This window comes from Lissotriton helveticus, chromosome 12, assembly GCF_964261635.1.
Source record: "Lissotriton helveticus chromosome 12, aLisHel1.1, whole genome shotgun sequence".
In the NCBI taxonomy this organism is placed as follows: domain Eukaryota; kingdom Metazoa; phylum Chordata; class Amphibia; order Caudata; family Salamandridae; genus Lissotriton; species Lissotriton helveticus.
Genome location: NC_136073.1, coordinates 395,464,211 through 395,608,389, shown reverse-complemented (window position 1 = coordinate 395,608,389; position 144,179 = coordinate 395,464,211). Strand labels below are relative to the sequence as shown.

Genomic DNA, 144,179 nt, shown 5'->3' with positions numbered 1-144,179 from the left:
CAGGGGACCTGCGTGGATACGTCCTGGCCTTGTTTCTCCAAATCTTGGAAGATGAAGAGGTGCGTGACGTCCAGATGGACAGAGTGCATAGAGTGGGGCTGCCCAGGAGGGGCGGGGGGCCGCCTCCGGATATCCTCGTTTGCGTGAATGACTTTCAGTTGAAGGAAAAGATCTTGAGGAAAGCAAGAGTCACTACCTCGCTGCAATTTAGGGGCCATCACCCCCAGCTTTACCAAGACCTGGCGGCGTCGACCTTGCAGAAACGTAGAGACTTCCGGCCTGTGACCGCCTTTCTCCGGGGGCGCGAGATATCCTACTCCTGGGGCCATCCCTTTCGGATCATCTTTCGGTGGGAGAATCGGCTGCGACAGATCAGTTCCCTGCGAGAAGCGATGGATCTTCTGGGCATTGAAGAAACGGAACCGTCACAGGAGGCGCGTGGCTCTTCCTTCCGGAGGAGGCGTCGCTCTTCCTCATGGCATAGGGTGGGCCCATCCCCGGAGCGGCGGCGTCCGGACTCGGCGACTAGTGTGCAGGAGAGAGGGGCCGCGGTGGCCTCGGTGGCCTCCGCCACCATGACGGGTTCCCAGGCGAGCTCTGGAGCAGCGTGACCCCGAACTTATGGAGTAACGTCGGAGGGGCTCTTGGCCTGAGGTCCTCGGGGTATAAAAGTACTTTTGGAGAAGACACCCCGGACTGTGGCCCTGGGGGTCCCCAGGTGGATACCCCTGCCCCGACCCCAGTCCAGTGGGGGACTTTTGAACCGTGACCTACTGGAACTGAAGACTGCGGGGTTCAGGTTCAGTGCCTTGAATTACATTTTGTTATTCTTTGTTCTTGGGGGGGTGGTGGGTGGCTTTGTTGGCGCTCTGTCTTTAGTTGTCATGACAGGGCGACTTGAGTTGGGGATGGGAGTTCGGGGAGTGGCGGCGGACTTGTGTGTTGAGTGCGTGTGGGGAGGGCCTTTCTTGCCATTGTCTTCTTTATTTCGCATATTGTTTCGCTATGTGCCTTCCTTGACCCCTACGTGCCTTGGGAACATGGATATTGTGCAGGTCTTGCGGAGCGATCGGGTGGGCCTCCTGGGGTGGGGGTGGCTGAGATCCCTTCCTAAAGCCCCTATGTCTGTTTCCTTTGTCTGGGCTTGGTTCGGGGTGCGTGTGTGGGACTGGTGCGGGCATCGGAGCTGTCTGGCTGTGAGCATGGCGTGGATTCTGTGTTGTCACTTATGCCTGTCAGCTTGGGAACTTGGAATGTTAAGGGCCTTAACTCCCCGCAGAAGCGGCAGAAACTATGGAAGTACATCATAGATCACCATTTAGATGTGGTGGCCCTCCAGGAGACCCACCTAGCTAGGAAAGATGAATTAAGGCTTCGTCACAGGCAGTTCCCCCTTATTTACAGGGCCTCTGCGGCCACGAAGCATAGAGGGGTGGCCCTACTGTTCCGAGCTTCCCTGCATTTTCAACCCATGGGTGTGAGGGTGGATAGGGAAGGCCGTTGGCTGCTGGTGAATGGACTGTTGCGTGGTCGCCTATGTACTTTTGCTGTATTGTATGCTCCTAATGCAGGACAGAATGGCTTTGTGCAGGATCTATTGGACAAAATGGGGGACTTTGTGGAGGGTCACTTACTCTTACTAGGCGACTTCAATATGATATGGGACAGGTGTCTGGATAGCTCTGGGGGCCGCAGGGCTGACACTGGCGTTTTCTCAGACGGAACTAAACGGCAGTTGGGGGACATGGGGCTGTTTGACAGTTGGCGCTTCCTCCACACGCAGACCAGGGATTACACCTTTTTTTCCAACGTACATCAATCGTACTCCCGCATTGATTATATCTTGATCAGTCAGGCCCTGCGGGGGGACGTGCAGTTAGCTAGTATCTTCCCGCTTTCACTTTCGGATCATAGCCTGGTGGTTCTGGGACTACACTGGGCCACTGGGGGGGATGGCTGGCGCAAGTGGTATTTCCCGGCAGCCCTGGTGCGAGATGAGGGATCGTGTAAGGCCCTGCGCAAGGCGATTGGTGACTTCTTCCTCCTCAATCCACCCGCAGACACGTCGGTGTACACCACGTGGGACGCGTGCAAGGCCTCTCTACGGGGCACGTGCCTCGCCCTCAACGCAAACTTGAATAAACTGAGGCGCGAGGAGAGGGAGGCTTTGGAAGTGGAACTGGTTGCCCTAGAACAGGCCCACAAAGCGAATCCCTCCAGGGTGACCCTACGCCCCCTGACGGCGGTGCGGGGGAAACTGAGGGCCCATTATAATAATAGGGCGGAATTTACCCTTCTGCGACTTAGGCGTACCTCCTATTCCCAGGGCAACAAGATCGGTCGCCATCTTGCCCGGCAACTCCGGGACAAACGTGAGAAGGATTATATTGGGGGAATTCGCGATCAGGCGGGCTCTGTTCAGCATAGGGATGCGGACAAGGCGACCATATTCGGGCGCTTTTATGCAGCGCTCTACTCGAGTGACGCCCTTGATCCCGGCGCGCAATCCACATTTCTGGAGGGCCTGTCTCTACCACAAGTCTCTAAGGACTGGAACGACTTACTATCCTCCCCCATCACCCGGGAGGAGGTCTTGGACGCCATTAAAGGTCTGAAGCTGCACAAGGCCCCCGGGCCTGACGGCTACACGGCCCTCTTCTACAAGACGTTTGCTTCTGAAGTATGCGACTACTTGGTCTCCCTCTTCAACGCGATGGCGCTTGATGGTAGAACTACGGACTCCATGGCTGAGGCACTGATCAGTATTATTCCTAAGCCGGGGAAGGATCCTACCCTTTGTACGTCCTACCGCCCGATTGCGCTTCTCAACCTGGACGCCAAATTGTATTCTTCTATTCTGGCGGGTAGGCTGCAGGACCTGATGCCTGCTCTGATCCATCCTGATCAATCGGGATTTATCAAGGGCAGACAGACCCATGATAACCTGCGCCGCGTCGTACACCTCATTGAAAAGGCGGAGCGGTTTCGCATACCCGCGGTACTAGTTGGGCTCGACGCTGAGAAGGCTTTCGACCGCGTCGACTGGGGTTTTTTACACCAGACACTCGTAGCCTTCGGTTTCTCGCCTTCTTTCGTGAGGATGGTCGAGGCTAACTACAGTGGCCCTACGTCTCGTGTGTTGGTCAACGGCCATAGATCCACGAGCTTTCGTCACTCCCGAGGGACGCGCCAGGGATGTCCCCTCTCACCCCTTCTCTTTGCTCTTAGTATTGAGCCATTGGCATTGGCGGTGCGAGACAATGAGAAGATTCTTGGGATTCCCTTTACAGGCGAGCAGCACAAAATCTCGCTCTTTGCGGACGATGTCCTGTTGTCTATCGGAGAGCCGGCGACGTCGCTACCGCATGTCCACTCGGTACTCTCTGCCTACGAGGAAGTGGCAGGCTTCAAGGTTAATTTCGATAAATCCTACGTACTAAACCTGACCCTCTCGGCGGGGGATGTGCAACTGACCAAGCTGCTCACCCCGCTCGCTTGGGCGTCGGAGTCCTTGCTCTACCTAGGCGTGCGGTTGACTCCCACCGTGAACGCCCTGTTCCACGCTAACTTCCCTCCGATGTTATCTTCCGTTAAAATTGACCTGGAACGATGGAAACCTAAATTCATCTCGTGGTTGGGCAGGATACACGCTCTTAAAATGGTGCTCCTGCCCAAACTGCTGTATTTATTTCAGGCCTTGCCTATTCCGTTAGGGCTGGACTATTTCCGCCAGTTGAAGACCGTGATGCTGCGATATGTTTGGCAGGGGGGCCGGGCACGGCTTCCGTTCTCAGTCTTGCGGCGTCCACGCTTGGAGGGGGGGGTTGGCTTTCCGGACATGCATTTGTACTACAAAGCCGCCCAACTGAGGGTCATTGTGGAGTGGTCCCAACAGAAGTCGGAAAAACACTGGCTCCACATGGATCGGAGCATTGCGGGCCGCTCCATCTGGGATCTGGCCTGGAAGCCCAAGGCGGATCGCCCCAAGAATGCTTACGTTAGCACCCCCACGGGCACGGTGCTGAAGGTATGGGACACGGTGAGCGGTGACGATCGTTGGACCACATTCCCGTCCCCATTCACCCCGATTCACTTCAACCCAGCTTTTCTCCCGGCCCTGACGGAAGGTCCCTTTGATGCTTGGAGGATGGGTGGCTGTAGAGCCCTCACCCACTTGTTCCATGGCGCCGATCCCCTCACTTTCCACAACTGTATGAGGGACTATGGAGTCCTCCCTGCGGAACGCTTTAGACATCTCCAGCTCCTGCATTGGGCGACGTCGCCTGCCGTGGTGGACGCAGCTACCAGACCCCTGTCGAAATTTGAATCCTTCCTTCTTCACACTTCTACCATGAGGGGTACGATCTCATTCCTGTACAAATTGTTATTAGACTCTGCCGTTTCACCACGACCGCGGTACCAGGATCATGGGAATCCACACTGGGGAGGGACATTTCTAATACCGAATGGCAGGCCTTATGGAGAGATGTGACTGCGCACAATCACTCTACTGACCTCAGAGAGGCACACATGAAACTCATTTTTGATTGGTACCTATATCCCTCCAAATTGCACCGCATGTTTCCGGCTACTTCTGACAGGTGTTGGCGGGGATGTGGGATGTTGGGAGACTTTACTCATATATGGTGGGACTGCCCCTCCATTAAGCCGTTTTGGGCTGAGATTCTATCTCACATAAAGGACATCTTGGGTTACCCGATTCCGAACTCCATGGCCTTTGTCCTGTTAGGGCTTAGGGACTCGCTGCTTGAACACCAGACTAGGGCGGATAAGCGTGTTATGTGGTTGTGTTTGGGTGCGGCCAAGATGACTCTAGCGGCGGCATGGAAGTCTTCCTCTACCCCGGCTATTTCCTTGTGGCATGCCCGACTGTGGCGTTTGTTGAGTATGGAACGCCTCTCTGACATCTTCCTGGGGAACTTTAAGAACTTTATGTACAATTGGGGCCCGCTTGTGAGGTTTCTGTCCCGAGGCTTACCTTCAGCTGTATGCCCATCAACGCTGCGATCTCTCCATCTCTTCCAAATTTAATCTCGAGACTGTCTGTATTGCTTTGTGTGCTTGCTGGTCGCCGCCACTGGGGGGTGGGTGATGTTGGGGAGGGACGTGGGTGGGGGATAGTTGGGGTAATTGTCTTATGTTCTTCCTTCTTTTCTCTCCTTTGTTGCGACTAGCTATGCCTAGGGAGGGCTACTGGGTTGTGAGCGAAGTTTGGGCGGTTCTTTCGAACTACAGGTACCTGTTCTGGACTAGACTCTGCAGTGGGTGGAAGTTCCCCCATTGCCTGTCGACCCTTTGTTGACTACCTATGGACTATGGAGCACTGTCGCCCTTCTTCTATGGATGAGCCCCTCCCTATGTTTTGCGCCTCCTGTGTGGGGTTTTGTGGCGGTATGTCGCCTGTCTTTTTTCTTCCCTTCTGATTCCCCTCTTACTGTTTCCCACCCCCCTTTCTGTTTCAACTGGTATACTGCAAAATAAAAAAAAAAAAAAAAAAAAAAAAAAACCCAATGCATTTCGGGCCCCTCTGTGCCCTTCTTCGGGGGTCACTACAATTAATAATAACAAGATTGACATTAGCGCTGTGATTCAAAGGTATATACATAGTTACAATTAAATTTAAAATTCATCAGTGTTGCACTTTTTTTAACATAGCTTGTTCACGTATTACATCTCTCCCCTTATATTTTATTCCTCGCACAACCTTTCCTCTACCTTAACTGTCTCCAACTTGCATTTTCCCTCCTGCGGTAACTGCTAATTGTTCCCAGATGGTCCCGATCTCTTTACCTCCATGTCGACGTATCTATCATCCAACCCTTCAATTTGCGTACAGAGACTCCCCTTCTACACCCGAGTTTACTCAGGAAGTTACCAATTCTAAGGGGTTATGAAAGCGTGTAGAAGTTTCTAAACATGCGTATCTTGCGTCGTCCTTACACTGCTTAATTAGGAGTTTAAAGGAACAAAACTCCCTTGTATGCCCGATGCTTATGCTCTACGAGTCAAGCAGCGTTTCCCTCACCCCGCTTCCCTCCGTACCTGCTGTGGTTGTTAGTTAAAAACTGCAATCATCGGGGGAGGAGCCTAGCTCGCGGCCGTGATGGTCGCCCTTTAGCTCGGCTCCCGCAGCCCTCCATCCTGACTGACTATCCTGTCTTTTATCCTGTCCCAGGACGACACACTTTTGGGGAATTGGAAACATTACGGCTTGTTTGTACTTACCATCTGACCCCGGGGTCTCGACGTGCAGTGGCTCCGGAGTTCTGGCCTCCGAGAGATCGGGGCCTCTGCGAGACTTGGACCGGGACCTGGCCGGTGGGATCCGACGGCTCTCGGCCCCGGCCGAGAGCGAGAACCAGTGTTGGGAGCCGATGTGCGAAGATCCCGGCGATCCTGAACCGGACCTGCCCTGGTGGTCGCGTGGCCGACGTGGGTGAGAAGCCCCGGGACCGGATTCTGAGAGGGGGTCTCCCCCCGCCGCTGCTTTGTCCGGCGGCCCTGGTCCTCGGGGCCTGGACTCCACTTGTTTGGGGCACCGGTGCTGGTACGGGCGGAGACCCGTTTTGGGCGGACATCCTTTTGGCATCGAAGCCGCCCTTGCTGGGACCCCCGGCGCTTGTAAAGTCCTACATTTGAGAACTGTTATTTCCGGGGGTCCTCGTGGGCGGCGATTGGGCTGATTCACGAAATGGCGGCCGGCCCTCTGGAACGAGAGTCACCCTGTGGCGGCGGGCCCAAGTTGCCTGATTGTGTGGGGATCGGATCTGGTGGGCGTGAGCCGACAGTCAGAGATATCCTGGAAGCCCTCAGATCCCTGCACGCTTCCCTGGCCCTGGGCGTCTCGGTGGGTCCGCCACGATCCGCCGCCATTTTGGGCGGCCGTTTCTTCTTGTCGCCCTCTTGTTTCGATGCCTCCATTGCCTCACCCCCCTCGATTGACCTGAGTGTCTCCACCACTGATCAAAGATCGTGTAGTGTGCTGGTGACTTTGGGGCGCCCTGCTTTTCAAGGTTCGGACCCCGGGGACTCGGATGCTGTACTGCGACCCTGTTCGACATTGTTGCCTGGAATTATGGGTGGACTTCCTCCTGCACCTGCTTCGATGACTTTGCCTGTGTTTAAAATTGGGACCACCTCGCCAGCTCAAGTGGCGCAACTGAACTCCTGTTTCTCATGGCTCGTGCTTCGATTGTTGATGCATCGATACTTTCAGTTTGGACTACTGCTCACTTTTCGATCTATCTACCCCCCACGTAGCTATGCTAGTCACCATTCCACTCGATTATATGCTGATTTCGTATTTAGTATGTGGTTGTACATTGCCATGTGGTGGGTGGAGTTTGTCGCTCGGAAGGGTTGGGGGTGAAATGTACGACTTCTGCTTGATTCCCGGTATGCGATTTCGTTGCACAATTGTCTCTGATCGTAGAGGGGTGGGAGGTCCCCTTCTCCTAATATTTTGTGGCGCGTGATGGGGTGTCGTCCTGGTCTGTTTTTGATTGTACTTGTCGGGTGGGGCGGAGGGCTGTGGCCTACCGTTTGTATTATAGTTATTCTGCTCCTCCCTCCTGTTTTCTTTCTCCGCTTTTGTGGCCTTTTTGTCTCATTTTCTTCCTTTCTTCTTGCTATATTTCGGGTTCTGGTTTAGGGCGACAGGCACGCTGTTTGAAGGGTAGGCCGTAGCCTTCTACAGGGGTGCAGGGTGGGTTGGGTTCTATTTTTTGTTTGTTTTCTGGTTCTATGGCCCTTTTGTATCTCTTTTTCGTGAGGCCGCGTCTGTCCCGACCTCCTATGGTGTGTTTCGGGTGGGGGTATGGCATCGTTACTCCTCCTGCTACATTTCGGCTGTCTTTCCATCCGATTGCCATGCCCCACTTGGGCCGCTAATCCTTTTGTCTCCTGTCCTCCCACCATGGGGAGCCGTGTCGGCGTGTCTTTTACCTTTCTTTTTTCATATTTCCTTATCCCCTTTTTATTGTTTTGTTTTTCTTCCCTCCATATTCCTTTCCCTTCCTCTCCCCCCCCCCCTACCTAGTCCCCCTTCCCTTTTTCCTTCCAGCGTCCCAGAGGGTACTGTGACGGGCGGGTTTTCATGCATTGTCTTCCGGTCCCTCCGTTCTGGCTTAGTAGTGTCCCGGGTGGTGGGCGTGCTACGAGGATAATGCTCAGGGGCTGACTGTATCTCACATATCCTGATTTCTTGACTGCATTGTGTTGTCCCCCTGATATTTTGCCCCATGCCCACTTCTTAATGTTGAGGTTGATTACGGGATGTCGGATGCCTCCGTATTGCAAGTGTGCCTGTCATACGTCCTCTCCCCTTATTGTAAAATGAAGCCTTCTTTACTCCTGTGTTTTAGCCCTTTAGTTTCTGTATTTCTTCTCCCCTATTGCGATTGTACGGCCTCTGCTTTGTATTGATTGATTATGTACTATTTGCCTGATGACTCCTGACTGTTTTGTACACTGCGGCCGGCCGGCTTGGTTGTGGGCCTCGATTTGTCTTCTTTTGATATCAATAAAGGTTTTCAACAAAAAAAAAAAAACTGCAATCATCGCCATCTCTCGCTAAACTGTAGATCAGTTTCTTGCTCCCACCCACTTGTTTAAATCCTATCGCTCACGTGCTTTCCCTCCCAATCAGCTACGTATTTCAAACCTCCCACCCTGTCGTGCATTCTAACTTTTCAAGACTACATTTCCCAACATGCAAATCCGCGATTCAAAAAGTGCCTCGATTCTTTTCCGTAATGTTTTTGAAAACTTTGCCACAATCTGTCATTTCATGTTATAATTAATAAGTACACGTTTAGTCCCACTTGCGATGAACTAGGATCTTCCATCAATTCCTGTGTATTAATGTCATGTTGCTTCTTCTTTCCATTTATTATGCTTCTCCGGTGGGTGCACTCCCCTAGTAAACCGAAGGGGGGCATACTAGGCTCTATTGACATCTAAGCCCGCTAGTTGGGCCCTTGCCACATTAAGCTGTTTCCATACTCTGGGAGCGCCTGTCCTCTGGTGTATATGTTCTAGTTCAAAAACCTGTCCAGGTCATTACCAAATGCCAAATTGAGATTACCCCCCAGGAGAAAAGATTTATTCGGCGAACAGGATAGGTCGTGGATCACTTCTCTGATTAACCCCTCCTGTCCTTCATTGGGGACATAGGCCGTAGCTACTGTAAAAGTATGCTGCCCCAGTGTAAAGGAGTAGGTAGAGGTCTGCCTTTAATCTTGGCCTGCTTAGGACCGATCTGTCCCCTAAGCCCTGCAGAGACCAGTATTGCCACCCCGCCGTTTTTGAGTGCCAAGAGGAATGCATTTGTTAGGGGAACGCCCTGGACTGCAATCTGTGGGTGTCTTGTGCCAGGAGATGCGTCTCCTGGGGAAGGCATATCTAAGCGTCTGAATTTTCTAAAAAGGACAAAACAGCGCGCCGCTTAATCAGGTTATTAAGGCCCTTGACGTTAAGTGATAGGATCTTGAGGTCATTCAGCAGAAAGGAGCAACAGAAAAGGCGGCAAGCACAGGGTGGATACTAACCCAATGTCACCTACACACGCACCTGCCTGCGGGAACAAGAAATCAATACTACACACAAAACCCAATGGACTATGTGCCCTGGAAGGAAGAGGAGAGGACCCTGTTGCCCTTAACGAAAAACTAACTAATAATAACAACAGTTCAAGATCTCCATCAGTGTCCTGGGCTAGCAGCCCCATGGTGAGACATGAGATGGTCAGCAGGAATCTCCCGCCACCCCTGCCCCACCCAGCACCGCAAGGTCTAAGTGCGCCCATTAGCAAAATGTCCCCATTTTACCGGATCCAAATGTCTTCAGTCCTCTGCTGCGGCGCCCTCCACCAGTGTGTCAAGAACAGATGTGCGCTCTTTTGCCATTGTGGCTGGTCTGGGCGCAGGCGGGACAGAGTTCCCCCCAACAGGGCTCCATCGCACTGTTCTAGAGTGATGGCCTTCAGAACCACACCGCTCCGGGGAACTCTTCCTCTCCTCCGGTAAGTTAAGAAGTGATGTAGCCTCCTGCAGTGTACAAATCTGGTCGAGTCTGCCTTTCCACTTAAAAAGGAGTCTGAAAGGGCGACCCCAAGAATAGATGTCCTTGGAACGCAGAAATGCTGTGACCACCCTGAAGTCCCACCGTTTCTGTAATGTGGAGGTGGCGAGGTCTTGAAATAGGAGGGGCTGAGCTGACCGAAATTTGAGGGGGTGCTTGGCTTGCGCCTCCCGGAGAATCCATTCCTTGAGCTGGAAGTCATGGACGCAAGTTAAGATGTCAGTGGGGGGGGAGTCGTGGGGGGGGGTACAGTCGCCGCTCGATTAGGCCCCACCCGACGCGTCCGATCCAGCTTGATCTTCTGCTCCGAAGGGGCCTCCAAGATATGGCGGAAAAGTTCCTCAACAAAGGATTCAATGGCCTGCCCCTCAAGGCCCTGAGGAACCTCCCGGATTCGAATGTTCTTCCTCCGGGAACGGTTGTCAAGGTCTACTGCATGAGCCTGGAGGTCAAGTTGCTGATCCTGGAGGCAGAGGACTTCCTGTTGAAGCTGATGGATCTCTTCGTCCGGCGTTGTCTCGTGCGTCTCCAGAGCACTCACTCTCCCCCCAATGGAATCCACGTCCCTACGCATCTCACAGAGTTCCGAGGTGATTTCTCTTTTCATGGCGTGGAATTCCCCGGTCCATAAAGCAAATAGAAGGACGCTACGGGTGACTGGGCCCTTTGCCTCTGTGGGATCTAGTTTTGCTGAGGAGCCCCCGGTTGTCTGCATAGTTTCAGCTCAACCAGCGCCCATCTTGTGGAGGAGGTCCTTTACGGACTGTTACTTCTTGGGCCTAGTGGACACCATGGTTGAGCATGAGGAGAGACTGAAGTCCCTTTGGCAGGGAGGCTCCACGTGTAAGTAGAAGGTGCTTGGCCACAAGATCTGGGGAAAGGAAGGCACACCCCAAGCGAATCCCTTGCTATGCGTGCTGCCCCCAGTGAAAGTCTTAAAAATGCTAACCGTGCCCCTCCTCGATCACCGTAGGGGTCAAGTAGGCCCAAAAACTCCTCTGTGGGGAGGCAGGCACTAATCCCTGGACGTGCGCCCGTCAGACCAGGATCTCCCTCTATCACTCCCCTTTTCTGGGGTACAGGCTGCCAATAGTGACGCCTCCACACCGCCATGCAGACTGGGTTAACCACCCCGGAGGCACAGTCCCTGAAGACCAGCACAGCAGCCAGCCTGCGTCCGCTACCTCTCTCACGCTTGTCGTAGTATGCTGCAAATGCAGGGGCAGCTGCACACGTTCAAAATGTCGGAGATGAGGGTACCCAATCCCCGGCAGTGCGGTCCCACAGTACCTTTAGAGATAGTGCATTCAGCTGTCCCGTCGCCGTTAAGGGTCTGTGTCTCAAGTCTCACTCGTCGCTCAAGACCCAAGGAGCAACCTCCACTGCTCCCCGAAAGCGCTCACCATGTGGCTTGAGGAATACTCCTACGCAGTGAGAGAAGGTAAGCCAGCAAGTCCGAGGGATGGCTCTGGCGTGTGCCCGTTTGTCAGCCCCGCCGAGGCCCAGGGCGGGAGCGGGCTCCTCTGCACCTTGATGTCTTCGCTCTACAACAGCCCGCAGGGCCTTAGTGGCAGGCCAGCCGGCTGGCCCCACCGTCTCCCCCGCTGGGCAAGTTCACAGGGCAGGTGAAGCACTCCTTCTCCACCGCGTCACCGCTGGCAGCCCAGGGTCGAGGTCACAATCTTCTCTTCCAACATGGCGGGGTGCGATCCAGCGCAGCCGCTCCTGTTCACCTGAGACTCGGCCTGGTCGTGCTGATAAGGCGCGCGGCAGTCTGTGCCACGCAAGCTGCCCGCCTGCCCTCCTCTACATGGGGGACTGCTACCAGAACAGGGGAGAGGAAGGGCTCCGGTGTCGTCCGGCGTTACGTTGGGCCGCTAAATGAAGCTATGGAGCCGGGAATTGGGCAAAGGACCGGAGCGGCGAGCAGGCACGTCCTACTTGCCCGCCATCTTGGCCACGCCCCCTGTCCCCACTTTTAAAGGTGAAAAGAATTGACATTTTAAATGTACGCATGTGTCTTCCTCCTGTAACTTCGTGCTCCTTTACAGACCTCCATCTAGCAAGACAACCTTCCCAGAAGCACTTCTAGACACAGTCTCAAACCTGATAACAATACACTCCAACCTATGCGTTCTGGGTGACCTAAACATTTGGTTTGATAAACCCAATATGACCCATCCAAAAACAATCTCCGGCCTAGACGCATTGAACCTGCATCAGATTGTCCACAATCCGACACACACCGCTGGACATATCCTAGATGTCATTTTTGCTAATACTGAACTAGTTACCTTTCAAACTATAATTCCAGTCACATGGTCAGACCACCCCTTGTTTCTTTCCAACATAAAATAACGTTAAGCGACTCACCCAAAACTACCTTACATCCATCCACCTATCGGCCGTGGAACAAACTCAATTTGGAACACTTGGAAACACAACTAACATCCAGTACAAATCTGGAAACCATACATTCTGTTCAAAATCTATATGAGTGGCTACAGGAAGCTTTTGACACCTGACACCACTCAAAACCACACAACAGAACAAAAGAAAAAAAGCGCCATGGAGAAACACAGAAATAAAAGACATAAAACAACAAATTAGAAAGCTGCAACGTACCTGGCTCAAAACAAACACCAAACAAGACAAACTTCACCTACAGAAAATTAACAGATTATACAAGTCGGCTATCAAAAAAGCTAAGAAAAGGTACTATTCAGACAGAATTCAAAACGCTAAATGTGCAAATAAAGAATTCTATAAAATACTCAAAGAATTTCGCAAACCAAATTGCCTAGAAAGAACTCATCCTGTTACTCAAGATTTCACAGACAAACTGGCAAATCATTACACGGATAAAGCAGACACGTTAGACTCGTACTTAAAACAGAAACAAAGCACCAGCACTAACCCTTGTACAAAACAACAATCCAAGAATGTTCTAATCAAGCCTCTCCGTTCCTTCCAACACATCTCACACGATGAATTTATGGACCTGGTCAATGCAAGCAGGTCTGCCGGCAGCCCTTCTGACCCCTGTCCACCACAAACTTTCAAGACCATTCTTAACAACCTCTGCTGTCAATCCAGTAAGAAGAATCATCAACGATTCCTTAACTACCGGAATATTTACAGAAGAACTCAAAAAGTCATACATAGGCCCTTTACTGAAGAAAACAAACTTGGACCCGCTGAACCCTGATAACTACAGACCCATTACAAATGTACCTTTCCTGGGCAAACTGATAGAAAGAGCAGTGTTCGCCCAGATGTCACAATTCATTGAAGAGAATTACATACTTTCAGACTTCCAAACAGGATTCCGTCCGGGAAGAGGCACTGAATCTGCCCTCCTTGCCATCTGGGATGACCTAAAGAATATAGTTGACCGCAACGGGGTTGCTGCGCTACTTCTCTTGGACTTCTCAGCTGCCTTGGACACGGTTGACCATGACACTCTGAAACAAAGACTTTATGAAGCTGGCATAGAGGGAACTGCTCTAGACTGGATCGCGTCCTACCTTCGAAACAGAACTAATGTCATCCATACCCCACCTTTCTCGTCCAAACAGTACTCCACAAAAGCAGGGGTCCCTCAAGGTTCTATCATCTCACCCATGCTTTTCAACATCTACATGAAGTCACTACCAGTACTGATCAATAAATTTCATCTCACGTGCTACAACTATGCAGATGACACGCAAATACTCCTTCAACTGGAATGCCCCAAAGACATTGGAAAATCACCAATTTTCAGCTGTCTCAGAGCCGTGGATCAGTGGATGACTTGGAGCCATCTCAAATTGAATGCTTCAAAAACTGAAATACTCACGTGTGGCGATTGGAAACATTACAACCCGCTTGCCGCATGGCCTGATGAACGGGGATCACTGCCTAAAGTATCAAAGGAAGTAAGAAACCTCAGAATGACAATGGTCTCCAAGCTGTCTATGAATGCCCAAGTGGATAAACTAGCAAGATCAAGCTTTGCTACTATAAAAACGCTGCAACAAATTTTCCCTCATTTGGGATTTCCACACAAGGTCCAAGCTACCATCTCCCTTGTTCTGTCCAAACTCGATTACGCCAATAGCCTCTACCACGGATCACCTTTAACGACCATGAAAAGACTACAACGGATTCAGAACTCGGCTGCCAGACTACTCTTGCATATCATACCGTGAGACCACATCTCCCTTACCTTGAAAGCCCTGCATTGGTTATCGGTTGCCAGAAGATCCACGTTCAAGCTGCTTTGTATCACCCACAAAGCAATACATGGAATAGGACCACTCTTAATCAGAAATAAAATCACCAAACACATTCAACAAAGGAACCTCCGCTCTAAAGGAGCATCTCGCCTCACAATCCCACCATACAAGAAAAAAACCATGGGTGGCACATCCTTCTCTGTTCAAGCAGCCAAACTATGGAACTCTTTACCCCCCCAAAATAAGGTCCACCGACAACCACCTTATCTTCAGAAAACGACTCAAGATTTGGCTCTTCCACCACTTAAGCACCATTACGCAAACAGAAATTTACAGCATATCCCTCTGTATATAAGCATTTGTTTTCACAATAGATATGTACCTATCTTTGTGTATTACTTTGTATAAACATGTAAAATAATATCATGTTAAGAGAAAAAACTAATAATAAATAAATAAAAATCATCTTTGGTCTACATGTACATACTTCCTTGTGCATCTATGTACTTTCCATGTACTTGGATCTGTGTCCAATGAACTACCCTATTTCTCATCCTGTGCCTCTATCAATATCGTTAATCTACATATACTTACCTCCTTTATGTATCTATATACTTTCCATGTACTTATAGATCTATATATTTATCACTCTTCTAAGTTAGCATTTCCAATGCACTACCCTATTTCTCAGCCTAGACTTTGCTCAATATATCTTCTAGCTCAACATTCTGACTCATCTCAAACTTCTTTCTACTACTCCTTCCAATGCACTACCCTATCTCTCATCCTATACATCTATCAATACATCCTCTACATCCACTCTCTCATTTATCCCAAACCCCATGCCACTACTATGATCGCCAAAATAACCCTTTCTAAACTCTCTCCTAGTCTACCCCTCCTTGCATCATCTGACACCTTTTTACTATACCGATCCCCTAAAACAAACCTTTCTAAACTCCTACCTATGACTCCTCCCCTCCAAAACTCCTTTTTACTCATCCAAAAGCCTCCTCCTACTGCTAAGACCTAAACATATATATATTTATGTATCCAAAAATGCACCAAACAAAGAGGCCCAATACTGGGGAAAGAGGCTTTATACGAGGTCATGCGGCATAAGAAAGCTTCCCATACTCCAACATGTTTCGGCGGGTGGGCCTTGGTCACGGAAGGAAGCCAACCACCAAGTGCGTCACTGCGCGCAATTTAAATGTTTTAAACACGTGACTCTGTAAACATCTATGTACCACAATGCATCTGGAGTGAAATGTCAAGCTGATTTAAAAAATAGTTTTCATTTTCATGGCTCAGTCAGTGCCGAGCTCCCTGCTTGTTACCAGTGCACTCAATTTCAAAATATTATGCAGTCACGTGACTGCATAATATTTTTAAATTGAGTGCACTGGTAACAAGCAGTGAGCTTGGCACTGACTAACTTACATTTGGTGATAAGTTTTAACGGGGTAAACCCTAAAAACTATCTGGCCTGGGTCAGTTAATCAGGTACGTATGAAGTGGTCAGAGTGTATTTCTTTTCAAAGCATCAAATGTCACATATAAACATAGCGTGTCTCAAATCATAACCAGTCCATTTATATAGTGCATATTTTATTTTCGCACATAGTAGAACAGAAACTTAGCATCAATCAATAAGTTCCGGAGATCTTTGGATCAGAAAAGTTTGTAAAGAACATATAAATCAATTCAATGAATCAAAAAAACTTGTAGAAAAACATATAGATCAATTGATTAGAAACAAATCATATGTATAACTTGTATCAGTCATGAGTTATAACATATTATTTACATAGTTGTATATCAACGCGCTCTCTGTGATAAAGTAAAGGAGGTAGTTAGGTGGGATAGGTGTGATGGAATAAGTGTGGGGACTGGGTAAAGGTGTTGTGACCATAAAACAATCACATTGCAATTCAGTAAAACCTTTATAGTCTGATTAAGATCAGTAGTTCCGTATTGCTCTTTTACATAGGATTTGTTTTATTCCATTTATTTTCTCCTATGCGTAGAGAAAGGTGTGGTCTGGTCTACGTTTCGACCCCGTCTGGTGTAAGGGTTACGAGAAACTTCATTCTGGGGTCTTCATCAGGACATAGATAGGACAGGAGCGCCTATAAATAATACAATTGAAGTGAATGTATCGGTCCATTCTAAAAGATCTACAATACATATGGACTGGACTGGAATTCAAAACATACTTTACGTCTGGCCATCCATTGTCCATTAAGGTAGGACCGTCCTAGGTTCCTATGGTGAAGAGTATAACCTGCAATTAATTAGAAGGACTGTTGTTACAAAGGGGTAAACGGGGGAAATCCCCTGTCTAGAGTTCGATTGACAAGAGTAAACATGGGAGACACTTACTGGGACGTAGCAATCCAGTCGCAGTTTAGAGTTTGTTTTCAATTCTTTTTCTTGTATGCAAAGGCAGCCGTCAGGGTGCACAGGGGGTCCCACTGCCCTGGTGGTTCTGTAGAAATGGGATAGATCAGTACATTAGAAGTCTCAGTTGCACTTGAATGGGAACCCTATCTGTCGCTGCGTTCTATCAGAGAAATCTTCCTGCTCCCCTCTCTGCCATATTATTGCAGTTGAGGGGGACCATGTAGGAGCATACGATTGTCTATTCTAAAGATTAGTCAAAACGGCGCCACGTGGGTGAAAGCAACGAGCCCATCACGTCACAGGCAGAGTTATGGGGCTACAACCCGCTGCGGGCTTCTGAGAGTATTGGTAGCTGTTAAAAACACTTCCTGAAACTCATAGTTTGTTCCAATATATGCCGCGTTCATGATATCGATGAAAAAATACTTTTACGCTGCGGGGGCGATCCTTTACATGAGTGATTATGAACAACACTGCATTCTTTCGCCTCACAATCCTTACCTCAATAACATCTCGGAGTACCGTCGTTATATAGATGACATTTTGATTAGTTGGACAGGAGATCAACAAGAACTTGAGTTATTCACCCAATGGCTCAACACCCAATCACAGGACATTAAATTCACTACCAACTGCAGTAATGATTCAATTGATTTCCTTGACATCAGCATTAGAGAACGGGATGGAGTCCTGTATACCACTTTATACAGGAAACCGACCGAGCGGAACACGCTCCTAAGATACTCGAGCCACCACACCAGGGCTTTATGTGACAACTTACCCTTCGGTCAGTTCCTCCGCATCCGGAGGAACTGTACCTGGAAGGAGGATTACTTTACGGAATCGGATGAACTCATCTCCCGCCTACTGGAAAGAGGCTACCCCAAAAGGTTGGTGAAAAGGGCACGCAAGAGGGCTTGGTTTAGTGACAGAGAGACTCTGCTCGTACCTAAAGATCGAAAAACACTAGAGGACAGGATGATCTGTGTCACCACCTACTGCAGCAAGAGTAATGACATACGGAAGATAATCAATAAGCATTGGAATATCGTGTCAGATGTAATCGAAACGCCAAAACCCTCCATGCATGCCTTCAAAAAGGCGAAAAGCATCAGAGACTATGTAGTACGCTCTATGTTGGACAGCCCACCGGTTCCCACCATTCAAACAATGTGGAATTTACCTACTACATTGGGAAACTACAAATGCAGTAACTGCAAAGCCTGCGCACTGTGCCTAGAAACCAAGACACTTACGCACAATAATCTGACTGTCACCTTGAAATCGTTTACAAACTGCAATAGTAATGGAGTCATCTACGCTATCTTTTGCCCATGTGGACTCATCTACATTGGACAAACCAAACAAAAAATCAAAAATCGCATATTACAACATTGCAGCAGAATCAGATGTCACACCGCAGGGGCACTCCTGGTAGACCATTTCCAAGTTAACACCCACACACCTGAATCCTTGAAGTGGGTAGTTATTGAGAAAGTTACTTTGGGACCACGGGGGGGAAGACATGACTTCCATCATGAATTTAAGAGAATGCAAGTGGATGCAGTCCTTTGACTCTGTCCAGAATGGACTAAACGAATTGGACGCGACATTTGCCCAGATGGCTTTGATTAACCCTGAATGAACTATAGCCCCAATGACACATGTTCACCCTCCTTTTCAGATACCACAAATATAATGACACACGTATTGAGGTGCACCCCACGTCTCAGCATAAATCCATTAACCAATAAGCTATACAGGGGAAATGTATGATAACCCTCTGCGAGCATAGTTTTCATTTGAATGTATTGTCATTTTCGTCCAATGGATATGCTTCACAATGCTCCCTTGAATTAATGTATGTTAACCCTGTAGGAGCACTTTGTTTATTTGAATGTGCAGGTATCATCGTCTAATGAATATGCTTTGCAACACTATTTGCCTTCCAATGCTTCCATGTATGTGTTCATTTGAATGTGCAGGTAGCATCGCCTAATGAATATACTTAGCGACAGTAATAGCCTCTAAGGCTTCCTTGAATGTTGGCACTCATAAGTTATTAATGTTATTTTGACCTATCAGGGATCTGGTGCACATAAGATAGAACCGCGTGCACTCACGATATCCCACTCGAGATCTCTCTACATACGCTGAATAAAGGAACTTATTCCTCATGCCCTATATCACAATCACCGGTACAAACAAGGGAAAATGAAAGAACGAGACTAACAGAGCCTGCAGCAAGAACCCATGCTATCAATACGGGAACTTTTACCACAGTCCCTATTATCAGTCCGAGAGCTGTCTCCTGATTGGCCAGGTGCCGACGAGCCCCCGAGCAGTACCTAGCGGCTGCACCTCGAGGCGGCTCATTCACTGACAGTGAGCCGATCGGGAGAGATGCTAGCCTGCAATGCGTGGTGACGAATAGGTAAGAAATGAGCGTCCTGACCCTTTCAACATACTTTAAGCTCATAGCGGTTCCAACTGCCTCATAGGGCTCTACCCCCGCAGCGTAAAAGTATTTTTTCATAGATATCATGAACGCGGCATATATTGGAACAAACTATGAGTTTCAGGAAGAGTTTTTAACAGCTACCAATACTCTCAGAAGCCCCCAGCGGGTTGTAGCTCCATACCTCTGCCTGTGACGTGATGGGCTCGTTGCTTTCACCCACGTGGCGCCGTTTTGACTAATCTTTAGAATAGACAATCGTATGCTCCTACATGGTCCCCCTCAACTGCAATAATATGGCAGAGAGGGGAGCAGGATGATTTCTCTGATAGAAGGCAGCGACAGATAGGGTTCCCATTCAAGTGCAACCGAGACTTCTAATGTACTGATCTATCCCATTTCTACAGAACCACCGGGGCAGTGTGACCCCCTGTGCACCCTGACGGCTGCCTTTGCATACAAGAAAAAGAATTGAAAACAAACTCTAAACTGCGACTGGATTGCTACGTCCCAGTAAGTGTCTCCCACGTTTACTCTTGTCAATCGAACTCTAGACAGGGGATTTCCTCCGTTTACCCCTTTGTAACAACAGTCCTTCTAATTAATTGCAGGTTATACTCTTCACCATAGGAACCTAGGACGGTCCTACCTTAATGGCCACTGGATGGCCAGACGTAAAGTATGTTTTGAATTCCAGTCCAGTCCATATGTATTGTAGATCTTTTAGAATGGACCGATACATTCACTTCAATTGTATTATTTATAGGCGCTCCTGTCCTATCTATGTCCCGATGAAGACCCCAGAATGAGGTTTCCACTAACCCTTACACCAGACGGGGTCAAAACGTAGACCAGACCACACCTTTCTCTACGCATAGGAGAAAATAAATGGAATAAAACAAATCCTATGTAAAAGAGCAATACGGAACTACTGATCTTAATCAGACTATAAAGGTTTTACTGAATTGCAATGTGATTGTTTTATGGTCACAACACCTTTACCCAGTCCCCACACTTATTCCATCACACCTATCCCACCTAACTACCTCCTTTCCTTTATCACTGAGAGCGCGTTGATATACAACTATGTAAATAATATGTTATAACTCATGACTGATACAAGTTATACATATGATTTGTTTCTAATCAATTGATCTATATGTTTTTCTACAAGTTTTTTTGATTCATTGAATTGATTTATATGTTCTTTACAAACTTTTCTGATCCAAAGATCTCCAGAACTTATTGATTGATGCTAAGTTTCCGTTCTACTATGTGCGAAATTAAAATATGCACTATATAAATGGACTGGTTATGATTTGAGACACGCTATGTTTATATGTGACATTTGATGCTTTGAAAAGAAATACACTCTGACCACTTCATACGTACCTGACTTACATTTGGTGGCACGATATCTAATCCAAAGTATTGTAATTTGTTGCGGTCCCACCCATGGACTTCAGCAAAGTGACGGGCCACCGGGTAAGCGGGGTCTGCTTTGTCTATGGCCCTAAGGTGTTCTAATATTCTTAGTTTCAGCTCTTTGATTGTACTGCCGATGTAGCGAAGGCCACAGGGGCAATGCAAGCAATAGACTGCGTATTGCGTACTACAGGTGATGAACTTCTTGATGGTTATTTTCTTCCCTGTCTCAGGTATTATGTACGATAAGACCCTTTTGCTGCCTACACAAGCTTTACAGCGGCCACAGGGGTAAAAACCTTTTTGTTCCCGTAGTGTATTAATTTTAAGAACTGGTTTTTCCAAATGGCTGGTGACAAGCATGTCACCTACTGATCTTGCTTTGCTGAATGTCAATACTGGGTATGATGGTAAATCCTCCTTAAGCACATTGTCTGTTAATAGAATGTGCCAGTTTTTTCTAAGCATCATTCTGAGGTCCTTTGCCCCTGATGAATATGGGGTAATGAGCCTGAATTTCCCTTTGTTAGTGGCTACCTCTTTCTCACGTCCACCCCTAGTCGGTTTGGCAGTGAGTAGAGTCCCTCTTGTGATCTTTCTTACTTTCTTCAGTGTCTTTTGCAACAAGTCATTGCCATATCCCCTGATCTTAAAACGGGATAGGCATTCCGAGGCAGCGGCCTCGAAATCAGAGTCCCTGGAGCAATTCCTTCGGAGCCTTAATAGCTCCCCATAGGGAATGCTGTTGATGAGTTGGGGGGGGTGACTGCTGCTGGCAAAGAGTGTAGAATTGCCAGCAGTCTCCTTTCTATATAGGGCCGTGTGTAGTTCTCCCTCTATGAATATTCTCAGATCCAAGTACTCAGCTGCCACCGGACTAATTGAACCTGAGAAATGCAGATTTAGGTTGTTGTTGTTCAATACCTTGATGTATTCCTCTGCTGTGTTTCTTCCACCGTTCCATACGATGAACAAGTCATCGATGTAACGATGCCAACACACGGTTTCCCCCTTCTCATGTCCAACCGTGCAGCTCCTGGGCATCTGCTCCTCCCACCAGCCCACGAACAGGTTCGCGTAGCTGGGGGCAAAGCAGGGGCCCATCGCTGTCCCTGACCTCTGTAGATATAACTGGTCTTCAAATAGAAATATATTGTGGGTCAGACAAAACTCAACAAATTCCAGGATCATTGTATTATGTCTTGCAAATCGCATTTGACGCTGATCTAGAGCATGTTTAACTGCTTCCAGGTCGTGACGATGTTCAATACATGTGTATAAAATGGTAATGTCCAGTACCAACAGCAGATACCCTGAGTCCCATTCCAGATCTTGTATCTTCACCAGGAAATCCTTAGTGTCCTTGATGTAAGATTTCAGGTTCAACACCAAGGGAAACAGGATATTGTCTACGAATCGAGACATGTTCTCAGTTAAACTGCCGATGGAGGAGATGATAGGACGGCCTGGTGGGCAGTCTCTATTTTTATGTAGTTTGGGGAGGTGGTAAAACGTGGGGGTCATGGGACAGTTGTTCCGCAAAAACAGGTGTTCGTCTTTGCCCAGCATCTGGAGGTCGTACCACTTCTGGATCAATAGATCATATTCTTTGATGCTTTGTTGGTAAACATCAGTGGTACATTTTGTATAAAACTTCTCATCTGAGAGTTGCCTCAATGCTTCGTTCTTGTAATAGTCCCTGCTTATTAAAACCACGTTCCCCCCCTTTATCTGAAGGTTTCACCACAATGTTCTTATCTTTCATTAGGGTCTTTAAGGCAATATTTTGTTGATCTGTGATGTTGTGTTCCTGGTTATGGTAGTCCGCTTTCCGATATTTCATGAGGTCATTATTCATTGCCTCCGTAAATACATACATATATATATATATATATATATATATATATATATTCACTGAAAAAACCATAGGTTATACACCATATATAGTTAGGAATTAGCATTTTTTAAACCTTATTTTACTCACACAAAACCATTGAAATTCCATATATAGTTAGTTGCACTAACTATATATCGCGCACCCGCAATCCACTGCTGATGATGTCACATATTACATCATTCATGACATGGTCAGTGACATCACTGATGACATCACTGATGACATCTCAAATGACATCACTGATGACTCCACTGATGACATCTCATTTGACATCAATGACCACATCACTGATGATATCATTCATGTGACAATACAATGCATCTCCTCACATTTTAATATAACCTCTGTTTCACCCAGTGTTAAATAAAGAGTATAATTTTTGAAACCATTGACACACCAATACTAGTTACTACATATGTACTCACTGATTCCTACGTCTACACACACATTCACTCATTCACCCATACAATCATTCATACATACAATCACTCATCTTTACAACACTATCATATGCACTCATACACCTATACAGACACTCACACTCTGCCACTCATCCATGGAGTTACTCACACACCTAGTCAGTCCTGTAAAGAATCAATCACACTTCCATTTTCTTGTCTATACAGTTAAACATAGAGCACCTTACATTTTCAAACAAATACTAACACATACTTACCTTGTTATACAATCATTGATATAAGTACACATTGATCTGCACAGAGTCACACACCTCCCAGCCAGCCACACACACACTCAGTCTCCCATACAAATACTTGGACAATCAATCAATAACCCATATAGTTACTCATATAGCTACTGATCAACACATGCAGCAGTTTACAGAACAACAGACATAATGATGCACAAATTAAGACAGTTTAGTCACTAACCCATGCACTCAGTGAGATACATTTAATCACTCACTCATACAGTCAGTCATGCACCTACTAAATCCTTCGTCCAGACACTTATACATCCACTCATTCTTCAATATGTAAGACATATTTAAACTTTACAGAAACATAAAATCACTGGATGTTGTTATCAGTGATGTCATCAGTGATGTAATTTGAGATGTCATCAGTGATGTCATCAGTGATGTCACTGACCATGTCATGAATGATGTAATATGTGACATCATCAGCAGTGGATTGCGGGTGCGCGATATATAGTTAGTGCAACTAACTATATATGGAATTTCAATGGTTTTGTGTGAGTAAAATAAGGTTTAAAAAATGCTAATTCCTAACTATATATGGTGTATAACCTATGGTTTTTTCAGTGAATTTTCAAGGTTTTGTAAATGCTAATTCCTAACTATATATGGTTTATAACCTATGGTTTTTTCAGTGAATTTCAATGGTTTTTTAATAGCAAATATCTATAGCTGTAAAATGTATTCTTATTTAAATCCAAAAATATATTTTATATGTTTATTAATAATTTTTTTTAAATATTTTTTTTGTTTCGCTCCCGGTCCGCGGACCGGGAAGCTTCCCGTTAGCTCAATTTGATACCGCGACCCGGTCCGCGAACCGGTAAAAAATCAACATAGTGACGGTATCGCGTTGCCGCGTAATGCGTCTTATGACGTACTGCGTTAGCGCACCCGGAAGTGCCCCGGGGCGCGGACCGAGGCGCGAAACGCAGCTCCCCGGAAGCGATCCGCGGCGCGTCGCGAAAACGCGACGTATCGCGTTGCCGCGTAATGCGTCTTGTGACGTACCGCGTTAGCGCACCCGGAAGTGTCCCGGGGCGCGGACCGGGGCGCGAAGCTTAGCGACCCGGAAGCTAACCGGGGCGCGTTCCGCAGCGCGTAACATGAGCGTGAGAGGTCATGTGACTTGTTAATAAAACTTTTCATTGGTTCATTTCACTTTTGGTTTCATAATGATGTAAGGCTAGGTCAGGTGACCTAAAAATAACACTTTTCATTGGTTGAGAAGTATTGTTTTTCCCAAATGATGAAAACCCCTCCTTCTTTCCTCACTCTGACTTTCATCATTGTGAGAGGAAGACCTATTTTGCTTGTTGGAAAATGGCTTCATTGGTAGCTTCAGCTGGTGGACCCCCACCACCACCTCCACCTCCTCATGGGAAGAGAGGACCACCTCCCCAGGTCATTACCAACACTGAGGAGGAAGATGAAGAAATGGATGAGGAGGGAGAAGAACCACAGTTCTTAGAAGAGGTGCCCCGGGTTTCCAGAAAGAAAGCCAGTTTCATCTGGCAGTTTTATTCGATCCCTCGTGGCCAAAAAAAAGTCAATGCGAGGTATGTCACCTGCCGCATATGCAAAGAACAATTGTCCAGAGGGACGGACAAAAAATATAGCTATGGAAATCACACAATGCACAGGCACATGACAAGGAAGCATCCACTAAATTACAGCCGGGCGGAAATAAGGGATATGCAGGACAATCCAAGACCAACTCCTGTGGCCAGACCAACAATACCGATTTCTCTAACACTAGAAGAGGCACGGGAAACTGTGCCAAATATTCAAGAAAATTTTGGGCACATGATTCACTTATGTATGCACTGTCGTGCATTATTAGCTTGTGGCAACATGAGCATCAATGCACTCAACCTGGCGTATGAACACCATGATTGCCCTAACCGCCCCCAGTAATTTTTTTTTGCTCCTGTTGAGCCCTTTTCAACGCCTGTTTTTTGTTGTTTCCCCCCCCCCCCAAAAAACCACAAAAAATATAAAATCGTTCAAAAAATACAAAAAAAATATAAAACAACAAAAATATAAAAAAAAAAGTTCTTTTCAGAACTACCTTCCCTTTCAAAAAAAATTGCTAGAATGTTTAGCACTCTGGCAAGCTCTATTTCTTTTGGTTCGCTCCCGGGTTAGCTTCCCGGTACGCGGACCGGGAGCTAACCAAAAAAAAAAAAGTGTAAGTATAAGGAAAGTAAACAGAGAGTGATGTTAAAAGAAAGACAGCTATAGGGAGTAAAGAAGAGATACTGTTTAATAGATCTATTTACCGAAGAAAAGACAGAAGAGGGTATAATTGTGAAAAACAAAATAGATAACGAAGTGAAAGAAAAAAAAGAGAGTATAACATTAACAAAGAAGAGTTTCTTGGAGAATGTGAGTGAATGTTCAAAATAAGATTAAAACATGAGGAATAACAGAGAGAAAAAATAGAAAACAGAAAACAAAAAATAACAGAAAAAGATTAATTGAAACAGCAAAGAAATGTAAGTAACATAGAGCCATATCATCAACATAGGCAATAAAAGTTTTGCAGCTTTTATTGGCAGAAATGTGTCGCTAAAGCTGCTTTTGTGGCAGAAAACTGCAGCTAAAACCACTTTATATCGTTCAAAAAATACAAAAAAACCAAAAAATGTTCAAAAAATAAAAAAAAATATAAAACAACTAAAACATTTTTAAAAAAAGTTCTTTTCAGAACTACCTCCCCTTTCAAAAAAAATTGCTAGAATGTTTAGCACTCTGGCAAGCTCTATTTCTTTTGGTTCGCTTCCCGGTTAGCTTCCCGGTACGCGGACCGGGAGCTAACCAAAAAAAAAAAAAAAAGAGTACGTATAAGGAAAGTAAACAGAGAGTGATGTTAAAAGAAAGACAGCTATAGGGAGTAAAGAAGAGATACTGTTCAATAGATCTATTTACCGAAGAAAAGACGGAAGAGGGTATAATTGTGAAAAACAAAATAGATAAGGAAGTGAAAGAAAAAAAAAGAGAGTAGAACAATAACAAAGAAGAGTTTCTTGGAGAATGTGAGTGAATGTTCAAAATAAGATTAAAACATGGGGAATAACAGAGAAAAAATAGAAAACAGAAAACATAAAATAACAGAAAAAGATTAATTGAAACAGCAAAGAAATGTAGGTAACATAGAGCCATATCATCAACATAGGCAATAAAAGTTTTGCAGCTTTTATCGGCAGAAATGTGTCGCTAAAGCCGCTTTTGCGGCAGGAAACTGCCGCTAAAACCACTTTTGCACCAGTTTTCTGCCAATAAAAACAGCAATAATTTTATTGGCTGTGTTCATAATATGCCCCTTAGTGTGCTTCAACTACACAGAGAAAGCATTATGAACAAGTAGTGATAGAGTGATCAGTCAAAGACACTAAGAGTAATAGAGACGGAGTGAGTGAACAAGAGTGAGGAACTATGAGAAGAGAGGGACTGAGAAAAAGAGTGGAAGGAGTTGAGTAAGTAGGTAATAGAGAAAGGAATGAGGGAAGTAGCAAAGGCAGGAAACTGAGGGTTAAAGAAATGAAGCAGTGGAACTAATAGTAGTTAAATGTGATAGAAATGTAACGAAAAGAGTACAAAATATTTACCTTATAATTGTCGTTAAATTACTCACTTTTTGTTTTTATACTTTCAATCTGTGAAAGAGAGAACAAACATTTGAAAAATATTAAAACATGTATTTAAAAATTAGAAAAGACAAGGGAAAAGATTGAAGGACAAACAGTTTTTCAACAACTTTGACACTTACAGAAGCTTCTGCTTCTCCAGGCCCCCTACACAGTCCTAAAGATATACATTTTAAACTAACAGTATCTTGATGCAGATGAAGTGAGGCCTATCTTAAAACATGGTGCATCTTTTGCATTGCTGTTGTTTCAGAAAAGTGTCGCAAGACACTAAAATTTTAAATAATTGCTTCAGGATGCCAATAAGATGTCTACTATCCAGAGGTTTGTTTGAGGTGAGGCCTACTCAGGGTTGCAGATGAGATTTACACTTGTTGAAGAGTACAGAGGAGATAATACATGTGAAGGTCTACCAATGAAGTGAGTCATGTCCACTGCACTCTTCAACAAAGTCCAAACCTCCTATGTTTCCCTGGACAGACCTAAACTTGATCTGCACAATGTGATTCGTAATGATAGGAAACACAGGTGATGTAATTGAAATACGTGCAATTTATTTTGCTCATTTCACAATCACATCACTTGTGTTTCCTTTGCTTAGGTATCTCATTGTGCAGATGTAGTCTAGCATATGAAAGAATACGCAGAAGTGCAGCACTGCATGCAACAACTTTGACACTTACAGAAGCCTCACCTTCTCCATGCCTCCTACACAGTTCTACATATACATCATAAATGCAAACAGTACAGAATTAATTATACATGTTAAATGGTTTATTTTTGCTGTTCTCAGAATGTATCAAAATTCACTAAAAACAGTGACTTGAAGGTATTCATCATATAACAGCGGGGAAAAAAAAACACAATCAAAATGATTGTGTTTAAAAAACCCATACAACATAAGAAATCAAAATTCAGAACTCCTTAAAGTTAACTTACTTTCCATGACGTCCAAGGATGTCCTATGAACAGCTTACACTCTTTTGTGCTGTTATTACTTTCAGCCCGCCACTTTCTGAAAGAAAATCTCCATCGTTTTTAAAAACACGTTACATGCAATAAATGACTTCTTGCTCTCTACCACAAGTTTCCACAAGGCCAAATCTGGTCAGAGCCATTTATAACTCTTGGATTTCCTGTAAGCCAATCCCGTCATTTGGCATTTCCGCAACTTTCAGAATTAAAATGTTGAAGATCATTTTCACAATCCTGGAATAGTAATATCTTCCCCTTCTTGCTCAGTCATGTTCTACATTTCCTATGACACTGATACTGCTTACTATGAAGCAGACTTACACTACCTCTATGACTACTACAATTATTTAATTCTCTACATCACTTTTAATCACAAAGCAATGTAAAACAGTAGACAGCATTGCAGACTTACATTCCCTCTACTCCATGTTTTGATTGGCTGCTTCAATTAGCTTATAAAAAGAAACAGTTTTTCTGAACTCATTCAAAGTGCACGTATTTCTCCATGACGTCCAGTCCTATGGTTAGAAGTTATGTCTCTGAACTACACTTATCCTCAAGGCCAAATTGTGTAGGAGCCATTAGAACTTCTTGAAATTCCACAGAGCACATCCCGAGATTATTTCCCTAAAATTTTGGTTTTAAAAACACCAGGTAAGAGTTTTTAAGGTCATACGGCAATTTTTTTTGGGAAATTAAAACAGAATCATTGCAGAATGACCAGCCATTTCTAGACTTTAAATAAGCTGTGTAATGTCCTGATGTTATTAAAGGGCCGTCATGATATATAATTGCTGCAGTTACAAAAGTCCTTCCTGATATTGACAACTGCGAAGCTACAAAATTTTTAATTAAAGTTGTCAATTTTGTTCCATCAGGCCTACATCGTTGGAACATTAAAATGACATACTGGCCATATGTTCGTATAAATAATGTGGACATCATTTCAGATTTACATTGGCTACACTCCATGTTGTGATCAGCTGCTTTTACTAGCTTATTAAAGGAGACTGATTTACTGTCTGGCAAAGTTAAATATATAAATCTTTCTGAGTCTACACTAGTAGTACTTGATACCATACAGTTCTCGCAGTCATGCTGCCATTGATAAGAAAGCCCAAACAGCTGATCTACATCTACACCTTCAGCATGTAATACATCAAGCATATACATTAAAAACTCCTGACAATCTTGCTGAATATTTTGAGAGAATTGTGTTTGGCCTGAACATCTGTCTAACAGATTTCGAATTTCAGACACACTTTCTATGTTTCTTCTATCAGTGCTACATTTCTCTAACACAGAATTTAACAAACTGCAAAATCTTTGATCAGAATTGACCACAATCTCTTCTTTTACATTTTCTAGAGAAAACAAAACATTAACCACTACATTAGCATAGCAGTTGACACCAGAACTGTTTTCAAATTGAAAACCAACAACATCTTCAACAGAATCCTTTTTGTTTCTGCTTGTAATTTTAGGTTCATCGACTTTTCGTCTTTTTGCTACAACCTCCCCAGTATTGGTCACATTTCTTCGTTTCCGGCCTACCACACGTTTCTCAAACAAAGGATACTGAGGCAAATGTGGCGCATACTCTCTTCTTAACCTATTGTATTCCTTAACACAATCTAGATCAGCACAAATGTTTGTGACATCACACTCAATCATGTACAATCCCGATAAAGTTCTAACTCGTGACAATGCCACATATGCCATACCCTCCTTGAACACAGAACTGCCAATATTCACCAATGCACTGTCTACACTTAAACCTTGCGATTTATGGATTGTCACCGCATATGCCAAGCAAACAGGAAACTGCTTACGGCGAACATATAAGTCTTTTACAAGCAAAAATCTAGCAGAGCAACGACCAATTAGCTGTACTTCCTCAATGCCATCAAATTTAATTTTTAAAAATTCAATTCCATCTCTATTTCTGTATTTTACAAAATCAACAACATTACCCATTGATCCATTTACCAGACCTCTTTCAACATGTAAATTCCTTCTTAAAATTATACGGCAGTTCAAGCACACATTCAGAGTCTTTTCAAAACCTGCAGTTTTAGATATACTCTTCTCTAATGAATCCAATTTTGTTTTCAGATTCTCAGACAAAATAGTTGTTGATCCCATATGCTCTACTCTGTCAATAGCTTCCAGTTTCACAATCTCTTGCTTTTCTAAATGCAACATTTTGTTGTTGAATTTGGCACATTCTGCAAGAGTTGGCATCAAACATATTCCAGATTTCTTATCAGTAATTTTCTGAAAAATATTCTCAGGCACAACATCTTGTTCTGGATATAAATTTGACAGTAATCGTGCATGTAAAGCTTCTTTCCCATGCTCGGTCACTTTTCCAATTCTAACATCTTGTAGAATAGTCTTGTAAACTTCATCCTTCGCCTGACGCATATTTTCATGCAGTTCAGCATAATTGAAGTTTAACCATATATTGACGTTGCCAATGCTGCCTAGGCACTTCCTGGTATCTTCATGCGTGAGCATTTTGAACACAGGTTGCCCTTTCACTGGTGTCAGCTGCAGAAGATCTCCGAAAACAATGATGTGTTTGCCACCAAATAACACATCATACTCTGTTTTGAGAACTTCTTGCATTCTCAAATGCACAAAGGCAAGCATGACATTGGAAACCATGCTTACTTCGTCAATGATAAGAAGTTTCATTTTCCTCAAGATTCTTGAAACTTCAAAACAAGCATCTCCAGATAGCTTGTGATATTGTAATTTGTTGTCATGCTCCACTGGCAGCATCAGTAAACGATGTAAAGTAATCCCTTTAATGTTATGTGCTGCCAGTCCAGTTGGAGCGGTGACAACACAAGACAGCGATGACTCTGTCCTTTCCTGCAAATAGCATGAAATTGCTTTAATGAGGAAACTTTTTCCAGTTCCCGCTTCTCCACTCACGTACAGTCGGACAGGCTTCAACGACGTACATGAGCACTCTTTCTTGTCATGACTTAATCCATGATCAATTTGCATGGTAACTTCGTCATATATTTTCCTCTGCTCAACGTTGAGTTGTCTTTCCAACTCTTCTAAGTTAACCGCATCCTCCTGAGCATGTGCCATGGCTCTTTCCACTTCATTCATGGCAGTGGCAGCTTCATTTTCGATAACAGGTCCTCCTAGTGGATCCTGACTCAATGAAGCAGAACTCTGACTGTCCTGAGAACTGTCTCTGGCAATCTCGGCTGCAATCGTTGCTTCCTGCTCAATTTCCGCATTCAACATTTCTACATATTTGGGAAAAGCAGGACATTCTATGGTCTCCTTGGCGGCATTGAAAGAGTCTTCGTAACAGAGGAAATCTCCAAGCAGTTCCTCTTCTGCACGCCAAGGCTTGAAAAGTTGCAAAAGTGCTAAATAGAAAAACTCCTTTTTTTCAGGAGATTCGCCACTCAATTTTCGATGGTTTACCAAGTGGCATTTTCTTTGCTTGACCAGACATCCCTCACTTCCTATTACAGCATACACTCCTTTCTCAGTATCTTCTTTGATGTTCCTCTTGAATATGTAATTTTGAAGAACCTCATACAGACAAACATTGTCGAGGTGACTGCTTCTATTTGGATAATATGTATCCAACATGTTGGTCTTCAAAATGTCGGTACTGTTTGGCTCCTTTTCCGCCAAATACTCAATTTCCCGCACAGGTTTCAGAACTCGATTACGCGTTGCAGCAAGACCAAGACTCGCCCAAACGATACTCCTGGACTTGGCATAGAGACTTGCTGAAGACAACCGGTCAGAGCATTCGTAAGCTCCAATTTCTCGATGCGACAACATCTTCAGACTGAAACTGTACAACTTCTTGCTGAGGCTCTTTTCATGGGAAATGTCCTCCCACATATCCTTCAATTCTGTCTTCTCTTTTTTGGTGATGTAAGACGTCACATACCGAGCCACAGCCATACAGTTATCAGCCACAAACTGTATATCCATGTTAGCATTCCACATGGACAAAATCACCGGGTTGTAGTCGTTGATGTACTTGGACTCTTCGTTCCTCTTCAAATTGTATGTGTTTTCAGGTGATTTCTTCATGACATTATGTCGCAGCGAAGACATCAAACTGTTTACTCTTCCTTTAGAAATCACCGGTCGTGGAAAACCGAAACGACATTTGGTGTAGAACTTGTCCTTGTTTCGGAATTTACGACGGCAGTACTTTCCACATCGATGGCTTTGGAAACGCAGAACTTTTTCTCTTAGGCTTTTCTTCTCCTTTGCGTTTGGAACAGCACACGTAGAATACTGTTGGATGAAACTCATCACTGAGTCTTCTGGATCCGTTCCAAATTTAGGTGCATCCTTGATCCACAGCAACATATGTATATGAGGAGCACCTCTTGCTTGGTACTCCTTTCTCCAGAAGAAATCCAACACCTCTCCAAGAGGTGGATTCTTCTTATTCATGATGAAAGACATCATAGCTTCAAATCTATGATTGAAGTACCTACATACATTGACTGGATCCAAAGAGCACAGTTCTCCGGGTGTCTTGAATTCGATGTTATCTACGTTAGCATTTGCCTCTCGTAGAAATTCAAGTAAGTCTTCCCAGCCATACTCGGCACAGCTCAGAGTGAGGAACCATGTGGGAGTACCTAAGTTCCTCAGCATACATTTTAAATCACCATGACGACGGTACCAGTACTCATTAGTACCACGCTGACACGCCATGAGATTAATCAGGTGAGAATCCAAAATACTGTCTTGGACATTGACTTTATCCATAAAGTCACTTGCCGAGATGTTTTGCATGTGTATACCACTTTTCAAGATGTGGTTCACTGCATATGACAGTCCAGACAGATCGCTTTCAAACAGGAGATGAAACAAATAGGGAATGCATTGTCGAAACCTAGCATCTCCTGCATACAATCGCAAAGTCCGGTATTCAGAAGCAGGAATTTGATGAGGTCGCTCATCATATCTTCCTCCCTGACCTGTTGGAAAAAGCTGTGGGAAACACCGAGCTTCCAAACTTTCCTCCCAAACACTAATGGGACTCCCTTTGGCTTGTTTCATTTGAAACAACTCAATAGCATTCCCCATGACTTCCTTGGAATGCAAAGGATGAACACTATAATGTTCATATATTTCTTCACTAGTAGAGGGTTCTACTTTCTCAATTTGACCAGCACACAAATCGCTATCCTCTTCCTCACTTACTTCCTCTTCTGCAACATATACATTCTTATAGTATTTATTATTTTTTTTCAAATACAATGTTGCCTTTTTAACTTTCCTAACATCTACTAAATCTTGCCATATTTTCTTATTCTTTGTCGGAACCCCATTAACTAAGATAACCAGAGGTTCCTCTTCCACTTTTTCTACTCCAATTGTGTTAATGTTTTTCTTCAAATCTAGAGGCAAATAAACAACTCTTCCCTTTAATCCTCTCTGTAAATCTGATGGAGGCAATTTCCCTGTCTTTGGCTCCATTCTTACAATAGCCTGAAAGGGATGGATACTTTGAATCAAAATAGATTCATAAGTATTTAAATCCTTCAATTCAGAAGGAATCTCAACCAATTCCAGATTATTATGAACTGCTCTAGCAGGCATCTGGTTTTGATTTAATTTGCAACAATAATAAGTACACACACGTTGATCAAATCCCAAATCAAAACAATTTTCTACCATCAAGTATGTTGCAAAATCCTTCCATTCACTATTATTTTCCCTTTCACTTTTTGCATATAAATCCACTAACTTAGTCTGATTCTTATAATAAGTGCGTCGACAACACACACAAGTGAAATTAGGCCTCTCACTTGATTTCACCTGAAACGTCGCAATTTCCCTCTGGAAATTATCTGTACTGGAAACCTGTACACTATCTTCCACATTACCCTCTTCTTCTGGGTCAATTTCAACATTCTCCTCTTTACTTCCAAAGTAACAAAACTCAAATTTCTTCACATATGTTCTTCACATCTATTTCAGAACCATGCAAAAGAGCAGCGCATAATTGTTTAAGCATAATTGCTGGACTTTTAGCATAATACAACATTCTAACTAATTTCCTCACTTTATTATGATGCACTGCTAGCATCCTGAAATGATGAAAAACACTCTGGCATACTCTCCTGGAAAGACAAGCCAGTGAATGACCATGCAAACCTGTCACTTCTCTCACTCTGCAAGGATCTAATTCTTGCAACAACTTCATTTTCTGCTTCAAACTTTTCTTATTAAATGACCGTACAAAATCACAAAGCAAATTGATGGAATCCTGTCGCACACTGCAAATACTACTACACTTCCAGGTGTACACAGGACCCTTAGCACGTCTTCCTAAAACCTCATTACCTAACACCTCTTCTGCCTCTGTTGTCACAAGTTTTTCTTTTTCAACTGGACAACCATCTTTCACTTCATAAGCACGACCACTGGTGTCAACTGCATGCACCAAATCATTATCCTGGAAATAACTCTCCTCATTAAAAAATGCCTCACAGCTTGAACTATGCATCCATTCTCCAGAAAAAACTTCACAAAAATTACTACGATTAACTATTCTCTTCCATCTACTATTTCTTTTGAAATCATAAATTGCCTTGTTTAGCTTCCTAATTCTATTGATTATCAAAATAAATAACTTACGTTTAATTTCAAATGCCTGATCAATAACTTTCTCAACTTTTTCTTTTCTCTTATAAAAAACCAGTTTCTGTGGACCTTTCTTAATATTTTTTAACAAATTGCCAATTATCCTGTTGCGGAACATTCGTTTACGAATGTCCCTAAACTGTTGTTTCCTTCTACTATCATGCACAGAGTTATCTCTTGCTCTAGCAGTAACATTTTTGATTGGCCTTTCCTTTCCATTTGATTTGCTTATCTTTTTATGGACTGAAACATTTTCTGTAGTAATATTTTTTTTACTACACATTTCTTATGAAATATTTTGTGCTCTTACCCGGTGCTTTCTTCGTGACTTGACAAATCTTTTTGTTAGAGGACTGCTGCTTATTTTGTTTCACCTGCTGTCTTTGACGTTTTGCAGCCTTTCTCTGTCTTTCTATTGTTGGCATGGTGAAATCTTGAAATGATCTGCAGTTGAATCTGTGGTAAAATATAATAAAAAAATTTATTAACCACTATTACCAAACAGTAAATCAATAACAATGATCAAAAACTTAACACACTACTTGACATTTTAAATAGAAGATTTTTTAGTCCTTGGCAAATTTACAATACAGAAATAGCAGAAAAGAAATGACATTTATATTTATGTTACCTGTGCTATTTTATATGTGAATCTGATCTAATTTTATGAGCATATTTTAATATTTTATTGAAGACACTACACATAACCTGTTTTTGAAGGTGTCTTTATTTTTAAATTAAACGGTTTACATTTTTACTTTTTATTAATTATACATTTTAAAAATAAATGTTTATATTTCCATAGGCTCAAGCAGGTCAGCTTCCCACCCTATCTCATATAATTCGGACAAATCTGCATCCTCATCACGCTCTTCTTCATCCTCAGGATTTAAATCATCCAATGGATCAACATCCACTGATGTTTCAATTACAAGTTCAATGATGAGGTCAAAATCAACTGATTGCAGATTGTCACTCATGTTGATGTTGTCTTTATCTTTAAAGAAAGATAACAACAATGAGATGTTGCAGAGTAAGAGACAAATCTCAGAGATTATAATAGTAAAATTGTTTAACAAGAGTAATATTTTGCAGCTATTATTTAGCCATGTCCAGCAATGCTGATCAGGTGAAGACTATGTCTAATTTTTCAGTGAACAGGACTCATCTCTTCTTAACCTTGGATAAGCCTCACCGACTCTGTGTGTCCTGCACATACTTAAATGTAAAGGGGCAGATTTATGTTAAATGGCACATCCCCAGGCATGCACCAGTTAACGTGCACCGCTGCTCTGCCACCCATGGTGTGCCGTATTTACAATCAGATAGGAGAAAACTGCGTCAAAACCCTGCGCCTGCTTTAAGCAGGCATAGGTCTTGACGCAACATTGTGGAGATGGGGCACCCCTGAGCCTTGCTTGAGCTGCATCGCACTTGCGATACAACTCCAGCAATCACTACCTTTACATCACAGATACATCACGCATCTGTGCCATTTTTGCCCCATGATGCCCCGCATTGTAAATGCAGCACACCATGGGTGGCGGAACAGCGGCACAGGATGACTGACACATCCCTGGTGATGCACCAGTCATCCTAAATCTATCCCTAATCTTCTTATCTTGTTACAGATGAACCACCATATGTACCATCAAACTATTTTGCATTTCCTAAATAGCGAATTTTAAGGAATAAATAGCAATTCTTTACCATTCCTAATTTGCAATGAGCAATTTGCTAATTGCAAATTACCCATTCATTTCCATGGGCTAGGAGGCTCATAGGAATGAAGGTGCAATTTGCGATTAGCAATTAGCTCATCACAAAATAGGAATTTTTCCAAGGGTGCAGGGGTGTCTCAAGAACACCCTGCTGCACCCCCTGAAAAAGAAATTTGGGGGCATATGGCGCACATACATGCCCTAAGGGCATGTATGGGCGTCATATGGCACCTTTTGTTTTTTGGAAAAAAAGCTTTTTGAAAAGAATTCACAAATTACCACCAACTAGAAGTTGGTGGTAGTTTCCAAATCCTTAATGTCATTTTTTTACATATTTTTTGTTTGATACATTGCATTTAAGAAATCGCAAAATTTGCAAATCCTTCAGTGCAATCGCAAAATAAGGAATAGCAAATTTTGAATTAAGGACATTTTAAGTCATTTCCACATGTGCAGTGTTTTCAAATTATGATTTGAAAATCGTTTTTGGGGAAAAGTAATGGTTTGCAAATTTATGACAAGGACATAATGGTGTATGCTTCTCTATAAGGCATTTCAGTGTCTCTGATGTCATTTTTCCCATATTACATTATAAGACCTTTCCCCATGGAGCACATTCCTTGTAAATATGCTCCCACCTGTGCATGGTGAATTTAGATTTTGACTGTTTGAGTCACATAGCCATGTTAAAAGTGACCCAAAAAAATTGCAAACGCTTTAAAAAAACACATTCATGTGTCTTAAGGACATTTTAAGTCATTTCCCCATGGACAGTGTTTTGTAAGTGGCGCAAAAGAGGCATACACCTATCATAAATATGTCCCTAGCATTTTAAATGATTAATTCAGGATGACGATAAGATGTGGCCTATCCAGAGGTTTGTTTAAGGTGAGGCCTACTCAGGATTGCAGATTAAAGTTACGCTTGATGAAGAATACAGAGGACATAATACATGTAAAGCTCTACCAATGAAGTAAGTGATGTCCACTTCATTGCGCCAGTCATCATAAATCTATCCCTAAGCTTCTTATCTTGTTAGACATCAACCGCCATATGTATCATATAACTATTTTGCATTTCCAAAATAGCGAATTTTAAGGAATAAATAGCGATTCTTTACCATTCCAAATTTGCGATGAGCAAATTGCTAATTGCAAATTACCCATTCATTTCCATGCGCCAGGATGCCCATATGAAAGAAGGTGCAATTTGCAATTAGCAATTAGCTCATCGCAAATTAGGAATTTTTCCAAAGGTGTAGGGGTGTCTCAATAACACCCTGCCGCACCCCTGAAAAAGAAATTTGGGGGCATATGGCGCACATAAATTTTAACAACATTCCTTTACCTCAAAAACGATTTTCAATTCATAATTTGAAAACACTGCCCACAGGGAAATTACTTAAAATGTCCTTAAGACACATGAAAGTGTTTTTTTATTGCCTTTCCAGCATGGTTGGGTCACTTTTAACATGGCTATGTAACACAAACATTTAAAATCTAAATTTGCCATGCACAGGTGGGAGCATATTTACAAGCAATTTGCGCCACAGAGAAAGGTCTTACATTAAAATGGGAAAAATAACATCAGGGACAGTCAATTGCCTTATAAAGAAGCATACACCATTATGTCCTTGTCATAAATTTAAAAACAATTCCTTTTCCCCAAAAACGATTTTCAAATCATAATTTCAAAACACTGCACATGGGAAAATTACTTAAAATGTCCTTAAGACACATAAAAGCGTTTTTTAATTGCCTTTGCAGCATGTTTGTATCACTTTTAACATGGCTATGTAACACAAACATTAAAAATCAAAATTTTCCTTGCACAGGTGGGAGCATATTTACAAGCAATTTGCGCCACATAATTCATAATTTTCTCCTTAAAGCACACTATTCTCTATCTAAATTAAAGAAATATTTTCTCACCTTAGCAAATACTTTGAGTTTGAAAACAGTCTCAGAAACACACCAATTTGTCTTCAGCAGAGCAAAAGGTATGCACTCCAGAGTCTGCAGCTATCAAAAGCACAGAAATGCTGTAATTCTTCACACATATCTCTCATGTCACCCAATCAAAACTCTTCCCTCACTTTTTTTCAAATGAAAACCCTTCCCCCCTCTGCCATTTCATGCCTTTTCTGCATAGCAACCACCTCTTGGAAGACTTCTGGTGTTTGCAAGTTCACACAACAATGTTGCAATTGAACTCTGAACTCTCAGTGCACCTGCATATCCAGTGCATTCTTTCATTTAATGATTTTTTATTGACCATTCAAAATACATCTTTCAAATAACTCATCCGTGCACCCTAACTTTCTGTTTTCAGCAATCAAAATCCACCAATCACTGTTACTGCTTCATGAACACAGAAACTCCACAGTTTTTTTCATTTTAAACTCTCATTTTTTCAACTGCCATTTCATTGCCACACTTCATCTGACTGCAGGAGAACCTTCTCTCACCATGTTTTCTGTCTGGATTGTTGGACATAGTTATATTCACTGGGCTCAAAGGTACACTGAAAACAGGAATTTACCTAACCTCAATTTACAAGATGTGGAAATTAAGTGGTTTGGCCACAGAGGATTAAAATGTCACCAATTGATACCATTGGTGAAAACCTTTATGCATTTGCCCAAACCTGACCTGTTAATTGTGCACTGTGGAGGTAATGACTTGGGCACTTTGACTGGTGTAGGTCTGGAAATGCTTTTAAAGGACACCTTTGAGCAATTAATGGCACTTTTTCCTCAGACTGCCTTGGTATATTCAAATATATGCCAAAGACAGAAATGGAGGTGGTCAAACCAATGTTGTCCACAAATTGAGAAGTCGAGGAAGCATGTAAACAAATCTGTTTCAGCTTACATGAGAGACCATGGAATGGGCTCCCTGTACAACAATAACTTGCGTTACTACATGCAAGATATCTACAGAGGAGATGGAGTTCACTTCTCAGATGAGGGCAACAGAATTTTCACTCTGAATTTAAGAATGTGCATTGGTACCTACTTATAAGTACCTAAATGTACCATAAACCCAAAAGCTCTTCTCAGAGCTACCCTACATCTGATCACTCACAATTATTATTTTACTCTAACATTTTTCACTAATTTTCAACAAAGTACGCTCCCTGGGGCGCTACCCGGTACGCGAACCGGGAGCTAACCTCGCGAAATTTTTAAAAAAAATGTTTTTTTTTCGCACATATAGGCCTCCTCAGCCACCCTCACAAAACCTAGGGGGTCAAGATAAGTCTACCGTGCCCCCTTCTACCCATTCTGAACATTATTTGCCCTCCATCTTGTATCTTAATTCGACCGAAACACAAAATGGTGGACTCCCGTTACGCTTAAGGTTCGCGAACCGGGGCGCTCAACGGTTCGCGTACCGGGTCGCTCCCTGGGAAGCGCACCATCAAAAAAGGTGGGAAAGTAGTTCACAGAAAAGCCACTGGAGACAATTTCACCAAATATAGACTAGCTCATACTACATACCAATCCCTACCATTTTCACAAATTTGATTGGAATTCCATTTAGCCATTTAGCCTGTAGACCTCTCTAAATACCGTGAGGTAAATTACTTCACAAAACACATCTGAAGTGTTGGAATTGACAACCAATTAAAATGTTACTTTCATTTTCTACTTTTTTTACCTGACATTTGATTGGTTATATACCTGAATATATATATAAAGGAAGAGAAGAAAACACAGCCATTTTGACTACTACTTCTTGGTGTACATTTCAATAGGATTTTCACTAATTCCTTCAACTTCTATCTAAAGGTAAGTTTTTATTTTTAAAACTGAAGTATATTGTGCACTAAAAGTTAATATGGTAAACTTTTTCTGATAGTTATATACTATCCCTCTGTAGTAGTTATAGATTTAGATAGACTTCTCTGTTATAGTTATGGATGGAGTTAGGCTTCTCTTGTATAATTATGAATTTACTTACGTTAAATCACATACACTTTTTTATATTCCTACTTCCACTCTGATACTATACACTGCCCAAAATTAATCCCAACAGTGCCCTATCTCTACTAATATATTTTTTTTTAATCTAAATTTCAGGCAAAATGGAAGGCGAACAGAAAGTTGAATTTCAAATTGTCCTGCAAGAGAGCAGCCAAGAAATCAATGATGAAAATGATATTGAATTTTTCGATGAAACTTTAGACAAAGAACTACTGCAATGTGTACAAGCAGTAGATAACCTCCTTGAAAATGAGGACATTTTACACCCTCAGAGACTACAATGTATATTCAATGATAATTATGAAATTTCTGACAATGAAATGTTAGAAAGTTTAATAAATTATGAAACACAATCACAATAAAAAAATGCTTAAAAAATAAAGAAAATAAAAAATAATCAACAAAAACAACAATCAATTAACATACAGCATTTGAAAAGTCTATCATTCATTTTTCATTGCAGTACGCTGCCCAGAACGCTTCCCGGTTCGCGGACCGGGCGCTCCCCACGCAAAAAAAAACAAATTTTTTTTTTTGTTTTTTTTGCCCCGCGGGGCCCTTTTAAAACCTCCACATTAAACCTAGGGGGTCAGGGAGGATCTAGTATGCCCCCTTATGGTCATTTTCGCCTTTGTTTTGGCCTCCTCTTGTCTCTCAATCCTACCGAGAGACAAGATGGCGGCCGCTCCGGACTGTTTAGAATGTTGACAGACACCGGAGAGCCAATCAGCTTAGCTACGCGAAGTTCCGGTACGCTTAAGGTCCGCGGACCGGAGCGCTGCCCAGAGCGCGCTTACAGATATATATCTTTTTTTAAACGTTAATTTCTCAAAATCCACTGGAGCACATATATTGAGACCTAGAAAAGGCACATCGGGCTACCAGTCCCTACAATTTTGCCAAGTTTCATGCAAATCCATTCAGCCGTTCGGGCTAAAAGTGAGGCCAACCGCCCTATGGAAAACTCAATGTTAAAAACACGTTTTGGGACCCCCCTTTTTTCTCGGCCCCCCCTTGACGAAACCCCCCCAAATTTCCAAGGGCTGCTCAGAAACAAAATGTTCCATTTTCCAGAAAATTTCAGCCAATTCCGTCCACAAACGCCAAAGTTATTAGACATAGAATTTTCAAAAATCCCATAGGGAAAAAATCCTAACTATATATACCTACTGGCGACCGCCAGTAGGTAATATATATATATATATACACACATATATATATATATATATATATATATATATATATATATATATATATATATATATCCTTCACTCTTTTATCCCTCCACTATCCTTTTCAATCAAAATTAACAGACTAACATGTTCACTTCTCAAATTCCATATTCAACTATACTAATATACTACCCAAATAACTGAATAACATATCCACTACTCAGATTACTTCATATTTATACTATACTAATTTTCAACACTAATCCTTTATGGGTTCCAGAGTGGCGTGCTACTCGCCAGAAAAGCGCTTCAGCACCCATCAGGGGAATAAGTGCTATATGAATGCAAATCTTTCGTCCCCTTTTATCCCTCTGCTATTCTTCTCACTCCAAGTAACTGACTAATATCCACCCCTGAAATGACTTCATATTTCACCATATTAATTCACCACTAATCCTTTATAGGCTTCCTGAATAGCGTGCGTCAACAAGCGATATATAAATACAAACCTTTTTCCTCCTCTATCCTTCTGCTAACATTCCAAATCCAAATAACTGACTAACCTAACCACCACTTAAAATGTACTTATATGTTTCACTATACTAATTCAACACTAACCCTCTATGGGTCCCAGAGTAGCGTGCTACTCGCCGAAAAAGCGCTTTGACGCCTCGTCAGGGGTAGTAAGCGCTATATAAATGCAATTATAATACAATACAATTACAATAAAAGGCCTTCAACTGGGTTGACCAGCACATCAACTCAATTATAGTAAAGTAAAGTTCTTTATTGCGTGATTGATAAAAATCTTTGCAATTGAGCTAAGAATACAGAAGAAAGCACCTTTACAAAGCACATAAAACAACTCATTTCATTACAAAGAGGTTACTTTAAAAAACATAAAAAAATTAACAATGTGTTTTTACTTTTATGTTAGTACTGTTTACGACAAGTGAAAATTGTAAAATCTCTTTAAGCAAACCTAGTTTAAAACTTCAACTCAATTATAGATTAAATTAGCCTGGAACTGAAGTTAATATTGATGGCTATTCTAATCCCCCTTCCACGATAAGACTGAATGGCCATGTATCCGTTTTTTTTGTCACAGTGGAAAGAGAAAGCGTTGCTTTGGGTTGCTTTCTCTTGCCATTTCCATTTGTATCAAGCCATTAGCTATTTGTATGAAAAGAGGCACGATGGATTAGTTACTTACCTGTAATCCTAGTTCTCTTCCAGGGGTATCCTCATCAAAGTCATAAGAATTAGAATATTCCCGCCCATGCGCGGGACCCCGGAAACACTATATTATATGTGCCCCACATATATATACTCATATATATATAAAAACATGCAATAGCAGCCAAATCACATCAGAGCTGGAATATGCTGTGAAGAATTTCCACCATACATGAATAATATGCATTAGAAACATGAGAAACTACACAAAAGATTGTTTTAGAACTGTTTTAATGCTTAGGCAGCAGTAGAAATTCTTATAAATCCTGAAAGCATAGAAAGCTCCCAGGCTGCATTGCAAACACACAGTCTAAAAAGACTGAAAAGCTAACCTGTAGCTGAATACAAAAAACTGACACCGTGCCTTTAAGGCACCCATGACCCCCTGTATCCCATCATGCCTCAGGGGTGACAGTTAGGTCAGTTGTTCTTTTCGGAGACTGAAACAAACCCAGTAACAAAATAGGTTAACAATATCTCCTTATTAAAGAATATCCTTTGCCCGGGGAGGCGGGAGGGTTGCTTATGACTTTGATGAGGATACCCCTGGAAGAGAACTAGGATTACAGGTAAGTAACTAATCCTTCTCTTCCAGGGGATCCTCATCAATAGTCATAAGCATTAGAATAGAATAGCGAGCCTCTCCTCATCCCTGCGGGCAAAGGAATGACAAGACAGTAATCTCATCAACAAGCCTGAGCAGGCTATAGGCTACCCAAACAGATTTCTCAAGGAGGCTTGTCCTACTTGAGTATCGGCCCTGGAATCAGATTCGAGACAGTAATGTCTCGTAAAGGTATTTAATGATTTCCAGGTTGCAGCCTTGCATATTTCCGACATTGGAATGTCATGTAAGAAGGCTACTGTAGCGGCTTTCCCTCTAGTGGAATGCGCTTTGGGTGACACCAATAAAGGCTTGCCTGCAAGCTGATAGGTCAATTTAATGCAAGATACAATCTATCTGGAGATGGACCTCTTGGCCGCTGGAAAACCCGTCCTCATTGAACCATAGTTCACAAACAGTTGATCCGTTTTCCTGATCCCTTTAGTCTTTTCCAAATAGAACTTGAGCACTCTCTTAAGATCCAAGGAGTGCAGTGACCACTCGGCTGGGGTCGTAGGATTTGGAAAAAACGAAGGGAGGGAAATGGACTGATTTATATGAAAATCAGAAACCACTTTAGGCAAGAAAGATGGATGAGCCCTTAGGACTACTCTATTGTGGTGGAAAATAGTATATGGTTCCTTCGCACAGAGCGCTTGTATCTCGCTTACTCTGCGTGCTGAGGTAATCGCCATCAAAAAGGCCGCTTTCCAAGAGGGATGTTGCAAAGATGCCTTGTGGATGGGCTCGAAAGGAGGTGACATTAACCTGGATAGAACCAGGTTCAATTCCCAAGGAGGAGAAGGATTTCGCACAGGGGGATACACTTATTTCAACCCCTGGAGGAAGTCCTTAACCACCGGAACCTGAAAGAAAGAGATCTGATCAGGTGATTTCCTGTACGCTACTATGGCTGGCAAATGCACTCTAATGGAAGCACATTTCAAACCAGATGTTGCCAAGGAAAGGAGGTATGTCAGGATTACCTCCTCCTGCCCTTTAGTTGGATCCAAGTGATGATCCCTACACCATATGTAGAACCTTTTCTACTTGAACGCATAAGACGCCCTCGTGGAAGGTCTCTTAGCCTCCTATAAAAATGTGCATACAGTCGGGAGGCAGATTCAAATGCCCATATTGCAGGACCTCAGGTGCCATGCTGTCAGGTTCAGTGATGAGAGGTTGGGATGCAGTATCCTCCCGTTCATCTTGCTCAACAGGTTCGGTTTGTAAGGAAGTCGTCTGTGTGGACACACAGACAGATGCAGCAGGTCCGGGTACCACCACTGTCGTGGCCAAACCGGAGCTATCAAGATCATCTCCATGTCCGACCTGAGGAGTTTGAAAACCACCTTCGGAATCAGAGGCAGGGGAGGAAACGCGTAAGCAAACGTTACCGACCAATCCATCAGGAGAGCGTTCCCCTGCGTCCCTGGCCGGTGGAATCTGGACGCGAAGGCGTGGCATTTTGCGTTTTCTTCGTCTGCAAACAAGTCTATGGCTGGACGACCCCAACAACGAAAAAGCTCTTCCACCACTTCGTCGTTTAGCACCCAGTCTGGCTGATCTTCGAAGTGCCTGCTGAGTGCGTCTGCTTTGATGTTTAACTCGCCTGGAAGGTGCACTGCCACCACTGAAAGGTTTCGAGAGATAAGCCAGTGCCGGATGGTTTGAGCCTCCCGGGAGAGAGGGCGAGATAGTGTGCCTCCTTGTTTGTTCAGATAGAACATGGTGGTTGTATTGTCTGTCTGAACTAGGACTGAGTCGGACTCGATCGCTGGAAGAAAAGCTTTGAGAGCTAGAAACACCGCTCTGAGCTCCACCATGTTTATGTGGTACGTCTGCTCCTGTGCAGACCACTGACCCTGAATCTGGAGGGGACCCATGTGCGCTCCCCAGCCTTGTAGAGAGGCATCTGTCACTATAGACTGGGTGGGTAGTGGCTGATGAAAAGATACTCCCACCAGCACATTCCTCGTCCGAGTCCACCATTTGATGGCATCCTTCGCTGTCTGGGAAAGAGTGATACGATCTTCCCAACGCCCTGTCGCCTGGTCCCACTGGTCTTCCAGAGCCTGTTGTATAGGGTGCATTCTCAGCCTGGCGTTCGGGATGAGATAAATGCAGGACGCCATGGAACCCAGCAGGGAGGCTACCTGTCGGACTGTCGGAAGCCGAGACTCTAATAGAATCCCACACTTCTGCCTCATGGAAAAAAGTCTCTCCTCCGAAGGAAACGCTTTTCCCAATTTTGTGTCCAGAACGGAGCCTAAGTAGTGGATGGACTGTGTCGGCCGCTGGACTGACTTCTCCAGGTTCACATGGAGACCGAGCCTGTGCAACTGGTGTAGACAAAGTTGCAGATCGTGCTTCACCTGTACCGGAGACGGGCCCTTTAGGAGCCAGTCGTCCAGGTATGGGTAAATGAAGAGTCCCTTTTTGTGAAGAAAAGCCGCCACCACTGCCATGCATTTGGTGAAGACTCGTGGTGCGGACTTGAGTCCGAAGGGTAGCACCTTGTACTGGTAGTGTTTGCTTCCTACGACAAACCTCAAGTACTTGCGATGCTGCAGAGCAATCGGAATATGAAAGTATGCATCTTGCAGATCCACCGAACACATCCAATCTCCGGCTTGAAGATGTGGGCATATTGGGTGAAGAGCTAACATGCGGAACTTTTCTCTGACGATGACTTTGTTTAGGAGACGCAGATCTAGTATAGGCCTGAACTTGTCCTCCTGATCTTTTTTGGGGACAAGAAAGTATCTTGAGTAGACTCCCGTTCCTCTTTGAGAGGGAGGAACTTCCTCTACAGCTCTTTTTTGTAGGAGGACTGCCACTTCTCTGCAGAGCAAGCTCAGCTGGTGAGGGCAAGAGGCCTTTGGAGGAATGCTTTTCGGGAGCGCACGGAAACGTAGCCTGTATCCATTGCGCAGTATATTCAGCACCCACTGATCTTTTGTGATGCTGCCCCACTCTGTCAGATGTTGTGAAGCACTTCCTCCCACTGGAGTGGGCAACGGCGCCAGAGGAAGCCACTGATCAAGCCTTTCCTCCTCTCGTGGTGGTAGAGGACTGCTGGTGACCTCCTCTACCTCTGTTGGATTTGCCTCGGAACTGGGATTTTCCTTGGTTCTTATTCTGGGACCACTGAGGGGTTTGAACCCTCTGTTGAGCCCCTCTCCCCCTGTTGGTCTTAAAGCGGCGTTTGAACTCTTTTTTCTTCTCCAATCCCACCGCTTTCACCGTATCCAGTTCAGTCTTCATACGGGTCATCTCTTTGTCCGCATGTTCTCCGAAGAGAGAGGAACCCGAAAAGGGAAAATTAAGGATGCGATGCTGAGCATCCGGCTTCAGCCCTGTGAGGCGCAACCAAGCCGACCTTCTGGCACAAACACCATGTGAGTAGGAATGTGCCGCAAGCACCGCACCATCCGCTGCTGTGCTTATCAACTGGTTCGCCACCAAACATCCTTCTGTCATAGTTTCTTCGAAGTCCTTCTGGTCTTCCTTTGGCAGTTTGGACTTGAACCTCTCCATGGAGTCCCATAAGGCTTTGTCGTATCTACCCAGCAGCGCGGCCGCACTGGAGACCTTCAGCGAGGAGGCAGCCGAATTGCAAACTTTGCGACTCCACGAATCCTGAGATTTGCTGTCCTTATCTGGTGGGACTGAAGAGGAAGCAGCAACTGCATGTGTCTTCCTCGCCGCTGCCACTATCACAGAGTCTGCTGGAGGGTCAGATTTTACAAAAACTGGGTCAGAAGAAGCCGGTTTGTATTTCTTCTGTATGCGGGCTGGCACCGCTCTGATGGCTGCCGGGGTTAGGAAAACGATCTTGACTGGATCCATAATTCCCGGGACTAAAGGCAGCAGTGGACGAGAGATAGATTTTTTGTGCAAAGTTTCAAAAATGACTGTCGTAGTAACCTGGGGGACAGACATTTCAATGCTCAGCTTCTGAGCTCCTCTTTTCAGGACATCCAGATAAGTGCCGATGTCATCGACTGGAGAGGATCTGGAAGTAGGACTATCCGTCAACGTGGGAGAGTAATCCCTCTTGGAAGACCTGGTCAAAGAAGTAGAGGAAGTACACGGAGTTCTTCGATGTCCACGGTGAGCACTGTGCCTCCTCTCACGTGACTTTCTTGGGTGCTAGGAGAGCGAGATCTAACCGGATCCTGTCTTCTTGGTGAACGAGATCTGGCAGGATCTTCTCTGGGAGATCGGGTTCTCACCGGATTTTCCCTTCTGGGAGAGTGAGATCTGATTGGTCTTCTCACAGGTGATTTTCTGGGAGGACTACGCCTGTTCACTTCATCCACCAGTCTCTGGAGAGGAGATCTGTGCTGCGGACTGGCGTACTCATGCATACGTTTGGTAGCCCCAGAATCTCGCCAATGGTCCAATGACTTATACCATCTGGGAGACAGTCTGACCTCCGCAGCCGAAGGATCTGGCTGACTCACAGGAGACCAGAGGACAGGACTTCTGGACCTTGAAGATGTTGTTGAGGAGCCAGAAGACTGTGAAGTAGAATGGCGAGAAGCTGACTCCGTAACCATGATCACAGAGTTGTTTGACAACGATCGAGCCCTTCCCGAATGTCTCGACGTCGAACGCTCTGGCATCGTACGTTTTTCTCTCGACGCCGAATGCTTTCGGGGAGTCGGTGGATCCAGCAATCTCGACCTCGAATGCCTCAACGGCGATCGATGCGAGGATCTATGGTCTCTCGACGTCGAGTGGGGATGACCAGTTGTCGACGGAGCCCTCTGTCTCGACTTCTGACGGCGATGACCAGCAGTCGACGGAGCCCTCTGACTCGACGCCGAACGGCGATGACCAGCTGTCGACGGAGCCCTCTGTCTCGACGTCGAATGTCTGTGCGACGACGGTGGAGGGGTATTGGTCACCCTCGACACCGAACGTGGACGAACCGTCGACGGAGACTGTGTCCTCGACGCCGAACGTCGTTTCTTAGACGACGGCAGAGGGGTCACACTTCTCGACGCCGGTCGCCGCCTGGATGACGACGGCGGAGGAGTGACCTCCCTCGACGCCGATCGCCGCCCGGTTGACGACGGCGGAGGGGCCTTGGATCTCGACGTCGACCGTCGCCCGGTTGACGGCGGCGGAGTCACATTTCTCGACGCCAGTCGTCGCCCGGTTGACGACGGCGGAGGGGATTTCGACGACGGAGCTGGATCCTTCGACGTCGTCGACGTACCTGGTCTTCTTTTCGACGGCGAGCCCGCCGTCGACGGTAGTTTTGAAGATGAATGACCCACCGGTGGCTCTTTCCTCAGCGCCAAGCCTGACGCTGAAGTTGAAGGGTGCGAAGACTTCTCTTTTGAAGATGTTATAGCCTTCTTGGAGCCCTTCTTCACCGGAGCCCTTCCTCTGGATGACCTGTGAGCCAGGCCATAGATGCGAATTCTCTCCCTGTCTTTGAGAGTTCTTCCTGACAGGTGCTCGCAGTGAGGACAGGTGCCTGGATCATGTTCTTCAGGCAGACACAGGATACAAACGTCGTGGTTGTCTGATTTTGCCTTCTTGTTGCCACAAGAAGGGCATTTGTCAAAAAGTGAAGGCATTCTCAGCTGAAAATGCTCACTAAACTGACTAAAAAAGACAGTTTGTTACTTGACTTGATGTAAAATGTCAAGTAATTAGAAAAAGTTGCTAAGAATGAAGTAATTTTCGGTCAGAAAACAGAAAATTAGTGGAGCTGTGTTACCAGGATCCTTCCTGAAGGAGCCGGAAAGAACAACTGACCTAACTGTCACCCCTGAGGCATGATGGGATACAGGGGGTCATGGGTGCCTTAAAGGCACGGTGTCAGTTTTTTGTATTCAGCTACAGGTTAGCTTTTCAGTCTTTTTAGACTGTATGTTTGCAATGCAGCCTGGGAGCTTTATATGCTTTCAGGATGTTATAAGAATTTCTACTGCTGCCTAGGCATTAAAACAGTTCTAAAACAATCTTTTGTGTTGTTTCTCATGTTTCTAATGCATATTATTCATGTATGGTGGAAATTCTTCACAGCATATTCCAGCTCTGATGTGATTTGGCTGCTATTGCATGTTTTATATATATGTGTGTGCTTCAAGTGGCCCTGTGTTCACTGGATCCCGCTTTGCGGTTTTTCTTGTTTCTCCGGGGTAGCGGAATCCGCAGGGCCCACCACCCAGCGGAAGAAGAAATATGATGGTGTGGAGGTCTTTGACGCCACGGGGCAGGTAGGATTTCCAAGCCTGCCCACGTCAGAAAGGATTCTATTGCTGAGGTGGTTGTAGCGTTTGGGGACCAGAGGAAGCGCCGCTGCACTACAGTGCTCCGGGGTTTCAGGACTGTTTACAGATTTAGGAGCAACACTGTCTTTCCCCACCTCATTCCCGCATATACCTACCAGACTTTGCCACTGCATGCTGGGACTTGTAGGCGTTGTCTACCAGACAGGCTACAGGAGGCATACACGCTGGGACAGCATAGGCGTGGGAGGAGCTGCGGTCTGTAAACTAGGAGAGGGCAGGACATTTAAACCTCGACTCACGCCCCCACACAAGCACTTGCACCTGGCGCTGAAGAGGCAGACCACGCCAAAATGCATCTGCCATAGAGGGTGCGCCATTGATGATGACAGACATTCTGGCTTGTGCAGCATAATAAAGCGCTTCTGAAGGTTGCCCCTGTTGTGGCCTTTCTCTTTCGTTGAAGGAGATTTCTTGGATATATATATATATATATATATATATATATATATATATATATATATATATATATATAAAACATCCAAGTTGCCCAGGTGAGGAACCACACACGTCAGGAATCACACCACATCGTAGGCGGCAGTGTCAGCAGCATGCACCACGCATTCCTGAAGCCATACGCGTTTCGAGCTAAGACGCTCTTGTTCACTGGCATAGAGAGGCAGGAAACAGGAAATGTGTGGCAATCCTACGTGGGCATCCTTTTCTTTGATATATATATATATATATATATATATATATATATATATATATATATATGTATATGTATATGTATTAAAGATTCTTCCGAAGCCCCATGGTGTCCTCTGACCTCTTCTTCCTTGGAGGGGTCGTGCTTGTATGTGTATATATATATATATATATATATATATATATATATATATATATATATAATAGTATATATATGTGGGGCACATATAATATAGTGTTTCCGGGGTCCCGCGGGAATATTCTAATGCTTATGACTATTGATGAGGATCCCGTGGAAGAGAACAGAGGATTCCCTTTTGGCCTAGATTCACAATTAACTTTTCCTAGTTGTCAACTTTGGCTCCCAATTGATGACCCATCTTAAGCTATTTGAGAAAGTGGGCATCTAAAAAAGTCAATCTCAATCAAACTGAATTTTTTTTAAATCGGAGCATACAACAGACCACAATTTTCAACCATGTCTTTCTGCAAGGGAATCTGTAATCTAAGATAAAGAGTTACCTTTATCAGGATCTCATAGGCTTAGTCTTTCTCCAAATATCACAATCGAGCATTACATTCCAGACTCCATCCAGAATGATTGTCTTTTGAAAAATAGAATGGCCTCTTAGCAATTATTTGCCAACAATCCTTTGAAGTTCTGAGCATCACAAAACTACTTCTTCCTCTAGCAACAGAATTCCGTAAGAGTGCTGATCAGAACACAGGGCCTGCTCTGGCCATCAAAGGGAACAGATTGAAAAGTCTGTGAAATGAGTAGAATGCAAAGCCTCAAAGATAACCAGAACTTACCTGCCTTCATCCCTAACAGATGAATCTTACTGCCACTCTTACCTAAATGCCCAAGAAAAGCTAATGGCCATGGACTGCAAATTTTACCCACCGGCCCAGATTATTAGAGGCAGAAGTGAGTCGGAAAGCAGCAAGTATGGAGAGAAAAGTTGGAGTGTTAATGTGATTGCAGGACAGTGGTGGATAGAGTGTGGGGGCTGTGGCAATTGTTGTAGACCGTTCAAACTGGGAAAGGAGAGCCATGGCTTTAAAGCTTTCGATTGCACATGCCAGGATGTAGCAATGTTGACTGATTTTAACTAATACTATACATGTGCTATTCTGCCTAATGTACACTTGTCGTTTTCTAGTTTGTTTAGGACCCTATTTGTCCACAACTCAAAATCCTCAAATAGTGAGAGTAGGCCAGGGAATTCAGGAAAAGCTAGTACGTTTGTGTTGTGTTCATCTTATGCACTCGCGCTGGGCTCGTTGTCACTTGTTCTGTTTCACGAGCTGGGGATTCTAACACTAGGCAGTTAGATGTGATTCGAATCCTGGCGCTGTTGGTCGGGTTTTCCCTACATGCTTCTTGAAGAATAAACCTGTGATTAATGAACATCTGTCTCCATAGTCGTCCTTACAACATTTATCTGGCAACAATACACGGACACGAGGGCAGACGGAGACAAGCGTGGAGAATTGAAAAGGAGGAAAACCCGACGACGGCATTTGAAGCGAGCCACTGTGCGTGAAGAATCGTAAGGCAATATCGGACGCATACAAGTAAGGCTCGGCGAAAGTAGAATCGGAAAAGGTATGTTCGAGTAATTGAAAACTATAAAACTCACCGGGAGAGTTCAGACGATGTCCGGAGGAATGACGCAGCTAGACTAACTACTGAATTGAGCTTGTCAATGCGGATAACAGCGCCCCCAACGATTTAAAAGGACAATTTATTTAAAAGGGCAATGTACTGTTAGCGGGCCCACTTATAAAACGCACGACAAGAATAGCGTTTTGTCCACACAGACAAATTGAAGGAGTTTAATTCAAGTGAATTTGCAATTTGGCAAAGCACATTTGTTTTAACCAACTAGAGAGACACCAAGCTGGGTACTAAGGTTCAAGTGACTGTAATATACGCCAATATTGGATGCATTAAGTGTGACACAAAATCAACAACTGCGTAACACTGTGACACACACACACATTAATATTGGATATACTAAGTGTGTCACATCATCAACAACTGTGATACACACACTTCATTCTGACTCAAGTTGAAAAGTTAGTTTATGTTGAAAATGAATGTCAGCAATTCGATCCAAGCTCCAGCTCCGTTTTTGAGGCTCCCAGGGGAACCATCTATGGAATGGGATGACTGGTGCGAAGCGTTTGAGAATTATATTGTGGCATTAGATGGCACAAAATTTTCGTCTGTCAGAAAGAAGGCTTTACTGTTGGGGGCATTGGGAAAGGAGGGTCAAAGAGTTTTTAAATACCTTCCAAACCCGCCAGTTGAAATTGATGATGTCTATAAGGATGCATTATTTAGGTTATACACTAGGTTCGCTAAGCAAGAAGATGTAGTTATGCGTAGGCATAAGTTCTATACTGCACCGCAAAAGCAAAGTGAAACAATTGATGAATTCGTATCTAGGTTAAGAGAATTGTCAGTAAAGTGTCAATTTGGGAATATGCAAAATGACATGATTAGAGATCAATTAATTGTACAGTGTTACAGCAAAAAAACTCAAGAAAAATTATGGGCTGCTAGAAACCCAACCCTTGCAGAAGCTATCACAATTGCTAAAGTGGCTGAGGAAAGTGACAGGTGCATGAAAGAATTGAAAATGATACAGCAAGTCAGTAACCAAGATGTTGCCACCTTACAGAGTGATGCATGTGATGTTAATCCCATACATGCACAACAAGGGGCAGTAGCTAAAGGGGGCAAAGTCACTTTTCCATACAATAAGTCTGCAGTACTAAACAAGTATAAACAAAGTACACGTTCATGCAACAGGTGTGGTAGTCCTTTTCATTTGGCAGATTCAAAGAGTTGCACAGCTTTAACAAAAGATTGCTTAAAGTGTGGAAAAAAGGAGCACTTTGCACGTATGTGTAGGACAGGTATATCTAAGAAGGTTGCGATGGTTGAGTGTGAAGCTTCCGAAGATGAAGCAGCGGTCATGATGATTACGTCTGCAGAGGACCTTAATAGTACTGAAAACATAGTTTTATCTCGCCCAAAAGCGGATTTTGAGGTAAATGGGGAACCTTTGACACTTATGGTGGATACAGGGTCGTTGTATAAGATAATTTCAAAAAAGTTGTACGATAGTACAAGGGCTGAATTGGTTGCGTCAGATGTGATACTCAAAGGCTATCAAGGGGGAGCATTGGTGTGCTTGGATACTATGAGGCACATATCATGTTTAAAGGGAGAGCAACCCAGGGCAAGATCTATGTTTCACCTCATGGTCCTGCAATTTTAGGGTGGTTACACCAGTATGAACTAAATATCAGAGTTGACCCAAGGGCTGATCCACCAGTTATGTGTGTCAGTGTTGATAATGAGTGTAGTGCACCGGAAGTTTTAGAGAAAATTCTGAGCAGACATGAGAAAGTATTTAGCACAAAACTGGGGGAGGCTATTGGATACCAACATGTCATCAAAACCAAGAAATGTGTTGTACCAGTTAAGCATGTTGCACGTAAGATACCTTTATCTGCAAGGGATGAAGTAAGGAAAAGTATTAAACAATTACTGGATGATGACATAATTGAGCCTGTAGAGGCCACACAGTGGTTGAGCCCAGTTGTGATCACACAGAAGCAGGATAAATCTTTGCGCTTCTGTGTGGATATGAGGAGCTTAAACAAAGCTGTGATAATGGATAATTTCCCACTTCCAAACATTAACAAGATTATCCTGAGTTTTGGGGGGAAAGGTATTTTCAAAATTAGACCTTCGAAGCGCGTATCATCAGATTAGGCTTCATCCAAACTCGAAGGAGTACACGTCATTTATCATTCCTGAGGGCACGTATCAATTTAAAAGACTTCCTTTTGGACTATGTTCTGCAGCGAGTGCATTTCAGAGAATTATCACACAAGTGCTCAAAGACATTGAACGAGTGGTTTTTTTTCACGACGACATCCTGATCTATGGTTTGGATTCTAATGATCATAATGCAATCCTAGATAAAGTGTTAACGTGTCTATCAAATGCAGGATTAACCTTGCGTAAGGACAAATGTGTGTTTGCAGCAAAAGAAGTGGATTATTTGGGCTACCATGTATGTGGAAGTGGAATTCAACCCAAACAAGATTTAGTTAGTGCAATATGTAATGTATCAGAACCTGATGACAAAGACAAATTGCGATCATTTATGGGCATGGTGGAATATTATGCAAAATTTGTGAGGAATTTTGCAGAAAAGGTTGAACCTCTGAGGAACATAAGAAAGGGGAGATGATTTGTTTGGGGGACAGAACAAAGGAATGCTTTCAATCTGATTAAGGAGAATATCCTAAGTGCAAATATTCTTTCAAGCTTTGTACAATCCTTGCCCACTATTCTCACTGTGGATGCAAGTTCTGTAGGTATTGGGGCAGTATTAACACAGAAAAGTGCTGGACAACAGAACACTATTGCCTTTGCCTCTCGTTCATTGACTGAGAGTGAAAGGAATTACTCGGTCATCGAGCGAGAAGCATTGGCAGCTGCATGGGCCACCAGGTATTTCAGGATTTATTTGTGGGGGATTTCATTTACACTTAGGACGGACCATAAACCCCTGTTGAAAGTGCTAGCTCTGGGAGGAATTAGGAATTGTTCGGGAAGGCTAGCAAGATTAGCGGTCAGTGTACAGGAGTTCATGTGCAATGTTGAGTACGTGCCAGGATGGTGCAACAGCGTTGCAGATTGTCTGTCAAGGCTACCGGACACTAAGGCAGAGTCAAAAGAGTTGGTAACGGAGAATGTGGTTGCATATTTAGATGATCTGACAAAAGATTTACCTAGCTCTATATCCAAGGAGAAGTGGATGGAGGCCATGAAAAAAGACCAGATTATGGGCAGTTTGGTGAAAATGTGCAAGGAGGGTGTCGCTAGACAAAGCAATGCACCATCTAGTCTTAGGTTTTATGTCCAATTGCAAGATGACATTTCAATGTTGGGGGACTTTATCGTGGTGAGAGGTGAAAAATATATACCAATACACAACACGAGAGGTACCAAGAGTCTGTACGCGGGAGCCTATAAAGTACTCACTCTGTGAAAAGACAAAACCAACAGGTCAATGTACAAATCATCAACGATTGACATATAATAACAGGAGAAGAGAGAGGAACCTAGAGGGAAAGAAGAGCCCCAGAGGTCCTGGAAAAAATCCCCATCAGCCCGCTCAATAGCGGAATATCGTCATCTGGGTAGAATGGTTGAAAAAAGCAATGTCCATAATGCCCTTCCTTAGGAGACACCCAAGGCTAGCATAGCTTTGGACTATTGCGTTGACCCTCAACCAACAGAGACACGGACTGAAAAGGGTTAAATTGCAGTGCTCAAAAAGATGTGAAAAAAGGAAAAGAAACAAGGTTCATAATCCAAGTGTTATAAAAATACCTACCTTGATGTCATAAAAAACTTTATTGGGTCTGACCATCAAGGTGGTATGGTTAAAAGCAGAGTGAAAATAGCATGCAAGGAATTGCTATTAATCATGAGTCTAATATGGTCGACATGTTTCAGCCTTCAAAAGGCTTTCTTCAGGACCTATGATGTACTACTGCAATAAAGAAAAAATTGTGAAGAAACTTACTGGGTAAAAGCCTCAATAAGTGAATCTGTACTCCAAAAGTAAGGAGTCAAGAGTCTTCTCCCAAATTGAAGGGAGGAAAGACCTCACCTCACCTGGCACTTGCTCACAGTGAAGGAGGCCACGCACTCTCCGTCGTTGCCTCGCTCAAAGCTGTGAGTCGAGGGGGAGGTGCCTCCTTCACTGTGCCTGAGGGGAGTACATCATAGGTCCTGAAGAAAGCCTTTTGAAGGCTGAAACATGTCGACCATATTAGACTCATGATTAATAGCAATTCCTTGCATGCTATTTTCACTCTGCTTTTAACCATACCACCTTGATGGTCAGACCCAATAAAGTTTTTTATGACATCAAGGTAGGTATTTTTATAACACTTGGATTATGAACCTTGTTTCTTTTCCTTTTTTCACATCTTTTTGAGCACTGCAATTTAACCCTTTTCAGTCCGTGTCTCTGTTGGTTGAGGGTCAACGCAATAGTCCAAAGCTATGCTAGCCTTGGGTGTCTCCTAAGGAAGGGCATTATGGACATTGCTTTTTTCAACCATTCTACCCAGATGACGATATTCCGCTATTGAGCGGGCTGATGGGGATTTTTTCCAGGACCTCTGGGGCTCTTCTTTCCCTCTAGGTTCCTCTCTCTTCTCCTGTTATTATATGTCAATCGTTGATGATTTGTACATTGACCTGTTGGTTTTGTCTTTTCACAGAGTGAGTACTTTATAGGCTCCCGCGTACAGACTCTTGGTACCTCTCGTGTTGTGTATTACTTAGTTGGGGGACAAGGTACCGATAAGTCTTTAAACACTTCTCCCCTCAGGCCCTCCCCTACCTAGTCTGGTTTGTGAAAAATATATACCACCTGAATCTCTAAGGAAACAAATAATTGCCTTGGCCCACAAAGGTCATTTGGGCCAAACTCTCACGGCCAAACGTCTGAAAGAAAACTTTTGGTGGCCGGGGATAGAATCCCAGGTCAAGAATTGGGTGGAACAATGTCAACCTTGCAGGGAGTCAGAAAAAAGGTTACAAGTGGGTGCAGGTAGCCATTCGCTTGGACGGATAGTATGTGAGGAAGGCGTCTGGAAAAAGGTTTGCATTGATTTCATAGGTCCATTTCATGAGTTGCAAGACAATGAAAAGTTTGCTATGGTTTTAGTGGATTCGGCATCCAGGTGGGTAGAGGTTGCTTTTATGAGGAGCATTATTACACAGTCCACTATTAAAGTTCTTACAGAAATTTTAGACGAGAAGGGATTCCCTCTATGATTTTGTCAGATAATGGCACGCAATTCACGTCTAGGGAGATGGAAGAGTATTTTGCACATGTGGGGTTAAAACATCTGCGCACTTCGCTGTACAACCCACAAAGTAATGGACTTTGCGAGAGGGTGAATAGATTAGTAAAGGGAACTATGCATCTTGCCTTAGCCTCAAATCGATCTGTGCAAAAAGAAATAAAAGAGATGCTTTGGGCATATCGAACTACGATACACCAAAACATGATTAAGACACCTTTTGAGCTTATAAGAGGGAGACCAGCAGGGACCAAGTTAGTCCCTACATGGTTGCAGAAGACAACGTTCAGAAATGATCACAATGTTGGCAAATCTACCAGAAGAACAATAGTTACTTACCTGTAATCTGTGGTTCTCCAGTATTGATGTCTTTCATAGATTCACATGCCTGAATCATTCCCCGTCGTCTGAGTGGGAGTCCCACGGTATATAAAAAAGCAATAATATGCCTGTAATAACCAAAAAACCTTGGTAATAACCAACCAGGAAGTAAAGTAGCCCTAGCTACAGGAGCAAAAAGCTCCCACACTCATGACTATCTTAGTCATTATGTTAGACCAAACTGCAGCCAATCAGACGACAGCACCCACCAGAATGTTCTCCCCAGAGGCTCAGGCTCTCAGATTTTCTCGCACAGGAGTGAAACCAACATAATCTTGCCTGAGGGAGCCTCTGAGGGGAGGTGGGCGGGTTGCATGTGAATCTATGAAAGACACCAATACTGGAGAACCACAGATTACAGGTAAGTAACTATTGTTCTTCTCCAGTATTTGGGGTGTCTTTCATAGATTCACATGCCTGAATCAGAATAGATAGCAGTACACAAAACCCAATGCTCATAGACGCTAACAGTATATAGTATACATGCATAATGATAAAATGCAAAAGAAACATGGTAAAGCGTCTAGAAAGAGCATAGAGGAGGCGGGAGAACAGAGGCTCACCTTATTGGAAAAGATTGCGAAGAACTGCTCTTCCCACCGAAGCATCTGCATCACTAGCTGAGTCTAGACAGTAGTGTCTCGTGAACGTGTGCTTGCTGGACCACGTTGCAGCTCTACAGATGTGCAGAAGAGGCACCCCAGCAAACAGAGCAGTGGAAGAGGAAACTGCCCTTGTAGAATGCGCTCTTGGTAAGGCCTGTAAGGGTCTTCCTGCCTGTTCATGACAGAGTGCGATTGCTGACGAGACCCATCTGGCGATAGTCTGTTTGGACACTGCACAGCCTTGGCGCAGTCTGCCATAGGCCACAAACAACTGATCTGTCTTGCGTAATGTTGATGTCCTTGAAAGATAAAACTTGAGGCACCTTTTGATGTCCAAAGAGTGCAAAGCTCGTTCAGCCGGTGTTTGTGGATTTGGAAAAAATGTCTTGAGGATTATTGGCTCATTTAGATGAAAGTCTGACGGGACCTTGGGCATGTACCTTGGGTTGGTACGCAGTACCACCGAATCAGAGGTAAATTGCAAAAAAGGTGATTTAGACGTGAAAGCCTGAATGCCACTGACCCTTCTTGTAGATGTTAAAGCCAATAACAAGGAGACCTTCCAAGTAATAAACTTCAGGTCAACTTTATGTATCGGCTCAAAGGGGTGACGCATGAGCTGAGTTAATACCACATTCAAATGCCAAGCGGGAGGCGGCCGTCGAATTGGTGGAAACATGCGAAATAGACCCTTGAAAAATTGCTGGATTATTCTTGATGAAAACAGAGAGTTCGATCCGTCCAGACGGAAACGGGAAATGGCTGCCAGAAACACCTTCAGGGTTGAATGCGCTAAACCTGATCTAGCTAGTTGCAGAAAGAAGGGTAATATTTGCTCTGGTCTAGCATGAAAAGGATGTAGATCAACAGTCTGGCACCAGGCACAGAAACGCTTCCACTTAAGTTTGTAGGTCTTTATGGTCAATGGTGCTCTGGCGTTAGCCAACACCTCTTGACAATTATGAGGAATGTCTAAGTGGGCAAATTCATTGTGCTGAGGAGCCAAGCTGACAATTTCAGCGAAGCTGGGTCCGGATGGTACACTTTGCCTTCCTGAACTGTGAGGAGATTCGGTATTCGAGGCAGTTGTATTGGTTCGCACTCCGAGAGGAGGAGAAGCTCGGTGAACCAATATTGCCGGGGCCACCTTGGAGCGATCAGGATTAGACGACATGGTTGACTCCTCATCTTCCTGATGACCTTGGGAATCAACGGAATTGGCGGAAAGGCGTATGCAAATATTCGACACCAATTCATTGAAAGGGCATCCCCGCACGAGTCCTTGTGGGGAATCCAGCTTGCAAAGCGTTGGCATTTCCGGTTCTGGGCTGTTGCAAACAAATCCAGGTCGGGATGACCCCACTCTTGGAATATCTGATCCAGGGATGGTTGATGCAGTTCCCATTCGTGATTGCTCCCTGCGGACCTGCTGAGTGAATCCGCAAGGACATTGGCAACCCCTGGGACATGGACCGCCGACAGATTGATGTTGTGATCCAGGGCCCAATTCCAAATCTCCTGGGCCTGACGGGACAACCGGGCTGATCTTGTGCCCCCCTGTTTGTTCAGGTAATGCATGCTGGTTGTGTTGTCCGTTCGTATCAACAATGTAGAGCCCTCCAAGATCACCTGAAAGGATTGCACAGCGAGAAAAATGGCTCTTAGTTCCAGTAGATTTATGTGCCATTTCCTTTGCTGGATGTTCCATTTGCCACTGACTGTCATCCCTTGGAGATGGGCGCCCCAGCCCTCCAGAGAAGCATCCGTGGTCACGATGAATCTGGGCCCTTCTGTCAGGAATGTGCAACCCACTTGTAGGTTGCAATCTTGCCCCCACCACTGGATGGAATTTTTCATCCGAGGAGTTAAGTTGACGACGTCCTCGACAGAACCTGTGATTTGCACCCACTGACGACTGAGTTCCTCCTGCAAAGGTCTCATTCGCAGGCGACAGTTGGGGGTGAGAGGGATACATGACGAGAGCATCCCGAGGAAAGACTTGAACTTGCGAACAGAAACGCACCTTCTTCCTAGCAGTGATGAGGAGATCTTGCGAATCTTCGCTTACCTTTCTTTTGATATGAACACCTGGGCGAGTCTTGTGTCCAGCGTGGCTCCCAGGAAAGACTTTCTCTGAGATGGAGATAGGTGGGACTTTTTGAAGTTCACCGAAAACCCTAGGCTCTGGAATAGTGAAAGACATCTCTGAACGTGAGTTCTTGCAAGGTCGATGGAACTGGCCTTGATAAGGCAGTCGTCCAAATATGGATAAATTTGAACTCCCTCCAGTCTCAGGCGTGCAGCCACCGAGTCTAACATTTTTGTGAAGACTCTGGGGGCCGAACGTAGCCCAAAGGGGAGTACCTTGAACTGGAAGTCCCTGCCAGCCACTCTGAACCGCAAGAACTTCCGGTGCCTGGGAAAGATGGGCACGTGGAAGTATGCGTCCTGAAGGTCGAGTGTTGCCATGTGATCTCCTACTGAGAGAAACTGGAGGATTTCTTGAAGCGTCAACATTCTGAAAGAAAATTTCTTGAGGTACTTGTTGAGAGCACGCAGGTCGAGGATGGGGCGCCATTCCCCCGAATTCTTGCGGATCAGGAAAAATCTTGAATAAAAACCTGTTCCCTTCTGATGTTGAGGTACGCTTTCTATTGCTCCTTTCCGAATCATAGAGCGAATTTGGGAAAACAGCTCCTTGAGGTGAGCTGGGGGTGGTCCTCTTGGGGGAGAATTTGGAGGGGCTCTGACGAATTCGAGAATGTGACCTCTGGAAACCACGTCCAGGACCCATCTGTCCGTGGTAATCTTGGACCAATTTGAGTAAAAACGGGATATTCTTCCTCCAATTTGTTTCAGGCTGGGACAAAGTGGTGGCAGGATGTGACTCTCACTTGCTCTTGTTGTCTCTTCCTCGATAAGAGGTTTTACCTCTTGGTTGAGAGTAATTATTTCTCCCTTGGCCATATGTTTGTTGACGGTATGGCTGGTATCTCTGATTGCCTTGGGTATTACTGTAGGAGCGTTGCTGTGAATAACCTCCTCTGTTCGAGAAACTGCCTCTTCCTCTTGCACCACGAAAGGAAGATTTTCGAAATTGAAGAGAGCCCAGCGACCGTGCCGTCTCTGTGTCCTTCTTTATGGACTGTAAAGCCTCATCAACATGTTGACCAAAGAGGAACTCTCCATCATTGGCCGTGTCCATGATCTTTGTCTGGACCTCCGAGCGAAAAGATGTAGCCTTTAACCAGCCTTGCCTTCGGAGAACAGCTGCTCCTGCCAGCTGTCTAAAACCTGTGGCTGCCACGTCCACTGCAGCATCAATTATCTCAGAGGAAACGCTCTCGCCCTCCAACAGGACCTTTTTTGCTTCCGATCTATCCGGTTCTGCAAGCTTCTCGATGAAAGGCGATATGTCAGACAACATCTGCCTATCATACCTCCCAAGTATTGCCAGTGAATTTGCGGCTCGGACTGTGGTTGCCGCAATAGTTGACACCTTCTTCCCTATCGAGTCAAGACGTCTACCGTCCTTATCAGGGGGAGCAGAGACCTGTGTAGCTGGATTTCTGGCTCTCCTTTGTGCCGCCTGTGTGACTACGGACTCAGTCTTAGCCTGACCAATCAGGCATGCAGGTGATATACTAGGTGCTCTATATTTCTTATCCACCCTAGGTAGTACTGCTGGTAGAGAATTTGGCGTTTTCAATATTTTTAGACCTTCCTTCCATATGAAGTCAATAATGGGAATCGACCAACTTTGTCTTTGGGGCAAGTCTTTAAAATCATATAGGAAGCATTCGTCTTGTTTAGCCTCCATTGTGATGAGGAACCTCTTAGTAGCTCTATCCATAATCTTATGGAAGCTTGCAATGTCTACCGGTGGAGATTCCGCCGTAGGCGGGGCTACTGGAGAAGGGGTTTGAGCCTGATACTCGTCCCACTCCGACGATACCGACTTGTCATCTAATTCACCGTCTTCTCGTTCGTCTTCTGACAAATTGTCCCCCTCTACCTGATGGGAAGGTACTGGTGAAGTAGGTAGTGCGGACCAAGCTTCTTCAGCTGCCACTTGAGGATTAGATTCTTGAAGTCCTAAAGTTGCCGTGTATGGTCTTGGCCTAGGCGTAGAGACATGAGATTCACCTGATTCCGAAGGTGGAAATCTGCGATAATAATCGCTCAACATATATTGGAGGTTTTGGAACAATTCTGTAGGCATTTGCATGCCAGGTGTAGACCCAGTCTGCCGACTAGCGTGCTCTTGGAAATGTTCTTCCTCCTCTTGATCCAGGTCTTGTACCTTTATGAGCAAGTCCGAAGGGCTCCTGGCGGCACGGAAATTATCATGCTCGTAGAATTCTTCCTCCTCAGAATCCAACAATTTATCTGGAAGTTTTAGAGGAGACAAAGCTGTGGAGGTGGAACCACGTTTTTGTAGGAGCGAAACAGTGGTCGCCGGTGATGGCAAAGATATCGAGGATGCTCCTGCAGACCACATTTGCATTGTCATACAGGTTGACAGTGGGGGCGTCGACGGAATCACCGATGACAAGCCTGCTTCCCCTTGCGTTGCGAGATCCGTCGTCGACGGTGCGCCCGTCGACGGTAATGGCTTTGTCGACGATGAGTTCGTCGACGAGAATGTTTTCTTCTTCGTCGACGGTAAAGTCGGCTTCGTCGACGAGGAGTTCGTCGACGGATGTATCACTTTCTTCGTCGACGGTAACTTCGTCGACGGTAATTTCGCCGTCGAGGACGACGTCGACGGTGGCTTCGTCGACGGGGATGTCGTCGACGGTAGGGTCTTCTTCGTCGACGGCAATAAATTCGTCGACGATCGAGTCGACGTCGAAGAGCCCGTCGACGGTACCTTCCGGCTTCCCGTCGACGGTGGAGCGTAGACGATCGATGGGACTATCTTCGTCGACGAAATGGGTCTAATTTGCACGTGAACCAATGTCGACGGTGAGGAGGCTGAAGACATCACCATAGATGGATTTGGTGAGGAGAAGGTCACTGTTGAAGTGGAAGAAGTGACCACATGAAGAGACGGCGACTATGAGGCTGCTCTTGAGTCTGTCCTGGCCAGAGGTGTAATCTGAGGTGAAACCTTAGGAGCAGGTGCTTTGGAAACTGAAGATTTTTCAGATTTTCCTGAGGGCGCAGATGTCACAGGAGGAGACACCTTCTTGGAGGTAGTAGGCAAACCAGAATCCTGAGAGGATTGGGCCTTCTTCAAAGTTTTAGCCCTAGGAGAAGCCAACTCTGCCTCAGTCTTTCTCTTCCTTGAGGAGACAGAAGACCCTGAGGCAATGCTCCCTACCTCTGAAAGAGGGGCGTCCGTGTCCTTTATCCTCTGGAGCCACAGGAGCAGACGACCTTCTCTGTCTCTGAGGGTCTTTTGAGGGAAGGTTCTGCAGATTTTACATTCCTTTGCCTCATGATCCGGATACAAACAGTATATACATTTCTTGTGTGGGTCCTCCTTAAACAGCCTTAACTTCCCACAGGAATCACAAGCCCTAAAAAGGGATTTAGAAGTAGACATTCTTTGAAGGTTAAAAACCAACCAAAGTAAGAGAAAACTGAGCAGAGCTCAGGGAGACTCCCTTCACACGACGTGCGGTAGAAAATCTGAGAGCATGAGCCTCTGTGGAGAACATTCTGGTGGGTGCTGTCGCCTGATTGGCTGCAGTTTGGTCTAACATAATGACTAAGATAGTCATGAGTGTGGGAGCTTTTTGCTCCTGTAGCTAGGGCTACTTTACTTCCTGGTTGGTTATTACCAAGGTTTTTTGGTTATTACAGGCATATTATTGCTTTTTTATATACCGTGGGACTCCCACTCCGACGACGGGGAATGATTCAGGCATGTGAATCTATGAAAGACACCCCAAATACTGGAGAACAAGCATTTCTGAAGGCGATTTGGTAAAAGTAAAACCCGGTGGAAACCATAGAATGTTCAACAAATTCAGGGGGCCTTTTCGAGTTAAATCTGTTAGTGACAACTATGTCAGGTTAGAGAATCGCCAAACTTGGAATCTCCGCAGGGTTGCATTATATCAGAAAAATGATAAAGAGTCGGATTTGGAGCCAAAACAGCCATATGTTAAGAAGGTTGTTGACGATAAGGAGAGTAGACCAGTTCGTAAAAGAACTTCACCTGCATATTTAAAAGATTTTGTTTGAATAGTCAGGAAAGGAGTGGAATGACGACAATGACATTAGTGACAATGGTTTTATGTTTTTATTTCTACAATGTATTATGAAATGTATTGACACACTTATTTCTTTTATGTTTAAATCTTTATTTTTTATGTTTAATTCTGTTGTTTTATTGTCAAAGGAAAGGAGATGTGTTGTGTTTATCTTATGCACTCGCGCTGGGCTCGTGGTCACTTGTTCTGTGTCACGAGCTGGGGGTTCTAACACTAGGCAGTTAGATGTGATTTGAATCCCGGCGCTGTTGGTCGGGTTTTCCCTACATGCTGCGTGGAGGAGTGTGGCTCACCGATTAGAGCGGCAGACCCTGATGCAGAGATCTGGCCCGGGACCAGGGTTCAATTCCCGTCGCGGCAGGGTCTTGAGCTCAAATGTCCGCGGACCCGATAATTCTCGGCACGGTGCCTACTCTAATCATGGGGTCCCACGCTGCAACTCTGGGCAATAGCTTGCTTAGTCTCCACACCGGCCCTAATCGCTAAGGATGCCTGGCTTCACCAGGGGGGTGCCCAGGAGTTGGGCGCCTCACAGGAACAGGCCAGGACGGGTTCCTCAGCGGTTTATTCAGCGCGGGACACACTGGTAAGTGTAACCATGCGCTTTATAAGCTTCAGAATTATGCTTCTTGAAGAATAAACCTGTGATTAACGAACAACATCTGTCTCCATAGTCGTCCTTTAGAACAGTTTGATTTATAACAACTATACATCAGAAGGTCAAAAAAATGTCTTCTCCATACAGCCCCTCAAGTACGATAGGTAGACTAACATAGTAACCAGTGCTTAGTCTGTAAAAAAATAAATAAAGGAAGAGCCTAGGCCCTTGCCAGGAAGCCACTGCCTTTTGCACTCCCCATGTCGCGGTTAGCACTGCCAATTACAGTGTCAAAACAACTACTAACCATCACACTCCTACAAGTGTGACAATTCTGACTATTCCAGGCCCTCAAATCTATAAGAATGGCTTTGGCAGCAGGTATTAGTAATTTTTTTAATGTATTGTTAATTAATATGATCCTGAGGCAAGACTGTTCTATAAGACAGCGGTTAAGGCATATCAGCGGGACATTCGCCTTGGAAAAAAAGTCTATCTTGCTGGGAGAATTGAGGCCGCCTCCAACTCCTGTAAGGAGATTTTCTCCATAGTTAGAGAATTTACAGCCTCCCGTCCCAATGCTTCCCGAGGCATGCCCCCCAAGTCCTGGGCTTTGGATCTTGCTAACTTTTTCACCAGCAAGATTAAGCTTATCCAGGACTCTCTCCATCTGGTGGCACCCGTAGGGTCGATTAACATCGAGGATGGCTCGCGCCTCGCGGTCTCATCAGGCCCGATGCTGGCAGTTTTTCCCCCCATTTCAGCCTCTGCTTCCTTAGTGCTTATGGGCAATCTTAAATCTGGGTCGCCCCTGGACCCCTGCCCGGCTAAGTTTTTAGCAAAAATGGCGGAAGCTTTAAACCCATTGGCCAATCCACTTTTGAACCTTTCGTTGAGCCAGGGTTTGGTTCCGCAAGCATGGAAGCAGGCAATGGTCATCCCCCTGCTGAAGAAGCCTGGCCTTGATCCTGAGGCACTGGTCAATTACAGACCGATCTCTCTCTTGCCAGCTCTCATGAAAATTTTGGAGAAGCACATACACACGGTGCTCTCCAATTTTCTGGAAATGCACGAGATTCTGCACGCCACTCAATCCGGCTTCTGCCCAAACCTCAGCACAGAGACAGCGCTCCTGGAGGTGTCGGAAGACATTAAAGGGGTACTGGACTCTGGGGGTAAGGCTATGCTTGTCATGTTGGACTTGTCGGCGGCCTTCGACACCGTTCCCCATGAGGGCCTTCTCGCTAGACTCTATGAGATTGGCCTGAGGGGGACAGTGCTCAGCTGGTTTTCATCATTTCTAGCTGACCGCCGACAAACGGTCTGGGCCTCCCCGGACTCTGCCGTGATGCCGCCACTGGGAGTCGGGGTCCCGCAGGGCTCTATATTGAGCCCGACCCTCTTTAACATCTTTATGACCCCTTTGGCGGCATTGGCGGAGACTTTTGGGGCCCGGATCGTGTCCTATGCCGACGACACACAGCTCCTCTTCTCTTGTAAGAGCGGAGGAGATTTTAATGGAGAGAGTATCCGGGATTGCCTTGAGGCTGTCTTTAGATGGTTTCATCTGAGCGGCCTCAAGTGCAATTCTGAGAAGTCTGAGGTACTCTTCTTCGGGTGTGCGTCGGATCCTGACTGGCAAACTTGGTGGCCTATCAACATGTTTCCACCATCCTGTCCATCTTTAGTTGTTAAGAACCTGGGGGTCAAGATGGACAAGGGCCTGACGATGAGATCTCAGGTCCTTGGGGTGACGGGCACCTGCTTTGGCCTCCTCAAGGTGCTGAGGAAGTTTCTACCCCTTTTATCGGAAGAACATCGGAAACTGACTGTGCAGGCTTTGATCGGGTCCAGGCTGGATTATGCTAATGTCCTTTACCTGGGCCTGCCAGAGTATCTGCTGCAGCGGCTCCAGGTTGTGCAGAATGCTGCTGCGAGAGCCATTTATGGCTTAAATAGGCGAGCCAGTGCTGCGGGTCTTTTGCAGACCCTACACTGGCTGCCTATCCGCAAGCGGATCACCTTTAAAGCATTAACCCTGGCTTACAAAGCCCTCCATGCTGGGGGAGCGAAGTATCTCCAAAGGAGACTTGCCTTTTATCATCCGGCCCGCTCTCTCAGATCGGAGTCACTGTTTTTGGCGGTGGTGCCACGTGTAAAAAGAGCTCGTATTGGAGGCCGCTCCTTTGGACTGCTGGCACCACAGCTGTGGAATTCTCTGCCGCTGACACTTCGGGGTGCCACCAGCCTACTTGCTTTCAGGAAAGGTCTAAAGACCTGGTTGTTTACTCTCTAGGTTTTCTTCTTCTTTTTTCTTTATTGGGCCTTCCACTTTGTTTTTATTGCTGTGTTGTGTTATTTCGTCGTAGGTCTCATTACTAAAGCGCCGGGACACTCTTTTTGAGTAGCCGTGCGCTATATAAAAATAAATATAACATAACATAACATAACATAACATAACATAACATAAACAACTGTTGCGCTCCTCAATAAATTGGACAAAAAGTCCCACGTGGCATATTGTTGTGAGTGCTGGTGTTGACAAATTAGTGACGTGCTGAGCAACAGGAAACCATTGGCTTAAATTAGGCACTGATGGTAACTCAGAACGTGAAGTATTACAGACCTACTATAGTAAAGAGAAAAACTCTTGTCCATTTTAGTTCTGTAAATTTGATACATACTACATTGCATATATTTTCTGCGTAACCGATATTAATATGAAGATGTTACATTATTGATTCACAATTTATATAAAATAAATAAAAGACTGTAACCTAAGTGTCTTACATAAACGAGACACGGAGCGGAAAATCAACTGTTGACATCGAGATATGGCCACTGAAAAAACTTCAGCAAAGTGATTTACCATCAGTCATGGTTGTCTTAAGGTTGCAGCCTCCTTCCAGGTGAATAAAAAACTGAAAGCCAAGCGGTGAAGACTCCAAGTCTGAAGATGCTACATAGTTGTTTGTCCTGTCCCAGGAACAAGTTGCTATACACTGACTGTACCTATATTTGTGAGTAAAAAATTCTAGCAAAGAGGGAGCCTCAAATTACCACCTTAATGCCTTTTCTCGAAGGTGCCCCGGGCAACAGATCTGTTCTGACTTTGGGAATTCAACCAAATGAGCTTTAACAATGGTTAAATAATGAAAGACTAGTGGACCGTTATAGGTAATATAACAAACAAAAAAGGGTAACAGAAATAACGTGGACATGCGAAGTGAAAACTGAAAAAAGTATTTTATTGTCATTGCAAATATTCCACCACATTGGTTCGAAGAGTGATTTCAGAGTACTTTGAACATATGAATTTTGCGTTCTGCCATATTAGTTCCCAATTGTTTTTTCAGGACCCTGCAAGAGATGAAAATAAAATATGATCAAAGATAAAAAGTGAAACGTATAAGACAGTGAAATGCTAAATCTATTTGCTTGATATACCTAGAAAAAAAATGATAAATGGTGACCGTTTAATGCAGTCCTTCCTGTGCGCAATACTACTGGGATATTTTAGTTCCTTTTAGACGTTTGATTTCGGGCATAAAGCAGGTTGCTTCAATCATCAATTTCATGAAATACAAAGATTCATGTCCACTTCACCTCAGAGTGACAAAATTTGTTTCTTCACTGTGTAAGTTCTGTTCCTTCTCGTATACCTTTCCCATAAAGTGATGTTAAGCTCTTGCTTTGCATTTTGTTATCTGGACTAAGGTCCCAATTACTTCTGAGAGGAAAGTTATATTGCGGTTGCAACAGTTTAGTTCAAGACCACATAGTAGAGTTAAAAAGTGTGAACATTTGCAACTATTAAATATTTACAAAATATGCTTTGCAGAAACAAGTCTTTAGTTTGCAATGAAAAGTAAAATAGCATGACTTGAAATGCTCCTTAGTGGGGGTTAAACAATTTCCACAGAAACCCAGGATCTCTCTGGTGCGCGAGTTGTACTTCTAAGGGAGAGATTTCCTTAAATTGAAAGAATTTTGATACACCGTTTTCGTAGATATATTCTGGAATGTATGAGGGTAGTTAAGGATGAATTGCTTCATACCAGAACTATCATTGGAACTGAAAACTAAAAAAAAAAAAGAGATCGCAGGATGAGGATCATGTAGCTGGAGCATCTGGTGCCAGAGGGAATTTTCATCAGTCCATATAACAGGGCTTTCCCAGAAACAACGTCTGCAGTACAAATGTACTACAGTATCATTAGAGATAAATATGAATTCATTGGTTATGCGAGTCTGTTAATATTAGATTTTATGCTATTTATATTTGAGCGGAGAGAGATGGTTACAAGCAGAGAATAAAGTAAAGAGATGATCAATGGAGGACGTGAGGATGTTGTACAAGGACACCAGAGGCACAGAAACACCAGTTACTATGTTAAGTTAAAAGGACATAGAGCAATCCTTCTCTATCCCAACCCAGGTATATGTGCAGTACACCCTACTAGACCTTTGTAGTTGTTTGGAAGAATAACGGTAAATTTCACACAGCAGCAGGTAGTGGGCAGTAGAGGCATTTTATATAGATGGTTGCTGTTTCCGTGAGAGAGACCTAATAATGACCAAGTATTCATCAGGTCAGATTTGGGATCTGGATGCAACAAAGAGTTCTGTGACGAGTTTGTTAAGTATATTATCTTTTCTGTTAATATGCGTCAGTGTGTGTACAACTAGTTTGTGAGTATCCGGTAAAGATCACTGGGCTAGAATTTATCAGATGATAAAGAGCCATAGTATACAAAGTTCGTTAAATAACATGTTTACCACGGTATAGAGGATAACATTACTTCAGTAGGTGGTTGCCTTAAATGATTTGGGACAACTCATAGAAACAAGCTAGAAGTAAGTATTACGTTACTCTCCGCTTTGGGGCGCTTTCTGGCTTAAAGGTTAATTGGAACAAATCGCTGGTTTTTCCACTGACACCGATAACTCAGCCAACCACAATGGAATATCCGCTCCAGTGGACCACAGATACAGTCCGCTATCTGGGAATCCAGTTACACACGGGTGCGGAAATCCTTTTTAGAGCTAATTATGGCACTGCTGTCAGTAAGTTAGAAGATGACGTACTCACCTGGAGTAAACTTCCTTTGTCCCTAATGGGACGCATATCCATCATGAAAATGGTAGTGCTCCCCAGATTTCTGTTTCTGTTCATGACCATCCCGATGGTTCTTCCCAAGTCATTCTTTGCACGGCTTCAGCAACAATTGACGAAACTGGCCTGGACGGGCAGGCAACCACGGGTCCGGTGGACGACACTCACTAGGCCATACTCAACGGGGGGCTTGGAGCTCCAGATTTGGAGGCATATTACCGCGTAGCTCAGGCATCACATCTACACACTTGGCTACATGGGGACAGGAACATACCGCATGTCCGCATGGAGTCTCTTTGTCAGCCCTAACACACTCCCACATACGATTTTCCTATGGCCTGATCGCAGAACAGGATTATTGGATTCTGTAACAGCCACGAATCATGCATGGCATAGTCTCTTAAAAATACAGGGCGGCGTGTTGCTATACTCGCCGGAGATGCCAATAGACTGGGCCAAATGGTTGCCCCCGCTTAAAGAAAAGGGAGTAGTTACTGCTTTACAAACACTGAATAGAACAACGGCGGGTGACCTATTCATTGACGGTGTCGCAAAGACATGGGAACAAGCCTTGGGAGCCTGTGACACGCCCCCACTCCTGACACGATTCCAGTTTCACAGGGTACGCCGGGCTCTCGGAGACCTGCTGGGCGGGGATATGGCTGAACCCCCAGAAGTCCCCGAGCTCACATTTGTCCTTAAAACGAATTCCCCCCGGAAACTGGTGTCCAATCTATACAAACTGACGCAAGCTACTGCACATCAACCATATACTAAGGCACGATTAGCGTGGGAGGCTGATTTAGACACTGTGATGGACGACGACACGTGGCGATATTGCTGCACTGTTGCTAAGAAAGTATCACTCAATGGCAGACACAGACTGGTTCACTTTAAATTCCTAAATCGGGTGTACCACACCCCAGCCAGACTCTGCAGATATGGACTGAGGGACTCTGCTTGCTGCGAGAGGTGCAGCGCCCCAGATGCGGATTTTCTTCACCTCGCTTGGCAGTGCCCTGGCGTGTGGGATTTTTAGGAAAAAATATTTGCTGATATTAGCGGGTTGACGGAGGTTGTAATCGCGCCTGACCCCTGATGGCTCTCTTAGGATACACCAGAAAGCTGCCAAAGGCGATTAGGCGGCTAGTAGACATGGGCTTGCTCGTGGCCCGCCGAGTGCTGGCTAGTTGCTGGATGAGAGGCCCCTTGCCCACTCCTAAGCGCTGGGCGCGCGATATGCTCTATTGCTGCACTCAATCTGAAAATTATAGTGAATTACAGCCCCCCACTAGCAGGCCTAAGAACTTCTGGGGACTGTACCAAATCTACTTGGGGAACAGGGTAGGAGCCGAAAGAGCTGCAGAGGTATAGGGTATTGTATACTATTATGACTGATGGGGCTGGGGCTTAGGGTTTTGCCTCTGTATTACTATTACTGACTGCGCAAAATTTCCCTTAACAGACGTATACTTTGCAATTATGGTGAAGCGCTGCCTGCCCTGCTATGGGTTGTTGGCTAAATGGCTGTGTACATACTAATTAGAAGGATGCAAAGATACCATGTAAGCAGAGAACGCCAGAAATGTCAGATGGGTCGAGGGGGGATATTGAGCGGGACTGTTATTTTACCTTGTTGTTCTCAGAGAAAAATGCAATAAAGAAATAAAAAAATAAAAAAAGTATTACGTTACTCATGTACCGTGCTACCAGTCCAGCTTTATTATATTTAAAGAAGCTATTTAGGTTAATTTCTACTTTCAGTGAAGGACTAATACGTGAATGAGAAACCTAAAGATTGATGGTCTGACAGAATGCTACAAAGAGTCTTTAAGGGGTTATTTGCTGAATTAAATCTCTTACATAGGCTCACTGATATAGAACCTAAGCTTTTCAGGTGCATGAGGTTGGAGACTAAGAACCAACATTGGAAAAGCTTAGTTGGTCAGTCAGTATCCTTTTGGAAATCAAGTCTCTGCCAAATTTGAAGAGTCTGATACAGAGAGGGAAAGGGGAAGCATAAAGTCACTTGCCCAAAACAGTCCAGGCAGAGAACAAAGTCTGGACAGGGCTATGATCTGTGTTTGAAAAAGTTCTTCTAGTTGAAATATCTGTTCTTAAAGTCAGTATAGCTTTTTGACTGATCTCCTACTTGAGTGTTCAATGTATTGCCTCCAAATAGGATGCCATTAGTAGGACACTTTTTCTTATAGGAGAAAGTACGATAGTTGAGTTGTAACATGGCATGGAGAGGGAGACAGATTGCCTTTATACGTATTTAAATAAAACAAGCCAGCACTTTTGCACTTTAAGACTTGATCAACAGTCTCTCAGAGTAAAGGAAGGAACGGTTAGAGGCTCAAAAAGATGGGAACCAGCTTCAAGTGGTTGATGCGATGGTCTCTGTCTAGAGCTGCCTAGATTTATCATTATGACTTAATTCACAGTACAATACCCAGGAGTACTGCAATTAATCTGTAGAAACTTTGATTTGAGGGTTCGAAGCTCTGAAAGGGAATCTACTAATTGACTCCTTTTCACAACGTTTCGGGTGTCTGGCGAAATCAATGTCCACCTCTAGGGACTCTTGTTCCCACAAGCCTGCTGTTTGCCTGCGAGGAGAAGGAGCCAGTGACCAGTTCCCCTGTGCTGAAACGCACTTACCGCTGCGAGGGACGTCTTGCGGACTCAGTGTGCACCTTTAGGGACTCTCAGTCCCATAAGCCTGCTGTTTGCCTGTGAGTAGGAAGAGGGGCCTGTGCCCAGTTCCCTCACGCCATGCGCTGAAAAAATTTAATAAAAGAGCCACTATTGTCCTTATGGCACCCTATGATGACCCTCAACCACCACCATTTTAACTGACTTAAAAAAACATTTTTGCCCTCGCCTTAATGTAGGACGGTCCTGCATATGCCTGCTTCTCTCCTGTCCTGTAATCTTGCTGTCTTTCAATGGGAGCTGTTATGTCATTCTGTTTTCTGATTTTATTTTTTTTGGTTTTTGGAAGACCTTTATTGTGCACAAGTTTGTCATCATACAGTTTACATTTTACGGCGCACAGGGGCCAGCCGAGCAGAGAATAATCAGGTAAATCCTTAACTGGATGACACAGCCATTTAGCCGGTAACCCGGGGGTCCGGCGGCGAATCTTATGAAAATGCATTTGCAATCATCTGGTATTCAGCTTAATAAGTGACAGGTCTATGATTTTGTCTTTTGTTGTCAAGAAGAACATTGTAGTTTTAATCTAGCATTAGTGCCATTATGGTCATCGCCCAAGTCCCCACAGATAGCCTAGGAAGCAGCTGAGGTTAGTCAATAGTGGGGTGGGGGATTGTCGATAAATAATTCACCAGATTCGTGTTCGTAATGCTTACGTGGGTGTGGTAAAATGTGTATTGGTATAGCTCACTGAGGCATAGGAGCAAGCGTTTATGTTCGGCGGAGCTAGTCTGCAGCCGTTTTAGTTAAAGCCCGGATATCCGGCAGTGTGGTGCATGTGTATGTGTGTATCTCCCCAGTGCTGTTATTGGGAGGTCGCAAAGGTTGAGGCGGTGGCCAGTGTACGGCGCAACATATCCTTGGCTAATGTGTGTGAGGTTTAATACGAGTCCGCACCTCTTGTAGTCTGTAAGCGTTATCGTGGCTCTGCAGTCGGTGGGTAGCATGTGTTCAATAAGGTATCGCTTCGTGTTAGTGACATGATGCAACCGTTGTCTTCGTCTGAAATAAGAAAGGGGCCTGGTCAGGGAACATGACCAGTAAACAAACTGTTCCCTATGCCTATGCAATGGCGGGGAAAACCTGGGGTCGGGAAAGCAAGTGAGGTCGGGGGGGGGGGGGGGGGGGGGGGGGATCATCATAGTCTCTTGTGGGGGGCAACAGTTGCGAGGCGAGGTACGGCGGGGTATCCTGCAATGTGAAGGGAGAAATGGGGGGGGGGCAGGGTTGGAGCTGTTAGGTGGTGCCTGTGGTGCACAGTCAGAGTGCGAGCTAATGCCCAGCGGGGCGCGGGTGCAGCCTGTTGGCGCTGTTTTCTGACTTTATGGCAGTGCTTAGCATGGACATGCTTTCATGTCAATTTGCTTTTCAATTCCATCTTGCTTTGGGCTTTTCTGTGTGCATGGCTGCAAAGTGGGGAGGGCATGTTCTGCTCTTTCTCTTGTTTTTCGCACTTTAGTGACTAGAGAAAAACGGTTCTTATCAGAGTAATGTACATGGTCCGTCTCGAAGCCACAGCAAAGGCCTGATCAACCGATGCCGTGGCCTTAGAGCAGACTGGTATGTGCTCTCATGAGAACGAGGGGGCGAGGCTTGCTAGAAGCTTTGTTATGTTTGGATTTATATTAAGAAGGGGGCTCCAACTGGTCTGGCGGGAGTTTGGATTCCGAATGAGGGCTGACGTGTCTATCTCGGATTGAACCCTGATTGCTGAGCTCTGATCCCCGGTTGTGTGAAGACTTTCCCTGGCCAGAAGTGGGCAGTGTATGCATCAAGTGATGTATTGAGTTTTGTGGTTATTGCCATTGTGATGTCAGCCAGTGACTGTGATCATTTGAGGGGTTTTTTTTTTTGTGGTGTACAACCAGAGTGATTCTCTAGAGTGAGTGAGTGAGTGAGCGAGTGTGTGTGTGTGTGTGTGTGTGTGTATTTATATTCACTGAAAAAAACATAGGTTTCAGGCCGGATATAGTTAGGAATTATCATTTAAAAAACCTTTGAAATTCACTGAAAAAAACCATAGGTTTCAGCCCGGATATAGTTAGGAATTAGCATTTGAAAAACCTTAGAAATTCACTGAAAAAAACGTAGGTTTTAGGGGTGTTATAGTTAGCTGGACATTTCACTCGTACAAAACCACCGATATAGTTAGTTGTACTCACTATATCTTGCGCGCCCACAATCCACTGCTGATGATGTCTTACACCATTCATGACATTGTCAGTGACATCACTGATGACATCTCAAATGACATCACTGATGACATCACTGATGACATCATCCAGTGAATTTGGTTTGCTTCGTTATTTAAATATGTTTTATATATATATAGCAATTTGCATTGAAAAATGAGTGGATATGTAAATATGAAAATATGGATGGAGGATTTAGTAGCAGCGTGATTGACTGTTTACTTGACTAATTTAAAGTGTCATCAAATATATTGGATAGTGACTAAACTGTGTGAACATCTGTATCACTTTGTCAGTTGTTGTGTAAACTGCTTCTCCAGTTGGTTACTAGCTATTTGAAAGTCTATATTAGTTATTGATTAGTTAACTGAGTATTTGTATGGGAGAGTGAATGTGTGTGTGGTTCGGTGGGGGGTGTGTGACTGCCCAAAGATGTGTGAATAGTTGATTCAGTAGGTATATGAAGTAAAAACTACATGTTATAACAGTTGTTTGGGTGAGTGAATATCTTTATGGGTGTGGTGCTAAGCAAATATCTCTCTCAATGGTACATGTCCAACAAAGTAGAAAAATAAAAGGTTGTGTATGTGTCAGTTGTTGTTTATAAATAAGTATACATAACACTCAGTGATTGTATGCATGACTATATGGATAACTGTATACTTGTAATTGTGATTTTATAACACACTAAATATAAGTTACTATCTATATGAATACTTAAAGTGGTGTTTGTATACGTGTATAGCTAAGTAAATGTAAGTATGATCCATTGTTTGCATAAGTGAATAGGATGACTTCATAAGTGAATAGGATGTGTGCTGGTGTGTAATGTCGATATAGGTGTATAAGTATATTTGATAGTGTTCTATTGATCATTAACCGCATGTATGAGTGAATCTGTAGGTAAGTGATTAGATGTGTGTATAGATCTAGGAATCACTGAGTGGGTTTTTATTAACTTGTATTGGTGTGTCAATGGATTCAAATATGGTACTCTATTTTACAGTGAGTGATGAAAGTTTATACTAGTGTATGATGAGGTGTATCTGATTGTCACGTGGATGATGTCATCAGTGATGTCATCAGTGATGTCATTTGAGATGTCATCAGTGATGTCACTGACCATGTCATGAATGATGTAATATGTGACATCATCAGCAGTGGATTGCGGGCGCGCGAGATATAGTGAGAACAACTAACTATATCAGAGGAATTTCAATGGTTTTGTACGAGTGAAATGTCCAGCTAACTATAACACCCCTAAAACCTACGTTTTTTTCAGCGAATTTCTAAGGTTTTTAAATGATAATTCCTAACTATATAAGGCCTGAAACCAATAGTTTTTTCAGTGAATTTCAAAGGTTCAAAGGCACTGGTGCATCTCCTGTAAACAGTTGAAAGAATGCGTTTAAGTCATACAGGCGATTTTTAAGGAATATTTTTAGTTTGTGAAAATAGACACTTAGAAACTTTTCTGGTGAAAAGCAGACAATGGATTCCTATGGAAGGAAATACAAGTTACTGGTAAGTACAGTTAGAATTACTTTTTAAGCTCAGTGCTGGGCTAAAAGATGCAGCACTGGGTTCTCTCCTGGTAACAGGTTAGTAAATCGGAATTCGTTGTTCGGATGATATTAGGTGAATATTTTAAGGTTCCAAAACTCCACACAAGAATTTCCAAGTGAAACCAGTCAATGTTAGCATACTGAAGGAAATTCAAGTTACTAGTAAGTATGGTTAGAATTACTTTTGAGGATCAGTACTGGGCTCAAAGATGCAGCACTGAGGCCTCTCCTGATAACAGGTGAGTAATTTGTAGTACATCCAGTAAGCGCCACAGAGCTGCGTAGCAGAGAGATGTAAAAAGGGGCACGGCATGCACCACCTCTCTGCAACGCAGCGCTGTGGCACTTCCTAGAAGCACCTGGTGGACTACTTGGCCCCCATGGTCCCTCAGGTTTAAAGTTGAATTTTTTCCCCAACTTAAAACGTGCCGCAGGGAGTGTTTGCACACATCACGTCAGGCCCCGTCCCCTCCCTTCACCACTGTGTAAATGTGCCCTGTCACCGTTCTAAGTTGAGAGATTAAGTCCCCTTCAATCCTAAGGATCCCTAGGGTCAAACTAGCCCACTAGGTACCTCCAGTAAGCACCACAGAGCTGCGTTGCAGAGGTGTAAAAAGGGGCGTGGCCTCTGAACACATGTCTGCAACGCAGCTCCCTGGCTCATACTGGAGATACCTGTTAGGCTATTTGGCCCTCAGGGACCCTCAGTATTGAAAGAGAATTAATTCCCCAACTTAAAACGCACCACGGGGTGCGTTTGCACACTGAGGAAGGAAGGGGGCGTGGCCTGAGGTGACATGCCCCCAATTATAATTAAATACATTTCCCCCGGGATTTGGTCCCCCAGGGGGCTAATTTCAAATACCACAGGCTTTGGTTTTTTTTTCCACAGGATACGAGTATCATACGCACATCCCACAATTAAAAAAAAAAATAAAAATTTTTTGGGGCCTTGTGGGACCCCCTGAGCAGGCCTAGGGGGTCAGGCTGTTTCTACCCTGCCCCCTTTGCGTCTTTTTGCGCACTTTTTTTTTCAGTTTTCTTGTGCCTCGGTTCTACCGAGACACAAGATGGCTGCCAACACTTCCTGGTTTGGAGTATTGACTGACAGTTGACAGCCAATTAGCATGCAGCTCGTGCTCGTAAGGGTACGCATACCCTACATGCTCATAGATATATCTATGATTTTACTTTTGATTTTCTCAGGAATTACTGCAAAGATTTACAACATTTAACAAAAAGCGTGACCGGTGAACCAAACTAACTTTTTGCCAAATTCGGTGTAATTCCGTTCAGCAGTTCGGGCTGTAGCCGTGTCTAAAGGTCCCCATGGAAAATTGCATGGGGAAAACACGTTTTGGGACCCCCCCTTTTTTCTCGGTCCCCGGTTGACGAATTACCCCGATAGAAGCGGACCGCAGCGCCCCATCTTCTTGGAGAGTTTCGCGAAGATTCGTCGACCGGCGCCAACGTTATTCCAAATAGAATGTTGCAGATTTCCTATGGAAACAAGGTCCTAACTATATCTACCTACTGGCGACCGCCGGTAGGGTAGGGTAGGATAATAAATATAAATATAAATATATATAAATATATATATATATATATATATATATATATATGATCTCTTGCAGGACGTTTAGTGTAATCAGAACGTCCAGTGTATCTTATCTTATATCAGTTCAGTCATTGATTCATGCCTTTAGATTATAAGTTTGCTACATATATTTGAATCTTATGCATTTGGTATCTGAGATAGCCTTTGTTTACAGAGTATTATATAATAAACCCCAAGCCTTATTCTAAAAGTGATAGAGTCTTTGCATTCTGTTAAATAAAACCCCTTTTCAAAAAAGTGTTGTTTGTTTTGTGTTGCAGTCTTGCTGTGCCAGGGGTGGTAAGACATGTTCAAAGGTGTATATTATTCAAAGGTGCAGTGGTATATTTGCCTCCCAGGTGGGAGTGCAGGGATTGGGTGAGGCTTATTGGTGAGAAGCCACATTCAAAACAAAAGCAGCCACCGCCTACTGCTGAGGGGATGCGCCAGGGCCAAGCCCAGGCTAATGGTGGACCCATATGCACCAGTCAGAGCCCGGAGGAGGCTGGATTCGCCCTCACCCTCCTTCCCCCCCAGTCATTGAGTACAGGGAGCGAAGACTTTTTGCTTTGAGCAGACCAGCTTATCCAATCCCACTACTAACTGCTCGGTGGTGGAAGGGGTTGTACGGGTGCAGGCAGATTCAGTGTTTCCAGAGCTTCAGCCGGCATTAGGAGGAGCGGTAGGAGTTTTCCCCCTAATATTCACATTTTGCTCATTTTAGCTTGGCCGCACTGGTTTTATTTTCTCCGCTTGCCCATTTTATTAGAGACTCGGCAATTTGGTGTAATAGTGGCAAGTTGATTTTTAAGGGTTACCGGAATTCCACATGCCCAGGTAATCATCCAGTGCAAGAAAGGAGCGATTGGGGCCCAGCTTAAGTATCTTTACTGGACCAGAGGCCATATAGGGCCCGATTAAGAGTCTGGTGGTTCGAGGACCCCAGACTCCTGGAGACATGGCAGTCCAGCCATTGCCGCACTGGCGTTTCGACCACCCTATTACAACTAAGGCGGTAGGAACGCCATGGAACCACTGTCAGGGGACTGCTGCTGTCCTGCCAAACATATTTCAAGTTTCCTCTCCACTACAGCTTTCATGGCGATTCCTCCTCCATGAAAAGCATGGAGGCGAGGAAACAAAGGGGGCCCTACTTGTGCCTCTGGGCCTGGGGTGAATGCTGCCCCCCCGTGTTCATGCACCACAGTACCTGCACAGCATGGACTTTCCAGTCCATGCCGAGCAGGAACTTTTTTTTTACATTCCCACTCCGGTGCGCATATTCTGAGACACCACTGTGGGACTGCCAGAAAAACAACCAGCCAGACACAGGAAACACTCGTAATCTGGTGGGCGGCCCAACCACAGGACGACTCCACACTGAGCCGATCGACGACACCTGCTGGCACGAAGGGGTAATCCTCACAAGAATTTCTCCAGATCCAGTCTGATTCCAGAGGATAATTCCAAGGTAAGGAATCTGCGGCTAGATCAAGTCTCTACCAGATACGGCATTACCAAAAGTAAGTAACTTGTCCGTCTTGAAGGTCCAGCTTGCAATCCAGTCTCCTGGATCCATGGCTGATAGAACCCACGCCAATGTGAGCATCCTGAATTTGCCTCTTTGGGGAGGGGGGGGGGAGCTGGGAGTTCTCAAATAGGGTGAAGGACTCCGCCCTTCTTTAGCACCAGGAAATAACAAAGGTAATATCCACACCCTTTTTCAGATGCCAAAACCCTCTCTATGGCACCTTTGTCTATGAGTCTGGATGTCTTGTTGCAGAGGGGACAAATGGTTCACAGAAAGCTGCTCTGATGTGGGTGGCATATGGAGCAGGTCAGACAGGAATGGTATCCTTGAGAAACTATTCGGCGGACCCATAACTCTGATGCAATGCTGAGACACCTATGAAGGTAATAACTTTTCCTGGCAACAACCTGCTGTTCATGTGTAACTGAGGGCAAGTTGCTAAGCATCTTGGAAGCTGAAGTGGTGGGGGGGGGTAGGGTTAGAGGACTCAGCAGTGCGCTGCCCAAGAGGGACTGGACGTTGTTGGCTGGCTCAAACGCCTCAAAAGGACTAGGGTTCTTTTGCTGAGGTGCAGGGCTTCGGTGTTGTCTTTGTGTCAAACGCCTTTCAAAGCACTGAAAGATACAAAATTACTGGGAACAGTGCTGCACGGTTGCAGAAAGGCTGCAGGAATTCCTTGTGACCCTGCTTGCTTTGAAGTGTTTCAGGGCAGAGTCTGATTTGACTCCGACGAGCCAGGTGCCATCAAATGGCATGCCCATCAATGACGCTTAGATGTCCCATCAATGCATGATGCCAAAGCACTATACTGGTACTGACTGCCCCTTCCTAAGCAGTCAGTGGTTTACAGCCCAGAGGGAGCCAGGAGAGTGCCATAGATACGCAGCATGGCAACTTTGAAAGTCTCTAGCTTTCAACGACTGACCCAGGAATTCCAATTGGATTGGGATCAGTTGTGGAACCAGGTCCTCAGTAGGACATCAGGACAGAGGTGCACTCTGATGCCCCCACAACTTCTCATTGTAAGAGCAGCAGGACGGAGAAAAATTCTGTTTCATCTTCTTGGACTTTGACTTACCTGAGGATTTTGAATGTGAGGAGGATCTTTTGCAGTAACCTCCTCAAGAGAGGGTGCAGGCCTGCAGTATCAACTTAGTTTGGAAGCAGGTCTTTCTTCTGTGTTAACCAATGTAGAGTTTCCCGGTGCGCCTTGGAGTTTATCGGGCACAGTCATCAGAGGCCTTTCACTCATGCGACAACCTTAGACACTAGAGGAATATCTCATGGGCGTCAGTATCATCCATCTGTATGGTACCAGCGTCTTGAAACCCTCACAGGTGATTAGTCGCACTTTATAAGACACTGATTGATTTGTGGCCATCCATATCACTCTGTAGTTGTTGGTGGAGAAATGTCCCTTGCACACTGGAAAATTCATTTTGGAACAAAAACCTCATCAGAGAAGAGGTAAAAGTTAGTGGACGAGCTCTGGATCTGTGCCCAAAAGTGTGGAAAGAACGGAACAGACGTTATCATGCTGTGGAGGCCCTTATATGTGCTCCAATGTCACATTTGCAAACACGGAACCACACACCACCACCTGCTGGTAAGCGGGAGCAGTGCTGAGAAAGATCTCCAGATCTAGTCTGTCATCAGGAAGTATTCACAAAGTGAGGAATTTAGGATCAGAAGTATCCATCTGAAGAGCATGCCCACAAGAATGAGACAATGTTGAGATCCAACAACAAAGAATATTTTCTTTGTATAAAAAAGTTATTTTAATAAAAAACGTTTTCAACTTTGTATCAAATCATAATTTCTTACTATTAGTAGTAAGCTGATCAGCTAATGCAACAGATTTTTTCTGAACTGTGCATAAAGGGTTCCCGGTTGATATATCGGACACTTTAGATATTCCAAATATTTGTTTTTTTTATATACTGCACATATTGTTTTTAAATAGTATATTACCTGCCGAATATGAATTTTATGAAATTTTAAATATTGTGACTACTAATAGTAAGAAATGATGATTTGATACGAGGTAGAAAAGGTTTTCATTAAAATTACTTTTTTATACAAAGAAAATATACCTTGTTGTTCTCTCTGCTGTATAGCAGTGCCCAGTCCCCTTGGGCTGGGGGCCTCCTCTCCTCTATAGTAATTGACATTACATAGACCAGTGGTCTTTAAACCTCTTAACACTGTCCTCTGTGTTAAAAGAAAATCAGCCCCACTCACTTTTTCACAATTATTTTGTTAAATTGGCAAAGTTTAAATATGTTTAAACATATTTAAACATTGCAGTTAAATTAGATTACCCCTTTTACACATGCTCCCAGTCAGGATTTAAATGACAAAAGAGGTTAGTGATGACCCATTAAAAAGTAGCTTACTAAAGGTCATTTGTTATCACTTAAAACAAAGCATGAGGGTTCTCTTCATCAGAGCCCGACGCCCCCCTTGGGATCACTTAGGGCCCCCCACTGGGGCCGTCCCCTGGTTTCAAAAACACTGACAGACACACAGGGTTGTCCTTGAAACAATTTAGGGTGATCCAAAGGCTTGAACAACTGCCAGGCACTGGGACACACAATTCAATTTTAGCTAGGGCTCCAGGTTTTATGTTATTTATTTGACCATTTCCACCTGTATTCATCCATATTTATGTTTGGCCATCCTATTGGTATTTATCCTTATTTGTTTTGTGGTTTCATAATAAATGGTGTCAAAAGTTGTTTATTTCTACATTGATTTAACTGATAAACATGGACTCATACTTGGATGCCAGTTGCATTTTAAGCCAATTCAGGAGCCAAATATAGCAAAACTATAAGCCCACAGATAAATATTAGTAATAAACTACAAATATATTTTTAACAAATGTATGTATTTAAGGAACTCTTAACCTGTTTTTTAAAATCCATGTGCGGATTGCCTGCTCAGCTGTTGTCCTGGAATTCACAACAAAAAGCATTGAGACTCACTCACAAGAAGCACAATATTAGGAATTTTTTCCTCTTTTAAAAATAAATACAGACAGAAACACATCGTTTTCTCTGTCTATATATCTGCAAAAATGAGTAAAAACGGAAAACTCGGAGCTGTAATTATAGCTTGTAAATTAGGCAGTTGCCCGACTCCCATTTCATTTACTATGGGGTTAAACCATTGCCCAGTGTAATATATACTTTCCGTAACCACACGTATAGAGTCAGAAATGGCTAACGGAATGGACAGGGAATAAAAACTTACTGTGTCCAGTATTTTCTGTATTAATCCCCGGAGACACTTTTTGGTAGCGTACCCGGACTAGTATCTGCTATCGTAGCCAAATAAACAAGGTTTCTGTGCAGAATCTGCTGGTACCTACAAAAATAGAAGCAAAATTATGTAACAATCCAAACTAAAGTATTTTGTGTTGTTTCCATTACACTTGGAGCAAAAGAATATGTGAGAACGATATGCAAAAATGTTTTACTTTTCATGCAATGTTACCAGGGATTTTTTTTTTTAAACACATTTTATTTGTCATAGGTCACATATATTGCATAGCTCCGGAGTCTGGAGTCTGCTGCATACATCAATGGATCAACAATAAAATCTCAGACTTTTGTAAATATAGTAACAACACCTCCCCGCTCCCCCATTTGAGCTGATGCTGCCATGTATATACAATGTAAAGTGGCAATAGTGCATGTCAAGCCCAACGAGACACACCATCCTCTCCACCAATGAACTATCTGTCAAATCATCAGGAGGGCGGCCCTCTCTGGCGGCGGGTCCAGGTCCAGCCCGCGGTAGTCCGCCCATCTCTTCCAGATCTTAAAGTGCTTACGAGGGCACCCCCTAGCCATAAACACAGGTTGCTCGAGCCCCATACAGAAGTCCATACCATTTATCCAAGCAGTCAATGGCTGAGCTTGAGGCGCCTTCCACGCCTTGGCTATATCCCTCTTCGCCAGTGTGAGGCCCAGCAATAGCAAGTGGCGCTTATACCTATTGCCCCCAATTCCATCCATCACATACAGCAGAGCTAATCTCGGTGTGAATGGGAGCTCCCATGCCAAAACCTCGGACAGATGGGCAAACACCCCTCTCCAGAATCTATACAAAACCGAACACCCCCAAACAGTATGCAGAAGTGTACCCTCCTCTGTTCCGCAACGGAGACAATCAGGGGAGCTGACCATACCCACCCTCCATAGGCGCTCTCGGGTAAAATATGTGCGGTGTAAATATTTAAACTGTATCAGGCGCAGGCGTGTGGAAATAGCCGCTCCCCTCAGGCTTGCCAGTGCCTCCGCCCAGTCCTCTTCCTCTAGGTCCCCTACATCCCCCCCACGCTGTCCTAAGTCTGTGTAGGTCAGTGGAACAATGGTGAACTAGCGTTTGGTAGATACGTGATATTTTTTTTATCTGGTAGTTCGCCCATAAACACTTTGGCCTCTAATGGACTAAAATCGGGGAGGGGCCCTATATCGGTCAGGTATGGTGTCAATGCATGTCTGAACTAAGTATTTTATAGAACTGGGATCGTGGCATCCCAAACTCGTCTTGTAGAATCAGAAAGGACTTCAGGGGACAACCCGTCATTACGTCCCCCAAGGATGAGATCCCTATCGCGTCCCAACCCCGGAATCCCTTCAGGGCATCCAGTCGGGGAAGACAACCATTTCGCCAGAGAGGAGTCTCTTGGGTCAGCACGTTTCACCACCCCATCCTACCCAGCGCACGCCTCCAGACATAAAATACCACCTGCGTGGCAGAAGGAAGGCGCTTTCGAAGCGATGCAGAGTACAGTAGCGTATGCACGGACGCAGAGCCCATCAGGTGCCGCTCTACCGCGTCGGCCGGATCTCCCCTATCTCCATACCACTACTCGTTAAGAACCAGCAAGTGCGCCGCCTGTTAGTAAGAGAGTACATCAGATGTAGCGAGCCCTCCCGTGTAGGAGGACAAGAAACACGTTCGCAGAGCCACCCGTGCCATCCCCCCCTCCCACAGGAACCCACCCAGCGCTGAGTTGACCTGTTAAAACCAGCGCAGCGGAATCCGGTATGGATGGTTTTGCAGTTGATACAAGAGACAGGGGAGCGCCACCATTTTAAAGATGGCCGACCTGCCATAAATCGTCTGGGGCATGCGGGACCAGACCCTTAAGTCCTCGCGCGTGCGGTCCCACACCGGGGCGAGGTTGTGATCTCGGGAGGCTGCCGTCTCCTCCGATAGAAACACCCCCAGGTATTTCATATTTCCGGACGCCCCCACGCGCCGCCGTCCACCCAATACGCACAGCGTCGATTTGTCCGGGTTCAAATACCGGCCCGATGTTTCGTCAAAGATCTGCAGAATACATAGCAGCCGCGGTCCCGACCGACCCAAGTCCGTAAAAAAGAACAGGACATTGTCAGCGTATAGTGCTATTTCGTCGGTAATGCCCGGCGACCACCGAAAGCCCTTGAGCTGGACGTCAATGCGCACCCACGCCGCTAAAGGCTCCATGGCGAGAGCGAATAAATAGGGGGAGAGGGGACAACCCTGTCGCTTGCGCCGCTGGACACGGAAGGAACAAGAGATTGCTCCCCCCACGTGTACTGACGCCGTAAGGTCCTTATATAACAACTGTAGATAGGCCATGAAGCGCGGGCCAAAATTTAGGAGCCGCAGCAGGGCAAACAAGTACACCCAGCTCAGGGAATCGAAGGCTCTATCCATATCTGCTAGAAATAACGCCGCCTGCTCCCCTAATCTCTCCCAAGCCGATATCGCGACGTGGGCACGCCTAATATCGTGGCGAGTCGCCCTTTGAGGCATAAACCCTGCCTGACCGGGGTGGACTAAGTTAGCGATGTGGGGCCAAAGCGTTAGCCAGGACCTTGGCCTCCGTATTGCCTCCCTGTGGGCCCACTCCACCACAAAGCAGCGAGACAGCACATCCGGGGGGAGCCATCCCTCCAACCACCGGGTAAGGAAGCACTCCACGTTGTCCCCCTCACAGCCCTCCGGAAATCCCACGAACCGCCGGTTGTTGCTCTGGGCCCGCCCTTCGGCATCCTCGACGTGCATAGCGAGGCCCCTCTGTATTTTCTCCATGTCCGCGACCTCCTTCGTCTCCGTTCCAGTGATGCGCTTGACCGCATTCCGCAGGTCCTGGTGGAGCAGCATGACGTCCGAGCCCACCGCCCTGATCTTGGCATCCAGCATATCTCTGCACTGAGTTATCGCCGCCAGCAGCGCCGCGTTGTCGAGCGCTTGATTCTGCGACCCCGCCGCACCGGCTGCAAGGCCCACCTCCGTGAACTTATCGATGATCCCCTGTTTGGAGTGGCCGTCACCGGCGCGATCCTGTGTCATTGTGGCGCAGACGGCTCCCAAAGTGTCAACTTTCGTCCCCGGGGGGTCAGCTGCTACCAGTAACACGGAGGCAGGCAGAGCGACCGCCACTCAAGCGGAAGCCTCCAGTGATCTTCAAGCGGACCGTGTCGAGCCCGGCAGGCCGCAGGGGGCTCCCCCAGTCACCGCTGTGCAGGGGCCATGCGTCCGTGCCCCACTCCGTCAAGGCCACAAGGTATATAGTCAGTCCCGGCCGCAGGCGCCCCCGTGAGAAGATCGTGGGTGTCAGGCCCGGGTCGCCGCCGCTGGTGCACCCCCTCTCAGGCACCACTCCGCCAGGCCCCGGGGCCCCTCTGCCCTCAACTGCCTCCGTGGCCCGACCCAGCAACCGGTCTTCCCTACTGCCACGATTCGCCGCCACCAATAAAGTTCAGCATGGGGGGCTCAAGGCGCTCCCACTGCCCCTCGCAGATCCACTCGTGTCCACTGTACCTCAGCAGGGCCGGCAGGCCTGAGCAACCCACTACCACCAGGGCCCTCTGGGAGGGCACCCAACTCCCCTCCACCACCAAGGGTATCGCCGCTCCGGTCGATAAGTCGGTCACCCTTCCTCCACCGTCTCCTCCGGGTGCCCGATATGTCCCAAGATGGCGGCCTCTCCAGCAGGTCCGCTCCGGGAAATCGGCAGCCCAACCTATTCAGGGGCCGCAACGAACGCCCCCCTGCTGCCACAGCAACGCCTCCGCAATGCTCCGCAGGGCTGGGGGGGCAACGCAGGCACTGGGGCACCGGATCGACAGAGGCCCCCTCCGTACCGGTCACACCTTCCCCCACGCGCCGAACTCCAGGCGCACCTCGCCGGGTCAGCGATGCACGGGAGGCACCGGCTTGTTTTCCGCCGGCATCACAGCAGGCCGCTCCTCTGCACCGGAGCTCCACTCGCCCCGCCTGAGCCAAAGTCGTGCCGCACTACCACCGGAGGATCGCCCGAAGGTAGGCAAGCCCAATAGGATATGTCGCAACTCTGTCTGGATGTCTAAGGACTGGATAATTGTAAGGATGATACGCGGCTGGTCGGAGCTCTCAGACTACACGACCGCCATCGTTACTGGCCAAGCCCGTTACCAGGGATTTTAACGACCTTACTGGTCTATGATGGCACTAAGAGGGAAGAAAATGATGGGATGGTATATACCCCAAATAGTTTTAAAGTAAATGCCCCTTAATAATCATTTGCGAATGTTCGACCCTCACCATTGTAAGAGCGGGTGCCCTAACACCCGAGTTCACCTCTTACCCCTAAAGTGTTTTATTGTGTACATTACTGAAAGTGTCCCACCGCATTCTATCTGTAGAGAAGGCCTCTACTGCAGACATGTAGGGCAGTCTACCCAATTCAATATTCTTTTTAATCTTTTTTAATATGGACCTTACTTGTAAATTATCATTTGGTACCCTCTGAAGTCTAATAAGGGAAAAAGCTAATTTTCACAAAGATAATGTAGGTGGAAAAAGGATGCACTGGAAAACATGGAGTCCTCCAACATTTAGTGACGCAGCTCTACCGTATACTGAAGTAGTGCATTTTATTTTTCATTTTAAAGCACTGGAGAGGAAGGCAGGCCGTTTCATTCAAGGCAGTGCTCCATTTATTTATTTATTTCATTAGATCTCTATAGCAGCACACAAAACAATTGGCTATAGCAGACAGTTTTTAGGTGTAGTGTGAGCCAGGACCTTCTAATTTTACTAACTTTTTTTATGTCATATGCTGCGCTCTCCATCCACTGGTCTGTTGTGTCATTCACATTTTTAGTCCCACCAATGGAGCACACAGCATGGGGCAATGGTCAGCCAACTTCAGCCATTGGCTAACTTTACTTTGAGTGACAGCATTCTGCTCTTTCCCAAAAAGCACCTCTGCACACAAAGCAGTTCCAGTCAGTGCCAGGGAGTGCTACAATGCCTGCTTTTTTAGATTTTTTTTTTATTTTTATTTTAGCCAATGTTTTTATTGTATTAAACAGCCCAGCAGCAGTTCGCCCAACAATAAAGTTTCATATATATAAAAAAAATGGCAAAAAATATTTGACAACGGTAGTAGGCTGGCACCCAATGTCAGACCTAATGGCTTTGCCGATGCTGGTTCTTCTGTCTTATCATGGAGTACAGCCCCTGTACGCATGCCAAGCTAGTGATTAAAATGCTGAATTACACAGGAGCAGGACATGCTGCCTCCGAAAGCCTTCCTCTTACTTTGAAATGTAGAAGGGACTTCTTTGTACGAACTCTGTAGACATTGAAGCAGACTACACTCAAATATACACTAAGGACTATGCATCCCATTTCCTGTATTTATGGCAGACAGAGCAGCCAGCCACAGTGGGCACAGAGTATTAAAAAAATGAAAAATCTGTGTATTCTGGAAAATAATGTAATTAGGATTGTTTTGCTGTGTTTTTTTCCCCAAAAGAAAGGGACGCTTTATTGTTTTAGAAGCTCAAAATATGCTTTCTGAGAAACAATGGAGGATTATTTCGGCCCAGCATCTGACTGCAAGGGATAATACTGCAATCTGTGAAACGAGTTATTGCCTATCCACTGCTACACTGATATTCAATAAAACATGATGGGAACACAACCTCTTCATATAATTCGTCACATATACATATAAATGCTCATTTTAGGTTTGTCATCAATTTTCAGTATATGCCAACGCCTACTCAGCCTTTCCGATGTTACAGATTGGAATAAGAATGGGGCATAACACAGGAACAATCTACTGAGTACCTATGAACATAAATTCTGACTTTTAGAGCCAAAAATGTGTGCATTGCAATCCTAACGGAACCCCCCCTTCTTTGTCCACGATGCCATTTCTGAAAACGGAAAATCCTTCCATGAACTGAACGAATGATCTTCCTTTTGGACAAAGCTGCAACCTTCAAATAGATTCATACCTTCAGTCTCCAGACTGCGAAAATGACTGCTGGAAATTATTCGTAAGCTTTGTTTGCTAGAACAGGTTGACTTCTTGTAGTGCTTTATATTTTTAGTGACAACCTCGACCTTGTCACTCTACAGCTTTTCTACAAAATTGGTTATCTATAGACAATTGGAGGGGGAGGCGCACTTAGCAAACATGGCCACTAATCAACTGTAAAAAAAGAAAACAAAAAGACTCGAAGTAGTAACATATTTAGATTCAGCACCTTAGAGAAATGTCAACCAATTAATAGCTTTCACTCTCAAGACATTGTTTTTTTTAATCCTAATCGAATAAAGCCGGTTGTGAGACTAAGGATGGGATGCAGAGGTGCTCCGCAGAATGACTCCTGTGCAGCAATCACAGCCTTGAGGTCACCATTTTTTCTGACTTTGTGAAGCAGTAATAAGCACAAGTTAGTTCAAAGCACACAAGAATAAGCACACAAAAAATCAGTTTCTTACTAAATATTCATCCAGACGAGCCAGTTGCATTTTAACAAAAAGTAAGACTAGGAACAGAATTTATTTACAATGAAGCTTTTAAAACTTTGGTAGGTTGAATGTGAATACCCCCAACAACACGTGCGGACTGTATAAGTTTGTGGGCACGAACTAAAGCCTCACAGAAGTAACATCTGAACATCTTCACTGAATAAAGATGATAAACATTGATTAACAGTTTACTTCGGACACTCTCAGCCAGTTGTAACATTAACGTGTGAACTACACCAAAGCCATAAATGCTTCCTCAAAAATAAGTTGAGCATATATTCGGCTCCAGGGGATACTTTAAATTTCCTCCCTACACATCTTGACTTTTGGGTGCAAGTTACCTATTTCAGAATGTAAAGAACCACGAAAAAAAGCTCAGTAGATGATAGATAAAACTTTAGATAGGTAGCAGAAGAAAAGCATGGAATTCTAAAGCAGTTACTTACTGAGCGCACTGGACCGCTCTTCCCTTATTTTGATATTCAACAATGCACCGTATCAGCTGATCATTTTCTTCGAGCAACTGAAAAAAGTAATTAAGCGTGTTAACATTGCAATTTGCTAAGTTCCTACATGTATGTGATAAATCCGATTTTTTTTCAAGCTGCACCATACAGAATTACACAGAATCACTGCGATCTGCAACAGAAGACTATTCATTGATAGAACATAATGGTTGGATGTTTTGCAATAATGCAACCTCAAAAACGTATCACAAGTTGGCTAAGACAAATGTTCTGCTTTACTTTCCCCATAAAGATCCCCGATGTACCATTACCTTCTATTTTTTAAACTGCTTGAGGAAAGAAGGAAAAAAACTATTTTTTTAGCAACAAGCAAATAATACAGTTAATTAGTTATGCTGGATTCTTTGTCATGAAACATACCTTTTTCATTTGTTCATTTTCTCTAAAGTCAGTGGGCTATTTCCGAATGCCACATTCAAGATATATAGGAAATATAAGAAAGTTTAAGGTTTTAGGGCCTGATTGCCCCAAAAATTCTTATTCTTGTAGGCATACAAGTGGCTCGAACCTGGAGTAGGTTTTTCATATTTTTGGTGTTCCTAAATAATTCCATAAGCACAATTTGGAAGCTACGCTACGGCTGCGCATTCCAGGAGTAGTCACATGTGATATAGTCTGGTAGATTGAAGTGGAGTTATGTAGATTGGAGTGAAGTGGTTTGGACTGGGGTACATTGGAGTAGGGTAAATTGGGGTGGGGTAGACTGGAGCTGAATGGGGTAGATTTGAGTGGGGTAGATTGGGGTGGAAAGATTGGAGTGGGGTAAATTGTAGTGGAGTAGACTGGATCTGAGTGGGGTAATCTGGGGTGAGTGAAGTGGGGAAGATAGGGGTAGAGCGGAATAGATTGAAGTTGGATAGATTGGAGTGGGGTGGGGTAGATTAGAGTGGAGAGGAGTTGGAAAGATTGTAGTGGAATTTGGAGTGGAGTGGGGTAAATTGGAAGGAAGTGGAGTAAATTGGACTGGGTGGATTGGAGTGGAATAGACTGGAGTGGAGTGAGGTAGATTAGAGGGGTGCACATTGGAGTAGTGTGGATTTATATAGTGTGGTTTAGACTGGAGCAGAGTGGGTAGACTGAAGCAAAGTGGGGTAGATTTGAGTGGAGTGAGGTAGACTGAGGGAGAGGGAGTGGGATAGATTGGATTGTAGTGGAATGGACTGGGGTAGAGTGTAGTGAGGAAGATTGTGGTAGATTGAAGTAGAGTAGTCTGGAGTGGAGTAGACTGTAGAAAAGTGGTGTGGGCCAGAGTGGAGTGGAGTAGAATAAGGAAAAAGGCATTTTTAGAAAGTTACCTTTTCCCTGCCCGAAGACCCTGGAGGCTGATGTGCATTAGCCTCCAGCTACAACCCTGACTGCTATATCCCTGAAAGAGGTGTGAAAACTGCTCCCAGCACAAAGACAAAGCCTGGAAGTGGGAAGGTGTCCCATTCCTCTGGCAGGATGACCATTTTGGCAGTGCCCAGGAACTTAATACATTTCAGAGGGGCCTCCACTGTCACAGGTTGATGTCTGATGACACCAATACAAGCCACTTCCTTCACTTCCCCAGTCACGCAGGCACCAATCTCACTGAGAAGGGAGCAGTCTATTCACCTATCTGAGTGGGGAGGTAGCTGCTCCCACAACAGTTTTGTAGTGACCACATGGCGCATTTCCCTGGCCAACCCTCTGGAGTGGGCACATAGGTCCTGCACAAGGGGAGAAGGGTGTCACCATTTTGGATTTAGGCAGTGAGGGGCAATGAGGGATTATCTGCAGTAGGGCACACAGAATATGCTGCAAAGGTGAATAGGGTAAAAGCTGGGGACTTTCACCCCATTGGTTATGGGGTGCAAGGAGTCACTCCCACCCACAAGCTGGTGCCAGGTATAAATGTGGCATTCCCGGTACCATCCTTAGGAAAGTACTGGATCTGAGGAAGTTCAGGAGAGGACTGAACCTGCTGTCTGAGAGAACCCATGATGAACTGGACTTTCTACCTCTTTTACCCAGGCCAATGAAAGGGACTCCAAGGGGCATAAGGCTGACAGGCTGTTCAACTATAGGGAAACAACCAGCTACAAGAGGCATTTTCTGAAGACTGCCACCTGCCCACTTCTAACTGTACCCTACTGGTATCTTCTGCTGGAGTGAGTCCAGGCCCCCATGTGCTGTTCCTGAGGTGCTGGAACCGTGGCTGTGCCTGGTTGGACTTCTCCTACCTCTGTGACTTAGAAACGTACTGGCTCCAAAGACCTCCGAAGTACCAGGGCAAACCTGCCAGGGTGTGTTGCAGCAGAGCTGAAGATTTATTTTTTCCTTGCTCAGAGATGTTTCGCAATAGCAAATCCTCTGCAGCGAGACCTCACTGAGACGTGGAGCCCTCTTTCGCTACAGTCTTGCCATGTTGCAGGAATCCAAGCTCGAAAATTTGAATGAGTGCAAGCAAAGAAATCTTGACTAGGAGAAGGTGCCAAAAGTATTTGGCTTGCAAGGGACCTTCATTGGGTGCGAAATTCGAATTAGACACTGAGCTTTCCCAGCAACTGCTTCACTCTGTCCACGTCCAATGGCTCCAACCTCGCCGAGCCCTCCTAAGCTACAGACAGCTGCCTTGCCCCACTGAAGTTTTTTGACTTTCATTTTCAGACAAAGTACAAAGGTAAATCCTCTGCCTTGTCGAACTGCGTCCTTTTATCCAACCTGTGCTTTCTTGCGATCGGCCTCAATTCACACCTAGGTCCCAGTTTATATTGACCATTTGACTGTGGTTGGAGCATAACGTTTTTTTACCATCATTTTTATTAAAAACTTTAAAAAGTCCTATCTGTGTTTCCCTTTACTGGGTTGCCATCGTTTTGGTGTCATTTTATGTAGTAAAATATACAATTTTATTCCATTTCAGTTTAAAATTTTTATTGTGTTGTGACTTTGCTGTTTTGGCACTGCAGATATGATCTACACATTGCTTCGAAGTGAAGTTTGTCTGTTCTGTGCCATAGCTACCAGGGGGGTGAGCGCAGGTTAATTTAGTGACTTTAGTAGTTCACCCTGACAAGGGCTGTGTACTTTATTTAAGGTGAGTAGTCACCCCCTTATTTAATAACCCAATTTCTTATAATGTTTATGTCCTTGACCGAAGTAAATTTCCAACCACATCCGTTGTGAGAACATGCTTGCCAAAAGCTTCTTAATAAGCACAAACTTGCATTTATGGTGAGAAGAATCACTTATTTAGGCAGACATCTCCCCCCCCCCCCAGCAACACCCATAACTGTAAACTGATTGGCTCATACATAAACATCACGCCAAACTTGTGTAATATTACAAGTAAAACAGAGTGGCTTGCCCACTGTTGCCAATACTGACTGTTTGGGCAGCCTGAGGCCGCCCAAACAGTTAGTATGAACAAGTGGGCAAGCCACTCCCCCTGCCCTCGAGCAACACCGTCCACTCTCCCTGTTCTCTCTGTATGCTGCAGCATACTGAGAGAAAATGACCCGGGTGGGGCAACGGCCTCACCAATCACAGCGTAGAGGTGGAGGGGAGGGAGGCTGCCTGCAGCCTTCCTGATGACGAGCACTGCAGAATTCAAAACTCAGGACGGCGGGCGGAGCCGGGCCAGCGGCCAAGATGGTCGCACGAGAGCCCGGCCCCGCCGGCTCTCCTCTCCCGCCGTCTGTTTTCCCGTCTGCCCCGCACAACGTTGCAGCTTTCGTGTGTCGGAGGGGGTGCCGAGTGGATGTGTTCGCCTTCGGGCGCTTTCCGTGCCTCGGATGCGGAGTTACGGCTATTTTTGTGCCCGGCCTGTGAGCGACTTTCAGCCGGGCCCTGGCGTGGCTGCGCCGCCGCCGGCGAGATCCACATCGCCGGATACAGAGCTATAGGAGGACCCGCCCCACGATTGAACAGGTCAGCCCGCCCCCACAGTCTTGGCTTCAACGCTGACCCTGCACCGGGAGGACAGATCATACGCTGCTTGTCCCGCTGGTGTGGTGTTCCCCCCCCCCCCCCCTCTCTCCTAAATGGACTTTCTCGACCCCCACTTGTTGCCGGCTGTTTGGATGGCGTACTGCCTAGCCTGCAACGGACTGCCTTCTCCGCATCTTTATTGCATGGGGCTGGCTTCGGCGCGGCACCACCAATGCGCCCTTTCGGATCGTGGGGGATCGTTCAATGTTCATTCACATCAGTGGGGTGCTGACATTCATGGGTAGAGCGTTGGACTGCAGACTTCCTCTTTCCCCCTTTATTGGACTTGGGGCGGGCGGCCATGACACTTGCTCTGATGGCGTTGGGATTTGGGGTCCCCCCGACGAGTGGTGATTTGACCGGTTGAGCCCACAAGACGTGTTGGACGTACACGCGGTGAAGGCTGCGGAGTGGCATGGACGTTCCCCGCGCGCTGGCAGGGAAGAGCTGGACTTGGATTACTGTTGGGGGCGCCGGCCGCCACCAGAACGGAGAGATACTTAGTCGCAGGTATTTTGAACACGAGACTTTGCCCGTGCGGCCATTGCTCGGACCTTTATTGCATATGTTTGGTGTTGGGACCCTGCTCCATTTTTCTTGGCGACGTGGGAGTAGGTTTGCGCTAGTATCACCTCAGATGTGCCCTTCATTGACTGCCTATTTGCCACCTGCTCGTAAGCCTACGTTGGATGTTCGGAGAGTCTACTGTTCTCATTGGGCACGTTATCCCTTTATTTGTTTATCCTGATGTCGAACTTTGCAAACCCGAAATGGCCGTCCTGGTGTTCCTATCTACGTTGCTTGGAATGAAGGCGCAAAATGGCGGCGGCGCCCCTGACGTTGCTTCTTCTTGTCACATTGCAGGACATTCGGTTCCTTTAGAGTTGGCATGTCCGCTTGTTGTGCTGCTTCACTTGTGTTTTCCCGCGTGTACCTTTGTGCCCTGTTTCTATTCGGGCCGGCACACGGTATCTACAACATTGACACTTGGCTCCCTTTCCCCTGGCATTGAGAGTTTTTTGCGTATTGCCTGATAAGCTTGCGAGGGTGGGCTACCTAATTGATTTTGTCCCTGCGTATGGAGTTTTTGTAGTTCAATGTTTGTTACAGTAATATTGCAGGGGTGCGGGACTCGGGGGGGGGGGGGGAGGGTCGGGTGCCTTGTCGGAGGGCCCCCCCTAGCTTCTTTTCCCCTTCTGTGGGTTTTCGATTATTTTTTTCCCCTTTTCCTTTTCTTTCGTGTTGGATATTGTCTTTCCCTTTCCTCTTGCCTCTTTCTTCCTATATTTCGGGTTTAGACTCTGGGCGACAGGCACGCTGCTAGGGGGGTGGGCCGTGGCCATATGCAGTGGTGCAGGGTGGGGGGGTGGGGGTGGGGTGTTGTTTTTGATTCCTTTTAGTTCCATGGCCTTTTTTCATGTTGTTCTCTTGGTCTTTTTTTCCCTTTTTTCCCTCCCTTTTCCTTTTTGGGGGTCGGATTCTAGGCACGTCTTTGTGTGTTTTTCGAGTTCCATACGGGGGTTCCTGCTCTACTGCTTAATTGAATGGCGGGCGGGCTTGTCTGGGCGGGGTCTGACCTGTTTGTTGATTATCCTGATGGTATGTTTATTATGTATGCCCTGCCTATGATGGTCTTGCCGTAAATATCCTGTAACTAGTGTAACCCTAGTGTTGACAATGTTTAATGATGTGGTATCCGATCCTGTTTTTCCTCCTTTTTAAAAAGACAAAACGAAACCTTTTTGATCCTGCGACCCTGTTCCTTTCGGCTCTCCTGAGTTGCGCATCGATATTACGAGGTGTACCATGGCTTTGATCCCGATTTACATTGTTTGACTGTGCCACCTCTGTACCTTTGCTTCACTGTGTTGTCGGTCGGATTTTGACTGTAACTGTAAATTCTCAATAAAGGTTTTAAAAAAAAAAAAAAACTCAGGACGGCGGGAGTCGGGAGTCTCGAGTCTCGAGATTTAAGTGGGACGGTAAGTTTACTTTTATTTTATTTATTTTTTTCCCTTAAACTCCTCCCGCCTTCCTCCATCCCCTCCGCAGCGCAACGACCCCATTTCCACCCCCACCGGCCGTGACTGGTTTTATAGACCCAAGTGTAGCAAGTTGTTCTCCTAACCATGAAAAACTGCCCACCCCTGTGTGTATGATTGCGTTCTATTAATGTGTACAAAACCTACCCTGCCATAATTACAGTGTTTGCTGAACTACACAATGGTCCCGCAGCTTATGGTGTCTGCCGCACAAGACTATCGCAAACTCATCTCAACGCCTAGCTTCATCGGGTAAACAAATCCCAACTTGTAATATTGCGCATACATGTGGGACAGAGAAAGGTTCTACACCAGTACCACTCAAATGTTCAAACAGGCCCAGTCGAGCGAACTCCACAATAATTGCCGAACTCACAGCTACTCTTTGGGAATTAATAAAAAAAAGAAAAATAGGTGCGATGCCGATCTTGTATCGTTCCCCACATAAACAGCCTATGAATTTCCTGCTCTCACAACCGGTGCCAATAAAAATGACATCCTATGAAAACCTCTCATAAATTCAAGGCCCCCAAACCTCAAAGTAAATGAAATGAACTAAAAACATACAAGTGTCCTACAAGTCTTTAACCGCCAGTAGTGTACACCTCAAAGTACTACGTAAGGTTTCTTTTTGTTTTGTTTAAAATAACACCCACCTCGTTTTTCCAAAAGCATGGGTCGACACTGGCTGCTTATTTCCCGCTTTAGTTACATCCTGCCTCTGTCAGGGCGAGGAGACTCTTCCTGTAACTGCAAGATGTGCAGCATTTCCCAATAGGTAAATTGTGATACATCCACTGTCAACTGCAAAGTGTGGCCCCACGAACCCTCTATGGGTCACTGGAGCTCACTCGCTATGTCAAAGTCGCAAACAAAGTGTACGCCTCACCACTTTTTTTTGTGTAAATTTTTTTAAAACTCTTTTTATTATAAACAAACAAAAGAAATCATACAAAAAGAAAAAACAACTCTCAGGTGAACGCAGACAGTTGAAATGCTTGGGTCAAAATGGCCCGTTACAGAATCAAATAAACAACAGTTGTTAAGAGGGTCATGGAGAATCTCGTGCTGCTTGTTCCAAATCTGGCGTGGGTGGTTCACAGATCCCCCCACGATGGCCATTCTACCTGCCCCATATCTTCTCCCACTTACATGGGAAACCCCTAGCCACATACACCGCTTTCTCTCTAAACATACACCAATCAAGGTCTTCTGACCATTTATTGATTAGGGGCGGTTGGTTGGCACCCCAGAGCTGAGCAATGTTGCGTTTGGCTACCCTACATGCCAATGTCACCCATTGTTTCTGATACACATCTCCGGGCCTCTGGCTGTATCTCCACCCCCACGGCCTCTCCCAGCTCATCGTGAGCCTTCCTCCAGTATTCCTGTATCGCTTCACAGTGGCAGAGGATATGCATCAGGGTGGCAATTTCTCCGCAGCCTCTCCTACAAACACCGCTCTCGGCTCGCCCCATTCGTACCAGATGAGGCCCGGATATGTAGGATCTATGTAATACCTTCAACTGCACCAATCGGAGCCGCATCTGGATAGCGACCACCTTTGGGGATGATACCGCCTCCACCCAATCTTCGTCATCAAGTTCTAGCCCATCTGCACACCACTGAGCTCTAATACGCACCAAGGGGTCTTCTGAGTTATTGACCAGTTTCCTATATATCAACGAGATGGTCTTCTCGGGGATATGCCCATCTAACACAAGGTCCTCGAGAGGCGATGCCTCCGGAAGCTCCGAACCCTTGGGGACATGGGTGTCAAGGGCGTGTTTCACCTGTAGATACCGGAAGTATTTGTTGTGATGCAAACTATACTGCTTGGCAAGGAACTCGAACATGTGCACTGAACCGGTACCCCACACATCCTTAACCTGGGTGATTCCAATAAGGTCCCATCTGTCGAACCCCTTAGTCTTCCACAGACTGCCAAGCTTCTCAGAATTCAGTAGAGGGGTGGCCAGTGTCAATTTGCCTTCCCACCCAAGACACTTGTTGGCAGCGTGCCATACCTGTGTCGCGTGCGCGGTCGGGCCCATCAACTAAAACCTCCCAGGTCTGGAGTACAGAGCTCTATCTATCATCCCACCCGGGGCTTGACCTCGATCCATAGCGAACCGTGGATATCCGGGGAGTCCATAAACAATATGGTTAACCGCCACCAACTGCGAGGCCCAGTAATACTTCCGCAAGTCAGGGAGCCCGATTCCTCCATCATACCACGGGAGAGTCAATTTGTTGAAGGCAATACGGGCCCCCATCCCACAGGAGCCGTCTCTGAAGAGCTTCTATCTCCCTGAAGTACGCGGCCGGCACCGGGTCCATCGAATTTTGCAATGCGTATAAAAACCGGGGCAAGGCCATCATCTTAAAGAGAGTGGCTCTGCCGAGCAGGGAGAGCGGAAGGGCCTTCCAGCGCTCTACATCTTCCCTACACCTGATCAGTGGAGTAGCCAAGTTATGTCTATACCTCAGTTGTGGATCAAGTGTAATAAATATACCAAGATATTTGAAGCCGGACGTTTCAATGCGTATAGGACACAAACTCAGAGTCACCGGCGGGTCATCCACCAAGACAAAAAGCACGGACTTTGCCCAGTTAATGGCCAGTTCGGAGTACCTGCCGAAAATCACAAGCACATCGAGAAAATTGCTGAAGGAATCTCTGGGGTTGGTGAGGTATAGCAACAGGTCGTCTGCGTACAACGAGATCGTGTCTTCCCAGTCAGGTGCCCATCGCAAGCCACGTATCGATCTGTCCCATCTCACCCAAGCTGCCAAAAGATCCATTGCAAGTGTGAATAACAATGGGGACAGCGGGCATCCCTGTCTGGTGCCCCTCCCAAGAGTAAAGTCACCAGATATGCAGTTGTTGACGACCCCCCTAGCAAGGGGTTTTGCGTATAACAGGCGCACCCAACCGATAAACTCACTCCCAAAGCCCAACTTTGCCAGTACTGCAAACAAACATTGCCACTCCACCCTATCAAAGGCCATTGAGGCATCTAGGGACACCAGCACCGTCGGCTCATGAATCTTTGGGGAGCCTCCGAGGATTCCACAATCTACACAAATTTAGCGCTGTGTTTCGGCGAGGCATAAACCCGGATTGATCCGGATGTATCAGGGTCGAGATCACCTTAACCAATCTAGTAGCCAGGAGTTTTGTCAGTACTTTTGGTTCTGCATTGAGGAGAGATATAGGCCTATAGGAGGAGCATTGCATCTTTGGTTTGCCGGTTTTGTGTATAAACACTATGTTGGCCACTCGTTGAGCATAGGGTAGCTCTCCCTCTCCCTGCTCTCCATGAACATTGCGCATGTGTGTGGGGCGAGTTTGCTAGCATTTAACTTGTATAGTTCTATAGGTATCCAGTTAGGGCCAGTCGCATTATCAGACTTTACCTGCCTAATCGCCTGGGCCACCTCATCATCGGACAAGGCGGAATCAAGATAACTCCTGTCCTCGTCCGACAGATGTGGCATAATGATATCTCTAATCATCTTGGTATTCTCCACTTCAGTAAAATCGCTACCGGCTGTGTAAACCTTCCGGTAGTAATCAGAAAACTCATTGGCCACGGACTGAGAGTCCGTGATCTTGCGTGACTCTGGTCCCTTTAATTCAGGCACCAACCTAGACGCTCGCTCTCCATGTTCAAGCCACGCAATCAATTTGCCAGCTTTATCGCCGTGCTCATAAATACGGTTCTGGACGGCATTGTGATAGGCCACTGCGCTGTTCCGAACAAGGCTTTTATATTCTTCCTCCCGGAGTCTCAGCAGATGGAGCTCCGTCGGCGTGCACGATCTGGCCACCTTCTCTTCCAGAAGTATAAGCTCTGCCTCCTTTTGCGCTACTTCTGCATGCCTCCTCTTCTTTTTGCCTGATACTAAGGATAGCACTTCGCCTCTTGCAACTGTTTTATATGCCTCCTAGAGGGACCGGGCGGAGTCCACCGACCCCATATTCTCCATAAAGTAACGGTCAGACATCCTGAGAACCTCCCCCTTGATAACTGGGTCTTTCAACTGCCAGGCACTTATGGGAGCAATTCTTCCCACTGTCGGCAGATCGAGAGTGAGGCAGAGCCACAGCGGTGAGTGGTCTGAAATGCCCCTACCTAGATACTTCACTTCCTGAATCATGGACGCCATCGCCGCGGGAAGCAGCATGTAATCCAGCCTAGAAAGGCTGCCATGTGCAGCCAAAACATGAGTAAAATGTGTCAGTGTCGGATTACGTACTCGCCAGCTATCTACCAGCCCCAGTGTATCCAGGAACTCCGGGAGCCATCTCTGCGTCTGCCTGAGCGCTCGACGTGGGCGGCGGTCTGTTTCACCATCTAATACTGCGTTAAAATCACCACCCAAGACAAGGTCGCCAAAGGGCAGTGTGAGGAAGATAGTGCTCAATTCGCAAAAGGTCTCGGTCTGGAGGCCCGGCGGCACGTAAATAGATAGGAAAGTAACCGTGCGGCCTCGAACTTGCCCCGAAGCACCTGCATATCTGCCCCTCTGGTCAATCCACGTGGCCTGCACAGACAGAGGGAAGGAATTTTTAACCAGGATCCCAACTCCCCTGGATCCAGTAGTGAATCCAGCGTGTACCACCAATTTACACCCTCCCTTGTGGAGGGCCATGCACCTGTTTCCGACTAAGTGTGTCTCCTGCAATAATACCACATCTGGGGTATGTCGCCTGATGAGCTGGCTGACCATCCTTCTCTTGATTTTATCACCCAAGCCATTCACGTTCCAACTCAGCACTCTCATCCCAGATCCTCGAATATTATGTGCGGCTGAACCCATGCAGAAAACGTTTCACTACACTTTTGTCACCGGAGATGAAAAAGAAATAACAAACTAAATCACAATCACACCACAACAAACACAACACTCCTCGCACACCACCCCCCACCCTGCACCCCTGCTCACAGCATTTGCCAATCCCCAACTCGCAGAGTGCCTGTCGCCCCATACTCTAACTAACCAACTATCTAAAAGTAGATCTGAGGAGGAGTGTTGCGCTCCCCTTCCCCATCCCGTCCCCAGGATAGCAACACCGGTATTAAGTCATTATCTAGGAAAGCGTACGCGTAAAATGTCTCATATATACCCCCCCCCGCAGGACCCCACCCCACAGACCATAGCATTACACATCATTCCTGTTCTTGTGGGCCCTTTTCATCGCCGTCATTCCGTGACTGAGGTTCCTCCCGAGATGGGAGACTGTCAACCCAGTCTGAGGCAATTTCTGGATTGTCAAAGAACCAGACCTTTCCTTGGGCCTCAACCCGCAGCTTGGCAGGGAACATCATAGCATATTTGTATCCTTTGTCTCTAAACCGTTGCTTGACTCCAAGGAAACTCTAAGGAAACTTTGCCGCTGTTTCTGAACCATCTGGGTGAAGTCTGAAAAGAAATGGAGGGTGGAGTTTTCATACTTCAGAGGGCCCCCTGATCTAGAGGCTTGCAGGATAGAGTCTCTGAAGTTAAGGATCCTTGTGATCATTGGCCGAGGGGGGGCTCCGGGACGCGGTCAGCCTCCTGGAATTCTATGCGCCCGTTCAATCGTGAAAAAGGTTCCCAGACCCTTAGGTTTCAAATGATTGAGTATAATATCCTCCACAAACAGGTCTGGGGCCTGACCTTCGGCCTTCTCTGGGACACCGGTAATGCGCACGTTATTCCTCCGGGCCCTCCCTTCGTACTCTTCCAGCTTGCGGCCCGCCATTTCACTAGAGGCTTTAAGGTCACGAACCTCCTGCTGCAACTGCGCTACATCGTCCGTCAGACTCGCCGTCTTGATGTCCAGTTTTGGTGAGGTCGGCCCGGATCAGATTGACCTCTATGGTCACTGTGTCTAGCTTGTGGTCGCGCGACTCCATCTTCTGTCCGAGGGAAGTTTTAACCCCATCTATGGCGGTCATCACGTCTTGTAGCGTGGGCTCAGATGCGGGACAGGAGGCCTCTGCACCCCCGTTCTGTGCGCGTCCGGACCCCGTGGGGGAGCCCCTAGGTATATCGATCCAACTTGTTGTTTGTACATACCGGGACCCCCTGGTGGTCTTGGACTGTTGTTTCTCCGCCTCAGGTTTAGTTGCCATCTTGATTTTGGGCACAGGCCCGGCCCCTCGGACTCTCAAACTCTTGGCGGCAGCAAAGAAAGGGCGACGCAGGCAGCACTCTCAGCCTCCGTCCAGGCAATAAGGTGACATTCGCCACCGACAATTCGGCCATAGGACTGAAGGACCAACTAGCCCGGTGTCGCCATTCTCACCGCCTACCGGCGCCTCCACACCTTTCTCGAGCTATTGTTAACTCTCAGGGCAGTTCGCCGCATCTGCCTCTTGATTCGCTGTCAGTGTCGATTCACAGGCATGGGGCCCCACGGAGAAAAATATCTGGGCCCAGCCGCTCCGCCCGTCGTGCCGATGAGCCACGCAGTGTCCGTCGACAGGGCCTTGCCGCCCAGGGGCCACACCCCGCAGCAGCGCCGTCCACCAGGAGTTCCCGGGGCCCACTCCTGCCCACCAGTTTAGGGGTCCATGCAGCAGTCACCTGTCCGGCCCGCCGATCCACCTCCGCGTGCGCCAATCTCAAGGCGCCGCCGTTGAATGTAAGCGGCAGTAGCGACGCAGGCAGGATTCTCCCCCAAGTCGACCAGGTGTCCGCCACGCAGGAGGGGCGAGAGCGACCGGCGTCTGACGCGGATCCGGACCGGCAACTTCCGGTATGCGGCACCGCTGTTGTTCAACTACGGCCGGGGTCGGAACCAACTCGAGCCCCCGGCTCCTTCACGTCGTAGGCCCCAGACTAGCCGACAATATATCTCGGCATCCCAGCGGCGGTTTTGGCAGCGGCACTTTCCCTCCGCTACAGATTCCGGTACTCCGGTAACAGGATTATCTACAGGATATCTCCGGAGGCGGCGGGGGTCTCGGGAGCCCTGAGCTCACACAGCCATCTTGGACTCGCGCTAAGCTCCTCCTCCGCCTCACCACTTTTAAAACTCACCAGCCGCCACTGGTTGCCATAAGGTTATATGAACAGCTACTGAGTTTAATTTTAGCACACTCCAGATCTTCGCCAATATGCTGCTATTTACATATGTAGTTCTCAGGAACACAGAAACAAACCGGCTGCTCTGTTTTTCCAGAATCAGGGATAAAGGTTATTCGGGCCTAAGGCATTGAAATCTGGGACTGCTCCCTAGAATCGGGGACAAATGTGAAGCTTACCCAAAAATATGACTGAGACTTGGATGAAGCATTCTGAAGGAACCATGATAGGGAATTTTGAATGCAGAATGGTTGTGGAAACGACAAACATAACAAACTGGTGATTTGTGAAACAATGATTTATGGCTGTAGGTACTAGATAACCAGTTGGGTGTTTCTCAATAATAAAGACGCTTGCTGCCTTACACAGGATTTCTTGATTGCTTGTATTATTTATAGCTTTTGGAATCAAATTCCCAATAGTGACCAGAGCTCTGCGTGACCAGACACCCAAGTTCAAATAACCACCACCTATCCTTGTAGATCAACACAGTTTTCGGACATAATCAAAAAAGAAATGCAAATGTAAACCGAAAAAAACCAAGCAATGGCAAACCCAATAGATCTCACCTTTCAATTATGTTACTCGACCTTTTGGCCAACCCAGTTATACATCGGCTAAAAGAACAAGCACTGGCAAAGCCAATAGGTTAGTCGATAAAAGAGATATCGGCTTTGCCAATGTGTTAGCGATGCAGTACAACAGCTTGGCTGCTGTTCCAGGACTACACAGCTAAAAGTTAGTAGCGCAGAGGAGAGTGGAGTGGCGTTGAGTGTCGTGGAGTGACATTGAGTGGAGGAATGTAGAGTGCGGTAGGGTGGAGTGTTGTAGAATGTGGTATGCATGGTGTGGTAGTGCACTGCAGACAACACAACTGAAATGACCATCACATTTGCACAGACATACTGTCTTACTAACAAAACTATGCAGTGCACCAAGGATAATGTATGGAATTGGCATCGCCTAGTGTATTGATTTGTTCTGATCATATTAAAATATTTGTTTCCAGCAGACTTCCGAATTACAAACAAAATGTGCTTCACTTGTGCTTTCCTAACTCTGATATATTCTAAAATGTCTGCACTGTTAATGTTCAGACATTTAAATTTTGTCTGCTAGGGAAAACAAATCCTTTCCTTTCACACCCCAGATTGTCAGATAAATCCTCTTACTTTGTAGTCAAAGGAAGAAAAGTAAACATCATGCTTCCTCTGAAGACAGCCTGACATTGACCCTGGTCTTTGAATACACAGCTAATGTGACCAGAGAAGAACAAAATGTAAAGGCCTGTTTACAGAGAGCAAGCACTCGTGGAAAAATACAGTAAACAAGCTATGCAAAGGTGAGTTACAAACCACAAAGCCAATGATAAGCAATGGGCGGAATGCAAACTTAGGTCAGATTTCAGAATGTCCCCAAAAAAGCTGTGCTGTCTGGTAGGCTTCAACCCAGCAATGTCAAAATCTCAAAACACATGGTCTAGGAGGACAGCCCGCCTAAACACTAGAAAAAAACCAAGCATTGGCATAGCCAATAGGTCTCGCTTTTGGGACCTTATAAGTATTTAGTTAGGCAGCGCAATATCCTTGGTGCAACAAAATCAACCGCTGCATGGCTAAACACTTATAAGGTCCCAAAGGCGAGACCTATTGGCTATGCCGATGCTCGTTGAAATGGGAATAAGTGGTGTTTTCTAAGTGTTACTCTGGCAGATTCCTAGGACTTCAGAATCCTGAAGCTATGCTCTGCGTTGCCTGTAAGCTCTCTGGTGTTTAAGAAGGATATATATATATGTATCACGTTTGTGTTTGCATATGCACATAAACAGATACAATTCCTTGTCCGCTGTCGATGGGTGTTAAAGAATACTGAGGTATGTAATAATTTAAATTGAGGGCGGACTGTAATCCTAGAACAGGAAAAGTGATTGGAGTGAGCCTTGTGACTTGCAGCTTGTGTTGTTGGTTGGGCTCGAGATTCACTACTTTACTTTTAGAAAGACATTTGTTAGTGAGGAAAATAATCAAGAGAAATCGGATTTTGTTATGACCTATGTAAGTGACCCTCTAGAGGATGATGCTGTGCTGCACAGTGGCAAAACTGGCACTTCTGCACTGTCAATTCTCTTCTAGGTTCACTAGGTGTTCATAATTCCTCCATCAAGTGTTGAGTCCGGAAGTGTTGGGGTACAAAACTTTTTCTACTCTTGGTCGGTATCAACACAGGCAGCGGGTCAAGTTCGCCCTATATAAAACTACTGAAAAAGTGATGGGGACAGAAGCCTTGCAGTGAATGATGTATAGTGTGGGAGTCGTTCCTGTAGCTTCCTTTGTCTCTGAAAACTTTTTGCAATTGTGCCAGGATTCTGAAAGTGGTGTGGAGGGGTAACCTATGTTTGTGGAGGAAGGTAATCCTGGAACTTGAACAATTATTTAAAAAAGAAAAGTTGAAACCTTCCTAAAGGTAAAAACACTAAAGGGAAATGGCTAAAGTTAAACACGGAAACTCCCTAAATTAATGAGCTGCTGCCTCCCCAAAAAAACGACAAAGACCGTGCATTGATAGTTTTAATTTGTACTTTTGAGAAGGAAAGCTAACCTTGAAACGGGAGTGAGGGCTGTACATTTTGCAACAAAGCTTCAAGGCGCCTAGATGGCATGACTGACCCTAAAATGAAGAGTTGGGAACCATCCGTGCATTTCGGTAGGTTGAGTAATCACTTGGCAACTGCACACATAGATTACTGGCACTCGCTGGCTGCCTGAACACCCAGGGGATGGGGGTGGAGAATCCATTGGCATGGCAGCCAGGGAGGTGGAAGGGGGCATGACTCAAGGGAAAGCAAACAGGGTGGCTGCCATGTTTTGCAACAAACAGTACGAAAGCCAAGACGCTGTATGCGACCGAAGCCTGTTCTAAGAAGCGCATGTAAGTCCTGAAACAAATCACTCGAGCAGCTGCTATTTAAGATTTTTAATGTCCTATTCATGCTTAGCACTCGCTTTTAGTCTAGAGACTCACCTACATACCTGATGCGGCCTGTCCCTTTCTAGGCCGCTGTGCACGGACCATACGTCGTTGGGATCTGAAGTGTTTGCTAAATGCCTTGCTGTTAATCAAGGCGCTTGCAGCTGTTAGAAGCCCCGTTTGTTACAAAAGAGACGCTGATCTTGTCCGTCTGATTTAACCGATGGACCTGAACCTGTGCTGTGAACAGTTGCTGGAGCACGAGAAGGTGATCTCGGAGATGAAGGCTGAGCAGAACACCACAAGGGTGAGTCACATGGAGATCACTGAGCTGGCTGATGAGGCACGCGCCGCACTGTTTGGAGATTACAGGCCTGCGCGCCAGGGGAGGTCGCCTGCCTGGGAGGCCGTACTGCTGGGAGATCAAGGGGTTGTTGTGAGAAGGTAAGAGGTGCGACAAGGAAAGGGTTAGTGTTACAATTGTGAAAACAAAAAAAAAGCACGTTTGACGAGGAGAGGAGGAGGCAGCGGGGGGGGGGGGGAGAGGAGGGGGCCTGCGCCGTTACCCTTGCGGGAGCGAGCAGAGGGAACCATCTTTTTGAAAGTTAATTACAAACAGATGGTTTCAAAGCTCGCTCCCGCAAGGGAATCGCCAAACGTGCACACGTTGCCATTGAAAGCAATGAAAAGCGTGCACGTTTTTGGAAGAAAAGGTGAATCAATTCCTAAAGGTCTCCTCCTACGCAGTGAATGCGCGCTGCATAGGCGAGACCTAATGATCCACACGTTCACGCTGAAGGGACGCTGTCCTATACCTCCTGCTCTCTCTATATTTTCTTATTGTAACTTATTGAATATATAATTAAATGAGGCACAGCTGCCTGCAACCAGACCTAAACAAGTTCTCTCACTGAAATTGCCATATGTTTAAAGCCTCAGAAGACACACTTGTGAGTCTGATTTTCTGAGAAAATTCAGACTAGATTAGCACGAAATTCTCTTTTAGAGGACGCAGGGTTTACAGTGTCCAAACCAGGAGGTGAACGTGTGGCTGAAAGTGCATAATCTTTACCAGCATTAAAAGCTAACCAACGCGGACAGTGCTTTCGGAACATTAAATGAAAATATAATTCTCAACATAAGCTATTTTGCAGAAACCCCATATTTTAAATGTCTGGGCGTATAAGGGCTGCCACAGGAAACTGGCCTTGTTAGCATTATACGAGTGTTCTTGTACAATTATTTTTCGAGTGACGGAGACGTTTTACAATCTGGATGAAATAAATGGATTTGCCCTGCTGTGTGCCACTAGCACAAAGTTCTTGTAATACCTCCAAGAAGGAACACTGCTTCAGTTTTCAAGGCCCATGCACGAGTTGCTCATCAAGTCCAGGTTCCTTCTTCCTATTCTAGAACTTGTGGTCCTGTTTATCTCATTATAAAAGTAAGACTACTAGGACCAAAATGCAATGGAAACTACAAGGCATGATAAGCTATTCATGTATGGAGCTCGTAAACTTAAGAGCTCTGCGTGCGCACTATAAAATTTCTTTGGAGACCTGTTCCGAAGTCCGATTATTCTGCCTCGTGTTAAAAGAATGTGTGGTGTATGCAGGCATAAACATGAGCTTAAAGGCTGCGAAGTTATAAAGGGCAAAGTGATTTAGCAACACTTTTACCAACATTAAGTCTGGGCTATAGCTCCTAAGTGCTTGGTTTACAGAAAGAATATGCACCAAACAGCTCACAAGCACATCACGAGAATCTGCCTTGTAATGAAACACAATTTGTTTGCCACTAGTGCATACCTACTGTCATGTTAGAGCGACTGCCTAATCAAAGCATACTTAAGGCAGTGAAACATGTTTTTTCTGTTGCTAGGCTGTGTTTCAGGGCCAGGCATCTATTGACAACATGCTGTTTCTCAAATCTCAAAAAACACAGTTGATGGACAGAATGTAGAATAATATCATACATTCACCCCAGTACAAGGATCTGGGCCTAAATCCATCGTTTTTTTGCACTCCACACCACCCTGGGTTAGACACTGGCTATATGCAAATCAGCTCTGACCCTGTGCCTCATGGGAACAGTCCAGTCCGAACTACCAAGCCATGTCTTTCCCAGACCGGAATCAAGCATCCAAGGACCGGTTTCTGGCTATCAGCCTTCATCAGCCTGGATAGCTTGACTCCAGTGGTGTGGAGAGCCTGGGACTCACGTCTGAGCATACCCAGCCCACTCGGGGCGAAAATTGCAAAAAACACAGTTGATGGACAGAATGTAGAACAATATCATACATTCACCCCAGTACAAGGATCTGGGCCTAAATCCATCGTTTTTTTGCACTCCACACCACCCTGGGTTAGACACTGGCTATATGCAAATCAGCTCTGACCCTGTGCCTCATGGGAACAGTCCAGTCCGAACTACCAAGCCATGTCTTTACCAGACCGGAATCAAGCATCCAAGGACCGGTTTCTGGCTATCAGCCTTCATCAGCCTGGATAGCTTGACTCCAGTGGTGTAGAGAGCCTGGGACTCACGTCTGAGCATACCCAGCCCACTCGGGGCGAAAATTGCAAAAAACACAGTTGATGGACAGAATGTAGAACAATATCATACATTCACCCCAGTACAAGGATCTGGGCCTAAATCCATCGTTTTTTTGCACTCCACACCACCCTGGGTTAGACACTGGCTATATGCAAATCAGCTCTGACCCTGTGCCTCATGGGAACAGTCCAGTCGGAACTACCAAGCCATGTCTTTCCCAGACCGGAATCAAGCATCCAAGGACCGGTTTCTGGCTATCAGCCTTCATCAGCCTGGATAGCTTGACTCCAGTGGTGTGGAGAGCCTGGGACTCACGTCTGAGCATACCCAGCCCACTCGGGGCGAAAAATGCAAAAAACACAGTTGATGGACAGAATGTAGAACAATATCATACATTCACCCCAGTACAAGGATCTGGGCCTAAATCCATCGTTTTTTTGCACTCCACACCACCCTGGGTTAGACACTGGCTATATGCAAATCAGCTCTGACCCTGTGCCTCATGGGAACAGTCCAGTCCGAACTACCAAGCCATGTCTTTCCCAGACCGGAATCAAGCATCCAAGGACCGGTTTCTGGCTATCAGCCTTCATCAGCCTGGATAGCTTGACTACAGTGGTGTGGAGAGCCTGGGACTCATGTCTGAGCATTCCCAGCCCAATCGGGGCGAAAATTGCAAAAAACACAGTTGGACAGAATGTAGAACAATATCATACATTCACCCCAGTACAAGGATCTGGGCCTAAATCCATCGTTTTTTTGCACTCCACACCACCCTGGGTTAGACACTGGCTATATGCAAACCAGCTCTGACCCTGTGCCTCATGGGAACAGTCCAGTCCGAACTACCAAGCCATGTCTTTCCCAGACCGGAATCAAGCATCCAAGGACCGGTTTCTGGCTATCAGCCTTCATCAGCCTGGATAGCTTGACTCCAGTGGTGTGGAGAGCCTGGGACTCACGTCTGAGCATACCCAGCCCACTCGGGGCGAAAAATGCAAAAAACACAGTTGATGGACAGAATGTAGAACAATATCATACATTCACCCCAGTACAAGGATCTGGGCCTAAATCCATCGTTTTTTTGCACTCCACACCACCCTGGGTTAGACACTGGCTATATGCAAATCAGCTCTGACCCTGTGCCTCATGGGAACAGTCCAGTCCGAACTACCAAGCCATGTCTTTCCCAGACCGGAATCAAGCATCCAAGGATGGATTTAGGCCCAGATCCTTGTACTGGGGTGAATGTATGACATTGTTCTACATTCTGTCCATCAACTGTGTTTTTTGCAATTTCACCCCGAGTGTGCTGGGGATGCTCAGACGTGAGTCCCAGGCTCTCCACACCACTGGAGTCAAGCTATCCAGGCTGATGAAGGCTGATAGCCAGAAACCAGTCCTTGGATGCTTGATTCCGGTCTGGGAAAGACATGGCTTGGTAGTTCGGACTGGACTGTTCCCATAAGGCACAGGGTCAGAGCTGATTTGCGTATAGCCATTGTCTAACCCAGGGTGGTGTGGAGTGCAAAAAAACGATGGATTTAGGCCCAGATCCTTGTACTGGGGTGAATGTATGACATTGTTCTACATTCTGTCCATCAACTGTGTTTTTTGCAATTTCACCCCGAGTGTGCTGGGGATGCTCAGACGTGAGTCCCAGGCTCTCCACACCACTGGAGTCAAGCTATCCAGGCTGATGAAGGCTGATAGCCAGAAACCGGTCCTTGGATGCTTGATTCCGGTCTGGGAAAGACATGGCTTGGTAGTTCGGACTGGACTGTTCCCATGAGGCACAGGGTCAGAGCTGATTTGCATATAGCCATTGTCTAACCCAGGGTGGTGTGGAGTGCAAAAAAACGATGGATTTAGGCCCAGATCCTTGTACTAGGGTGAATGTATGACATTGTTCTACATTCTGTCCATCAACTGTGTTTTTTGCAGTTTCTCAAATCTCATCGTGTTTTCTTTTAGTAGCTTGGCTCCAGCTCACAAACTATTTATTGCTCATGTCAGCTCACAGGTTCAGTTCCAAAGTTTGTTTTCAGAACTCTACATGAGAACAGACCAAGCCGTCCCATAGGTACATGAGGATTTAAAACAGGCAGAGCCTAAACTGCACACAAATAAGAAATTAAACAAGAAAAAAATGCAGCGCTTTGGAGAGCAGAAAAAAAGTACAAACGTTATGGAGGGAGCAGCAGGCAGGCCAAGTGGAAGGAGGAAGAAATAGTACTATCACATCAGGAGTAGCGGACAGGCACCAATCAAGTTTTATTAACCTGTGTTTGGTCTCTTCTCCACTGAAAGGATTTGAAATTAAGTTTGGTCAGCACTGAACAATGAAGGTGGCTGCAAAGAGACGCTGCATATAATATAATTGGCACCCAATGAGTGTACTCCAATCTCTTTTTAGGTCGAGCCAAGATAGCACTTCAAGACATGTTGTATATACTTTATTGGCTTACAGCCTGCCCATTGCTTCTCATTTGTTTATTTCAGTGTCATTCAGAAATCCTTGCTTCCAAGTGGTTAATCTTTCCTATTTGTCCCTCCTGTTAGTCGGTTGTTCACTCCCACAGAGCAGTGCCCCATTACTTGTAGCCTTACACTTGTGTGCGTTTTGGCTTGTTTTTGTGCACTATTTTCTTCTTTTGTTTCTACATGAGTTTCAGAAAGGTAGCGTTTTCTTCCTCAGTCGTGTTGTTCCGAGGTGTCTCCACCAGCATGGGAAGACTCCGTTTGCACTGTTGTTCCCCATGCCTTTTGATTTTGAGGGCGATTGAAAACAGGCCTATAAATCTTGCTGCCTTTCTTTTATCTGCACGGCGCCCACTTTCATGTTTCACCATCGCATGCCTTTTATTCTATCAGCACGGCGCCCCCACAGCTGGTCATCAGCACTGCAAGGACTCCGGTATGTGAAGCCTCAGGAGCCTACTCGCCTCTTCTTTTTTTTTCTTTCCCTGTCGTCGGCGTCTTTGATGTTTCCTGTCCTTTGTTTACTCGGTTTATGTTTATTTATGGAGGGGGTAAATTAGTGGTAGAGGGGGTCAAGAGGGAGTCTGCACATCTTTCAATCAATCAATCATGGGTTTGGTGAGCGCTACTACTCACCCGTGTGGTTCTCAAGGTGCTAGGGAGGGAGGGGGAGGTGCAGGTTCAAGTCCATCAAGGAGGAGGTCTGTCGAAGAGCCATGTTTTGAGGTTTTTCGTGAAGATGGGGAGTGATGTTGTCTGTCTGAAGTGGAACGGTAGGATGTTCCAGGCTCTTGCTGCGAGGAAGGAGAAGGAGCGGCCTCCTGGTCTGGACTTCCTGGTGCGGGGGACCACAGCGTAGGAGAGCTGGGATGATCGCAGGGTCCTTTGGGGTGTGTGGAATTCGAGTCAGCTACAGTGTTGTGGAGGGCTTTATGTGTGTGAGTGAGAATCTTGAAGGTGATTCTAGCCGCAAGGGGAAGCCAATGGAGTGTGCGCACGTGCTGGGAGATGTGGCAGTGTCTTGGCAGGTTGAGGACCGGTCTTGTGGCAGCGTTCTGGATGTTTTTGTAGCTTGTGGGTGAGTTTTTTGTTTATTCTGGCATAGAGTGCATAGCCGTAGTCAAAGTCTGCTGGTGACGAGGGTGTGACAGACCGGCTGAGGCTTGCTGCTAGACACGATTGTGGAGTTGCAGTGAGTCGTGAGGGCGCATTGGTGCCTTGCTCTGTGCCAGTGGTGAGGGCCAGTAGAACTGGTGAGGCCCGAAGATGCCTGGGGACGCTGGCCGAACCGCAGGGAGGGTAATGTCCCCCTTCCATTATTTCCTGATTGTGGCTACTTCGCCTGGGTGGCCTGGTCTGAGCAAACTTGCATGGGCTCCCTGACCCTACTCCTTACTACATGTGCCTCAGGAGCTCTGCTAACAGATGCCAAGTCTGCTTGTGTCCCCTAACTACTAGGGGTGGGGTGAGATCACGCCCTGGTGCTGCTGGAGAAAGGACGGCACGTTCCTGGATTGAATGGGGGTGCCCTCAATGTGGTGGACATCGTTTGCCTGTTGCGCTGCTGCTCCTCTAGAAGTGTGGCAGTACTCTGCCTGGGGTATGGCCTCTTCTGGCCGGGTCTGGAGTTGTGACGGCGGAGATGCAGCCTTAATACACCCACATGCAGAAGCTCGATGGGAAAAAGCCCAAACTCTAGTGTGAGGTGCGAAAGAGTGCAAGCTCTGCCATGCCTGTGCCCACCCGGGATGAAGCTGCAGGCAAGTCTCAGATGCAGACGTGAAACATCTATCAACAAGGCAATGCAGGAAAGCTTAGCCTTGATTGACAACAAAATGGATGCAATAACAGTGTGACTTGACGTCATTACCCAAAGACTGACAAACAAGTCTGTCAGCTAAAGGAGGCAGAGCAGACGATTTCTAGAGCGGAAGATGACTTGGCGGTTAACAGTGACAAGATGCTCATCATGGAAAAGGTACTCAGGGTGATTGCTGCCAAGAATGAAGACTCAAAAGCACGGTCGCACCGTAATAACATTCGCTTTAGTGGTGTGCCGGAACCTACTAACACTGGCCGACTAGAGGCCTACGTGGCAAAATTGCTGGTGACGCTGTTAAGAGCGGAAGACTTCTCAAGCTTTTTGGTGGTGGCAAGGGCCCACCACTCTTTTGGTGCTCGGCTGCAGCTAGGGGCACTGGCAAAGACAATGCACTCAGGCTGTCACGTGAAAATGGTAATCTTAACTTTCAAGGTAACAAGGTCTCGCTGTACCCTGACTTGGTTTAGGAGGCACGGAGCAAATTTGTCCAGGTGAGAACAAAAACGTACACAGGTCAGAATACAATATGCCATGCTATACCCAGAGCACCTGAAAATTATGCATAAGGGAACTCAGCATATCTTCCAGACCCGGCAGCAGGGAATGGAGTTTCTACGCCAACTGTCAAAGGACCCAATGCGAGACAAGAACAGAGATCACCGATAGGGTCACACGCCCCTCAGTTTGACTCTGACCAATGGTAATTAAGCTGGCTCCCTGTTACCCGGGAGGGATGCTTATAGTGTTGGGGGCCTCTTGTGTAATGCGGGATGCCCCGTGTGAAAATGGTGCCCAACTGAATACAGCCTTGCTGCATGGGCGCTGGGTGGTTGAAGTTCACTCCTGGCGAGGTTCGACACCCAGGGGACAAGGATGGATTGTGACTGGTCTCAGGTACACTGGATGGTATGATATGCACACCTTTAGAAGTCCCGGGCACCCTCTGTGACCACTGAGGATGACACACTGCCTCTCATCTCTCTACAGATATAGGCACTTTGTGCGGTTTCTTTTTTGTGTCTGAGTTGCTGAGGGTAGTATTAAAGCTTTATCAGGATTCTTTGTTTGGTGGGTTAAAGTTCTTGGTGGGATTGGTGCCACAGAGTTGGAGAGCAGGGTACTGGGTTATGTTCATTGCATACAAAGTGGACCATGCTGCACCTATATGTTACTGCTTGGAGACATTGCAGTAAGCACAGACAGGAATTGCAGGCACGAGCAAATGTATACAAGGCTGACTGATGACTCACGCGGGAGGGGGTGCTAGCTCTTGTCGCAGTTCAACTTGGAATGTCAGAGGTCTCAATAATCATCAAAAACCACGCAGGTCTTCGCCTATCTAGATAGGCATAAAATGGACACTGTGCTCCTGCAAGAGACTCACCTAACTACGTGCTGGGATGGGGAGCTGATGGGGTGGGGGGTGTTTGTTCCTTCTGCCACATCAGTTCCTCATATTCTTCCTATGCAAGGGAGGTGGCCATATTAATACAGACGGGCCTCCCCAGGGGTCACTGACGGATACGAAGAGCCAGTATGCCATACTTTGGGGAAGGCTGGGCCCCCCACAGCTCACTATTGTTAACTACTACGGGCCAAATATAGATGACCCTGCATTCTTTCCTCTCTTGTGGGATAAAGAATAGTCTACATGTCCACAGGCTTTGATATGAAAGAGGGGGGGGGGGGGATTTTCACTTTGTACTACAAGCCAGGTTGGATTGTCAAGCTATTCAATGGATCCAGAGTGGACAGAAGAGTCCTGGAAAACAGTCAGACAATTTGATCAATAGGAACAAAGCCAATTCAAGACCTTAGTGGACAGTTAATGGTTAATGTTAATATTTTTCTTGTGTGGAAGCTGAGCTACTTGTATCTTCCCTGCTTTAAGATGGCACTGAAGCTGATTTTTTTTATGTGAACAAATGATAGCCACTGAAGCTGAATTCTTATGTGAACAAGATTGTCATCTTTTGGGTAGGCATGCAGACCTTCCAGAGTGAAAATGGACTGATAAGCAGAAAGACAAACCTTAGACCCAACCACCGCCTCCCGCAACCCCCTATCATAGTATTACTCCTTCGGTGCACGCTATGTCAAATATCATCTTCCTTAAAGTAGAAACAAAAAAGTAGGCCAGTCTCCGATGGCTTGGACATACGCAGTTCCATTGCCCAGAACATTTAGGCAACTCTATTGGTTCATCTCTTCTTCCATGTGTCATTCATTTTCGCCTGGCACTGAATAACTCTTATGACCCCAGGAACACAAAAGAAAAGAGTATGCTCTTCTGCTCTTGGAACTGGGGATTGAGAAAGGCTCATCCTCCATGAAAAATATGGTACACAACTCAGTCGGGTTTAGACACAGAGCAGGCTTACTGAAACTAGGTACAAACTAACCACTTGGAACCACAGGGAGCCACAGAGCATCAAGAAGTGATCGGGAGACAGGCAAATACAACCACAGAGTGGCCAGGTGGTGAATCTCTCAGTCCCTTTACAGTCACTCCCCCTCGTCATCTGCCTCAGTCTTCCACTCAACCTCTCCAGTCTTCAGGCGTAAAGAACTCAGTGAGCCCATCACCACCTAGTACCTTTTCTACTTCATTGCTGGAGCCAAGAGCTAATGCCCCAGTGGTTCTATAGGCGTTGCCGTTCAGGTATTCTCAGGTCTTCTTTAAGTCTTGGTACCTATGGATGCTTTGTGCTTCAACTGTGCTACTGCACAGGAGAAGCTGTGTAAAACATTAAATGTAGTGTCTGTTGTGGGAAGGCAGGGGATCATTTCAGAAGATGCAATGGCACTATAAACAGTTGTCTCTTCTAGTCTAGGATGACGACCATTTTTGGCTTTATTCCTCGGATCATAGTACTGTTAGTCTTGCTTTTCTAATTATAAAAGCAAACCATCCTATCAGAAAATGAAAAGCACAAGCTTCTCACTTCCCTACACTGGACAACTTCAGATCTAAAGCAGTCTCAGGCACAGAGGCATATCTGATGATATTTTACTTCGCCCCCATGTATTCTGAAATGCTAGGGATAACGAGAGTCATCCAGTCTCTCAGTTGTAGACAGTCAACAGCCAAGTTTAATATCTTAAATCTTAGTAAATAGTTTATGCACTTTGAGTCGTATACACTGAGTACTTGGAATACAAACTAAAAGCAATCTTAAAACGTATTGATGGTGATACAGAGCTATTTAACAATATGCTAATGAATGTTGACAGTGTTCACTCTGGTTTTCAAATGAAATTCAAAATTTGCTAACGCTTTGTGGAGCAGACTAACAACACCAGAGCGAGTGTTCTGCCTTTGTATGGCTGCAATGCACCTACCTGGGATCTAATGGAACCACTGGGCTATATGTTACGGTATTAAGACGTGCTTCAGAAGTATAGGAGTACATCCACTCCAATAAATAGACACTCAAGAACCTTCTATCACCTGCCCTCCGACTTCGTAAAGCACCTGACTCACCCGCTGGATGGTATCCTGGTTGATCTCTGCTTTCCCTCTGTACCTCTCCGGGACAAAAGTAACAGACATTCCAGCCTGAAATTATCTTATTATAGCAATTTGCCACCAATTCCTCCGCCAGTTGTCACTCACTTTGAGCTGATGTTACTGGTAACCTTGAAAAAATAATAAAAGGACAAACAGGTCTCAGAATATATTACAGCAGCCATTGTGGATAATGTATAGACCAAAATTTGTGAAAAAAGGAAAATCTCTAACTCATTAAAACCTCTAACTCATTAAACACATTTAAAGCTTTGACTAAAGCCAACATCCCCTATGAAACGGCAGTTAGCCATAAAATGCAGTTTTGAAAGGCAGTGTCTGCTTTATATAATTTTAATAATTTAAACAACTGAAAGGACTCTTCATTCCTATTAGGAGCACACAGAAAAGATAAAGAAACAGTGAAGTGTATCGAAACAGAGGGTTGTAAACTATAGAGCTTGTTTTTTTAGATCTTTTTTTATTAAAGTTTTGCAGAAGCAGTTTTTAATATACATATATACACATATAACTAAGGCAACAGGCTTCTAATAAAAGGCCATATGAAATGATAGAACGTAGCAGAGCCTACACGCCATGAAGTGGTGAAATAAGAAAGTGCAAGACCACCCTCCTCTATGTAGTTGAACACATTGTTGCCATCTTACTGTCAATACAATTTGCATTTACTAGCAGAGCACTGTAATGTTCATGGTATTTTATATATTTTTTAATAGTGGATGTATTCAGCCAAGCATCAACGAGTCACTCCTTCGCAGTGTCTCAGCTGAGAGTAATTTCCATGAGTGGGGTGGTAGCCTGCTTTTCTTGGTTTTAGAACAGAAGGGGCACGGTGCGCTTATTGTATTCCAGTTGTTTTCAGCATGATCACTGGTTCATATTTGGGGCTATTTAAAGACATTAGTTACACCTGCTCCTCCTTCACGGAGCAGCTATTGGAGGGGCCACATGCGAGCGGACAGATCAATAAGGTTCGGGTGGCAACACTTTAGTCTGTATTTTTTTTTATTATTATTATTTTATTTATTGAGATTTTTGTGAACTGATACAATCAATACAGCATATTTAATTCACAGGTAGAGTGTAGACTGTAGTGAGAGAAGAGGAAAGTAAGATAATTACAATAATGAAGATTGACAGAGCATCATGTCGAATTTTATACAAGCAGTAATCATTGTGCTTAGAGTACATACATGAGAGGACGCTACTACCCCGGTGAGACATTTATGCATTGGCGAATTTACAGTCAATCCCAGCAAGTTGCAGGCATCAACGGCGAATGGGCATGAGTAAATCAATTGCCCTCAGTGCTGACAGCCTGGACGGTGTTGGCATCCCCTAGCGGGTGAGTGAGCAAATATGCTGTAAAGGGGCCCCAGATATCACAGGCCGTGAGGAAAGGGGAAGGAGTTCAGCGAATGTGTATGTTTGTTTCTGCCAGAATACCATGTCGTGAATCCAATCCTTGAATTTGGGTGCCCTGCCTCGACCCCATCTACATGCTATTCTTCGTTTAGCTAAGAGGAGGCTGAAGGAGACAAATTTCCGGTGCGCAACAGCCAATTTCTCAGTGTAGCCCAGTAAGGCAAATATAGGAGAAAACTGAAGTTGCAATAGTGTTCTAATACTGTGAGAACTTGGCGCCAGTAGCTCCGGATAGCGTCACAGTACCAGACAAGATGTAGGAAATCCGTCCCTGCAATACCGCAGCGATCACGGTTGTCACTGTCGCGCAACTTGTATCTGTACATTTTGGCTGGGGTATAATAGGTGCGGTGCAAAAATTTATAGTGAAGGATGCGGAGGTTGGCTACTGGACGAGCTCTGCTCTGTCTGTCTGCAGCAATATGCCAATTGCCCATCTGTGATATCATGCCCCATCTCGGCGGACCACTTATCTCTAGCAGTACAGTGCGGTGGGTTCGGGCGGTGTATAGGCTATGGTACAATGAGGAGGCTAAGTGAGAGCAGCATTGTTTCGCAGTATCATGCGCAGCGGGGCGACCTCTGGGGGTTCTAGCGGGTATGTAGGTGTGTGTTCTTTGAGGCCCTGCCTCAGCCGGACATAGAGGAAGATGTCCATAGGAAACGGCGGGTGCTTGGAGAAAAGTTGCTGTGATGTGCGAAACTTGCCATTAAGATAGAGATCCCCTGTGCTAAACTTTAGTCTTTTTGAAGACACCCTCCTGTAGGACCGGCATCTTCGGATGATAAACTAGAGGGAGTAAGGAGGAGTACAACATGGGGACCTGGGAGCGCGTGGCAATATTCTGCCATGCCTTCACGATGCAAACGATCGGCGATGGGTCCACCCCTCATGACGTAGTAGGAGTCAGTATGGCACCCTCAAGCGTTATGGGATCAGATAGCCAATGTTCTGCAGCCACCTGCGGCATGTATTTAGGGGGTGAAACCAAAAATGGGCATAGTGGGCTTGCGCACATATGTAATATAATTCAAAGTTGGGAACCTCGAACCCTCCCTGGGAGTATGGCTTAGTAATTGTGTTCCATTGCAGTCGAGGATATTTGCCTCCCCAGGTTAGCCGGATCAGTTCCGAGCTGAGTGAGGAGAAGAAATGTTTACCTGGGTTACACAAAATGTTGAGAAAGAGGTAGAGGAACCTAGGAAGGAGGACCATTTTTATGAGAGCGGTACGTCCAGCGAGGGAGAGCGATCCATCTCGTGACATTGTCTTTGAGCTCTACCAGGGCCCTGCCGTAATTGAGCCGCATCAGTTCTTCCCGATCAGTGGTGACAAACACTCCAAGGTTTTTCACCTCATCGGCACATCACTCAATGGGGAAGGCCGGTGTAAATGCTGCCACAGATGAGATGAGGGGGAAGATCTGGGACTTTGTCCAATTGATGTTTATACAAGAGAGCCAACCAAAACGAACAAATTCCCTGAGCAGTGGATTACGATGGAGGTGTGGTTCTCGGATATATAAAGTAATGTCATCAGCATAAAGGGAAATAAGAATCGGCCGGTGAAAACAACGGAGCGCTTTATCATGGTGGTATTGTCTCACCCTGGCAGCAAGAGGTTCGACAGCCAGGATGAACAGCAGAAGAGATAGTGGGCAGGCCTGACTAGTGCCCCGGGTAATGGGGAAGGAGGGGGAGGGGTGCCCATGGATAAGAACCTGAGCTTCAGGGCCAGTATACAAAAGGCGAACCCATGCCAGGAACCCCTTAGGCATTCCCATGTTCTGAAAGATAACAAAGAGGAAGTCCCATTCAACAGAATTGAAGGCCTTTGTGGCGTCCAAAAAGACAGCCACTAAAGGCAATTGGGGGTCAACTGACTTTGCGACTGAGAAAAGCGTGCGTAAGTTATGTGATGTTGCCCGGCCTGGGATAAACAATGCCTGATCTGGGAGAACTAGGTTCTCCATTAGTAGGCTGAGGCGATTAGCCAACATTTTTGCCATGATCTTTGTGTCCAGGTTGATGAGAGAGAGAGGGCGATAAGAGTTGCAGCAATCTGCAGGCTTGCCGGGTTTTAAGAGTGAAGAGATCAGAGCTTCCCTCAAGGACGGAGGAATGGACCCCAGCTCCTGCGCTTCATCAAAGACCTGTTTGAGAATGGGGAGCAGCTGATTGAGGTAAACTTTGGGCTGCATTTTGTGTTATTTTATTAATTTTGCGCTTCCTCTGAGGTTATTCCGAGGCAGTTTATTCTGTAGTAGAAGCAGCAGAGTTCAATACACAAGTTTATCATAGTTTTGCCATGGGTGTTCACAAAATACAAATAAGGTGTAAAACTCGCAGCTTCTGTTTTACTGATTTGAGGTGCACAGGGTTCACTATTATGCGATGGGTTTCATTTGGGTTTACAAGGGGTACCTTGCTTTAAGGTGACCAGGAGCACAAACTGTGGGGAAGGTTAAGCACCAAGTGTTTCTAGAATGCACTCGTTACACATGTGTGATTTGATATCATGGTGGAACTATGGATTTCTGCTTGATTAACATTGCTGATTGGTGTGCTGATAGGATTCTTTCCATATCTTGTATTGTAGTTACCCCTGACGGAGGGAATCTTCCCAAAATGCACTAGGTATATGCCATAATGGATGTAGGTTACACTGTCACACGATGTTGAAACAAGCCTGAAGTTGCTCTGTGTACGATTTTTTAATATTGTCATCTGCAAATAAAATATGGAAATCCGGAAATCTTCGCTTCATTTTGGTTAATATTCAAGACTATGACAAAACTGTGATAAAAATGTCAAAATAATGTTGGAGTGATGTAATTGCGGCTGTGCATCCTGGTCCTGATGCACCATTTGGGCACTAGCTTTTTTGCAAAGGTCACTGATAATGCCATGAAATAAACCTGGTGGGAGCAACTGCCATTGACTCGGGCTCGCGCTTATACATGCAATAGAAATGTTTTTGTCACCTGAGGACTAGAGTTTGGTGCATCCTCATCTCCCAGATATGTCGAAAGCTGGCAATAGAGACTGGTAACTCCACTAATGTTCTTGAAAACTGAGCTAGCTGACTTACGGAAGGCGCGCGCTCCCCTCACCCATCTTCATCCTCACAAACTGCAATAGGCATGCCTCCTATTGCAGGTGTGGCGACTGCGTGCCAATCTTAAACAAGGCCACTCAGTCCCCGAGGTGTGGCAAATGACACGAAGAAGCGGTGCTAGAGCAGGTTACATTTTGCTATAGGACTCATTGGTATCACTTTTTCCAGGAGGTGCTCCTTGTCTTCAATGGTCAAATGGTGCTGGCTACTCGTGCCTTTTGTCACTGCAGTCTGTGGATTCTGCGCTAATGGGGTCAGTTCCTTTTCTGGATCCCATCACTGAGCATACTACTCTGTATGAGGTTTCACAACTTTCCTTATCGAGATTCTCTTGTTGCAACAACGAGTACAACAAGTGGCTGCAACAATAGTACGCACCAAGTCTGCTAAGATGATCTAGTCACCTGCAAAGGCTTAAAGCAGACATCTGCAGATCCAGAGACTGGGGTGTGGGGTGACACAGAAATAGAATATGATACAGGAATGCCATCCTCAGACCACAGAGATACAGCCACAGATAAAAGATCTCAAGGACAGAGTAGGCTTCCTGCAGGAGGGTTGAGGGCAGGTCCAGACTTAGTAATATTTTCATAGTGGGCATGGCAGAGGGCACAGAGGGTGAAAATGTACCTGCCTTTAGAGAAAAGTGGCTCTCTGACATGCTGCATAGAGCACTAGCACAACACCCTCTACCCAGAGCTAACCTCAGAGCTTTAGTGGTAAAAGACTACAGAAGCTTTCCTGTCTCTCCTCTTGACGGTTAAGTCAGGCTCCCCATCTGATACTTGCCCTGCACACATTTTAAAACAAATTTATCTGGCCTGTCCCTCCCCTCCGCTCACTTTTCTCAATAACTCCCTGGCTCTTGGTACTGTTCCCCAGTCTCACAAATCGGCAATCATCATTCCCATTTTAAAAAAGCCTGGCTCCGACCCATCTTAACTTGCAAACTACCGCCCTATTTCCCTTCTCCCTTTCCTTGGCAAAATTCTGGAGCGTCATATCACTAGAACGCTCAGTACCTTTGTGGAGAAGAACGGCTGCTTAGCCTCTCGTCAGGCTGGGTTCCGCCCAGCGCACTCCACAGAGTACGTTGTCCTCTCTGTGATGGACAACCTCAGAGAGGGCAGGCTTTGGTTCTCCTTGATTTGTCCGCCGCCTTTGACACGGTGGATCATTCCATCCTTCTTTCCCGTGTCGAGGCGGCCGGCATCAGGGGGTCCGCCCTGGTCTGGCTAGCATCCTTTTTAAGGGATCGTACTCAGGCCGTCCATCTGGCCAATTTCTCTGCTCCCCCTCAATCGGTCCACTGCGGAGTGCCACAAGGTTCTTCTTTGTCTCCTTTGTTGTTTAATTTGTACATTTCCCCTCTTATTTTTGCACTTCAGCAGATGGACGTTACCATCTACAACTATGCTGATGATCTCCAATTGGTTTTTAATTTATCCTCTTCCCCTGAGTCCATTCATAACTTTCACTCTACTATGTTTTTCATCAGGGACTGGATGAGCTTCAATCATCTGAAGCTTAACCCCGACAAAACCGAGTTGGTTCTGACGGGAGGCTCCTCCAGTCCCTGGTCCCCTTTCTTTTGGCCTTCTTCCCTGGGTCCCCCTCCCACCCCTTCCTTTTCGGTTAAAACCTTAGGGATTAAACTCAATGCGCACCTCACCCTGCACTCCCAGATTAGTTCAGTTGTTGCCTCATGCTTTCTCACTCTTTGCACTATCCGTAAGGTGTCCCGTTTTTTCTCTTTCTGTGCCCTCAAACTCATTCTGTCTGCGATGGTGATCTCCCGTTTAGACTATGGCAACATCTTGTATAACGGTGTTCCCGCTTACAATCTTCGGAGACTCCAACTGGTGCAGAATCAGGCAGCCCGACTTGTCTACAATCTGTCTAAGTCCCATCATGTTACCCCGCTGCTCAAAGCTCTGCACTGGTTGCCTATCCGGGAACGTGCCTTGTTTAAGATGGGTTGTATCACCTTCCAGGCAAGGGCAGGGACAGCCCCTCACTTTATCTCTTCCGAGATCAAGGCATACTGCCCTAGCAGAGAGCTGCGTTCCTCCTCACAATCTCTTCTGGTTGTCCCTCGTTTCAAGAAGAAGAGGTCAGGTGGCGTACATTTTTCTACGCTAGCGCCCACCTTCTGGAATACCCTTCCCCTTTCCCTCAGGTGCTCTACCCATTACTCAGAATTTCGCAAATCTTTAAAAACATTTCTGTTTGCTCAAGCTTTTCCACGTTAGTCGTCCGGCTCTTCACTCCCCCTTGGTCTGTGTCCCTAGCGCCAAGAAACCGCGTGGTGTATGTGCGCTTTATAAATATTTTAATTTCAATTTCAAAGAGCTCCAACATAAAGACTGAGATTATTTTGTAAGCAACAAGGAGAGCTGGACATTATGCGGTACAGGGAAAATAATCAAAGTTTTTCTACTTATACCCCAACGGTGAGCATATCAGGTCCTCGTTCACAGTAGTGAAGTAAACATTGCGAGGTATGGGACTGCAATATGCATTGCTTCTTCCTGCCAGGCTGAAGATGTAAGGGGGCAAAAGGTGCTTTTCTTCACTGAAGCCATGGCAGACTGGGCATTGATTGAACAACAGTCCAGCTGGGTGCCCAATAGTCCCTCAACAATGGAAGCAGCAGAAAAAGAAAAGGAAAAAAAGAAAAGGAAGAAGTGGTGACAATCAAGGCCCTGGGGCAATGGCTTATCTAAGCTGATCTCAACACCCACGTACACTGGAAGAGAAAGAAGACACTGCACCAGAACATGCGGAAGGTGATATATCACGAAGCCTTCTATCCAGTTTACTTAGAGCTGATGCTCAGTATACAGCCATTAATGGTGTCATCTAAAGGAACATACTCTCTAGAGTCTAGGACAACTCAGCCATCAATAAGGTTTCCACAGATTATTATAGGTAGCTTTATGCACTGTGACAGGTTGTAGATTCCCCGCATCAGGAAGAATATACACATGTTATGTTATGTTATGTTCATTCAATGGGGATACTAAAACTGGTGCCAGAACTTTGGCTGTGGATGGGATAAACCTGGCTGTTAATCAACTGTGAACAGGTCAAACACTGGGTAGAGATTGTCTTCTTCTAGAGTTATAGAATATCTTTCAGAACAAACTAACAAAGCGACTTTTTGCATTGTACTTATCAGCCCGAGATAAGACTAAGTTTCCATCGACAACAACGAAACCAACTATTACAGTGCTCCTGTTGGCTGTGAACCTCTAGACCTGACCTCTTATTGTCCCCTTTCAATCCTAAACTTAGATTACAAGATGCTAGGCAAGGTTTTTGCAAACATATTATGCAGGGTAGTACACTCAGACCAAAGCAAATTTGTGCCAGAAAGGAGCATGGCCTCTAACACGTGCAGGTTTTTTCATGTTATGTTATGAGTTTTTTAAAGCGCATAGCTGCCCCAGCAAAGGGGCGTCCCAGTGCTGACTGTAGCAGATGTTAGGAGGAAACTGAAAGAGAACAGCAAGGCCTATGACATACGGAAAAGATGAGTTTTAATGGCTTTACGAAATACAGTGTGATTAATGATACTACGGATGTGAACCGGGAGAGAGTTCCAGAGTTTCACAGCCAGGTCGCGGAAAGAGCGTCCTCCTGCACGCTCTTTCCTCACCCTAGGAACAACCGCCAGATGCTGGCCATGGAACGTGGTTGGCTAGTGGGTATGTAGGGTGATAGCAGGTTCGCCAAGATATCTGGGGAAGAGAGATTCATGATTTTGTGAGCAACGCAGAGAGACTTAAATTCAATGCGTTCGCCACCGGTAGCCATTGAAGTCTGCGGACGGCGTTAGTCTTGGGGCAGGTTCTTGAGAGGCCAAGTAGGGTTCTGGCAGCTGCATTTTAGGCCCTTTGAAGACGTAGGATTTCATCCCCCCAGATAAAGTGAACTGGCGTAATCCAGCCTTGATAGAATGGAGGCCTGGATGATGACTTGGCGGACTGTGGGGTCAAAGAAACCCAGCAGAGGTGTGAGCCCAGGTCCCAGCTACTTTTTTAGTTTGGGCCTGGAAGTTGAGGGCAGAATCAACCCAAACTTCCAGGTTTTTGACCATGTGATAGGCACTCTGCCAGCAGACTGTGTGCGCATGACGTTGTGGCATCTACTGATCTGGAGAAAGCAAAAACACATGGCAAACCTGGGCTAGGTTCTACATTGTATGGGTTTTGACTCCAAGCTCTGGGCTTGGGTATGACTAATATACAGACCCAAAGCGTGAATCAAGATGGGTAGGTTGATATCCTCCATGGGTCTATACTGTGAGGCACGAGACCTCGCTGCCTTCTGCCCCCTTTTGTCTTGATCACCTGTAGCTCCTGTATAAAAGCAATCAAATTAACACAATCATGGGCAAAGAGCCCGTAAAGCGTGATGAAATGCTTTCTGGATTGCTCGCAAGATCAGCCATTTAGAAGCAGTGTATCTGTGTACCACGTTCTAAGATATATCCAGCATATCGAGTATGTGTCTTCCTCTTGGAATGGCGCCTCCCATAGAGGAGTGGACCGCCAGGGAAGCATCTTTGCATGTGTTTATACCAGTAGGCCTTCATTTGCAGTCCTCCCTTATGTACTTAAACAAATACAAAATGAGTATGGAGCTACACCAGTTATGGATTTAGTAATGAAGTTGATAGGGAACTTTTCCATAGTCTCCTCCATCCTTCTGAGCAACATATAGGTACCATAATATAGGTTCAGGTAACATTGTAACCCTTCACCTATAGTCTTCCCTACATTACAAACATAACGGTTCTTATGGACTGACCTTTTACCTAGATACGACACTGCATTCAGAATGCAGGATTTTTCCTGGTAAAAACATCATACATAATGCATGAGGATTCTTGAAAGCACAGCAGGGCTAACATCTCCTGTATAATATATCTATGTACAAAGTTTATTCTCAACTTCATCCTAAGTCCAACAAAGTAATGCAGCGAGGTGGAACCCCCAGGAGACCTATGGGTATAAATACATCACATCTTGCTAAGATAGCCAGAGGAGACCAAGACTTTCTGGCTGACACACTGACGTGAGACGCTGAGCTCTCTGCATGCAGACACTCCAGCTCGTTGTAGTCTAGCATCCCTCGCGGGGGTGTTCAACCCGAGACCAAGACGGGGTCCCCTGTCTCTTAATTCAGGTAATGGTGTTGATTTTATCCTACAGGGATTCTTGGCTTAACACCTACACACATGCTAGGTACACTTGGGTAAATACTTAATGAAAACACGCAGACTAAGTAAGCACGAGTGACTGAGCGAAAGGTAGTATATTGTATCCACGATCCTAAGGGATCAGGGTTGTCATGTTCGATTGTTGCCAAGAACTGTTCTTTCCTTAGTAAGAGGAGATTCTAGTAGCACAGTGAGCAAGCTGATACAGAAGGCCAACATACCCGGTGGGGGTGTATAGAATCAGTCTGACACCAATCCTAAAGTGTATGCTGTCCGCACGTGCAGACCCTGTATAGGTTTTATAGGAACTAAACGACTGTGAGAAACTTCAGTTCTAGCTATATGTCAAAGATGGGAAGCAGTTCCAGTTCAAGATCATGAATGGGAACTACCAAAAGTAATAACAGAAGTTTACACATCCATAGGTAGAGATACCCTAGATATTAGTTCCATTAAGCCATATTTAAAACCTAAACATGACACCAAGGGTTCTGTTAAGGAAAAATCTGCAATGGAAGGGTAGAAAAATCAAAAAGAGAAAGATAAAAGAAGGACTGGATCATCTGCTTTTCTGCAATCCAGAAGGGTAGTTATAACTTAAGCGAATGCAAACAAATTTTTAAACCTGACTGATATTTTGATAGCTTTTCTTCATTTCTTTTTCAGTACACTGTAGGTAAAAAAAACAAAGGGGGAGTCGTTCTGAGTACCGAAGGAAAGAGGAGTACGGTAGGAAAAGTGAACGTGGACACGAGACTGGTGTCAGCATTAAGATGGAAGAGAAAGGATTAGACTCTACAGCCCCTGTAAAGAAGAAGAAAGTTGCCAGACTCTCCAAAAAAACATGCTGAATTAACTGCAAGTTCTCCTGCGATGCGGGACATGGGTCAGATCACTCCTAGACAGAGCTGCAGAAGTCACAATAGTACATCAGAAGCTTCAGCAGATTCTGAATGCGAGTCCAACTGATGAATTCATACAGATCGAACCTCCAGATCAACATTTAAATCTTCCTGTTAGGGTTTACAACCTAAAAATATAAATAGACAGGTACATACCACATATACTCAAAGTAGTCTTCAGAACTCAATTATTGTAGGATTATGACATCATCCTAGCAAAAAAAAGACTAGCCTCCAGCCTTCATTAGTGAAGCAACCCAAGGAGAAGAAGTCAGAATGGTAGCCTTCTCTCCCATAGTACCTGAAGATAGAAGGAAAATGTGTGCCAGTGAATGGCCCGTGAGACAAGCACCAATCCTATATAAAAGTCGGGGGGGGGGAAGGGTGGCAAACACTCTAGACCACTTTATTCCCCTTCTTTTTTTTATACTTCTTAATAATTGATGTAACAATTGCACAATGAGTAATGGACATTATACAATGTAGCGATATACATTACTAACATAACACTTCACAATTCGCTGCCTGCGCTCTTGTGACCACCATCAGGGGGCTGCATAGTGGGACTTTCCAGTGTATTATTACGCTTCCAGACACTCCCTGCATGCATATTCTGACTTCCAGCCATTTGGATGCTTTTTGGGAATTGACATTCATTCCCAATCCATGATGGGATTTGTGGAAGCCAGTCTGCTCTTGCTGGAAACTCCATTACCTATAATACCCTGCTCACTGCTTCTGCTTCGTCTCCACCACTGCAGGCCAACGATGGGCGGAGGAAATCAGCTCACCTGAGGCTGGCTGCTGCTAGCCTGCTCAGATCTGATGCACATGATTACTGTGAGGCTCTTTTAAGCCCCAGCTACCTTGAGTCCAGTGTTGGTCATTGTAGCTGTGTTCCGGTGAGACCGATCATAGTTGCCTGAGCTTTTGATATTCCTGTTCCTGAGCTGTAGCTATCCTTGTTTCTGAATTAGCAACTGCCTGTAGTTTTACCTTGATTCCTGTTCCCGAGCTATAGTATTCCTTATTCCTGAATTAGCACTGTCTTCAGTGCTACCTTGACTCTTGATCCTTAGCTATTCCTTTCTTTGTTTCCTGAACTAGTACTAATGCACCATTGAATCGGCTCTCCTGTATTTCGTTTGTCCCAATTTCTGCTTTTCTTCCCATTACCTCTATTTCAGTCCTTAGTTGCTGTCTTCCTGTTCTACTGTCTTGCTTCTACTTCCCTTGTATGTTTGTTACTTGATTTCTGCAAAGGGTGTCCTTGTTTCCCTTATTTCCAGTAAAGCACTTCTCCTTTTCTATTGTGCTTGTGTTTATTTCTATACCCTTGCTGTTACCGACTTGCGTGTTCCTGTGTGATTGCCAAGATCCGTGGGCACAGCGAACATACTAGGTGGTGTTTCTTGTCTACTGTGATAATTGTTTTTGAGTTACATCTATAACATCACCATAGGTATCAGCTCTACAGACCCTGCCTTTGCATTTATGGGTTCTGGAGTAGCGTGTTACTCGCCAAAAAAGCACTTCAACACCTTATCAGGGGTAGCAAGCACTATATAAATGCAAACCTTTTTCCCTCTTCTATCCCTCCACTATCCTTCTCAATCCAAATTACTAACATATCCACCACTCAAATGGCTTTCCTATTTTCCCTATACTAGTTCACCACTAATCCTTTATGGGTTCTGGAGTAGCATACTACTCGCAGAAAAAGTGCTTCGTCGCCTCATCAAGGGTAGTAAGCGTTATAAAAATGCAAACCTTTTTCCCTCTATCCCTTCACTATCCTTCTCAATCCAAATAACTGACTAACATACCCACAGCTCAAATTACTTTCATATTTTCACAATCCATTATGGGTTCTAGAGAAGCGTGCTACTCGCAGAAAAAGTGTTTGATGTCTTGTCTGGGGTAGTAAGCGCTATATAAATTCAATTACAATGAATTGAGAAACAGATGGTATTACAGTATTATTTGTCTTTTCTGTCTTTCTCTGCCAAGGTGTACATTGTCTCTAAGGAAAATCTACGAACTGTAGATCTTTTCATAAAATAAACACCCAGGGGAGTACGAGGTGGTGTGCCGCTCATAGATCCCAACTAAGTGCCCGCAACAGGGAAGGGCCCAAAACATATTGTGGAGGCATCACAATTATCAATCACAAAACTACCTAGTTTTACAAGGGGGTCACCTGAGTTTTGGGTCCTGGGCTCAGCAGCCATCTAAGGAAACCTACCAAACCCAGACATTTCTGGAAACTAGGCACCCAGGGCAGTCCAATGAGGTGTGGCTGGCGTGGACCCCCCCAACATTTTCTTACACAGAATCCTCTGCATCAAATTTAGCTAAACAAAATCACATTTAACCTACATTTATTTCTGTGTGGTAAATTTGTGGGATCTCCGGGCCGGCACAAATTTCCTACCACCCAGCATTCCCCCAGGTCTTCTGCAAAAAAATCAATCTCACTTGTGTCGGTGGGCCAAGTGCCTGCCACAGGGAAAGGCCCAAAACATAATGTGGAGGTATCAAAATGGTCAATCACAAAATTATCTGGTTTTGCAAGGGGGTTACCTGAATTTCAGATCCCGGGCTCGGCGGCCATCTAGGGAAACCTACCAAACCCAGACATTTATGAAAACAAGCACCTAGGGGGAGTCCAGGAACGGCATGGCTTGCGTGGATCCCCAACGGTTTGTTACACAGAATCCCCTGCAAACCTCCAATTTAGATATATATATATATATATATATATATATATATATATATATATATATACACACACACATAATAAAAAAACATTTTCCTCACATTTCTGTGTAATAAATTTGTGGGATCACCAGACCAGCACAAATTTCATACCGCCCAGCGTTCCCCCAGGTCTCCCGCTAAAAATGCAACCTCACTTGTGTCGCTGGGCCAAGTGCCCACCATTGGGAAGAGCCCAAAACATAATGTGGTGACATCAAAATTATCAATCACAAAACGACCTGGTTTCCAAAGGGAGTCACCTGCGATTTTGGCTGCAGGCTTGGCTGCCATCTAGGGAGACCTACGAAACCCAAATATTTTGGAAAACTAGACATTCAGGAGAGTCCAGGGAGGTGTGGCTTGCGTGGATCTTCCAAATCATCCCCTACATCTACACAAATTTCCTACCACTCAGTGTTCCCCTCGGTCTCCCATGTAAAATGATACCTCGCTGGATAACGGAACATTGTGAAAGCCACACAAGTCACCCCATCCTGGATTCATCTGTGTCTTTCATTTCCAAAAAATGTACACGTTTGCTAGGTTTCCCTAGGTGCCAGCTGAGCTAGGCCCCAAAATCCACAGCTAGACACATTACAACAAAAAAAGAGTCAATTTTCGGTGTAAAAATGTGATGTGTTGATGTTGCGTTTTGGGCCATTTACTGTTGGGCGTACTAGGCCTACCCGCACAAGTGGGAGACTTGGGGGAAATTCTGGGTGGGTGGAAGTTTGTGGCTCCCTGCAGCTTTCAGGACTGTTCATCACAGAAATTTGAGGAAAATGTGTTTTTTTTACGAAGTTTGAGGTTTGCAAGGGATTCTGGGTAGCAGAACCTGGTGGGAGCCACACAAGTCACCCCATCCTGGATTCCCCTGGGTGTCTAGTTTTCAAAAATGTACAGGTTTGTTAGGTTTCCCTAGGTGCCAGCTGAGCTAGGGTGCAAAATCCACAGCTAGTCACAATGCAAACAAGCATTTACATTGCAACGGTTTCGCCTTTGCAAAAGTTTGAGCTATTGGCATTGTAAATGACAAACTTTTTATTTATGTGTTGGTTTTGAAAACAGATAAATAAATGGCATTGTCATTTACAATGGCAATAGCTTAATCTCTCGCAAATGCGAGACCTATTGCATTTTCAATGCAATAGGTCACGTATTTACGCAAGTTTGTGCTATTGACATTGCAAATAATTCGTTTTATTTATGTTTCAAAAACCAAAATATAAATAAAAGGTCTCACACTGCTGTCTCTCTCACACTGCTGACTCTGCCTTGAACACACCCACTGCTGTCGCTCTCATACACACTGCTGTTTCTCACACACTGCTGTCTTTCTTACACACACTGCTGTCTCTCATACACACTGTCCGGGGGTGCTGCCTGGGCACCTCCAGCAGCAGCAGGACTCGCCAGAGGGGCACAGGCGGGGGCAACAAGCCTATGACTGGATGAGAAAGCCCACGGCGCCGGCAGCGGGGGGATGCACGGGTAAGAAAAGATAACCCGGAGTACCGGGGGTCCTGACGCACCTGACGCAGGGAAGGTAGTGAGGGCCTCGGCGACTCTGGCAGGCGTCCTACTCTGGGGATGGGGGGGCAGGAGGCAGGGGGGCTGGCACAGGAACTTCCCTTGAGTTGGAGGGGGTATGGAGCGCTGCAGGCCTGTCAGAGGGTGCAAGGTTTGGGTCTGAGCGAAGGACTCGGTGGTCTAATACGCTGTCTGCTTTGGGGGGAGGCGTCTACGTTGGGGGCGAGAGTGCCAGGCCCTGACTTTTGGGGGCGCTGCAAGTCTGTCACTGGGGCGAGCTTGGGGGTAGAGAGGGCATTGCAAGTAGCACAGGTCCTACCGCGTGAGTTGGGGGAGGAGGGGGCACAAAAGAGTGACTGATGCCCCACTCTAGGCTGCAGGGATGGGTGCTACAAGCGCGTCACTGCCCATCCAGGGCACAGGGAATGGAAATGCAAGCCTGGAAAGTGGTTCCCTAAAGCAGCTGAAGAGAGGGACCTTGAAAAACTGGTATTGGGCATATCCTTTGGGCTGAAAGAGGGACATCCACTCATACAAAGGGTCATCTCTGAGACTCTGGGGGCTACAGGAAGGACCACCACAGCACTGGCACTGGGTCAACCCTAGGGGGCTGGAACGACACTGCACGCATGGCACTGGGCCAACCCTGGGTCTGAAAACGGGGAGAGCGCAAGAGTGACACATTCTTTTTTGTTAAAATCTGCAAAGCATGCAGCAGATGTTGGATTATGTGGCAAATGCGGCACATCCTTTACTTTGCAAAAACAGACATCTCTGTCATTCCATTTACGAATGCGCAGCATTAGAATATTCATTCTATGTTAAACCAAGTGATGGAACACACATGGCTATAACCCGATCTATGCAAACCGAGACCTCGATGCTCATAGATTAGACATTCAGGATTCTAGGAGCAATGTTTTACTTGCGGTTACTTTCACTTTAAACCCTTGATTTGTTTCTTGGATATTTGATTGATATTACATAATTCTAGCGACATTCCAAAGTCCACCAATAAAAGCAGTTGTCGACCAATAGATAAACATTACAACGAGCAGCTTTTTAAAATTCCCAGTCTTGCAGATGAGCGCATTTTTAAAACGGCTATTTGAAGATACAAAACGTTGGCACAAAATAATGCGCACTTACCCACAGAGATTCGTCACTCGTTTCCATTCAATTTACTGAAGGCCACATTCTAAAGAACACTTTACTGCACTGTTCAGCATAATCTTTTCAACAACCATATCCAACTAAGTACATTTTCATTGATTGATGAGGTGTGCATAGAGGGCGTAGCTACAGTCCGGGATATGGGTGGTTAGCGTGTGCCCTGTGCACTTCACAGGCTCGCAGCATTTTCGACTTGCTCGGTAAATGGGGCCGCTCGGGGCAGCGCAGTCTGCGCCATTTGAGCGGAGTTTTTCCGGTCTAGCATCTCTCTTTCCATTAGAAACGCATTTCCGTTGTGCGCAGGAGGAGCAGTCCCTGCTTTGTTCTGACAGCTCCAATCAATCCTGTCCACACCTTGCGGGGCTGTTAAGCGCGGTCAGCTTCGTTGGTTATTGAAAAGCGCAAAGCAGACGGTTAAATACAGCGCCAAAAGATACAAAAGATAGCTTCGGGGCACAGGGTTCGGAGTATTAACCCACGTCAAAAGTTCTGAGTTTTATCGATCTTGGAAGGGCGACATTCTGAATGGGCCCCTTCGGGATTCCTTACTACCTGTGACCTGCTGCCTGACCTCCCAGGCAGCAGGCGCAGAGCACACAGACCTATTCTCAGCTGAATACAAATTACACGTTTTTGAAAAACCTATGAAAGGGCAGGTGGAGCTGTGGTGCCTGTGACAGGCGGCATACTAGATGTAGTATGTTTTTCGGTAGTATGTTGTCTTTAAAGAAAAGTCTGGGAGGAAAGAGGCTTCCGCCCTCACAACAAAAGACAAGTGGCGTGAACACTCTCAGGGTGAATCTGAGTCAGAGAAGGGCCCATTTGGCGATCATAGCAGTACTTTAGTCAGCATAATATAAATCAATGCACGAAGACCGTGGAGTGTATTGACAATATAAAGACTTTATCCGATAACCAAAAACAAAAGTATCTGACTTGAGAATGAAACAAGTCAGGTCCCGGGCCGGCAGCCAATCACGGCGCGGCCGGGGAATGACGTCACGGGGTGTCCCGGGCCGGCAGCCAATCACAGCGCGGCCCGGGAAATGACGTCACGGGGGTGTCCCGGGCCGGCAGCCAATCACAGCGCGGCCCGGGACACACGGCAACAAGGGGCAGGACTTAAAAAAAGAGTCAGAAACGCCCACGATTCGCGTTCTGACCGGGAAAGAGTGATGGACAACCGTGTCTTCCAATGGCTAGCCTCCATTTATGGAGCTAGCCAATGGAAGAAGGGGCGGTTTCAAGTCCCCACTATTGAGATTACATTAGATTTCGCCCTGGGCGGAGCAACTGCTACGCAGTTGCAACGCCAGGGCGAAACCTAAAAAGGGTCAATTTTCAGTGGAAAAATGTGATGTATCCACGTTTGGTTTTGGGCCATTTCCTGTCGCGGGCAATAGTTCTAACCACACAAGTGAGGTACCATTTTTATCGGGAGACTTCGGGGAACACATAATAGTAGAACAAGTGTTATTACCAATTGACTATCTCTGCATTTCTGCCTTCCAAACGTAAGACAGTGTGTAAAAAAGAAGTCATTTTGAAATATGCTCTCTAATTCACATGCTAGTATGGGTAACCACAGATTCTAAATTCCATATGTTGTTGCCATTTTCCAAATACATAGATTTCCTTGATATCTATTTTTCACTCTCTATATTTTACCAAATGAACTCATGTATTCCCAGTACACAATAAAAAACCATTGCAAGGCGCAGCCCAGTTACTGGCTCTGGGTACCTCGGTTTCTTGATGAACCTGCAAGCCCTTATATCTCGCAACCAGAAGGATCCTGCGGACGTAACAGTATAGTGCTTTAAAAAATCTGCCATACTTAGAAGTTACAGGTGAAAACATAGGCACAAATGGCTGTTTTTTTCACCTCAATATGATTTTGTATTTCAACTGTTACTTTCTATATGAAAATGTGGAAGGACCTACACAATTGACCCCTTGCTGAATTCTGAATTTTGTCTACTTTCCAGAAATGTATAGCTTTCCGGGATCCATTAATGGTTTCACACCCCTTTCTACTTCTACCTGGAAGAAGGTTGAAAGCACAAAAAATAGGCTATGTCCCAGTAAAATGCATGAACTGTATAGGAAAATTTGGTTCGCAACCAGAAGGATCCTGCGGACATAACAGTATATTGCTTTAAAAATCTGCCATACTTAGAAGTTACAGGTGAAAACATAGGCACAAATGGCTGTTTTTTTCACCTCAATATGAATTTGTATTTTACTTTCTTTTACTGTTACTTTCTATAGGAAAATGTTGAAGGACCTACACAATTGACCCCTTGCTGAATTCTGAATTTTGTCTACTTTTCAGAAATGTATAGCTTTCCGGGATCCATTACTGGTTTCACACCCCTTTCTACTTCTAACTGGAAGGAGGTTGAAAGCACTAAAAATAGGCTATGTCCCAGTAAAATGCATGAACTGTATAGGAAAATGTGGTTTTCTGGCAAAAGTCTGCATGTTCCTAAAAGCTGGGAAGATGTTGGAAAAAAGGACGCAAATTTGACCTGGATACTTTATGTGAACAAAAAGTTAAGGGGGGCCTAAGCACAAACTACCCCAAATAGCCAAAAAAAGGGAGAAATGCCTAGAAGTGAAGGAGTTAATGGAATTTTGTCTAAAATAAAGGAAAAATAGCAGTGACCTCCATAGTGCTGGTGTTTTTCGCAGGGATTTGTTTTATATAGTTTCTTTATTGATATTAATCAAATGCGTGTAAGGCACAACTGTTTTACAAGCACCTTTATTAGAGGCTACGAAGGGGTAATCTTTAAAGGCAAACACAATCTTCGGCCCATCTCTTTCCTTCCCTTCTCAGCCAAAGTCACCGAGAGATTCATCAACACCCAACTGACCACCTTCATCGAAGAGAACAGCTTCCTCGACCACTCCCAAACTGGATTTTGCAGCCACCACAGCATTGAGACTGCCTTCTTTGTCGCCACCGATAACATCCGCATGCTAATCGAACAGGGCCAAACTGCAGCCTTCATCCTACTAGACCTCTCCACAGCCTTCAACACCGTCTCCCAGTGGACTTTTGCAGCCAGACTCCACGACGCCGGTATATGGGGAACCCCCCTCGACTGTATCCGCTTCTTTCTCTCTGGCAAGACCCAAAGGATCAGACTCCCTCCCTTACTCTACGAACCTACTGAGATCAACTGCGGAGTACCCCAAGGATCCTCACTCAGCCCAAAGCTCTTCAACCTCTACATGGCCCCTCTCACCGCCATCATAAGACAGCATGGGCTCAGCATAGTATCTTACGCCGATGACACCCAGCTCATCCTCTCTCTCAAAAAAAAACCCGTAGACACCAGACTCAGCTTCCAAGAAGGAATGAAAGATGTTGCAGCCTGGATGAGCAACAGCTGCCTAAAACTGAACATATCCCTCCACATCAGACCCAAGTACCTCAACAAAAGTCTCCTTCCACGTACCCAAAAGGAACCTCGCCCTGAAAGAGACCCCACGGATCTGCAGTACCAGAGCAGGCGGAAGAGCCTTTCTCCTACGTTGCAGCAAAGACTTGGAACGAGCTCCCTGTCAGCATCAGATGCTTCCCCACTCTGCGCACCTTCAGGAAGTGCCTTAAAACCTGGCTTTTTGACTAATCCGGAACTGCACCCCCCCAGCACCTTGAGAGGCTCACGTGTGAGTAGCACGCTCTATAAACCTACTGATTGATTGAATCAGAGAAAACAATTTCAAGTTGCAAGAACAGGAAGACGAAGCGAACATCTATGAAGGATCACGATTAATCAAAGGGGTATGCCTCGTGCAAATTAAATCAAAGTGAATTTAGAAAGAGAAGTGCAAGAAAAGGTGTGCTTCCATAATGTAAATATCAGGGAGAAGTGGGCATCCATGAAGGGATGAGTATGAAAAGAGCATCTCTGAAGATAAGCGTGGCAAAAATATGACATAAGAAATTGCAGGATAAGGCATTCCTGAACAGAAGAGCAGAACAAGGCAGCATCCCAGAAGAAAAACGCAAAAACAGAAGATGCCTTAGTACAAACTTCAGGAAGAAGGCTTTTCTAATGAAATCACAGAGGAGGGTGTCATTGGTGAGAGTGTAACTGAAAATGTATTCAACACTGATCGGCGCTTTATAAAAGACTAAATACGTAGTATAGCGACTGTAAAAATAAATAGAGAATGCAGGATACCCAAGAAGAGGAGGGTGCCGCCGCTAAGAATGATAAAGAGGAAATCCCTAGAAAACCAGGAGGTGTATTCTCAGAAGGTACCCCTCGAATGGAAAGGGAGTTCGATACGATATATTAAGGAATGTGCAAAAAAATAAAACGGTTTGCTGAAGGCACACAAGTGATAAAATTACGTTATCAACGGAGCGACCACTGACAAGAGAGGACTGCGACCCCTGGAAGAAGCCCAGCGAGCACAGACAAATAGAATATCGCTAGGGGTAGCGCTAGGGGTACCTGATTAGTGCCATCTTTTCCGTTATAATAATATGAATATTTACTTTTATGAAATCGCTTCGGTTGCCGAGTCGCCGGGGTTGGCTTAGCGTGACCGCCAAGAAGTTCATTTTAGGCAGAGGTTGAGAGGGCTGAAGAGCATTAAATACGTTGTACTAATCAGCTCCTTCAGAAAAATACTGTTTTAGTCCGACACATAATAACATTAAATCATGCTGCAAGGTTTTCTCCGTTCACATTCTCCTTTGAAATTCCTTCGGAGCTGATCACCTCTGGGTTCTAGCAGCTGGAAGCCTGCCTCCCTCCATTGCACCAAGCTTAGTTATATATTAGCATGTCCTGCAGAGTAGCAAAGGCAAGCATAAGGGGCAACCCGTGATCCGTCCTTTTGAGAAGGCAAAGCAGTATTCCCTCGCTAGCCGCTCACATTCACACAGTACCTGCTAATCAGGTAATCCACCGTTTCACAGCCAGACTGCTAACAATCTTCTTTCTCGTTCCTGTTCCACGCAGAGCCACGTCTGTTTACGACGGAAGTGACGTAGAACCGGGTGTAAGGACTAGAAGCGTGGAGAGGACCTAGCGAGGGAGGGACCAAAACTGAGAGGACATGCCCGTCTCCCTCACTTCCGAGACTCCAGTCTGTCACGGAGCTCAAAATTTATCGGTTAGCGGTCTAGAATGTTCCAGTAAACAAGTCTGACAACAAGGGGTACCACGTGCTGTGGCGTCAGAAGAATTTCATTGGTCTTAATCCACACCGGGGCTAATAAACGGAATGGTAACTCCATCCCCGATACAGGCATATTACGATTCCAAGAAAGTAGTCTACAAAATAGTTACATAAAAAGTAACGTTTTATTAGTAATAACGATATTAGCCCGTCGGTTCACTGTCACCTGTCAAGCGCCACGGTGCAGCTCGAATCTAGATCGTCATCATTTTCAAAGAGTACATACTATAGGGTGACCAGAATTTTAAAGCCAAAAACAGGGACTTTTCACAAAAATAGAAGAAGGACTACAATTTTACTTCAAGCGATGCGAGCGCTCCTCAGCATAGAATTACAGAACAGGCAGTAAGAACCTAATTAAAATGCTATGTTTAAACCCAGTAGCTTGCCTGTTAATTAAATTGCCTTCTTGAAACAACTGCTAACTACCCCTGCTTTGTAAAATATAGAAAACACCTTCCACCGTTTTTAGTCGACCCTCTCTAAAAACCGGGACATGAGTTACATTTCTTGAAATCTGCTGGGACAGCTGGTTAAAAACAGGGCCCGTCCTGGCAAAACGGGGACGCCTGGTCACCCTAACATACAGCACGTATATAGGCATCTCCTACCCACCCCTGAGCCATTTTAGGTCGAGCCTGGCCACAAAAGATCTTTTTATTTATTTATTTTTATTTAGTGCATTTTTATAAAGCGCGGGCATTACCCGAAGGTGTCAGAGCGCTGTACGATAGAGCTAGTTATGTTACAAGAGAAAAGTGGTACAAAATAGAACATTACAAAGACTAACAAGCATTTGCAATGCAACGGTCTCGGCTTTAGTTAAGCTTTTCTGTTTGTAATTAGGTGGCTTTTTAGTTTTGCTTTTATTAGTGTTTTTTAAAGTCCCATGTACATAACATGCCTATGTGTGCATCTACGTATATGTAAGTATGCATTAATATTGGTACTGATATAGATCTGCAGATGTATATATATATATATATATATATATATATATATATATATATATATATATATATACACATACATACATATATACACACACACACATATTTCTACACATATATATGCATGTTATGTTCATGAAAGTGTGAAAAACACTAATAAAGCTTAAGCTAAAAAGCCACCTGATTACAAACAGAATTTCTTTATGTGTAATAAAGATGAGACCTATGACATTTTGTGCACTAGTGCCTTTAGGCAAAGAGTAAAGGTTTGGAGTAAGATTAGGCTGTTTTGCCGATTGAGTAGTAGAGAGTGAGTAGTACATAGTGAGTAGATAGTAATAGAGAGTGAGTACTAGAGAGTTTGTAGTGTGATTAGTAGAGTGAGTAGTAGAGAGTGAGCAGTAGAGAGTAGTAGTTAGTAGAGAGTGAGTAGTAGACTAATAGAGAGTAGAGTTGCAGAGAGTAGAGTAGTAGTGAGTTGTAGGCAGTAATAGAGTGAGTAGTATAGAGTGAGTAGGAGATAGCGAGTAGTAGAGAGTGAGTAGTAGAGATTAATGAAGAGTACTAGATTGTAATAGAGGGTAGTAGAGTGAGTATTAGATTGAATTTGAATTTAAAATATTTATAGAGCGCAGCGTTCACCAGACGGTTTCTTGGCGCTTTGAAGGCACAGTAAGCAGGAGCGAGTAGGCAGGAGCGAAGCAATGAGTGGGTTAGTGCGGGAAAGCCTGATTGAACAAGAAAGTTTTCAAGCCCTTACGGAAGAGGAAGTAGTGTTCGGTCGACCGCAGATGGTCGGGGAGGGAGTTCCAGAAGGTGGGTGCCAAAAATGAAAAATTGGGATTGAGAAGAAGAGCGAAGCTCTCTAGCAGGGACATATTCCTTTATCAAGGAGATGATAAAGGCAGGGGCTGTTCCCTGGCGTGCCTGAAACACCATGCAGCCAGTTTTAAAAAGGGAACGTTCCCTGACAGGCAACCAGTGGAGCGCCTTCAATAACGGAGTTGAATGATGGGATCGGGGGAGGCCGTACACTAGCCGGGCCACCTGGTTTTGCACCAGCTGAAGCTTTCGTAAGCTGTAGGCTGGAATGCCGTTGTACAGGGCATTGGCATAATCCAGCCGGGAGATCACTAAGGCAGACATAATCAACTTAAGTGCCAGGGGGGAAAAAAAAACGGGAGACAGTGCGAATAGTACGAAGAGAGAAGAAGCAGGAAGAAACAACAGAACTAATTTGTGAGTGAAGGGTGAGGTGCTTATTCATTTTGATGCCTAAGGTCTTAACTGTAAGAGAGGGGGTGGGAGGTGAACCGAAAGAAGAAGGCCAAAATGAAGAATTCCAGGGACTGGAAGAGCCACCAGTGAGAACCAACTCGGTTTTATCCGGGTTCAACTTCAGATGGTTGTGGCTCATCCAGTCCCTGACGAAAACCATAATAGTCTGAAAGTTAGAGATAGAATGGGGAGAAGAAGAAAGGTTAAAGACTAGCTGGAGGTCATCCGCATAATTGTATACGGTGACCTCCAGCTGCTGGAGTGCGAAAATCAGAGGATAGGTGTAAAGATTGAACAAAAGAGGGGAAAGAGAGGAGCCCTGGGGAACACCACAAGTGATCTTAAGTGGAGTAGATTTAGTAGAGCAAGTAGTAGAGAATGAGTAGTAAAATTGAGTAGAGGTTAGAGAGCAGTAGTTAGTGAGTACTAGAGAGTACTAGAGTAGTAGAGAGTAGGAGAGTAGTAAAGAGTGAGTAGTAGACAGTGGAGAGAGTAATAGAGTGAGTTGTGAGTAGAGTGAGTAGTAGAGAGGAGTTAGTGTGTAGTAGAGAGTGAATATAGAGTAGTAGAGAGGAGTAGTGTGAGTAGCAGAGAGTACTTGTAGAGAGTGAGTAGTAAAGAGTTAGTAAAGTGTACTAGAGAGTATTAGTGATAGAGAGTATTAGATTGAGTAGTAATGAGTAGTAGAGAGTAGTATAGAGTTGTAGTAGAGAGTGAGTAGTATAGTGATTTAAGAGTAGAGAGTAGGTAGTAGAGAATGAGTAGTGAGTAGAGTAGCAGAGAGTAGTAGAGTGAGTAGTATAGAGTTAGTAGAGTTGTAGAGAGTGAGTAGTAGATAGAGAGTGATTAGTAGAGTGTGAGTAGAGAGTAGTCAAAAGTTAGTAGAGAGTACGTAGTAGAGTGAGTAATAGTGAGAAGTAGAGAGTGAGTAGTAGAGAGTGAGTAGTAGAGAGTGCGTAGTAGAGTATTAGAGAGTGAGTAGTAGAGTGAGTACTAGAGAGTAATAGTTATTATAGAGTAGTAGTAGAGAGTACTATAGTGAGTATAGTTAGTAGAGTGAGTAGTAGAGGGTAGTAGATTGTGAGTAGTAGAGTGAGAAGGAGTATTAGAGAGTTGTAGCGTAAGTAGTAGAGTAGTGGAGTGAGTAGTGAGAGTATTAGAGAGTGAGTATTAGAGAGTGAGTAGTAAAGAGTGAGTAGTAAAGAGTGAGTAGTAAAGAGTGAGTAGTAAAGAGTGAGTAGTAAAGAGTGAGTAGTAAAGAGTGAGTAGTAAAGAGTGAGTAGTAAAGAGTGAGTAGTGTAGAGTGTTAGTAGAGTGTTAGTAGAGTGTTAGTAGAGTGTTAGTAGAGTGTTAGTAGAGTGTTAGTAGAGTGTTAGTAGAGTGTTAGTAGAGTGTTAGTAGAGTGTTAGTAGAGTGTTAGTAGAGTGTTAGTAGAGTGTTAGTAGAGTGTTAGTAGAGTGTGGTAAAGAGTGAGTAGGAGAGAGTAATAGAGTGAGTAGGAGAGAGTAATAGAGTGAGTAGTAGATTGTGAGTAGGAGTGTGAGTATTAGAGTGCGTAGTAGAGTACTAGAAAGTGAATAGTAGAGAGTGAGTAGTAGAGAGTATTATTTGAGAGTAGTAGAGAGTCAGTAGTAAGTGAGTAGCAGAGAGTGAGTAGTATAGAGTAGTGGAGAGTGAGTAGTAGTACAGTGAGTAGTAGAGAGTGAGTAATAGAGAATTAGTAGAGAGTGGAGTAGTAGAGACTGAGTAGTAGAGAGTAGTAAAGAGTCACAAAGCATTTGGATCGAAGCAAACATAGGCAATTGCAGACTGGGTGCAAAACAACTGTCGATGTTCAACTTGTAAAACCTGTGGCAAACCATAGCATCGAGTTCTGAGCACCAAGTAAACGTTATTATTCCCGAGTCAGTTTGAGACCTTGGCGAACTTTTAACCTTGTACCTAGAGATGAGTCAGACAAAATAATACTAGTTAACACTGCACTCTGTCTTTTCTATCCGTATCTAAGTGCCTATACTGTAATGTATGTCTGTGTATATCTTCCCTGTAATCCACCCTTGGACCTCATTAAAGAAATATCATTGATGAGTTTTAACTTGGTTTGGTGAAAATAAAATTGAAATTAAAATGACACCTACATAATTTGCATAACTGGGAATTTCACGTTGTGCTAAATTTCCGAATTAAGCCACAACGCGTGATTTCACACCATTTACAGCAAAATATTCCTGACAGTCTAATCTTACCTGTCTTGCACTGGATGGGATGGCGCTGCCTCATGCTAAACTCCAGCAACACCCAGACCATGTACTTTAACCTCCATTTCAAACTCCTCTAACTGCGTCCATCGTAACATCTGTCCCCTTCGATCACTCCGTGGGCATCCACTTGAACAGCTGCACCCATTTCCTCTCTTCGTGCTTTACTGTGCCCGTCAGCGCTGCCCGACTCAGCCTGCAAACCTCACTTATTCGCTCTAATAAAATCATATGCAGTGCACGACCCAGTCTTCTGCTATACCACTTTCAACCCCTTGACAAAGCCCTCAACTGGTAGAGTGGAAAGAAAGTGCACACACGCTTATTTAGACATTTGTATTTTTCGTTCTCCATACTGAACCCGCAAGCCAAATTGCGTAGTTCCATGCCAGCAGAAGTCATTCGATATACAGATCTAAGTAGCAGGGCTTGCAAAGGGGGGGGGGGGGGTGTCAGGGTGTGAAGTCCCACTGCCAAGGAAGATCTGTTCTGCTGGGTGGGGGGCCCGTCACTCAGACATTCAGGCCGAAACTCACAGCGGGTAGCGTTATCCTGAGAGCCGAGACCTGCGAGCCTAGAAGTCTACCAAACTGGGGGGCCTCAAGTGATCCCCGGGGAGGGGGCACCAGTCTCTATCAAAAAGAAGCATTATGCAGAGACAGCCCTTACACGTTGTACATTACATGCACACTGTTTGAGTCACAGCGGCCAACAAAACCAATACAAATGCAGGGAAGAACCGAAGGCAGCAGCAGGGGAAGACACGCCACGCACGAATCTTGCCTTGATCACGCTCTGCACGCCCCCGGGCGTCTGCACGGGCACGGTTAACATCTGCTCTGAAGAGCGCTCCTCCACCAAAGCCCCTGACCGACGACAAATCACAGAATAAGTGTTTGACACCAAGAAAAAGGACACGGTGTTGTAGCAAGAGTAAGTGAGACCCACAAAGATTGTGTGGGCAGAAGAGAACCGATCCACTGAAAGGTCTGCACACTTAGCATTTTTTTTTAAAATTATTTCCAGACCACTTCTTTTCAAGCTAGAACACCTACGTAAACTGCCCAAGGGCAGGCGCCGCCGCAGCAGTACTGACCGGTATCAGGGCTATAGACTGCAGGGAGCCCCTGCTGCCCCAGCCCCCTCTTCAAAGCAGTCGGAGATTCACCGAACGCTCCGGGGGGGGGGGGGGGGGGGGGGGGGGAAGACATTTGACTGCAACAAGGAAGAAGCTGGTGAGGAAGTGCCGCCGGCGCGGCCAACACACATTGCCTCCCGGCGGCCCCAGCCGCGTCCCCCCAACGGTAGCCGGGTGTTATGCAGCACTCACCTGCAGGCACGACCCTCCTGCCCGTCCTTCTGTCTGTCAACGCGAGCAGCTGGAAGGAACGGAGCCAGGAGACTGTCGGTAAAAGGAAAGCAGCAATACACAGAACTACTGGAGAACCCCGGTCTGAGTCCGGGTACAGGAGGGAAGCACTTCCGGGTCGCTGTGGGCAGCTCAGCCGCCCCTTCAGGTGCTGCGTCAGAGCGCTTCACAATAGGAACAGAAATGATCCATCAGAATATTTCAATACGAGTGAACACGTTACAAAAGCAGACGTTGAGTTACATGAGGCAAAAGTGACAATTGTGAGCAAACAAAATACAAGAGGTAGCAAAAGGTACATTACAGGAGGAATAGACTGGGACCTCGGCGAGAGGGAGGGTGTGGGGGGCGGGACTTAAAAAAAGAGGCAGAAACGCCCACGGATCGCATCAAGGCGGGGAAAATAGCAATTGACACACATCTCTTCCAATGGCTAGCCTCAATTTACGAAGCTATCCAATGGAAGAGAGAGGTGTGTTAAAGCCACACTGTTGAACTCATTAAATCTTCGGCTCCGCCCCCCACAGCTTTGCTGTGGGAGGATAGCCTCGACCTAAAAATGAAGGGTACACAAA

At 45.5% G+C, this 144,179-nt stretch overlaps 1 protein-coding gene across 2 annotated transcripts; it reads right to left on the bottom strand.

Annotated features, from left to right (window-relative positions):
• Positions 1-68,141: 68,141 nt before the first annotated feature.
• On the bottom strand, positions 68,142-143,867 carry SS18L2 (SS18 like 2). Of its 2 annotated transcripts, none has more exons than XM_078669508.1 (5): positions 143,566-143,867; positions 116,362-116,516; positions 89,895-89,971; positions 82,888-83,001; positions 68,142-68,270 (listed from the first exon to the last, which is right to left on the bottom strand). In XM_078669508.1, exons 2-4 carry the CDS (start codon positions 116,428-116,430, stop codon positions 82,908-82,910), a joined length of 240 nt encoding a protein of 79 aa, XP_078525634.1. In that variant the 5' UTR covers positions 116,431-116,516; positions 143,566-143,867; the 3' UTR covers positions 68,142-68,270; positions 82,888-82,907. The 2 variants fall into 2 exon arrangements, with proteins under 2 accessions (XP_078525634.1, XP_078525636.1); XM_078669510.1 differs by lacking the exon at positions 143,566-143,867 and adding an exon at positions 137,457-137,574.
• Positions 143,868-144,179: the final 312 nt, after the last annotated feature.

Bases quoted from the DNA above. Each gene is read 5' to 3' on its own strand.
- SS18L2 (XM_078669508.1), bottom strand. From the start codon at position 116,430: ATGTCTGTTACTTTTGTCCCGGAGAGGTACAGAGGGAAAGCAGAGATC. The intron at 89,972-116,361 runs GTGAGTCAGGTG...TACTTTTTTCAG, and splicing joins ACCAGGATACCATCCAGCGG to TTGCTCGAAGAAAATGATCA. The intron at 83,002-89,894 runs GTAAGTAACTGC...CTATTTTTGTAG, and splicing joins AGAGCGGTCCAGTGCGCTCA to GTACCAGCAGATTCTGCACA.